Here is a 144,179-nt window from a genome sequence, read left to right as displayed (position 1 = left end):
ACTATTATCAATAGTTTTGCTGGGAGCAGAGCAGAATCAGAGACCTTGCACAAAAAGATAAAAATGTGGCAGTTAATTTGTGTCACTAATTCTCTTTATTAAATGGAGCCTCGCCTCGCCTTTCCCTTTTTAGATTGCCATCCTACCTTTCAGTCCTAAAAAGTGACCGTTTTTTCTTTACAAATCACACAGCAAAGTCAACGCTGTAACTGAACCAAATGGTTCACAGTGAAGCCCACATCCATCAAATTTAGTGGCTTCAATTTGTTTAATTCTGGATAAAGTACTTCAGTGAATTTACAAAGTAGGCAAGTCTTATTCTTGTAGGTGTTTAACGTATGGTATGGCTGACCACACAATGGCTCAGCATCCAAGGAAATGCATGAATGACCACACTAAGAGCAGACTTGAAAGAAGACTTTAGAATGAAATAAACTTTCAGATCGACACGATCACCTTTGCTCGTAACCCAATTCCAGATTTCACACAATCTTCAGATGTCCTTCTTAAACTCCAACAAGAAGAATGAAAAGACAACTGCTGTATGAAACCTCAGTACTGGAGCTTCACACCTTTGTTAAATCATGGGTTTGTATGGCGGTGCATTTGATTTCTTTTCTGTTCACATTTTCTGAACATTCTGGTGAGCAGCTGACTGACAGGTGGCTGATAAAAATGCCTTTTTTTTGAATATCGACTACTTTTTATGGTAGGATATATAAAGGATTTAAACAAGCATGCTTTCTGTTAAGCTGGCTTAATCTCTCTCTTTTGGCTTCAGAATTGCTATGCTAATCTTAAGTGAAAGTTTGCTGGCATAATTCATGTATGGATCACAGTCTTCGTTCTTAAGTATGCTGATAACATAATTGGAAGTGTTATATTCTCCCAGGCATTTATTTCCAGTCAGAAATGTCAGGATTAATTATTAATCAACAGGTGTAGAATATCATTTATGGCACAATCCTACGCTTTCGTTCTAGCAGCACCCTGCAGTACAGCCATCAGACACCAGTGGAGAGCAAAAGTCTATGTTGCTCATTTAACCCATCTCACTTCATTGAATTACACACAGCACAATCCTAAAGAAGGGTTCATAGGAACACAACAAGTTGCCTTATTCTGAGTCAGCCTATTGGTCCATCCAGTTCAATCTTGTCAACACAGATTAGCAGTGGGACTCGCTCCCTAATGTGCGCGGTTAGGACCGCAGTCTCGAGGACGATTGATTTCCCCCAAGATTGAACCCTAGTTAATATTCTCAGAAATATTATTTACTTTGCACACGCTGAATGTGCATAATGTTGAGATTGTGATGGCATGCCACTATTAAACCGATCTGACCATATTTTTAAAATATTGTTAACCCCCCCCCCTTTATGTTTAAAATATTGTGGCCTTTCATAGTAATTTAGCATATTAAATTCATAAGATTGATCTGAGTACTAAAGTTAGAATTCTAGGCCATAATACACTGGAATCAGGACCCTGCAGATTTTTATGGTTATGGCTAGCTCTTCAAATCTACAGATGCAAAATTATCCAGCAGCCCAGGACAAGGTACCGTCTGTTTGTTTTAAAACACTTAAATCCTGCTTTTCAATCCAAACATCCAAGGAGACTAATAAAAGTGTAATTGTCTCTCTGTCTTTCCATCTATCCATTACAGTAATGAAAAAAGACAACAAATCAATGACTTAAAAACAGCAACAGAATAAATAAAACTAGCAACAAGATGAATAACTATATATGATCCTTCCTCTGCCTCTGCTTCTGCATAGGACAGGAATACTGAACTATTGTATGTGTCATCATAAGGATTACTAAGACAATGTATGTGAAGTAATGTGATTACTTTTGTTGATAATGAAGCAGAGGTGGGTAACTTGTGGCTCTTTGAATGATATTAGACTCCAGCTCCCATTAGCCCCAGCCAACATTGTCAATGGTCAGTGATGATGGAAATGTATTCCAGCAACAAGAGGAAGGTTTCAGGTTTCTGTTGTTGTTTAGTTGTTTAGCTGTGTCCGACTCTTCGTGACTCCATGGACCAGAGCACGCCAGGCACTTCTGTCTTCCACTGCCTCCCGCAGTTTGGTCAAACTCATACTGGTAGCTTCGAGAACACTATCCAACCATCTCGTCCTCTGTCGTCCCCTTCTTCTTGTGCCCTCCATCTTTCCCAACATCAGGGTCTTTTCCAGAGAGTCTTCTCTTCTCATGAGGTGGCCAAAGTATTGGAGCCTCAGCTTCATGATCTGTCCTTCCAGTGAGCACTCAGGGCTGATTTCCTTCAGAATGGAGAAGTTTGATCTTCTTGCAGTCCATGGGACTCTCAAGAGGCTCCTCCAGCACCATAATTCAAAAGCATCAATTCTTCAGTGATCAGCCTTCTTTATGGTCCAGCTTTCACTTCCATACATCACTACTGGGAAAACCATAGCTTTTACTATACGGACATTTGTTGGCAAGGTGATGTCTCTACTTTTTAAGATGCTGTCTAGGTTTGTCATTGCTTTTCTCCCAAGAAGCAGGCGTCTTTTAATTTCAGGTTTTTAAATTTATTTTAATTTCTTTAATTAATTTCTTTTAATTTCAAGAAGCAGGCGTCTTTTAATTTCAGGTTTCTGACTCCCGCATTAAAGAGCGACTCATCCATATGATGCATCAGGTGACTCTTTATAGGATTCTGTTATTAATGGCATGATGATCTGGGGTTGCCATATTTCAAAAAGTAAAAACCAGGACATCCTGAAAGTTGTTGAGCGGAATGTGTGGGAAAATCAGAAGTGTGGCAGCCCTAGGATGATCACGACTGATGAATTTAAAGTACTCCCTAGTGTTGTACAAACTGGAGAGTAGGTGACGTAATGTATTTTATTCTTAGCAATACAAAAGGAACAGGGAGAAAATGCTAGTCCTTACTTTATAGGGCTAGTCACCTAGAAAGGAGCATAATTTCAGATACAGCATCTTGACAGCTCATATCCGTTAGCTTTAACTATTGCACTACTATGTGGCATTCCATAAATCATTCCGGCAAGGTCCTATAATTCTAAGACGCAATGGTTATGAAAGGTATTTAGCTTGTTCTTGCTTTAGATCATGTATTATATCTCGTGGAGTATTATCATTGGCAAAGTATTAAAAGGTCACCTTCTAGTGAGAACCATATTCTCCTCTCACTGCAGGTCTAGATAAAATAATTCAGAGCAACTTCACGGTCGTGGGCTATTTTTGAAGAAGGGACCCATTCAATTCAAGCCTGTCCCTTAATTGAATTACATGATCTGAATCAACACTGTGCTGCTTTGTCTATTTTTCAACTGAAATTAGGGTCCCCGGTCTGAGAATCTGTGCTCCTGGAAAGCTTGACTGCCTTATTACTTCTTTATCATCAGTCTAATACAATATAAACCAACACATGCAATTTTGTGTGACCTTTATTGTATAACATTGTTATCGCCGATAATATATGAGGGCCTAATTGGTTCTGGCACTCACCCATGCAAGAAATGAGGATCACACTTTACTGATCTTTGATGGTATGCATGATGGTGTCTCATTCTAACATCTTATCATTAATTTTCTTTACATTAATATGAGTTTTAAGAGCAGTTAAATATTCCCAATACAGAAGCTCATAATTTTTTAAAATGGACTTCCTTAGAGGTTAATAATATTAGATAATACCACAGTATAATACCCAGTGTGCAAATAGCAGGGACATGTATGGGAGAAAATCAAAGGACTGGTTGCCATGAGAGTTTCTGGTGGCAGAGACTGGACCATGAGTGATTTGTGGTTTGTAGTCTTGTATTTAGGGAGAACATATACCTGTCCCATATCATGGACCAGGAGTCAGCTTCACCTGCTGAACAGCAGCCTGAAGGGGGAGAAGGCAGAGTGACTCCACCTGCAACTGATCAGCCTTCAAGGAGACAGAGGAGAAGGCAATGATGAGAACCAGATGGCTTCAGGGTTCTTAAGCAGAGTTTCCAGCAGCAGCTGAAAACACCACTTGTAGTTCCTGGCTCTACTTTGCTGCTTCCTGCTCATCTTGACCCTTTGGCCATCAGATTTCCTGACCCCTGGACCATCTGACCATGTGAATTGCTGTTTGCCCAACCCTAGAATTGGACTTGACTTTGGATACTGACTTGCCTACAGGCAAGCACACCTCAGAGGTTGGGTGGCATCCTGCTCCACTGAGCTCTGTTCATTGTTGCTCAGCACAAGACTACGACAACCCATGGGCAACCTGTGCTCCTTCAGGCATAATAATAATAAAAAATAATAATAATTTATTATTTATTATTTAATAATAAATAAATAATTTATTATTTATACCCCGCCCATCTGGCTGGGTTTCCCCAGCCACTCTGGGCGGCTTCCAACAAAACACTAAAATACAATAACCTATTAAACATTAAAAGCTTCCCTAAAGAGGGCTGCCTTCAGATGTCTTCTAAAAGTCTGGTAGTTGTTTTTCTCTTTGACATCTGGTGTGAGGGCATTCCAGAGGGCAGGTGCCCCTACCGAGAAAGCCCTTTGCCTGGTTCCCTGTAACTTGGCTTCTCACAGTGAGGGAACCGCCAGAAGGCCCTCGGCACTGGAGCTCAGAGTCCAGGCAGACGATGGAGGTGGGGCAGAACGATGGACTACACCTACCATCTTTCTTGATTATTGGCTATGCTGGCTGGGACTGAGGGTGCTTTGAGTCCAAAAACTGGGATGCCCCAGGTCCCAGTACATAATCCTTTTGGGGAAGATGACTAGCCCCTTCCAACATTGACTTTAGCTCTATATTCCTGGCCCTAGTGTTGCAACTGGCAAAACCTCCAAGGAGGTGGTAGCTATCTTAGCCAGATTCCTTTGAATAGATCCAAGGTGAGGCCTGATCCACATGCAGCAGGATGAAGTAGAGTGCTGAAGGGGAAAAACAGGCTAGTGCTTTAGGTGCACACTTTCTAATGTTCCTTTACATAAGCATTTGTCTAGCTCTACAAAACAATTAGCCGTGAGAAGAGCGGTTTGGGGCTTTTCTGCTCGATTTGCTGAGTTTTGTTAAAAACTTGAGATAGAATTCGGAACAAATACTCTCCACCTGCCCTATAATAACACCGGCATCTCAAGAGTCTATGTTATTCTTCTGCTCAACGTGTGTAGACCAAAGTTCATGCTGTTCTCTGATGAACACATCCCATTAACGATGGTGACAAAAGCACATTGTTACTCTTGGTTGTATGGGGATGCTCGCATGAGGTTTCTGACCTTGAACTTAGGCCACCTCACTATATCTGTAGTGTACTGGGGAAAGTATGTGATGCCAAACATCCGTTGAATTGTCCTCCAAGATGTCTCTAGTGAGAATTCAAGATAGCTTGTTAGGAAGTGACTTTTCTAGTCTCCCCATATGCTGCTTAATATGGTGGCTGCGTCCAGGAAGTGCCATGGAGAGGTGTGTTGAAAGTGTCTTCTTTTGCAAAAGATAGTTCTGTTTTCTGCCTCATTCACAGGTTGATGGATACAGGGTTTTGAACTTGCCTTATCGTGAGGTGGCTAAGGAGGCTGTATGTGTGTGGCTGCCTGTGTTTCCTTATGTGAAAAAGACCCTGGACTTTATTTGAAGCGTGGCCATCTTGGATGCTGAAGAGATGATTTGTAGAATGGAAGAATAGACACTTGCAAACAGCCCTAGGCAATTTATTTTCTTATTAATTGATGGAGAATGGCAAAGGGAGAAATAAAGGATAAATATTCAACACAGCACTACTGTCATCCCTTTTCTTACTGATTAAACTTCAAATATGCAGTAGTTGTTTTTTAAGTGAGGCAGCAATTTCCTTTAACATGTCTGTCTCCAACGCTCAAGTGGTTGACAAGTTTAATTTTAGGTTGCTATTCAATGAGATGAGATTAGTGCTTCTTTCTTTTTTTTCTTTTATTTTTAAAGAACGGTTTTACTTACCATTAAAGTGCACTACATTGGCACCTACGGAGAATATTACACTTTCATTGTGTGAGAGGACATGAAAAATTACCTATGGCAGAAAATTCACACACTCCCAAAATGTGTTATTTAATTTTGTCAGAAATATGTGAACTACTGCGTGGGTCTAATGAAGTTCAACGGATTTATAAGCACACCTTCCGCTTGCAATCTACTGGCAATCCACTGTGCCATTTTGCACAAATACTATTTGTCGGAAATGAAAGGATAAGACTTGAATTACAAGAGAAAAGAATCTCAAACTTACTTACCAAAGCATTAGCAAAGGTTGGGAAGTACATCCGTTGGGAATAAGGAAGACCATGCATGTTCAAAATCCATCCATTGAATTTGATGTTTGTAATTTTTTTTGGTTTTGAAATATATATATATTTTTAAAAAGGAGCACCATGCATGAACCTTGATTAACTGTGTACTATTAGATAGACATTTCCATCCAAGAGACTTTGTAGATAACATGAAGCTGTGCACATCCTTCTAGGAATTATAGGATTAGAACTAGAGCGTGGAAGAGGAACTTCTGGCCTTCCAGATGTTGTTGGACTATAACTTGCATCAGGGCTTTTTTTTTTTCTAGAAAAAGAGGTGCCAGAACTTGTTGAGCTCTTTTTAGGGGAGTTTCAGCTGGAAAAAAGCCCTGACTCCCATAATCCCTGCTAATCAGTCATGCTGTCTTGAGTTGCTGGGTGCTGAAGTTCAACAACATCTGCAGGGCCACAGCTCCCTTACCCTCGTGCTAGAGCGTAAGAATATCATTTTTAAATTTCACACCTGATATTACATGTTCTATTCCAAAGCTGTGGGGCTATATTTACTTTATGATGAATCTCACAGAGTTATGTGCTCCATCTGTGTAATTATGAGCATCATATATCACATCTTCTGTTCTAGTTTTAGTCCGTCTTTGGCTATTACTTTTCTACAGCAAACAGCAATGCTTTAGCATATTGTTAACACAGGCAACTATAGTTTTCATCCTCAAACACAGGAGCCAACTCCTAGGGGTCAAGGTCCCTTCAGACCCCCCCCCCCAATAAAATATTTGAGTGGACTGCCCTCCCAATGTTGATGGGCATTGCCATTTAAATGGTGTGCATGCACCACATCATGTGATTGATTCTGTGGGGTGGGGCTTACCTGGGCCTCCTAATATTTTATTCGTTGGCATCCCTGTCCTCAAAACAATCTCAGGAAGAGTCCTTTTTTGAGAGACGGTAAAGTGAAGGTGGGACTTGAAGGTGGGACGCATGGCTAAGTCCAAGATATTCTCCATTGGATCACATTTCTCATGAACAGAAAGCAAAACGCTGAAAAAGAATACTGGAGAACACAGGGTGGAATTAGTATGTATCTTGGTATTTACTTATACAGTGGTACCTTGGGTTACATATGCTTCAGGTTACAGACTCTGCTAACCCAGAAATAGTGCTTCAGGTTAAGAACTTTGCTTCAGGATGAGAACAGAAATTGTGCTCCGGCGGCGTGGCAGCAGCAGGAGGCCCCATTAGCTAAAGTGGTGCTTCAGGTTAAGAACAGTTTCAGGTTAAGTACGGACCTCCGGAACGAATTAAGTACTTAACCCGAGGTACCACTGTATTGGTGAATGAAAGGCAAACTGTACATATCTTCTTTCTTCTTCTCTGGCGATCACTTGTAGCTGAGTAAGATTGTCTTTCATAAACTTTGCTCATGTGCTCAAGACATCGATTCTATAAAACATATTTTGCTGCACTGTGCGAAATATGAGCAAGCCGGGGCTGAACTGATATTACCCTTGTTGGTACCTTTCCCAGGAAAATCAGAGGCTCACTATGTCTGGTTCCTATTGGAAGACCGGACAAATGCTAGAACATTAGCAGTGGCGAAGTTTTTATCGGTGGTTTCAAGAACCAATGATCCCTATCTTTAAGTCTGAACAAAATGCTTGTTTAACCTGGATATAGGGTGTCTCAATTGTGCATTGCTTTGTAACGATTTGTTGGGTCACTGGACCGTTAAGACTAAAGGTTGATTGATTGATCTATCTTTCATAAACACAGTTTTAACAGTGAGTCTGTGACTGTGAAGGCCAATTCTGGATCCACACGTCCTTCCACAGTGGAGATGGTTTCCAGGTGGGCGTTGATCACGGTGAGGGTTTGCCAAGTGTGCCTTCCTCTTAGTATGTTTCTCCCTTTCGTCCTGAGTTCGAGTGTCTTCAAAGCCCATGACACCTTTGTTGGTAAAGGCTGTTCTACAATTGGAGCGCTCACAGGCCACAAATCAGCTCATCAGTGGCCAAAGGAAAGAGATTTGTGGAGTGGGGCGGTTTCAGCCTCTCTTTCATGCAATCTTCTCATCCCTGCTGTTTAGCTAACTGAGAGAAACATGGACAGCCTTGAGCACATTCCACGCCTCACTTGCCGTCACCTTATCAGCTACGCAGACTAGCTGGCTGTCGTCCACTCCAAGGATGATCGTAGCCAAAGCTTTCTCATCCTTTTCTAGCTGGACCTCTGCTAGTGCCAGCTTTTCATCGTTGTCCTCATCCTCCTCAGGGGGCTGCGGTGGAGTTTCCACCACTTTCCACAGGCCCTCACGCTTGAGGAAGTGTTGCATGCGGACCGACCAGATGCTGTAGTTCGTGGCCATCAGCTTCTCCAGCAACACACCAGTTGTGGACTGCTCCATCCCTGCAGCTCACCTCCAGCACCCACGGCTAGATAACTGCCACCTGTACTCTTGCGCAGCGGGAGCGTGCTGGGCCCATAATCCTGTCGTGAATTCCTCACGGCGCTTTTTAGCGAAACGCTCAGAGTCCCAGGTTTCTTTTCAGTGCAGTCTTTTTAATGTGAGCTATATACAAGTATTTACAAAAAAAGTCCATACAGAGTACCTGCTCCTTAAGGCAAACGAATACTCACCACCACACTACAGCACAACCACCACAGTTACTGTTGAACAGGCTTTCCCTTTTAAAACAGGTGATAGCCAATCACATCCCCGCTGAGTCACTATGACCTAGCACTTCACAGATTATTGCATCAGCCTGTTAAAGCCTGCAGACTTACTCAGTATCCTGCGAATCCCAACATGCAGGGCCCTGGTCTCATGAGGCAGAGCATTCCACCAGGCTGGAACCAGTGTTGAAAAGGCCCTGGCTCTGGTTGAAGTTAATCTAACTTCCTTAGGGCCCAGGACCACTAGGGTGTTACTATTTATGGACCTTGAGGCTCTCCGTGGGGAATACTGGGAGAGGCGGTCCTGTAGGTACGAGGGGTGTTGTACAGCAAAGACTGGTAGGCACAGTGAAAAATGAAGCAGGATGTTCTTTCTTCTAGATAATTTAAGCCAGAACACTTTTCTGCTCTGGCCTGGGCCATTTTGGGGGGTACTGGCCCTACCTACTATACTTTCTGGCTCTGCCCATTATTGGCATGGGCCCCCCAGAAGTGTATCCACATTGGTATGTGGCCCTGGAGGTGGAAAAGGTTCCCCACCTCATGTTGAGAAATATTATTAGTACTGAAATGCAGAGACTTGATTTCATAAACCCCTGTGCTAGAAGAGGAACACAGGCAGAACTCACTGTACTTTATCGCCATCCATGGGTTTGGAATGTCGAGGTGTTTCCTCAATTGATACGCACGCATAAAGAATCCACTAAAAATTGCCATGGAGAGCAAGTCAAACTCTGAAAGTAGGGGGGGGGGAGAGATAATGAACAAGTGTATTTAGATATATACAAAGAATCCAAATACCTACAGCAAATTACTTTCATTAACTGGGTTTTAAACAGCCTGTACTTTCAGGAACATTAAATACACTTAATCTGTAGCGTCAGAGTTAAGCCTTAATCTGTCCTCAGAGATGACCGTCAAGTACCATCATTTCTTAAATAAACCAGATCACTTTTAATATCATGCTGACTTGGTGCACCGGGGGAGAGGAGGAGAGGCGAGAAATGGCAAAGAAACGAGCCTTTCAAAAGTAAAATTGTAGGCCTGAATAATTGTAGTGAGCAAGGGACTTGGGGTCGTGATAACCCTTCCTTATGTGCAAGACAGATGAAATGTCAGAATAAAATTGCAGACTAGCTTTAGTTTTGGCATCTTAAATTAAGTGAGGTAAAATCCTTTGAAGTGTGCCGTGTAATATGCTTTTAATTTGTGACTCTTTCTACCATGTCAAAGCTTGTGAAAACTTTCCACTCATTGTGAGTATTACCTGCTATGTGATCTGCCTTCATATCAGGATCTTTTCAGGTTCTGAGGAAACTAGCACAATGTTTTGATTAGTTGGCAAACAATTGCTGACTGACACTAAAGCTATTAATTTCTTTAACGTTTAATTGTTTGAAAATACTACTAGGAGGGCTTAATAAGCCACACGCTTATCTTTGAATGCAGTCATCTGAAAGGTAATTTCTCTTCAGAAGTTTACAAAATTGTACTTAATTGCCGAAATTACTCTTCAGCCAGCCACCTCCACGTTGCAATCATATGTGCAGCAATGTTTTGACCATAATTTTCATGAGAAAGAAAATAAACAAATATAGCCCTGCTGTGATATAAAATGTGTTCCACCAAGGCAATTATTTTTATATTAGCAATGTTCTAATGTATTTCTTAATAGATGGGAAGCTGTAATTAGAAAAGTCTGATGGATTAGGGTTTGCTTTACCATATATCACAAAGTATTGAAGTATGGCACATTTGCATATTTATTGTTTTATTCTAGCATATTAGACTGGCATATTTTATGGCATGCACGTTCATTAGGGAAGTAAAATATACCAGGCTACTTGGAGTGCTGTCATCTGTGAAATAAATTTAAAAAAATCTCTGGCTTTTCAGGATGATTGAAATGTAACTTATTAATTTACTATCAGTGTCACAATAATCTTCGTAATGTGTAAAAGCCATATAGAGTAAATTTTTGGCAACTTTTTATGTTTGCTTCCTGATGAGCATCCGGCCTGATTTGTTTTGCATGGAGACATTTGTGGAAACTCACCTGGGCTGCATACACACCATAAATTTAAAAAACCTTTTTAAAAAAGACTCCAGGGAACTGTAGTTTCTTGAAAGTGTTGGGAATTGTAGATCTGATAATTAAACTACAGTATCCAGGAGTCGGAGGGGGCTTACTTTAAGTGTATGGTATGTACGCAGCCCAGATCTGTTCCCATCAATCATTTCCCCACACTTTGAAGTGTGTTTTCCCATCACTTTCCTTATCACAGAAAGTCCACACCTTTAAAGTGGGTTTGTTGCACCCTGTTGCCTGTATGCCATTGTTGTTGTTTAGTCGTTTAGTCGTGTCCGACTCTTCGTGACCCCATGGACCAGAGCACGCCAGGCAGTCCTGTCTTCCACTGCCTCCCGCAGTTTGGTCAGACTCATGTTTGTAGCTTCGAAGACACTATCCAACCATCTCGCCCTCTGTCGTCCCCTTCTCCTTGTGTCCTCCATCTTTCCCAACATCAGGTTCTTTTCCAGGGAGTCTTCTCTTCTCATGAGGTGGCCAAAGTATTGGAGCCTCAGCTTCATGATCTGTCCTTCCAGTGAGCACTTGGGGCTGATTTCCTTCAGAATGGATAGGTTTGATCTTCTTCCAGTCCATGGGACTCTCAAGACTCTCCTCCAGCACCATTATTCAAAAGCATCAATTCTTCGGCGATCAGCCTTCTTTATGGTCCAGCTCTCACTTCCATACATCACTACTGGGAAAACCATAGCTTTAACTATACGGACCTTTGCTGGCAAGGTGATGTCTCTACTTTTTAAGATGCTGTGTAGGTTTGTCATTGCTTTTCTCCTAAGAAGCAGGCGTCTTTTAATTTCATGGTTGCTGTCACTGTTACGGAAGGGGGGGGGCATGTCTTCTTCACCTTCTTCTTCGCTACAATATATCAATTTATTTCCAATTGTCAATGTCAAAAGGGACTAAAATCTATAAAATTCATAGAAAATCAACGTGCCAGTTTGCTCAATTTCTCTAGGACTCCATCACACCCCCCTGTCCAGCATAATCCCTCAAGCAAGGTGTTAAGACCCTAATCCTGTCAAATCGCTCTGATCAGCCTTTCCTCCAGGCAATGTCAGGTGCCAGACTATGCATATTTGGGACCATTGTTTTCTCATCCCCAGGAAGTGTTTATCTGTGCATATCTCCAGCTCTGCATATTCCCCCCTCCCTCCTCCATATGTTAATCTGTGTAACCCAACCTCCCTTTAATATATTCATGATGTAATCTGTGTAACCAAACCTCTCTTTAATGTATTCATGACGTGTTTTGCACTGTATTCTGGGACATGGAGGGAGTTTCAAAAACTCATGTCACCCCTTTCTCACTGTTCAATCTTGTCTTGAACCTGTTGCGCAATAAACTTGGGATCTCCGTTCATTGCTCCTGTCTCCGGCTGAACTCATTTTTCCGCTAGGACCCGCGGACATTGTCCGACGAGCCGGGTGGCAAGGAAAATCAGCACCCGGAATTTTTCCGTAACAGATGGCGCCCAACGTGGGGCATGCGGTTCTCCCGCGTTGCTGACCGGGGGCCCTGAAATCTTCAGCCGGCACCAGGCCATTTTGCCTGGGAAGATCCTTTGGACCCCCGGCCATCTTCCGGGCGGTAATCGAAAGCCCCAGGAGTTCAGCCGGGGAGCAAAGAGGGATCCAGCCGGCTTATTCATCGATCCCGGGATCATCATAGAAGACACGTGAGTATAAGGAAAAGGAAAATCCAGTGCACTGGTGGGAAAGGGGTGGAAATCTCCTGGCAACTGAATTCTCTGCCCTCCTCTCTATCGCTCCTTCTCGCCTGTCTCTTGGTCCAATTGGTGAGAGAGACCGTGGACTGCTGCTCGACCCAAAAGGGGGTTCTGAGCTCTATCTCTTTCTCCTCTCAAACCCTCCAGTCAGCTGCACCAATTGGGGGTCCGAAAATAAGACGGAGAGACCCGGCTTGGAAAGACAGCCGACTCCCCGCAACGGACTCTCTCAGTTGAAGCAAGGGTCTGGAATTCTTCTTCCGAACTTCCCGAGCGCCCTTACGGAGGGGGCAGGAAGGGGTCTGGCTTTCTGTATCAATCCCAGCCTCACTGGTCGGTGCCACGTGTAGCGTTCGTGAGCCTGCTCCCAAAAGCAAGGGGGATTTTCGGTTCAAAACTCTATCCAGGGATCACCCGATCTGGCACCGCACGGCGCGGGCGTTCAGTAGGGCCCCTTTTCCTGAGATTGTGGCGATAGGTAGGAGGTTGCCAGGAGGGATAGCCCATGAGGAATTGGGCAGGATCGGCAGAGTGGAAAAGGACCCCAGGTTATTGACTAAGGAAATAGGAAGGAAATATAAGGAACCGGATAGCTAGAGCTCTTTAAAAACCCACTAAGGAAGTCGCCAAGCGACGAAAGACCCCTCTTTACTATAGCCCCCTGTACAAGTTACCCAAATCCTAATCAACCCCTCTCCTTCTCCCTTCTCTATCCCCCCCAAAAAAGAAAACAACAACAAAAGCAACAACAACAACGCATGCTTATATAAAGGGGTACCCAGTCAACTAAGCATTGTGAGCCCTGCCAGTTTGGTTAACTGGTGGTGTTTGAAGAGGCAAGGAGGCTCTTAAAACCATGTGGGACCTTCCTACTAATTTCACTTAATGAAGCTAAAGGAAGCAGCCCAACTCCTTGCAATAACCAACTAAGGGATAAGAGTATATATGTTTACATGTTGTCTGTTATGTGTGTTGTGTGTTAATACATATATGAGAATATGTATGTTTACATGTTGTCTGTTATGTGTGTTGTCTGTTCCTTCTGTCTCTGACAGACTGCCTTTCTTAAGCGCGCATAGTTTAAACTGCAAGCTTGCTTCAAAATTTAAATCTAAGGAAGCCATGCTGGACCTTATCAGTCCTAAATAAGACAAAATGAGAATGAAGGGTGCAAATGTTTACCCCACCTCTTGCTTTATTTGAGTGGTTATATCAACTGAAATAACCCTATGCTTATAAAATATTCTCTCCCAGATTCTCTTCCTATTTTATCTTAGGAAACTGTTCTTCCTTTAGAGGGTTCTGTATAAAACTGGATACTTTTATTTTCCTCTTCCTTAGTACATGATAGGAGCATTGAGTGTGCTCTCTTCCCCAGTAGTGCCTGTGTACATAAGTATGTGTGTGTCTCTTTGGTAGTACAAATCTTGCTGTGAAATCTTGCTGTGAACCCTATATTTTGGAGGGTTGGACTAGATGACCCTAGGGTCCCTTTCAACTCTCCCAATTTGTGGCTGTGTGGAAGGACATGTGTCCGCAAGCATTGCAGGGTAATTCTTAATTCTGGTGTGGTGATGGAGTTAAAATTCAGCCTAGCTTTGCTCTTTAGTTTTAAAAGGTGAGAGGTGAAGCTGTGATGTTTTGAAGCACAACTGGTAATATCAATTTTGTCTACTATTTAAAAATCAGACTTTAAAGTCAATTCAAAGTTTAAACACATACAAATACATATGGGCCTTGACCAATCCTGTAAATAAAGGGGCAGAAAAATTTTGTCTGCAAATGGGAAGGCCGAAATAACTTAGAATGTTAAAAAAAAAAAAAATCCTATGAATTCTGACTCTCTGGCCATTTTCCCCATATATAAGGGCGTGGCATTGTTCCGCGAATGGCCAGAGGGATATTAGCCCTTTCCTGTACATAAAGGAAGCAGTCGCTTTGCTTGGGCTGAAATTGCTAGCTTTTGTTGGTGAATACTTCAATTGCTGAGTTTCTCTTTTTTGTTTTAAATCTAACCCTCTTTTAAAATCTACTCCTCCTTACCCTTCCCTTATTCAAATTCTAATTTTGCCAAAAGATGCGACATTTCAATAGTATAGAAGATTTGCTGAGACATGAACTCCACACATGCACAGAGACTAGATCAGCTAAAAAAAAAAAAAAAGAGATAGGAAAAAGAGAGAGAGAGAGGAAGGAGGGGGAACTGTAGAGGGGGGGGGAGAGGAGGTTTATGTAAAACTTGGAACCATTGAGAGAAATCACCCTTAATGTGTCCCAAGTTTGAAATCTTAACATGCCAAATTCTTTTCACAGGTAAATATCAAAGCATTCCACCCCTCAATGGGATTTAAGTCACAGACTTTGTTTATGTGCAATTTTAGGAACAGCATTTCCTGACAGGCTTCTCACATGAAATAATTTTCCCTTTTAACAGGATATGTGAACCCCGATAACAAAGTGTTTGTCCCTTTTTCCTCCCACAACAACTTTCTTTCTGTTCTGTGAAATCTCTGCTGTAGTAGTGACTTTCATCTCTTTGTGGCTTTGACACTTTTAAAGTTACAAATAATCTGTTTCCATTTATTTAATCCGTTTTTCCATGAGTTCTATGAAATTAATCGAACATTGTTTGTGGAATGGTATTTGTTTACCTTTTGCCTGAGCATTTCTTATTAATTCTGTCATTTAGCTAGTTCAAGGTACTTGCACAACTTTAAATTGCCATTAAGTCATTTTCCAGTATTTTGCTATTAACATTCTAGCCGATGTCACATCAAGAAACACTCTTTTATTTTCATTGTTACTTCAGATTTCTTAAAATTCTGTGTCTTAGCATTTATTTATTTTGGTTCCTCATAAGTCATTGTGTGTGTGTTTGTGTGTGTGTTTTATTATTTTAACTGTGTCTTTTAAGTCCACCCTGCCCTTACAGGATATCACTTCTACAAGGGTGTTACTACAGATCCAATGAAAAGCTTCGCCACCACAACAACAGACACCAAAGTTTTCAAAGTGGCCACAGCTATCTCTTTCAAAGGATATAGACTGCCGGGGGGTGGAGTTGAATTACAAGGACATTTTCTGACTTTTGAACCTCAAGATACATATATAAAATATCCCAATTGTCTCAAGATATGCAACTGATATTTAATTAGTTTGTTTTGTATTATGTGTTATTACGTAGGAATGTTGCAATGTGTCTGACAGTGTGTCATTTCCACAAATGGGGGGGCTATTTTTGTGGCTATTTTTGTGTGTAAGTGTTTTATGTCTAATGTCTTATTCCTTACACCCCAGTGGAGGATCCTCATACATTTTATGCCTTTTAACAGATCAGGCTATTATGTAGTCCAATGTTTAGACTTAGATAAATTTATAACCATATTTCGTTGTTTCACCTGGCACTCTGCCAACTTCCCTACCCATTTTAAAAATGTGCTAAAACTCACTTTACCAAGGAGAAGCTTCAGGAAGGTATATATGCTTTGGTTTAGCAGGAATAATCCCTTATAGAGTTAAATTGACTTATTTGGACGAGTGCCCTTTAAGAGTGGTTTTATTTTAACTGATTGGTTTGGGAAGTCGAGAACCATGGGGCAAGATAAATTCAAATTGGACTCAGTTTGAATTGGGCAAGTGTATCCAGGCTGCAATTAGCTTTTGGTCCTTAATGTGCAAGTGAGCAACTTCCCATGACTGCAAGACCAGAGCCTATAATAATAAAATCCCATGGAATGGCCAAGGCTAGGATATTTACCTCAGGACGTGTCCAAACCTGTGCCAGCTGTGATGGGTGCCAGGCAACATGGTTAATATGAAAGCCCTAAGTGGATTCACCAGGGATTGCCACTACTTTGAGACCACAGAAGAGCTACCTTGACACCTGAGAACACAAAATGGCGGGGAACAAAGCAAACTGCATTTTTTTTTTCAGTCAGTAGTGGACCTTCCTGCTAAATGTAAAGCATAGACCACTATTAAACAAAATACGACAGGTGTCCTTTTACGCGATATCCTATATCCAGCTATCTGCACTACTATACTTGCAAATGGCCTTAAGAGGCATGATTTGCAAGTCCCTTTCAGGTTTGCATAAACCCACACCTCTGGTACGGTAGATACTAAGTTATTAGTTAGCGCATATCTATAACACGCATGTACATTGTATTGGTCAGTGTTGCTCCCTCCTTTGCTGCCCTGCTCAACCCACCTCCTTTTCCATTAGGGCCTATTCCCACTCACACGGCACCCCTACCTTCACCGAGATTTAGGGTGCGGAGAAAAGATTTGCAAGTTCTTACAGAACTTTAATGCAAATCTATCTCCGAATGGGGGACTGTTACGGAAGGGGGGGGGCATGTCTTCTTCACCTTCTTCTTCGCTACAATATATCAATTTATTTCCAATTGTCAATGTCAAAAGGGACTAAAATCTATAAAATTCATAGAAAATCAACGTGCCAGTTTGCTCAATTTCTCTAGGACTCCATCACACCCCCCTGTCCAGCATAATCCCTCAAGCAAGGTGTTAAGACCCTAATCCTGTCAAATCGCTCTGATCAGCCTTTCCTCCAGGCAATGTCAGGTGCCAGACTATGCATATTTGGGACCATTGTTTTCTCATCCCCAGGAAGTGTTTATCTGTGCATATCTCCAGCTCTGCATATTCCCCCTCCCTCCTCCATATGTTAATCTGTGTAACCCAACCTCCCTTTAATATATTCATGATGTAATCTGTGTAACCAAACCTCTCTTTAATGTATTCATGACGTGTTTTGCACTGTATTCTGGGACATGGAGGGAGTTTCAAAAACTCATGTCACCCCTTTCTCACTGTTCAATCTTGCCTTGAACCTGTTGCGCAATAAACTTGGGATCTCCGTTCATTGCTCCTGTCTCCGGCTGAACTCATTTTTCCGCTAGGACCCGCGGACATTGTCCGACGAGCCGGGTGGCAAGGAAAATCAGCACCCGGAATTTTTCCGTAACATATACGGACCTTTGCTGGCAAGGTGATGTCTCTACTTTTTAAGATGCTGTGTAGGTTTGTCATTGCTTTTCTCCTAAGAAGCAGGCGTCTTTTAATTTCATGGTTGCTGTCACCATCTGCAGTGATCATGGAGCCCAAGAAAGTAAAATCTCTCACTGCCTCCATTTCTTCCCCTTCTATTTGCCAGGAGGTGATGGGACCAGTGGCCATGATCTTCATTTTTTTGATGTTGAGCTTCAGACCATATTTTGCACTCTCCTTTTTCACCCTCAATAAAAGGTTCTTTAATTCCTCCTCACTTTCTGCCATCAAGGTTGTGTCATCTGCATATCTGAGGTTGTTGATATTTCTTCCAGCAATCTTAATTCCGGCTAGGGATTCATCCAGCCCAACCTTTCACATGATGAATTCTGCATATAAATTAAATAAGCAGGGAGACAATATACAGCCTTGTCGTACTCCTTTCCCAATTTGTATTTGTATGCCATACCCTTCTGCAAAACAGTGATGTGTGGAAGTGAACTTAAACTTTTTCAGTGGTTTTGCACTATCTTTAACCATTTTGCATCCTCTTTCATTATTATTAAGGGTTGTTATGAAGAGCTCAAACTGTTTCTATGTCTGTAGGGACCCAGCTATATTAGTCAAAATAACAGTGTTTTGAATGCATTATAAACATGCAACACCAGATGGCGCTGTAGAGCACAAAATTTTCTATGAGGTTTTACATAGGGTTTTTTATTTTGTTCTAGCAATTTAATTTATGACTTATTTGCAGTGGTTTTTTCCCCTGTGTGTAGATCCATCCTAGGTCTGATCTGCATGAAAGTGTGGGGGGAGGGCAAGATGAAAGACCCTAAGACCCAAGTATTTTAGTAGCTATGGAAAGTTAAGTCGCAGCCATCCATAGGAGCCAACAAAGAGGGGTCTTCAGTCTCCCCAAGAAAATATTTGAGGAGGCCCCTGTTGTGTGCTATGTCTAGATTGAAAGTGAAAAGTATAATGAAGAGAAGGCCACAAAGACGCAGAAACAACTTTAATGTAAAATAGGGTTTTGGATGGAACAAGCAATGAAACAAGTTGCTGCTTGCACTGCAGAATTCTACTGAAACAGCACACCTCCTAAGAGCTGACTCAGCAATTCCTGGTATGGCAAGCCAAGAAGGTCAATACACTATAGAAAGAGCATGAAGAGAGGCACATTCTTGGGTTCTCTCACAACTGTGAAATTATCCTTATAGAAGGTTGAGTTCAGCATCTTTCATGAGTGCTGTATGATTCACTTCTGCCTTTGGACTCATAAGGCTTTGGAATGGAAATTTCAGCACTCGACTTGGTTTTTTTAATTTTAAAAACAGATACTTTTGGATTACTGCTCTCTGCACTGATTCTCTGCAAGGGATGGATGAATCACTCTACCTTCAGTGAATGTCATTTTGTCACGCATTCGTTCATAAATCTGTTCCATCGCATCGCCACCTTAATTTGCAATAAAATAATAAGCCATATGAAGATTCATCTTGAAATACATAATTCTGAATGCCTTTTCTTAGAAAATACACATCTGATGAACATATTTTATCTCAAAGTATCGTGGAAGACAACAAAGTGTGAAATCCATTCTGCATTTTAATTCCGGAAGTTTAGCTCAGGTCTGTTTGCATCAGAGAATGCAAAGATCCCATTTCTCAAGCATCCCTGTCTCTGACATGGGGCAGGTGAAATACTTACTTAGGTGGAAATATTTAGAGGCAGACAACTTATTCTGCCCATCACAATTCCCCTCCCACAAAAATATTTCTCCCCACCATCTTCTGTGTGCTATGGATTATCCCTTCCTTTGGCTAGCTACCCTGGCCAGTGTCCAATGAATGCAGGGGATGGAAACAGAGTTCATATTAAAAGTGGATTAAACCAATTCATGGAGGATAAATCTTATCAATGGCCTTTAGTCATGATGGCCATATGGAATCCCTGTGTTTAGAGGCAAGATGCCACTGAACGCCGTTTGCAGGGCAGCAGAAGTGGGAAAGGGTTGTTGACTTCAAGCCCTGCTTGTGGGCTTCTGGGCAAAAGCTTGTTGGTTAGGAGTAGACTAGACTAGACAGCAGTCACGAAATTAAAAGATGCCTGCTTCTTGGGAGAAAAGCAATGACAAACCTAGACAGCATCTTAAAAAGCAGAGAGAGACATTACCTTGCCGACAAAGGTCTGTATAGTTAAAGCTATGGTTTTCCCAGTAGTGATGTATGGAAGTGAGAGCTGGACCATAAAGAAGGCTGATCGCCGAAGAATTGATGCTTTTGAATTATGGTGCTGGAGGAGACTCTTGAGAGTCCCATGGACTGCAAGAAGATCAAACCTCTCCATTCTGAAGGAAATCAGCCCTGAGTGCTCACTGGAAGGACAGATTGTGAAGCTGAGGCTCCAATACTTTGGCCACCTCATGAGAAGAGAAGGCTCTCTGGAAAAGACCCTGATGTTGGGAAAGATGGAGGGCACAAGGAGAAGGGGACAACAGAGGACGAGATGGTTGGACAGTGTTTTCGAAGCTACCAACGTGAGTTTGACCAAACTGCAGGAGGCAGTGGAAGACAGGAGTGCCTGGTGTGCTCTGGTCCATGAGGTCACAAAGAGTCAGACATGACTAAACGACTAAACAACAACAACAACAACAAAAGACTAGACAAATCTGTCATTCAATCCAGCAGGACTCATCTGATGATGAGGTTTCCCAATCAACGCTTCCATTTGATTGCTAAGAGTCAATAGGATGTGCACTTCGATTCCCTATAGTTTGAAGGCACCATTTGAACAATGTGGTCCACACGCAGACAAAGCCAGAGTTTGACTTGCAATGTCTATCCCAACTGTTTTCCACTGATAAAGAACCTTCAGTTTAAAAAGTCACTTGCCTTTTTGAACTGCTTTGGCAGAAAGAGCAGGTGAAGCTCTGGCTGTGTGTTGTTTTTCTTCTCTCAACCCTTTGCAGCCTTGGAGAAAAGCAAAGATGGCTGTTGCAAAAGCCCTTGATCCGTACAAAGAGTTGGCTCATTAATTTAAAAGTGACAAACATAAAGTTAAGGACCCCCCCCCCAAAGAAAACACACAAATCCATTATTGGTTTTTTTTTTTTTCTACACAGATGCTGCATCTGTTAATTTCTTGTTTGTCGGATTGTTCATACAACCCCTTTCTTTCTTCCGATTCCATGGAGTTCATGTCTCATTTGTAAAAGTGCTGTGTCTCTGATTCCTCTTGGGTGCTCTCTTAACAGCCCAATCCACAAGCCAGTTAAGTCAAAGTACTGAAAGTCAATGGGACTAAATCTACATAAATCTTAATACCGCAGCTTAACTGGATTATATATCAGGCTGATTATGTGCTGGCATTAACAGATGTCCACTGAGGTCAATGTTTCTTAGTTCCTACCCGTCATTTATGCTTACTAAACTAAGGGTGAACAACATTACATAATCTGCATGACTGCAAAACTAGAGTTTTGCAGATGTTGTCATACTAGCCTAGAGGGCAGAAAAATAGAGTGGAGAGATGTGCATTAGAGGGCAAATATTGTTGTGTCAGAAAAGTCATGATTCAAACAATGGGTGGTAGTCATCCAGGTTTTCCCCAGAATATATGTATTGGAATTAATGAAAATTATGTCCATTAATTTCAGTAGGTTTACTCTGAGCAAAAGATACTTGACTAACACCTGTTGCCTGGGGAATATTCTCTGTTGGCTGTTTCATTATAAACTGGGTTGGGTAATGTTCAGCATAGTGGTGTATATTAAGCAAGTCCTTCAATGCCGACATTATATTACATACTTTTACATTTTCACCTGGGAACTTGATTATTTATCTTCACAGATGCTTACCTTTGCTGTGTCCATTCTCCATGTTAGACACATTCCTTGGTGTGTTCCTCTTCCCTTCAAGAGGGATGGGAAGCTGTTAGCCGAGAGAAGGAATTCCTTAAGGGATAAGAGAAGTGTGTCTAGATTGTCCATTTTGCCAGCCTTTTCCAACCAAGTGCAGCCTAGATGTTTCAGAGTCTCCCATCATTCCTGGCCATTGGTCATGCCGACTAGGGGTGATGGGAGTTGTAATCCAAAATGTCAGGAGGGTACCAGGATGGAGAAGGCTGTATGACATTTTCCTCTGCCGCATCTTATTTATAGTGGAATCCTTCTTAGCTCCCTGCCCTTCTGTGTGTCATTCTCTTGAAATTTACAGTGGTACCTCGGGTTAAGAACTTAATTCGTTCTGAAGGTCTGTTCTTAACCTGAAACTGTTCTTAACCTGAAGCACCACTTTGGCTAATGGGGCCTCCTGCTGCTGCCACGGCGCCGCCGCATGATTTTTGTTCTCATCCTGAAGCAAAGTTCTTAACCCGAGGTACTATTTCTGGGTTAGCGGAGTCTGTAACCTGAAGCGTCTGTAACCCGAGGTACCATTATAGTTGAGTACATGTCACAGCACATCAAATCTTATCTAACAAGCCCCACCTGGGCTGTGGGTCCTTGTCAGAACTGACAGCTGTAAATTCTGGAATCCTGAAGTTCCAGAGTTTCTGGTTTAGCAGAATCTGTAACCTGAAGCGTCTGTAACTTGAAGCATCTGTAACCCGAGGTACCACTGAACCTGTATCTAGGTTAGTTACCCTTTTCATCCTCCAGCATTCCTGAAGCTCTATAGAAGGAGAGGAAGAAAGACCCTGGACCATTTTGACAAGTGGTTCATTCCTCTCAGACTCTTGCACTCTGCACGAGATAATGTTCTTCTATTGACCTGGCTTTCCTTGGTTGATTCTCATTCTCTTTTATTCTCCCCCCCCTAAAGTGTCCCTTCTTCGCATTTTAGATTCATTCATTCAATGCTGAAATCCCTCTTCATCACGTGTGAACCCAGAGCATTTTACTAACCAAAGGATGTATATATTAAAACTATAAAACGCAATATAGCTGTTTAAAACCAGTCTGAAACGCACTGTGTCATACAGCAAATGGGCATCCATGAAATTGCTGTTGGCTTTGAGAAAACCAACCCCACCCCCCTTGGTGTTGGGGAAGGGGTACATCTTTAACCAGTCATGGAAGCCGAATAATGATGGGACTTGCTGTACAACTGAGAGAAGGGGATTCTATAGCTGGGGAGCCACCACAGAGAAGTCCCTGACCTGAGTCACCACATCTGGGTTACACTCAGCAGGAGAACCTCCAAAATGGCCACCCCTGGCCACCCCCTGATATATGGGGAAGTGCTGTATTTAAAGCCTGAGGGCAAGGCTGGTGCTCATTGTACAGTATCCAGCAACTTTCCGTGTTTTGTAACTATAAATCAATGTTTTATTCTAAATAGTTCCAGCCAGTGTTTTTTTTTCTAAAAAAATATGTTTAGGGGTACTGTCATTTTGATTCAAGAAAATCACCATTTTATAGTTCAGATCAGGAAAAATAAATACAGTAAATGGACAAAAGTACAATGATTCACGAAAATAGGGGTATGTGTCCCCCCCCACCGGAAAAGAAATTCACTGGTTCTAGCTGATGACTGGTGTACAGCACACATTACACAATCTTCCTTAAGATTCAATGTGTGTGTGTGTGTGTGTGTGTGTGTTTTCACTATATTTCAGAACATAGCTGCTCAATTTATCTATTGCTAATAAGCACCTCGTGTTTGCAGTACGATGTTTTAAATGTAAGCCCCTTGAAATCATGTAGCATGTGTCTCAATATTAATAAAGACCTCGGCAGGTACTTAGAATGCATGCTGTACACAGTGCGCAAATCAAAATGCGTAGCTTAGGTGCCCACGTGGAAATCCTCATGTAAATTTCATTTTAGTGCAATGATTATAATAGAAAAATACAATCTTGCTGCGAGAAGGTGCCAGCATTGTGCAAGGATGCATAGACGGAAAGAACTGTGCTTTCAGAATTCTCACAGCTATGTTGCCTTTCTAAAGGAAAGCAAAGAAAGAAAGTCCAAAGAACATGGATAAATGCCATTGGTTTGTTTCACATCGGCACTGGTTGTCCACTTTATTTGAAATATCAATGCCCCATACCATTTGTTTCACTCAAGCAGAGGCAAGCTGCATCAGCTGGAAGAAATGCTGGGACTCATTTCCTTTCTCTTTTATGTTTCTCCAAATTGATGTTGCTTTTTGTGCAGCAAATATTTTTTAAAAACCATCTTTTAAAAATAATATCAACTAGCAATTGAACACCTTGAAATGTGAAAATGGAAGGAAGTAGATTTCCTTTTGTTGTCAGAGGAGAAAGCTCATATTATCGCTAAATATAGCCATAAAGAAAACCTGAATCTACAGCACACACATACACAGCTGCAGTGTCCTTTCCCATCTCTGTGATACAAAAAATAAATTTATCCTCATATATACACAGTGAGACACATAATGGTGCATTTTACCTCTCAAGTCTCTGGGGGAGCAGCCTTAGTTCACTGGGAAAAGCACATGTGGTCTTTGTGTGAAATCCAGCCCTACTTCCCTGACTGGCAGCTCCAAAGATTTCAAGTCACAGGTTTTGGCAAAGAATTCTACCTTAGCCCATGGATAGCTCGCTGCATGAATCAGCAATTCTGAGCTAATGGTCCAAGCAATTTCCTGTGCTTATAGCCCTGATACCCTTACCTTCTGAAGGTTGGAGGTGCAGAGGGGACATGATGGAGGTGTACAAGATTATCTGTGGTGCTGAGGATGCGGATAGAGAAAAGGTTTCCTCCCTCTCTCAGAACCCTAGAATTTGAGTCAATGGGTCTTAATAGGGAAATGTTCCTGCACCCCTTGGCCCTCCTTTGGGGAGTGTCTCCATTGTCATCCTTCAGCCTGGGCACTGAGATCTAGTTCTGAGGACCTTCTGGCGGTTTCATCACTACAAGAAGGAAGTTACAGGACACCAGGGCCTTCTCAGTAGTGGCACCCACCTTGTGGAACACCCTTTCATCAAATGTCAAGGAGATAAATAACTATACAACTTTTAGAAGACATCTGACGGCAGCCCCTTATAGGGAGGTTTTTAATGTTTGATGTTTTTTTATGCTTTTATATTTGTTGGAAGCTGGCTAAAGTTTTATTATGCTTTTATATTTGTTGGAAATTGCCTAGAGTGGCCAGTCAGATGGGTGGGGTATAAATAATAATAATAATAATAATAATAATAATAATAATAATAATAACTTTTTCTGCCCCTGAAGTTATGATAGAGGTTTTTTTAAAATGCATGCTATGGGGGAAATGGCGAAAGGAATAAAAACAAACAAACCTGTATTTGGACTTCATCACATAATTTAGCACAATTAATCTGTGGAATTTTTCTACTATAAAGTTTGATGTGGAATTCTGGCTTATACAGCTTGGCACAAGGAGAAGGGGATGACAGAGGACAAGATGGTTGGATAGTGTTCTCAAAGCTACCAGCATGAGTTTGACCAAACTGTGGGAGGCAGTGGAAGACAGGAGTGCCTGGCGTGCTCTGGTCCATGGGGTCACGAAGAGTCAGGCACGACTAAACGACTAAACAACAGCAGCAGCTTGGAAATGGTAGTAAATTCTGAAAACAAGGTGCTGGACTTCCTGAATTCCTGGTTTGATGCAGCATGGCACTTCTGATTCTTCTGAGCATTTGGCTGGGGCTTGTTGCAAAATCCTTTAACATGTTTATGGTTTACATGTTGCAGAAGTTTGTGCAGGTGCTATAATTTATAATTTTAATGCTCTCATGGCATTATCCGTCGGCACATCAATTAACATTTGTATGAACACATTAGGACATAATTTTCTCCAGCGCATAGGATGGGTTTTGCTTATATACTCCAATTAATATTTTTTTAAAAAAACAAAACTTCAATATAAGAGAAGAGTGCTGCAGGTATTTGTTGTTTAGTCGTGTCCAACTCTTCGTGACCCCATGGACCAGAGCACGCCAGGCACTTCTGTCTTCCACTGCCTCCCGCAGTTTGGTCAAACTCATGCTGGTAGCTTCGAGAACATTGTCCAACCATCTCATCCTCTGTCGTCCCCTTCTCCTTGTGCCCTCCATCTTTCCCAGCATCAGGGTCTTTTCTAGGGAGTCTTCTCTTCTCATGAGCTGACCAAAGTATTGGAGCCTCAGCTTCAGGATCTGTCCTTCCAGTGAGCACTCAGGGCTGATTTCCTTAAGGATGGAGAGGGTATACAGAGAACATTTGGCCCTCCAGATGTTGCTGAACTACAACTCCCATCAGTCCCAGCAAACAAGCACCTGCTAGATAACATCATTGCATTTCCAAGACCAGCTGACAAAGGTAAATGGACTGCAGCACAACACCATTATTGGGGCAGAAGCTGGACCTGCCAATTAGAACAGTAGTTTTCTCCACACCATGAAGAGCACCAAAAGTCCTTCCAGAGACAGAGCGACATATAGCAATCCTAAGAGTTAGAAACAGAGGTTGGATTTCAATGTCCTTGCACAGGGCTTCCACTGATGAGGCAGGCATTAGGAGAATCTCACCCAGAATTAATTAATACATCCATTCAATTTGACAGGTAGTCTAGAAGTATTAAATAGTTAGATAACAGATCGTCCATTCCTTTGGAGACTTTGGTTGTTGTTGTTTTTTTGCAAGAGAGGCAGTGCAAGATCCCATAATACTCCAAATTGTGTTGTAGTTAAACAGTAGGCCTTCTGACATCAGTTTCCATGGCAACTGCCAGACCGCAGAAACTAGTTTCTCTCAGTGCTGTGTGTGAAATAGCGGGATGATGTACTCTTACCGGCAGGATAGTAAAGCAACAATAACTTTCAGCGGTTTAAAATATTTATTATCTTAATGCTGAAACCAAGAGACTATTTCTAGGAAGAGATGTGTAGCGTAAAATAAAGAAGCGTGGATGAGGAGACTTATATATTGCCTGGTGAGATGTGTTGTAATCTTTCTGGCAATACCTTTTTAAAAGACTGACAGGATACTTTTGCCTGGAGGCTTTGGGCGTTCAGGTTTGTTTAAGGAAAACATAGTACTTAGATTGCTGAACTTTTCACCAAGGGTGTAGACTGGAGGAAGCTAGTCTTCCCTCTGGTCCACAGCTCTGTCCAAGGATGCTTGATTGGTTCCTGGGGCTGTCATCTCAGAGACTTAGCTTGTTCCTTCCTTCTCTGCCATGCTGAGAGCACTATCCGGCTTGCCTTAGAGAAGCAGCGAACCATGATTTTGCTAAATATTTCAAAGAGTTCTGCTAATAATTCAGAAACCAAAGACAATTCAAGCATGAAGCAATGTGGGGAAGAGTTTTAAAGAATTAAAATATCCATTGCTTTTCTCTCCGAAACAATTCTTGTTATCAGCCAGTGCTCACCCAAATATGCCTTTGGCTGAATTATATTGATGATTCATTCTGAAAGATGTGAGGTTGCAAGAGTATGCTAAGATAATAATCACCCCATGCCATTAGATTCATTATAGACAAAGATTCTGCAGGGGGGAAATGTGTAGGTTTTTCGATATTAATAATCCTTTCATCCTCATTTCAAAATGACTGCTTCTTTTTCTATTATTTTTTTTTTAAATAAAAGGGGAAAGCGGTGTTCTGAAAAAGTGAATATTGTGATTTCCGCAAGCACAAAGAAAATTATAGGGGCTTACTACCCTTCTCTAATTTCATCTTATTTATTCTGGAAGAAAAGCTTCGGTGAAATAACATGCATTAAAGCATTCATGCATACGCATGGCAGAGAATGTGGCTAAGATTCACACCTTGAGACTGTAGCATCAACTCTAGCTTTCAGAAGCGTAGCTGTCTGCATTATGATGTCGCTTCATAGAGGAGTGATTTAACGTACTGCAGTCAATTATTATTGGGTTAAGAAAGAAAAGGGTGGGATAGGGATTCACACTTCTCATTTTATAAAAATCAAGGGACTTCAAAACTGCCAAAGTTTGAGAGTGGAAATGAATATTAACTGAAAACTTAAATTGTTCCCCTAGGGAGTTAGAGTTTTGCCAGCTTCAGAGAGATCTGATGCAACACTGTAGAGTTACAGATTTCTGAAATTTAAGGGGGGGGGGGAAATATATAACAACAGTTAAGCTACAGCTGCCATACACTCAGATTTTGCTGGACATCACCAGGATTTCAAAGGTGGAATTGACATTCGGGGGGGGGGATGTCCTGGATCTTAGGCTAGTCAGTTGAAAAATCACCTTTTTTGAAATACGGCAACCCTACTTAAGCCTACAAATGATTGCAGAAATTTATTCATAAAAATATCCCCTGGTCTTCATTTTCATGGCTCAGCTGTAACTTATTGCCACTAGGAATAGAGTTATTTTCCCATTGAGGATCTTGGCCTTTTCTAGCTGTCATGCAGCGCAACAAGTTTTGCTTGAAAAGGAGATAGGAAGGATGTTGGAAGTGTTAGATCTGACGCATCCCCAAGGCCACTTCGCCAAACCAAAATTGTGAAGTGATGTTACCATGCTGGAAAATGATTATGGGAATCGTTAGGCAGGAACGCACCACAAATGTACTCCAAAACTGTTCTACATATTCCAGTAAGATGGTTGAAGAGTCAAAGCAGAATGAGCTGTGAGCTTTTAATACTTGCCTACGGCAGCCTTCTTAAAAAGCAGAGACATCACCTTGCCAACAAAGGTCCGTATAGTTAATGCTATGGTTTTTCCAGTAGTGATGTATGGAAGTGACAGCTGGGCCATAAAGAAGGCTGATCGCCGAAGAACTGATGCTTTTGAATTATGGTGCTGGAGGAGACTCTTGAGAGTCCCATGGACTGCAAGAAGATCAAACCTCTCCATTCTGAAGGAAATCAGCCCTGAGTGCTCACTGGAAGGACAGATTGTGAAGCTGAGGCTCCAATACTTTGGCCACCTCATGAGAAGAGGACCCCCTGGAAAAGACCCTGATGTTGGGAAAGATTGAGGGCACAAGAAGAAGGGGACAACAGAGGACGAGATGGTTGGATAGTGTTCTCGAAGCTACCAGCATGAGTTTGACCAAACTGCGGGAGGCAGTGGAAGACAGGAGTGCCTGGCGTGCTCTGGTCCATGAGGTCACAAAGAGTCGGACACGACTAAATGACTAAACAACAACAACAACAATGGCAGCCTTCAGCAATGCAGTGCCCTCTGGACGTTTTAGACAACAGTTCTAAACTAGGGCTGATGGAAGTTGGAATCCAAGCAGGGGTGGAGAAAGTCAGCCGCCCCGGGTGTCATCACTGAGGGGGGTGACGTTCGGTGCACCACCCGCCTGCGACTCCCAAGCCTACCCCGGCTGTCGGCGGAAGGGGCAGTGCTGCGCCCCTTTGCCGGCGCCCTTCCCCCTTCATTTTGACAGCTCAGGAGAGGCTTGGGAGTCACAGGTGGGTGACGCACCATTGCCCCCCGCTCCCAGACTGCTTCCAGGGGGGGGAGAGCCTCCCCATAGCTGTCAAAAGGAAGAGGGAAGGGAAGAAGGCTGCTGTCAAAGAGGCTCGGCTCCCCACGTCACCCCCAGGAAGCAGCCCGCCATGGGCGGCTCATTCCACCCACCATGGGTGACTTGCTCTGCCCCAATGGGTGGCTCAACCTCTGGGACGCTTGCCTCGGCGCCCTCCTGGGACTCTCGACCCGCCCCCCTGGGTGCCAGAGTGGCTAGCTCCACCCCTGAGCCCAAGACATTTGAGGACACTGTATTGGTGGAGGCCAATATAGTTGAGCTTTTTTCCCAAGAGCTCCAAAAGAAAAAAGAAGTTTCTGAGCTATTTTTAAGGAGATTCGCTGAAAAAAATCAACGCTTCCAACATGGTTTGCCATACACCTGGGTTTTCCTGGAAATTTTCACTGATTTTCAGAAATTCTGCCCGGACGCTATTCCCAACAGATGAATCCTGGATATGTCATGGAAATTCCAGGTCTATGGCAGCCCTAGCATATCAATGCTGTTCAAGGATCTGAATGGCCTCCAACAAAAATTGTGCTGTGGACAAGGATTGGGAAAGATTGTCATAATCTTGTTTATTATGTATTAAGAACATTTATAGCCCAGGGGCAGATGGGGCTCATCAACCTGGGAAGGTAGCCCATCTAGGAGTAGCAGATAGAAAGATCTAGGGCTGGGAAGCGGACATTTCACAATAACACCCCATCTTCCAGTGCCTTCATCAATCACCACTTAAAATAAATAATCTTCCTATATGTATGGTATGTTAATTTTCCCCTTTTTTTGTCAGCTACCTTGACCACCTGTTCTCAAAGGAAAGGAAAGGAAAACTCTTGACATCAGCAACAGAAAAAAATAAACAGGAGGAATGGGAAGGGAAGAATCTGTAGGATAAATAAAAAAATTCTGCCTATGAAATAGTTAGCTTCAAAGAGTGAGCAAAGACTCATGGGGAAACCACAAGAAGACAAGGTGAATGAAGAAAAGGACGTGCTGTAGGTATAAAAGAGTAACTGAACTGTAAGCATATATATGATAATAGCAAATTTCCGAAGAAGAGGAACGAAAGGATGTAGATACTGATAAATAAAAAAGCAGGGAGTCTAAAATAAAATCTTGAGGAAATCTTGATGGATTTCGGAAAAGAGGAGAAATTATGACTGGGTCTCCATTAAGGGATATAAACACAATAAAAGCAAAACGGAGTCAGAGCAGAACCCTGAAAGTCAAGAACATACAAAGAAGAACAGAATGATAAATAGTATTGAAACATGGTGTAGATGAAGGAAAATACTGGTGCTGCTCTCTTGGTAGATTAGAAAAAAAGTTAAGAAAGGTAAATAGCTTCTGTTGAATGGTAAACCCAGAAGCCAGAATGGCAAATATCAAAAAGAAAATTACATTTTTGAAAACCCAAACACTAAGAGAAAATAACATGTGAGAAATACACGAGGTGGGGAGAAGAATGGAAGAAGCAAAGAAGGTTCAGGAAGAAGTCATAAATAAACAAAGATTGGTCAACAAAAGTAGAGGAATGAATAGCAGCTGTGTGTGTGTGTGTGTGTGGAATTGACTCAAAATTTAGTTTTGCATTATCCAAAATATGATGCAATCAATCAAGTTTTTATTCTAATTATATTTATAGTTCCTTCTTTCATTTCTATTCTTAATGCAACATTTTAATACAAATTATTGGTGACGGGGAATGAGCCCCTTGATGAGTTAGAGATGAGGGAAGAGAATCAACTGTGGACAAGAGATGGCAAGGAGAAGAGGAGTGAAAAGAATCCACTTTGAGAAATTAGATCGTTTCACAAACAGAAGCAGAAGAGGAATCAAACATAAATGTTTATTGGAGAAAAGTAACACATGCTTGGGACCTGTGTCATGAACGTCCACTAGCCCAAGTACTTGAATGAAGTTCGTGGCTGCTTACCCAGTCCCGGGGTGGGTGGTGGTTGCAGCCGAGCTCAGTAGGCCAAAATCCCTGGAGAGCAGCACTAGGCATGGTGGCCGGCATTTGGGGTTCTCCACCTGGCCAGTTTTTCAATTTTGGTCAATTTGGCCAGACTGGGTGGGCATTGTTTGTGTGTGGAGCAGGCTTCATTTGGGTCAACCCCCAGCCAATAAGAGCCAGCTGCGCCTGACCTCAGAACCACAGTCGGCCGAAGAACACCGTCTCTGCTCACTTCTTATTTAGTCATATTGTGGTTTTGTATGCTATCCTTCCTTCCTTCCTTCCTTCCTTCCTTCCTTCCTTCCTTCCTTCCTTCCTTCCTTCCTTCCTCACTGTGTTTATCAACTTTGTGTTGGTTCTATAATGGTTGCCGTGTTCAGAGCTGGGAAGGAATTTGCTTGCAAACAGATTGGCCCCATTTGCAGATGTTGTCTTCACCATAGCAATGGTCATGACTTTGGCAGATAAGGCAACTCTTTTAGTCTAACATCAGGTGGGGGTCTGAAGTGGTACATCAACCCAACCTCAAGAGAGGTGGGTTCACAGGGTATCCTGTTTGAAGGGTCTACATGGAAGTCTCTGTCCAAAAGCCAGGGCATTCAGTTGATAGGACATAGAGCTGTCTTCAGCTGCCTGAGATGGTCATCTGTGTAGATCTTTGTCTTGTAGATGGCCCATTAATCCTAGGCTCAACCCTGTCATGCCTCAGCCCTCCACCAAGAGGCTGAGAAGGATATACACCCAATGCCTAAGCCAAATCCTGCCTACATCTGCAATCAATAAAGTTGTGGCCAATTTTGAAATCCCAGAATGTTGTCTTGTCCAGTTTATTCGCCTTTCTTAGGTTAGGCCTTGGTCCCTAAGGAGGGGTCACTGTGAGTGGGTCCACAGTGCAATGAAAAAAATAAGTGAAGGGTGATGGAGAAAAACAATGAGAACGAACCGAAGATTGAGAGAATCAATTGTTGTAGAACGAGCAAACAGTGAAGCAGCCTCCTTAGGAAATAATGCAGAACAAATAGGAGAAAACAGTGAAGTTAACTGAGAAAGAAAGAAAACAGGACCAGTGTCAAGTAGATCAAGAATGCATGAAAGAAGAGGGAAAGAGTCAAGAGAAGCAAGGAAGAGATCTACGTGGAATGGCAACCACTTGCGAGAAGCGGAATCGTCTGCTGTTTAGAAATGGAAGCCAGCAAAGTACAGTGTTGTCTTTGGGATGTTTCTTACATTTCAAAATCCAGGCCATTTGTCTCTCAGGAACAGAGAGGGCCTAGGGCACTCAATGAAGGCCAGGAAGAACACAGCACTCATCCTGTCGATTTAAAGTCTGCAAATGCACTGTAAAGGTGGGCCTTATAGATAGAGCACATAATCACCTTTTTCTGGTTTGAGAAGAACCCCAGTATCTTAGCTCTTCATCACATTCTCTATTGTAGGATTTAGAAGAGATTTAAGAGCATTTCTCGCTTGGCTTCTCCAGCAGCAGGAAAGATGAGGGAAAGAAATTGCGAGGGAAGAGCTTGCTGTGTTTTGATAACTGGTAGCGGTGGGTTTGCCTTTCTGCATTTCTGCAGTACGGGATGGCTGAACCTTCTTTTCATTTCAGAATATTCTGGTGTGCATATGTTCAGGGGCATCTTAAGCATATCTGGCGCCGTGGTGCAAAGCTCCCTCTGGTGCCCCCCCCCCCCGTTTCCCAGAGGTTTTTTTAGGGAGGACGGTGCTGCCAGTAGGGCTGGAGGAGGTGGGCAGAGACTGGAGGGCACCTCCTCCGGTGGAGATGAGGCAGATGCTGGACGCTGTGCCTCCTGGCTCAGCTGGCCACTTCATGCCACAGTGGCCACGGCAGATGGAGGCTCCAGGTGCGGCGCTGCTTCGGCGCAGCATGGCAGAGGCGGGCAAGGGTGACGAGCTCTGCCTCTTCCCTGGCACCCTCCAGAATTTGGTGCCCTGGCGCCCCGTGCCACTAGCCTCTATGGGTAAGAAGGCCCTGCATACATTGGTATGTGAGCAACTGCACTGAAGAAGAAGAAGAAGAAGAAGAAGAAGAAGAAGAAGAGGAGGAGGAGGAGGAGGAGGAGGAGTAATAGTTTGGATTTGATATCCCGCTTTATCACTACCCTAAGGAGTCTCAAAGCGGCTAACAATCTCCTTTCCCTTCCTCTCCCAAAACAAACACTCTGTGAGGTGAGTGAGGCTGAGAGACTTCAGAGAAGTGTGACTGGCCCAAGATCACCCAGCAGCTGCATGTGGAGGAGCAGGGACGTGAACCCGGTTCACCAGATTACAAGTCCACCATTTTTAACCACTACACCACACTGGCTGTCCTAAGGCAATGGCCCATAAAATAGGCCTTTGTCTTTCACAATGTCAGACCCTCTTTGCCAGGGATAGTCCCGGATTTACAGAAGCCGTTCCAGTTTCTGATTTGATCCCGAAATGTCTCGCTTTTCCTTAGGAGGTCCCTATTTCCATTGGAGGAATGTTGGAGGATATGCAACTTTCTGGTCGTGTTGATCAGCACTCTGCCTCATCCCCTGGTTGCAATGAGGTAATAAGTAATTTCTAAGCCACACTCCTAATGCTCCCCCCTCCCTGCTTCCTTCAAACCACCAGTGGAGCAAGTAAGGAATGGCTGTGGTCCATCAAGGAGGCTGCTGATTAACTTCTGGACTAAAGAACACATCAATTAAGAGGCACATTTTTGGAGTAGATATGCTCAGAAATAGGTATCTCAACAGAATGAAGGGAATTGTGGATGAGCTTCCAAGTTCTTGTTGCGTTTTCTTGAACTAAGAAGCAGTTACAGGGGGAAGTGGGGAGCCTGCTGTCTGTATTGGAAGAGCTCGTTTCAGTTTGCCTACAAATAGATGGAGCTATCCCACCACCACCTGGCAGTAGGAACATTTCTTGACTTATTCAGAACCAATTTAAAACATTTCAGACCCGGGGTGCCAACTTGAATAAAATATTGAGGAGTGGGGAACAAGTAAGCCCCTCCCCACATAATCAATTGCAAGTCTCGGCACACACACACCGTTTGAATGGCAATACCCATCAATTTGGGGGTGGTGATCCTTTCAAAAAATTTATTGTGGGTGGGCAAAGAGACCTTGGCCCCTAGGCATTGGCTCCTATGATTCAGACCCTATCATGCCCATCAGTAGAGAAAGTACAGGGTCCAGCCCCTGTGTGATGGCCTGGGATTCGGACTCAGATGCTGAACCTGAGGGATCCCAGCCTGCACAGGATTTCCCACCTCCAGAACCAGCTAAGCTGGGGCTGGGGCATGAGCCTTAAGGGTCCTCACCTGTGCTGGATCCTCAGGTGCAGGCACCAGCTGAGTCTGCTCTGGCTCCTGAGGTGATGGAGGACCCATTGCCTGCAGGTGCTCCACTCGCAGCCCCGTCAGAGGAAGCTGAGGTTGCCTCTGGGTCCGGTAACCCTCCAGCCTCTCCTGAGCTGCAGAGCCTCCGAGCAGAGAGGCTGAGGGAACTAAGTTCCCGCAGGATAAGTGCTTGCCTCCAGGCTAGGAGAAGCGAGTCACCAGAGGATTGGGGCCACCCTATGCCCCAGGGCAGATAAAAGCCGGCCAGCCCAGTCCCAGGTTGCGGGAGCAACATTGTTGGTTGCTAGTTCCTGCCTGAACCCTGCCCTGCTTTCCTGCCTGAGCTTCTGATCTGCCCTGGCTCCCTGCTTGCATGCCTGTTCCTGACTTCACCCTGCTCCCTGCCCTGCACCCAGCTTCGGCTACTACGGACTGCCTCCACGTTGCACCTTTGACCATGGACCAGACTTGGACCTCACCTCTCAGGTAAGCCGTGGGACCAGCACACCCTGTGAGCTTCTGAGCTCCTCACACAACAATCCTATTTCTTTACCCCCTTCCACATGCTTTCAAGTGTCCAAGTCTCCGACCTGAAGAAATCTCTCACGTTGGGAAGTCTCTTACTTCCTACTTTGATGTGTTCCTCAGAAATAGAACTATTGTTGCATTAATTTGCATCGTTCATTGTACTGTCCTATATATTAAAATATTTATGCTCCTCTTCTGTCTTGTTTCTAATATCTCTTGATGTAAACTGCCTATGTGGAAAGATGGGATATAAATAAAATTAGGATGATTCATTTCATTTAATGCGCTTCATTAAAATCCCAAAGCACTTGACTTTTTAAAACCTTTTTTTTTTTTAACATTGCAGGGAGCATGCAGTATAGGTCTCCCTATAGCACAGCCCCTGTTTTACAGTCCAAAGCTCATTAGCAGTAAAAGGTAAAGGTAAAGGTACCCCTGCCCGTACGGGCCAGTCTTGACAGACTCTGGGGTTGTGCGCCCATCTCACTTAAGAGGCCAGGGGCCAGCGCTGTCCGGAGACACTTCCGGGTCACGTGGCCAGCGTGACATCGCTGCTCTGGCGAGCCAGAGCCGCACACGGAAACGCCGTTTACCTTCCCGCTGGCAAGCGGTCCCTATTTATCTACTTGCACCCGGAGGTGCTTTCGAACTGCTAGGTTGGCAGGCGCTGGGACCGAGCAGCGGGAGCGCACCCCGCCGCAGGGATTCGAACTGCCGACCTTTCGATCGGCAAGCCCTAGGCGCTGAGGCTTTAACCCACAGCGCCACCTGCGTCCCGCATTAGCAGTACTTGGAAGTAAATCTCATGTTTAATGGACTTCATTCCCAGATGATTGCAGGCAAAGAAACAAGAACTGAACGAACACACCATGTGTTAATGTTTTCTAATTGGAGCTCTTCGCATTTACCTTATATGCAGCTTTGGCAGGTTCTAGGATACCACTGAGACACAACCAGACCATTTTCATGCAAAGGCATCCCTTGTATGATCAGATACCTCCACACTACTATGATTTGTGCTATTGCAGTGACCTGAAAAATGGAGGTCACGTCTTAGGCCATATTTGCAGCTCCCACCAGGAGGCTCCCATATATAAGATCAAGGTTCTCATGCAAATGCCTCGATTTCAAACAAAAACTAACTGGAATACAAAATGAAAACCCACAGCTGTTTTGAATGTAATTAAACACATACCAGACACATGCTATATTGATACATGAGATTTCAGGACTTTTGTGTGTACAAGTGGCAGCTATAAAATAATTCGATTACTTTTCAAACAAGGGTTTAACTTTCATGTTTGCCTCCTTTAAGATGAGATGTCTTAATCCTGCAGAAGACAACCACAGAAGACGTAAGCAGAGGATATGCTTATCAGGAAGCTTAAGCCTAACAAACGTATTTGAGGATTTGTTCTAGTGATACTTAAATCTTGAAGTGCTCATATAAATTCTAATTTGTCATTATGGGTAATATTTTCTCCAACATTGTGTTAAATATATAGGGGTGGCATTCAACTAAGCTTCATCTAGAGTAGACCCATTGAAATGGATGAACATGACTCTGCTAAATTTAATGTGTCTGCTCTGAGTAAAACTTAGGTGAACACCACCCATAGGTGGGTGTTGCACCTCACATTTCTGAGGTAAACCAGCAAAGGAGAAAAGCAACTGAAACTGAGGTAAATTAATGGTCTGCATTTAGGGTTGTAAACTTCTTGGGAGTACAGAGCATGATTCCTTATGGCAGGGGAGAAAAACCTGTGGTTCTCTCAATGTTTTTGGACTCCAGTTCCCACCAGCCCCGGCCAGCATGGCCAATAATCAGGGTGGATGGGAATTGTAGTCCAACAACATCTGAACACCCATATGATCTCCTCGCTTGCCTTATGGAAACTAAAAAGCGCTCTCTCTCTCTCTCTCTCTCTCTCTCTCTCTGTGTGTGTGTGTGTGTGTGTTTCCTTTTTTATTATTAAATAGCCACCTTCATGGTTATACTTTTTGGCCGTTACTCTTAGACAGAATCAAGTAAAAATGTTTACTTTTAACGACCTCATCTTTAAAAAATAAGGGATGCAGGTAACTAGAACTGCACCTGAATTGGTACAGTTTGAAATTATGGGCAATATTCAGCTAAGTTTTACTCAGAGTTGAAATCAAAGGTCCTTTTATGCTACAACAGCTGTTCGGATGTTGTTAGCCCAGAGGTGGAAGGAAGAAACAACCCCAACCAAAGAAGAATGGCAAATCAAGATGATGGACTATGCTGAAATGGCAAAACTAGCTGGGAAACTCAGGAATCAAGAAGACAATAATTTTTTTAAAAAATGGGAAATATTTATTATGCATATACAAAATCATTGTAAACAGGTCAAAACAGTAGCAGGATTTTAATTACACTTGCATTGTAACAGAAAGCATAGATAATCTAGAAATATGAAAAATTGGAGAAGTGTTGATATGCAGTTGAAAGTAGAATTAATAGGACCCATGGTTGGGATTTTATGATATTATGATGTAACTTTATTTTTTCTTTGTTCTTTTTAGAAATTATTTTCTTTTATTTTTAAAAAATCAATAAAAATCTTATTCTATATATAAAAAGAAATAAATGGCCATTACTTAGTGAGGTTCATTAATTTCAGTGGCGCTACTCTGAATGAAACCTAGTTGAACGCCATCTTATATTTCTAGTATTTGGATCTGTAGGGCACCATGGGGAGAATTCTGGCTGCTTTAAAAATATGGGGGCTGGAACAGAATGTGGGGATGGATCTGTCATTTAGAAAAGAAGAGGCGTATGACAGAATTGCAACTGAGAGTATAGTAAGTTTGAAAACATGGCTGACAATGAGTGTAACCTTGAGAACTGACACTGAGATGTGACAAGGCGCACCAAGAGGTGTCAGAGTAACTGAAAAATACAGTCAAAAGAAGTTAAATGACACACTAGGAGAAGCTATAAACTTCTCCGAAACAGCAGTTATAGAATTTAATGGACAATTAAAGAGACAGAGAGGGAAAGGCAGAGGGAAAAGCAAAGAAAAACCAGGAAGGGACAGAAACAAGGAAGATTTTTTTAAAAGTTTCTATTCCAGCAAGTATAAGAGCTAAAAATGGGTTTCTATAAGCCCATGTGAAACATTCAGTTAGTAGTTTTGCTTCACAAAGGTATCCTGAGATTACCCAGAGTTCATTTGTAATATCACTGAGCAAATCTCATATTCTACCAATTTTACTGTGCAAATGCTTAAAAATAAAAGGAATAAATTAAATCAGGACAATCGTGCAATACTTACTAAAGGATAAATCAAACACAATGAGTCCTGTAGGAACTTCAGATTCAAGTTTTGTGTTTACGTGGAGAGTACATATTATCTTATTAGTTTACTCCAGTAATAGCTCCAAACCAAATTAGTTCTGATATTTTTCATTTACTTCTTGCACTTGTCATAACAGTACGCCGTTAACTTGTCTTGATTCAACCTTTGAATATATCAAATGATAAATTCATTTTCCCATTTCCTCTTAATTATGAAGGTTTCATAAAAAAGGAGTAAGTACCGAAAGATAATCCAGTTGCGTCTGATGCATATTACTTTTATCATTTACTCAGTGCCTATCATCATGCTGCTATGAAATTTGCTGCAATTGAAAAGTAACGGTGTTTCGGTTAAGACACATCTGAGAAAATCTCCCTTTGTTATGCCACTATGGTAACGGTGGCAGCGGTGGCAGCAGACGATGCATAGCTTGGATCTGGAACTGCTGCCCCTGTGGATCTTGCCATCTGAGGCAGTGGCCTCACCTTGCCTCCTGGGTGGTCCAGCCCTGACTCCATGACCTATAAGATTTACCCGCCCCTGGAAGGAAAAAAAAACTTTCACGTTGAAACGAAAAGCAATGAAGCAGGTGCTGAAAGCTCCCCTGAAGATAAGTTGGTCTTTTGTCCCAGTACTTGCAAGTAAAGTGTGCTATCAGTGTTGTGATCTTGGCTTTACCTTTTTCTGGCTGGTATCCTGGGATCTGAACTACCCATGAGCCTCAGAAGATGGTGTTGTTATCATCCTCTGCAGTCAGCGAGAGGCCCAATAGGCCCTTACTATGCTCTCCTTCAGGGATGCGGTTGGCACTGTGGGTTAAACCACAGAGCCTAGGACTTGCCGATCAGAAGGTCGGCGGTTCGAATCCCCGCGATGGGGTGAGCTCCCATTGCTCGGTCCCAGCTCCTGCCCACCTAGCAGTTCGAAAGCACGTCAAAGTGCAAGTAGATAAACAGGTACCGCTCCAGGGGGAAGGTAAATGGTGTTTCCGTGCGCTGCTCTGGTTCACCAGAAGCGGCTTAGTCATGCTGGCCACATGACCTGGAAGCTATACACCGGCTCCCTCGGCCAGTAAAGCAAGATGAGCGCCGCAACCCCAGAGTCGGTCACAACTGGACCTGATGGTCAGGGGTCCCTTTACCTTTACCTACGCTCTCATTCAGGTGTGCCAATTCTTTTTTTTTTTTATCTATGCTTTTAAGGTTTGTACATTTCACTAATTTTACAATCATTTTAACATTTCAAAACTTGACTTCCTTCCTCCTCTTTCTGCAGTTCTTTAATTCATTTTTAATTTCTCCTGCATATCCAAATTAACTAAATTTGCTCATTTATTCATCTATTTATATACTCTTATCAAACTGCAGATTATTACAATAATCCTGCCAATGTTCTCATCTGTTTACAATTTATCTGTAAATATTCAGTATACCATTTCCATTCTTTTATAAAAAGTTTGTTCTCTTGATTTATTATTCTTCCAGTAAGTTTTGCCATTTCTGCATATTCCGTAAGTTTTTGTATCCATTCTTCCTTTGCTGGGACTTCTGCTTCTTTCCTGGGGAGAATGACATTCTTGCTGCTGTAGTAGCGTGTATGAATAAGTTTCTATACAGTTTCGGTAGTTCTGTCCCTATAATTCCCAAAAGAGCGTGTGCCAATTCTAAGGGGCAGGGGTGTCATCAGTCCCCTCAGTATTCCTTAGCAGGGGGCTCAGCCACCCACCAATATTCAGGCCGAATCGCCAAGCTGAGCCCAGCACAGCATTAAAGGCAGGCTTCTCCTTAGTGTGTGAGAGGATGAACCATCTCCAATGAAGTTACACAGGGCTGGGCCAGGCCTTCTCCCAAAGATGTGGCTCCTCTTGATGACATGTGCAATATGCAACACTGGCCCCCCAATCTTCAGCCCAAGGCATGCCTCTGCTTTCCTTTAAGGTCCATGGAAGACCTTAAGGTCCACAAATGACAACATTTTGGAGGTCTCAGGTTGCAAGGTGGTTAGATTTGTCTCAGCTTAGGGCTAGGGCCTTTTCAGTACTGGCCCCGACTTGGTGGAACACTCTGTCACAAGAGACTAGGGCCCTGTGGGACTTGACGTCTTTCCGCAGGGCCTGCAAGACAGAGCTGTTCCACCTGGCCTTTGGTTTGGACTCAATCTGACCCTTACGTTTCCCTCCCCTTATGGTTTTGATCTATGGGCTACTTTAAAAATGAGGCTACATTTTAAATTGCATTTTAACCTGTATTTTAAATGGGTTTATTTTTCCCTAGTATGTTTTTACTGTAATTTTACTGGTGTTATCCGCCCTGAGCCCGGCTCTGGCCGGGGAGGGCAGGGTATAAATAAAATTATTATTATTATTATTGAGAGCACATGAAGAGTCAAAGGGCAGCTCTCCACTGGGGTGGGCAGATGATGGCAACACTGCAGCTGGGCACCAGTGAGCTGTGTATGGCGCAACCATAGTTGAGGCAGATTATTCATTCAAAGAGGGCTGTACTCATCTCAATTCTGTTTTCAGGCAGTCAAGTATGCTTCAAGTGTTTGCCTGGCCTTTGAAGCATCTTACATCTTTGTTCGATTTATATACCGCATAATCGTATAAATATAACTATGTACTGTACCTAAACAGTGTAACTAAGCACTACGTACAATGCGTACTATTTTACGATTTGAAAGGGAGGTGAATTTCCATTCAGAATAAGGTGTCGATAGCTATTTGACCTGGAAAAGACCCTGATGTTGGGAAAGATGGAGGGCACAAAGAGAAGGGGATGACAGAGGACGAGATGGTTGGACAGTTTTCTTGAAGCTACCAGCATGAGTTTGACCAAACTGCGGGAGGCAGTGGAAGACAGAAGTGCCTGGCGTGCTCTGGTCCATGGGGTCATGAAGAGTCGGACACGACTAAACAACTAAACAACAACAACAGCTATTTGACGTTCACAATGGCAATTGATGGTGGTAGGCCCAGTGGCCTGCATCCAATAGGTGGCTTTGCACTAGCAGAACAAGCTGATGCAAAAAGTGGTGTCTGATTTTCACTTATGCCCCCACCCTCTGCAGCTCTCTGCACAATGTCCCAGAATGTGCTAGAAGGTTCCCCAACTCTCAGGAATCATTTGGAAGCTGGAAGGTGCTGCAATTAAGAAGGGGGTTGGCAGAAATTGAGTAGCCTGCCTTGAACAAGCAAAAGTGCTTTTCATTAGAACAAAAAACAAGTAAGGAGAATAAAGATTTATCAAATCCCCTGGAAGTGGTCTGCCACATATTCCTGACTGCTGGTGTTTGACTTGGGTCACAAGCTACATAGGCCTGCCTTAGCAAATGGATAGCCTGACTGCTGGGTTAGCATCAGCTGAACTTAAATCCAAGCAAACATGAGTAAAATTGCAGCATGCATCACTCTGTAGCATTTGGGCCTGAGGAGAACAAAACAAAGTAAGCAAATAATAATCACTTTTATTAGAGTGTAGGCAATCATTTATTAATTAATTACTCCAGCTCCGCTGGAACCCTCCTTTTCCAAAGAAGAGACTGTTTTCTCATTACCGAATCAGTATAATTTCAAAACAAGTTAATGTAAAAATAAAATAAAACAATTAGCTCTCCCAAAGTACCCACTGCAACAAATATTGACTTGAAGGCAAGGATTTCAATTTCTCTGACTCATAGCACATTACAAATTCAGCAGCATGAATTTTGGCTGTTTCTCGTGTCTGTTGCTATGCAGTATTTTCAAAATGCCCCCTCTCAGCAATCTCTGTATGTGTGCAGGAGGGGTGTGCAAAGGATTAAGTCGTGTCTCAAATCAAGAAACAATGTGCGGCTGCTTCAGACAGATTCGGTCCTCATGCAAATCAAGATGCAATCCCTAGGAACTGGAGTTTGGATCTCCAAAGTGCTCTGGAGAGTTGGAGGTTAAAAAAAATAAATGCTGCGGACAGTATGTCTGCAAAAACTGAAGCACCTCTCCCCAAGCTTGCTATATAGGGAAAGAGCCAGGATGGGGAAAGTTGGAAGGGAGAGCTTTTTGTACATGTAACTGATGGATCTAACTTCTACCAGGGCTTTCAATCACTTTGTTTTGGGGAAAGGATATTGACACAGTGCATCAGCTTGTTCCTGTCTGTTCTGTGCTGCTACAGATGCTTGCTTATGAAATACTGAATATTCAAGTTTTTCTGCTTCTGTGTCACATTCCCAAACATCTGTTCATGTACATTGGTGTTGCACTTGGTTTCTGTGAATTTTGGGGCCTGCACTCTTTTCCCCTTCATTCATCATAACTTACTAGCAACCAGCCCTCATTTCATCCAAAATTTTGCAGTCCTCTAGAAGTATTGTCCACAAAACCATGGGGAGGGGGAGCAAATTCAATTTAGTATTACATTTTCCTTAATGAATTCTAAAGTTCCCTTTAATGAACTTTTGGGCCTAGCACAAAAAAACCTGCTGTACCTCTTCATCTGTAATTTGGCAGGGATTCATACCTAAAGGGATCTCTTTTATGTATGCTATTTTCATACAAATTGCCTATAAAATAATGGAGATTAAGTTATTTTTTTTAACCACTCCAAACTGTAGGGATTGCCTTTGCAGGAAAACTATTGCGTCTATCCTGAAATTTCGCAGAGTTCGTTCCTTCAGAAGAGGCTACCATGCCTGAAAGCTTCATCAAATTCTATCAGTTTTCAAAAGAAATTATTGATATTTCTTTTTTAGAAGAAGAAATATCAACTGTCAAAGTTACCCAGTGCAAAAGTTCTGAATGTATTCACCTGTAATTTGGCAAACTTTACATGCTCAAGAGGAACCGATACTCCTACAAATTTCATCCAGTTCTGCCAAATACAGTGGTACATCCGGTTAAGTACTTAATTCGTTCCAGAGGTCCGTTCTTAACCTGAAACTGTTCTTAACCTGAAGCACCACTTTAGCTAATGGGGCCTCCTGCTGCCGCTGCGCCGCTGGAGCACGATTTCTGTTCTCATCCTGAAGCAAAGTTCTTAACCTGAGGTACTATTTCTGGGTTAGCAGAGTCTGTAACCTGAAGAGTATGTAACCTGAAGCGTATGTAACCTGAGGTACCACTGTATAGAAAAGGGTATAGCCAATTTTTTTTTATGGGTTCAGGGAATAAGGGAGACATGAAGCTTCATTTTCTCCCTAAACTGGGGCACAGCTTTAAACTCCAGGTCAAATCAGACAATGAAGTGATTGCTCCTGTCTGAAGTGCCAAAGTCCAGCCCAAACCAAATCTTGTGGTCAGTATGCAGAGCAGACCTATTGAAATCAATGGACTAAATCTGTCATGACTAATTTAACCTTTTTGATTTCATTTGGTCTTCTCTGCGTATGAATCACTTGGATACAACCCACAGTTTTTATGATGCATTGGCAAACAAATTAATGAAAAATAGACAGGATGTTGTTCAATATATACAGATTATTCACGAAATTCTCCTCCTCTGATTTTTGAATTGGATATTTTGTTTGTCACTCAAAACAACTTAACATTTATAAAAATATTTACAATGATACTTACTTCCTCACATTAGTCAGTCCCTTGAAAAACTACTGAGTTGTGGTACTAACCGCAAATCTTTTCATCTGTAATTCTAAAAAAAGTTTTTAAAACTATTTTCTATTTTTTGTGTACTCAAAACTCATACTATATTTTGCTCTTGCCTATTTTGAACTGACTGTGCATTAAGAATTCTGCTGTTCCTAAGAGAACGGCTGTTTCTTTGACAATGGATGTTCCACTCAAGGTGTCCCAAGAGATGGGAAAACTGCTACAGGCTGAGACAAATGGAATAATCAAGTAAAAATGTTCCAGGTATTTCTTTTTTACTTTCTGATATTCATATCATTTGCATGGCTAAGGCTTTAGCAGCATGTGCTGTTAAGAAAAACAGTACTTTATCGCAATACCAGTTCTATCATTACAGGTTAAAACACCCTTAAATTAGCCAGCTCCTATACATCACTGCTATCAAACCTATCCATTCTTAAGGAAATCAGCCCTGAGTGCTCACTGGAAGGACAGATCCTGAAGCTGAGACTCCAATACTTTGGCCACCTCATGAGAAGAGAAGACTCCCTGGAAAAGACCCTGATGTTGGGAAAGATGGAGGGCACAAGGAGAAGGGGACAACAGAGGACAAGATGGTTGGATAGTGTTTTCAAAGCTACCAGCATGGGGTTGACTAAACTGCGGGAGGCAGTGGAAGACAGGAGTGCCTGGCGTGTTCTGGTCCTTGGGGTCACGAAGAGTCAGACATGACTAAACGACTAAACAACAACAACAACATACATCACTGCTAACATACCTGAGCAACTCTAACTCTCAGCTTATATATGCACTCAAATTATATACATCTGCAGAACCGATACGGAAACATCAATGTTTGGTTTTCCATATATATCAGTTGTGCCATTGAACACTGACTTCCTGCAGGAGACAGGAGTCAAGCCCAGAAAGTCAGCTCTAGTAGAGGCCTGCTACTAAAAAAGGTAAAAGCTAAGGACCCCTGGACAGTTAAGTCCAGTCAAAGGCAACTATGGAGTTGCGGCACTCATCTCAATTTCAGGCCAAGGGAGCCAGCGTTTGTCCACAGACAGCTTTCTGGGTCATGTGACCAGCATGACTATACTGCTTCTGGCACAATGGAACTCTGTGATGGAAACCAGAGCGCACGGAAACGCCGTTTACCTTCCTGCCACAGTGGTACCTATTTATCTACTTGCACTGGTGTGCTTTCAAACTGCTAGGTTGGCAGGAGCTGGGACCGAGCAACAGGAGCTCACCCCATCGCAGGGATTCAAACCACTGACCTTCTGATTGTCAAGCCCAAAAGGCTCAGTGGTTTAGACCACAGCGCCACCCGTGTCCCAGGCCTGCCTGCCTTGAGTATTACTGGTACGATAGGCCTGGTACTGTCATAGCAGTAATACTCAAGTCAGGATATCTTTGGCTAGAACAGAAGGGAGCATTCCCCTTTGGGGAGTGAGAAGAGGAAGAGAGGCAGAGAGTTCTGTTTTTCTTCTATTCCATGCTCACTGTGAATTCTTTTGAGTCTCCACTAGTTCACAGCCATCTTTCCAAAGGTCATCTTTGCACACCTTATACCTGTCTATCAATTTGGCACCTTATCCAAGCACATGACTGTGTCTGTTTGCACTGTCAACATACAGCAACTTTTTTTGGGGGGGGGAATTCTAGTAGAGGAAGGACCATGATGAGACATTGACCCTCTACATCTGTTCAGAAATAAAGGAGATTATAGTGAATGGCTCTGCTCGTTGGAAAATGTTGCTCTGAATTGCTACTGATACACAGGCTGATTCTAACAGACCCAATCTAGTCCTAAGCATTATTCATTAATGCACTACTGTTTACCCTCTCTTGCAGATCGCTAATAAGAACGCCAAACAATGCAGCAGCTGACCCAGATGCACAGTAGATTGAGCTCCTGAATATTTGATGTTGATGACCTCCTGTGCTACCGAGGAAAGCACTAACATCAGAGGTCCGAATCCTTTGCCAGGGAAACAAACATTTAGCGCGGCACCCAATAAATGATTCAAACTCAACATATTTGCTTACATGTAAATCTCTGAGATGTACTTAGGATGCAACAAGATTAGGAATGGGGGGATCTATCACTTTTCTGCTTCTCTCTTTTCCCCCATCTTAAGTTCAGTTCTCTACATTTTCACAACCATTTGCACTTGATTTATTTTTTAAAGGTTTGCATGGAAATCCACCAGCATTTTAGTGACATGTTTGTATGCAGTTTTGTTGAATATGCTGATTTTTTGCAAAACAATTTTTGTCTAATATAATGCATTTTGGTATGTTATTTTCACATGTGCATCCCCCCCCATGCTTCTCTAGGTCTGCCTCCAGAATATCCTTTTGATGGGCCTTCTGGGTGGGTTGTAGTCTGAGTACAGTGGTACCTCGCGTTAAGTACTTAATTCATTCCGGACGTCTGTTCTTAACCTGAAACTGTTCTTAACCTGAAGCACCACTTTAGCTAATGGAGCCTCCTGCTGCTGCCGCGCCACTGGAGCATGATTTCGGTTCTTATCCTGAAGCAAAGTTCTTAACCTGAAGCGTTAGTGGAGTCTGTAACCTGAAGCGTATGTAACCTGAAGCGTATGTAAACCGAGGTACCACTGTACTAGAGCAGAGCCCACTAGTGGATCCTGCAGCAGAGGTCAAGTCACCACCACCCAGCACTTGAGTGCATAGGAACCTAAAGATTCACAACTGGCCCTCAGGCCCATGATGAAGTGGGTCTCCAAGAGCCCAGACACCATGTTACACAGGAGTAAAAAACCCAAGCCTGAGGTTTTCCATCCCTGCTATACATACTCTGAGTAACCAGCCCAGGCATAGGAACCCTTCTAACAAGATCTATTTGTCTGTATGCCTGTACAGAATATCTGTAAAGAATTGAAGTATTTATAGAGTTCTAATATGAATAACCTTCATTATGACAGAAAACTTCAATAAGGCGCAAGCTACTCAGAGGTTTTTCCTCATAGAGAATTTCAGTTTCGAAACATAATCAACACTGTAATTACACATTCAAAACATAAATTATATTGTGCTATAGACTTCCAGCAAAAGTGAAAGGCGAGTCTTGTAAACATTATAAATCTTGCTAATAATACTCTAAGGCTGCCTGGTAACGTCTTTCTCTTACATCATAGATGTTGGCAAATTGGATTTTAAAATGGCAAAATAATATGAGAATTGGAACTGTTGGAGATACACAAGGGGAACTTTGTTTTAATGCTCAGGAACTTAGCAAAGTATTTTCTATATTATGGATTTTTATATTATGGATGTATATTCTGTATTGCCTAATGCAAGTTTGCCATGGCCTTTGGCTAGAACAATAAACTTATGAACTTATGAACTGTTAGGCACCTGGAGCGTATCTAAGATGCTTAGATAAGAGGAGGTTGTCTTCTCAATAGCTACTTGTCATGATGCCTATATAGTAGGGGTACAAGATTTGACTTGTATCTGTATCAGTAGCTTTGGGAAGAAGCACTATTTGTTTCAGTGCCACTTTGTTTCTCTCCATTTCAACTCATTATTCAGAACCTAATTAGATCTGTTTGAAATGAAGCTCTGTTTCATCATTCCCATTCACTATAATAAAATTGCCCCAACTTTGTTTCTCCTTTCCCAATAAGTGGCTGAAATTTGCAGGCATAGGAGCGCCCCCCTCTCACCCCAGAGTAGATTAAGCCTGTGGTATCATAGACACACAAATCCAGGGGGTTCCATTCAGGGCATCTTTTTAAAAATGCTTTTAAAAACAAAAACAAAAAAGTCTATACATTTTTCCTTTTCTGCCACAATTTGATGCAATTTGGAAATAGTTGCCCCTTCTAAAAGGATAAAAGGTAAAGGTAAAGGTATCCCTGACCATTAGGTCCAGCCGTGGACGACTCTGGGGTTGCGTGCTCATCTCGCTTTATTGGCCGTGGAAGCCAGCATACAGCTTCCGAGTCATGTGGCCGCATGACTAAGCTGCTTCTGGTGAACCAGAGCACCGCACAGAAACACCGTTTACCTTCCCACCTATTTATCTACTTGCACTTTGACATGGTTTCAAACTGCTAGGTGGGCAGGAGCTGGGACTGAAAAACGGGAGCTCACCCCATTGCGGGGATTCGAACCGCTGATCTTCTGATCAGCAAGCCCTAGGCTCAGTGGTTTAGACTGCAGCACCACCCGTGTCCCATCTAAAAGGATAAAGCCTGTCAATTTTAGAATGATAGCTACAGTGGTTCTCTCACAAGGACACATTTGACTGTTTTGCAGCAGATATATTAGGGGACATGAAATGGCAGGATGACATGCAATAGGAAGAGGATCCTGGTGAGGGGTGTAGTCGGGACTGGGACACACTAGGGTAAGCTCAGAATGAGGGAGGAAGTACTTCCAGGGTGACAGAGGATGGTCAGGGGATGTGGATCAGTGCACAGGAACCAGAGCAGCAGGACCCACCACTAGAGACAGAGGAGGCGTAGGGAGAAGTGGGAGGGGTGGTTCAGGAGGCTGAAACAGGCAAGGGCCCACAACCCGGTTCCATAGTTGGCCAGGTGTGGCTTGCTAGCTCTGGGAGAGCTCTGATTGGTCAGCTGGGGTCAGCTGGACTAGACTTGGAGCAGGTGAGGGTCACTTGCCTCGTCAAGCCCAGATGCTGCAATCAGCATGTGGAGTACAAAATGGAAGCCGAGCTGAGGTGCTGTGTCTGCTCAACTCCCCATGTTGATGGGCCTCAGCTTGGATATTCCAGATAAAAAAAGGTAAAGGGTCAAGGACCCCTGGACAGTTAAGTCCAGTCAAAGGTGACTAAGGGTTGCAGCGCTCATCTCGCTTTTAGGCTGAGGGAGGTGGTGTTTGTCCACAAACAGCTTTTCGGGTCATGTGGCCAGCATGACTAAAGCACTTTTGGCGCAATGGAACACCATGACAGAAACCAGAGCGCACGGAAATGCCGTTTACCTTCCTGCCACAGCGGCACCTATTTATCTACTTGCACTGGCGTGCTTTCAAACTGCTCTGCTAGGTTGGCAGGAGCTGGGACAGAACAATGGGAGTTCAACCTGTCCTGGGGATTCGAACCATCAACCTTCTGATCAGCAAGCACAAGAGGCTCAGTGGTTTAGGCCACAGAGCCAGCAGCGTTCCTATGATGCTCCAGGAACTCTATGGGACTGTGCTCCAGGTTTGACTCTGGACTGTATCCTGACTGTGGGACTTCAGACCTGGTTACTTGGATTGACCCTGGACTGTGTTTCCTGACTTTTGGACTTGGCGTACCAACTTGCTGCCAGGTAGGCCAGGGGTTCAAGGCAATAGGAATCAAAGGGGGCTGAAGATGGTGGTGGGAAACGAACATGGATACCCAGGAAACACTGGGGTGGCAAAAATGTCGCGCACACCCAGCAAGGACCCTGTCACCCCAAGGGCCTGAAAGTTTATAATAATTAATTTTAATAATTTTGTTTTTTATACCCCCATCCATCTGACTGGGTTTCCTCAGCCTCTTTGGGGCAGTTATTGTGATTTATTTTTGAGGTAAAATTTTGTCCCAAAGGAATATACAATCAAATTTATACTGTTGAATGTGAAGTGTTAACTGCATGCAAACTCATGAGTCTTTGCAGAGAGCTGTTGGGCTACAAAGAAATGGCAGAGGGGCTCTGGGTCACTTAGCTGTTCACTTAACTGCCATTTGCATTGTGTCAAATTAAAGATAGTTGTGAGGTAGATTTAGAAACTCATGAGTTCTGATTGGTCATTCTGTGGACATTCTACCTCATCTTATTGGACCATAGTTATGGGCATATAAGGATGGGGGAGGAGGGGAGAGAGAATTCCACCCAAACTTAACATGATTGGCTGGAGAGAAACTGTGTTTGGAAATAAAAGGCTGGTCCCAGGGGTTAACTAGAAAATGTACACTGTATGAGGTGGAATCTAGAGTCAGGTGGAGGATGCTGAGGATTAGATAACTGAGCAGACAAGTTCTGAAATCACTTGGTGGAAATGAGGTCTATGGGGAAGAATATATGTCTCAAGAGGCAGCTTTTGAGGGAGTCATTAGGGGTGCTTAGTGCCTGATGCCACAGAGGCTACTAGACCAGGATGAAGATTGCAGATGGAAGGGCTGAAGATTGTTCTCAGTGCCTAGTTAATGAGTGTTCACTGGGTAGGAATGATATAAGGAAATAGGCTAAAAGTTTGACTATTGGAAGGAACTGAATCTTTCATAATTACCTTCATAAAGAAATAGTAATCTTACAGTGTAACCATTCCCATAATCTCTAGCTAGCAGGACCGTGGTCAGGGATGATGGGAATTGTAGTCTCAAAACATCTGGAGGGCCGAGGTTGAGGAAGCCTGGTTTAGACCACAGCGCCACCCACCTCCCTTTTAGATAGCTAGAATAAACATCTATCTTCTATCTATCTATCTATCATCTATCTATCTATCTATCATCTATCTATCTATCATCTATCTATCTATCTATCTATCTATATCTATCTATCTATCATCTATCTATCATCTATCTATCTATCATCTATATCTATATCATCATCATCATCTATCCTACCCTGGGCTCCTTTGGGAGGAAGAGTGGATATATATGTGATTAAAAAAACTTTTATTTCCATAGCTGAGTCTATGCTGTTTTATCCCATGCCTATGTATTCAGGGTGACACCTCTGGCACCTCTTTTCCTAGTAAATTGGCACTGGAGACAACCCTCCACAATACATAAATACATAAATTATACATAAATAGAACATGCAAATTTTATTGGAGGTGGGGTGGTTCTCCACAAGCACATTTTCAGTTTATCCATGCCTTTTCATAATGGATCTTCAGCTGTCATCAGTTCAGTACTTTGTAAGTAGCAGTTTGTTAGTATCGTTCTGTACAAATTGATGAAAGCTAATTGAGCTGCACTTAAGACAATTGGAGTCTAACAGCCACTCCACAAGATGAATTTCCTATGCTATTGTAGGGGAAAATTATTTATTTATCATATTTATATCCCACTGCTCATCTGAAGAGCTAAGAGCAGCAGACATATGGTGCACAGGCAGCCCATATTTCACAATGCACAGCCGCAGCAGGAAACCTGAACACCAGCCAGTCCCTTCAGGGCAATAAAAAATACCTATCTCTGTAAATTGTCTGCAGTAGAGATGGCCGAGCTCTGATTTTGATATGAATTTAGTATGAGAAACAAAAGCACAGAAACAAAAGACAGAAATGATATTCCAAAATATCAGTTCCACCAAAGTATCCACAAGTACAATAATACATAGCATTCATGCATTTGATTGAAACTGAAATCTTGTGTTTCCCATTCCAAAGGAATTAAGAAAAAGGAGACCCTAAAACATTTTTGCTATCATTTTCCTGTATGACATTCTATTTTCTTAAATCCACATCTTGGATTCCTGAATATCTGAAGTTTGTTGTTCATTAGGGTTGCCATATTTCAAAAATGTGGACAGAAAAGTTGTTGAGCTTTCTTTTTTTTCAGCAAAACCACACCACTTAATAAGCAGAGCAATTAAACTCCTCTCTTACAACCCAGCTAAATTAGACTCCGAAAATAAAAACTATCTGCTTCTTGTTCGGATCATTGGAAGTATATCATCTTGTAACTGCTAAATCAGAAGTCCCTCTTCTACTGTTTTTTTACTATTGGTCAGGGAAGTCTGTAGCCCTGGTCTACATTTATGTAGAAAGGGATTCTAGATGGCTACTAGTTCTTACAAAGCTCTTCATATTCTTCAGGATCTGTGAACCATGCCTGTGTTTGTAGAACCTAGATACTTTCCATTGACTTTATTTGTTGGCTTACACTTCTATCCTACCTTCATTCTGTCATGGAACCCAAGGGGGTGGCCATGCGGTTTCCCAGGTGGTCACCCATCTGGGCACTGAATAGACTCTGAGATGGACTCATGTAGCTTCAGATTTTACCCAGGGGCCATCACAACATGGAGGAATGTGAATCTGTTGGCAACTGTTTGCAGCAGTTGTCAGCAACCAGTGCCAGAAGATGGGCAGCTGGGTGGGTCTGTAGCAGCAAAGGGACAAACTGCTGTGACACGTTAAATTAAATAGGCTCTAGTGATGCTACAATAAGCCAATGTGACTCGTTTTATAGTAAACATTTCCAGAGGGGTATCTGTGCTAGTGTTTTGCAGCAAAAGCATCAAAGGGTCATTAGACTTAAGATTCCACAAGACTCTTAGCTGTTATTGTTGATAGTATTCATATCAGAGTTCAGATAGGGTACCATAAAATTAAATAATATCACAGTGGCTATTGCTGAGGCTTCTTATTAAAACATTCAGTCACTCCTTCTGAACATCTCATAGTTAAGCAACACCATTTTTGCCAAGAGTTACAACATACAAGCATGCAAGGAGTCAATGAAGTGGTTTCATTTTTATTTATATAGCTTCCCATGAAAAATCTCTGAAGCAATTTAATGAAAAAAATCAACAGTGAAACCATATAAAAACAACACCAAATTCAATTCAGGTATAGACTCTGATGATGATGAGAACAATAATAATAATAATAATAATAATAATAATAATAATAATAATAATTTATTATTTATACCCTGCCCATCTGGCTGTGCTTCCGCAGCCACTCTGGGCGGCTTCCAAACAAATATTAAAATACTGTAATACATCAAACATTAAAAGCTTGCCTAAACAGAGCTGCCTTCAGATGTCTTCTAAAAGTCTGGTAGTTGTTGCCCTCTTTGACATCTGGTGGGAGGGAGTTCCACAGGGAGGGCGCCACTACCGAGAAGGCCCTCTGCCTGGTTCCCTGTAACTTGGCTTCTTGCAGTGAGGGAACTGCCAGAAGGCCCTTGGTGCTGGACCTCAGTGTCCGGGTAGAACGATGGGGGTGGAGACACTACTTCAGATATACTGGCCGTTTAGGGCTTTAAAGGTCAGCACCAACACTTTGAATTGTGCTTGGAAACGTACTAGGAGCCCAATGTAGGTCTTTCAAGACCGGTGCTCTGTGTTCTTGGCGGCCGCTCCCAGTCACCAGTCTAGCTGCCGCGTTCTGGATTAGTTGTAGTTTCCGGGTCACTGATAAATTCCACTTAAAAGGGTTTTTGGAATTGACAGTGACGTCAGACAGCATTTGTCTGATATGTAATGGGAGGTAGTTCAGAAGTGCCAGCACGGTAAAGGTCCAATTCCTACATTGTGTGGAATTGAGGTCCTGATACCCTTTCCTGTAGAGCAGAATGATCAGTTGGGTATATGAAGGGTGAAACTATCTTTTAGGTCTCCTGGTCTGTATAGGGCTTTGTACGCCAGTACCAGCATATTGAACTTAGCCTTGTAGTTAATTGGCAGCCACTGCAATTTTTTTCAGCAGTAGCATAATAGGGTGGCAATATTCTGTCCCAGTGAGCAGTTGAGCTGCTGGTGCCTTCTGCTCCACAGTCCTGTCCTGATGGCACCACTGCATGGTTTTTTCTCACTACTGAAGGAAACCAATGGAGCAACTCAAAGCTTGCATGTGTGTTGGAAGCACCATTCCATTTTGAGTTGTGGTCACTGTTTGACAAAGATTCCGCTGTACACAGGGAGTGGTTGTTTCCCCCCCCAAGGATCTTGCCAGTAAAAACCAACTCTACAATTCAATATCTGACCCCACACTAAGTTAATTGTGCACATTATATTCCAGTTAAACTGTGACCCGCTGTACTTTCCCACCATGTCAGAAACAATAAAAAATGTCATTTTATACTTAAAGCCCCCTTGGACTTGCTTTCTTTATGAATTGTGACTTTGATTCATTTCTGCAGAACTACCTCTTTGTTTAATTCTGCTTTTTTGTGGTTTTGCTTCCAAAGTCACAAGACCCTTTGCTCACATGCTCTCGAATTTTGTAGCTCTGTCCCAAAAATTTACCAAAGCATTGATTTCTTTATATTACAGGGAGGAAAATGTTACTTCTTCAAGGCCTATTTAAATTAGGTTTTGCATTTTGTGTACTTTGGATAAGATACTGTATCAAAAACTATATTATCTATGGTATTTTCTACAGCTTTGGGGACAAAAGATGAAGGCACGCTCCATTTAAAGGGCTGTGTTGGTGTGCTGTATAGCACAGCCTTCCACAAAATATGTAGAGCTATCCAAAACTTGATTCTTTGTCCTCCACAGAAATTCTTGAATGTGTCAGAAAAAGAAAGCATTAAAAAGGTATTCAAAACCTAGAAGTAAAGGCTTGCAAGTCCAAATGTTTTATTAAGTTGACAGTCTAAGCTCAATTTTCTTGGAAAAAAGTCCAGTTGAATTCAGTGGGGTTGGGTTTACTTACAAGGACATTGCAGTTAAGTCATCACATTGGTTTATAGCATCACCTTATGATCAGATTTGTACCAATGGCACAAAGCAAATGTAGAACCACTATATATGCTTGCAGCCAATTTACCTGGTTTTCTCAATTTCATCAAAGAATAGGCTGGGTTGTGGAACTTGTAAATATTCAAGAGGGCTTGGTTCTGCAAATATTCACAGTGACAATAGTGTCTTATTAAAGTGATCAGTCTTACTGATGTTTATGGGACTGTTCCAGAAAGGTATTCCAGAGAATGAAATGAATTAAAGGAGAATGCCCTGATAAGTTTGTCAGCTCAGTCCTCAGTAAGTTCACTCAGAATTAAATCCCAATATCCATCTGCCCAATATTCCAAGCAAGGGTGCCAGCTTGAATAAAATGGCAGCTTCTGTCTACTGCAAGTCCTTATTTTCACTGGGAATATGATTCACAAACGACTATACTTACAGAAAATAGTGAATAAAATGGCAATTCAGTTTACAACATTCAAGAGTTTGCTATATGAAAAGCAGTCCTGGATTTAGGGCAGCTCCACCACACAGGGCACTCAACCTAATGAGAATAATAAATGCCTATATTTATGTGCTACCTAAAGAGAAGCTCCATAAAAAAGCAACTGTACCAAAAGGAATTAATGTGAAAATAAGAAATATTTTGGGTGTGCACGCCAAATTTTGTCCTTGTTCAGGGCACCATATTGCCAAAGTCTGCCCTGGTGAAAAGAGGCTATTTTATGGAACTGGGGCAAGAAGATTGAGGCTGCAATCCTATATGCACTTACCTGAGAGTAAACACTGTTGAATTTGACACCAAGTTCATGTTCAGTAATTCTTTCCATGTAATGCACCAACTGGGAGAGAAACACATTTGTTATAGGCAGAGTAAGCTTCTGAATACCAGTTGTTTGGAATCACATATATCACTATTTACTTATTTATTTATTGAATTTATATACCTCCCTAAACCCAGAGGTCTCAGGGTGGTTCACATAAAGACACCACAGTCTCCACGGGCAAGCCCTGTTGTCTGTTGTGCCCAGATTCTGCTTGTGTGCTTCCTACAGGCATCTGGTTGTCCCTGGCTAGATTGCGTCCAGATTTTCACTTTTTGAAATATGGCAACTCTAGGCTACAGCTGCATCTATAGAAGACATGGACAACCTTTCTGGGTGATAGGAGTTTTAGTTCAGCAACATCTCGCAGGGCAGAAGTTCCCATGCCTAATCTGTAGCCTTATTTTGTGAAGACTCCTGCCACTGTGGTGGTACATTTATTTCATTGTTCCTGTCACAGCAATGATCTCTGAGCAGTTGTGTCTATAACTGTGGACAGCCCAGCTCCACAGTTTGAACTGCAACTCCAACCAGCTCTCCAGATGCATTTCATGGAGAAAGTTTGGATCCTGGAACTGGTCTTATTTCTAAGCTTCTTCTGAAACCTTCCTGGAAGTTCAATAATATGCATTTAGTTCAACCTGGTGTGTGTGTGTGTGTGTGTGTGTGTGCGCGCGCGCCAATGCAGAAACAGTCTGAATAACTACAGAAGTGCTGATCTGTAAGAGACAGATTATAATAGAATCACAGAATAGCAAGCTGAAGCCTGCAAAATTGCAGAAGGTAATGGTGGAGGGAAGAGGCACATGGTTCATAAAAAAGGTTGCAATTTTAAGTCCTTACCCAACAAAATTGAATATTCCATCCACTTTCCCTGCTTGTCTAGAGAGTTGTTATTCCAGGACGTAACAGAACAAAAGGAATGCACTAAAGAATGTCTGACTCATTGAGAATATACTATTAGCACACCTGATTAGAATATAAAACTGTTTTCCTTCTGTCCCTCCTCTACTTCAACTTTCAAAATAACGAGTCATTGTAGGCTGCATTTCAATTTTTCACCAATATTCAAGCAAAAGAACTCCAGGTAGCTTAATGCCCTAGTCTGTAGAGCTGTGAAAGTGCAGCACTGAATGTACTGATTTGTGCCACTGGCGCAGTCCCACAGCCTCTTGCTGAGCCCAAATCTTCTGAGAACAGGGATTTTATTTACCCATCTCATGGGATATGGAAAATGAAATTTGTGAGGCCCTGTAAAAGACCCTATGGGCTGGTCTCGGTTGAGCCAGATGGGCAGCTCAACCTGTCCTCTCCACTTAGCTTGCAGGATTACCGCAGGCCACACCCAGTCACTCTTTTGAAGACCAAGATGGATTATTTTATATCTTCTGGAGTGGCTAAACTTGGCACTACTGTAATAATAATAATAATAATAATAATAATAATAATAATAAAAATAATAATTTTTATTTATATCCCGCCCTCCCCAGCCAAAGCCGGGCTCAGGGTGGCTAACAACACTAAAACAGTGCAACATTATAAAAACATTATAAAAATTAATTAAATTCAAAATTGATGGCAACCATAAACTAAAGTTTTGTAAAGATTGCCAAAGGAGGGAGTCAGGCTGCGCCCTGACCAAAGGCCTGGTGGAACAGCTCTGTCTTGCAGGCCCTGCGGAAAGATGTCAAGTCCTGCAGGACTTGAGGCATCTATGGGAGGGGGACCTGCCTTTACTCAATGCAGTTTCCCCCTAGGAAAGGTGGTTGGGTGTGTTCAGACCACCTGAGGGCATTTCTGGTATAACCAGGCCAGTACCCTGGGTGGATAAGAGCAGGCCATCTCTTCCCTCCTCCCATCCCTTCCCAATTAATTCACAGCACTGCTTTGATGTGACATGTTGTGCCTGCAGATTTAAGTGAAGATGTAGTCCAGGCACAGGCAAACTCAGCCCTCCAGATGTTTTGGGACTACAACTCCCAATATCCCTGATCACTGGTCCTGTTAGTTAGGGATGATGGGAGTTGTAGTCCCAAAACATCAAGAGGGCCGAGTTTGCCTATGCCTGATGTAGCCATTCTACACCAATACTGCTTTTCATCTTTTTATTGCTGAGCACAAAAGTTATTTCTCGCAATGATGGAACTGCCAGAAGGCCCTTGGAGTTGGACCTCAGTGTCCAGGCTGAACGGTGGTGGTGGAAGGCCAAAGCCACATAGGGCTTTCAAGTTCAACAACGAAACTTTGAATTGTGCTTGGAAATGTACAGGGAGCCAATGTAGATCTTTTAGGACCAGATTATGTAGTCCCAGCAGCTGCTTCCAGTCACCAATCTAGCAGCTGCATTCTGGATTAATTGTCATTTCCAAGTCACTTTCAAAGGTAGCCCCATGTAGAGCTCATTGCAGCAGTCCACTCACACAACAAAACTTCTCTTTCATCTCCACCTGTGCCCCCTGTAGCCCCTCCATGCCCTCAAAAACCTTTCTGGTGAGGGACCCTGATGCTGATATTGATGGTACAGGAAAGCAGAGGAAAACCAGAAATCCTGTTGTGAAATCACTGGATGCTACCTGGAGACCCCACTTCTTTTCCTTATGAGTTCCCTGTGGTGCTTTGACTGTAATGATACAATGTGATTTTCATCTAACTCTCGCATTGTTATTGATTGAAGTTTTGGAAGGAGTTGCTTGAGAGTTGAGGCGGTGGCAAACTTGGTTATTTGCTGAAGGCTTATAAAACATTAATCTCCACCTCTGGAGCAAATGTTCAATAAAATTAGGCTTGATATTTCATTGAAAAATAAGCATGTAAGTTGTATAAAGGCAAATTTAAAACCCTGATGTCCTAGATTCTGATATAAGTTTTTCTCTTGTATATGGATGGCCAATGACTGCTGTCTTTTTCATTTTATTCCCAAAGGGAGCTTGCCTGCATTATTTATGTAAATTTTATTTAATCTGCTTTTAGCACCACTGTTCCTTCATCCTTGTCCAGTCTACTTACTACTCTGTGAGTGTTTCTTTGACATTTGCATTTAATCACATCCATATTATACTTTTGGTCTCTCGTAGTCTGATTTCTGGCCTATTGTTTTTCCTTTGCCTATATTTCAGAATGCAAGCAGACCCTTGGCAATGATTTTGTCTGCACTCTAAATACATTTACTGGGAAGTAACCATCTAAATCAACTTGCTTCTAAAACCCTATATGGTCAGGGTCTGACGTTTTGTAAAGCCTCGTTAGGCTTTCAGTACAAGGCTATACACACACACACAAACATATATGGAAAGGGAGAGAGGGGCCAGAGAGAGAAGTAAGTAGCGGTGAGAAGAAATGAAGTCTTATGCTTAATGGACAAATTAAAAACCAACCAATCAGCTGCATAGCTCAGTTGGTTAGAGCGTGGTGCTGATAATGCCAAGGTTGCAGGTATGATCCTCATATGGGACAACTGCATATTCCTGCATTGGAGGGGGTTGGACTAGATATCTCCCAAAGTCCCTTCTAATTATATCATTCTATGAAATCTCTCAGCCCAGATGGTTTCTAATTTTATTTATTTATTAAAACAATTTATTTCCTCCTGCTTAATTGCAATTGTCTCTACGTGCTGCACAAGGAATACAACACACACAGAGAGACGCGGTTTAAAGTATAATGTCAGAATTCCATTAAAATGCCTGCTAGAATTAAAAAAAAAAAGTCTTCAGCAGCCTGGGAGTCATTTTGGACTCACAGCTGTCCATGGAGGTGCAGATTAAGTCTGTGTCCAGGGCAGCTGTCTACCAGCTCCATCTGGTACGGAGGCTGAGACCATACCTGCCCGCAGACTGTCTTGCCAGAGTGGTGAATTCTCTGGTTATCTCTCGCTTAGACTACTGCAATGAGCTCTATGTGGGACTACCTTTGACGGTGACCCAGAAACTACAACTAATCCAGAATGTGGCAGCTAGACTGGTGACTGGGAGTGGCTGCTGAGACCACATAACACCAGTCTTGAAAGACCTACATTGCCTCCCAGTACGTTTCCAAGCACAATTCAAAGTGTTGGTGCTGATCTTTAAAGTCCTAAATGGCCTTGGCCCACTATACCTGAAGGAACATCTCCACCCTCATTGTTCAGCATGGGCACTGAGGTCCAGCTCTGAGGGCTGTCTGGTGGTTCCCTCACTGTGAGAAGTGAGGTTACAGGGAACCAGCGGGCCTTCTCGGTAGTGGCACCTGCCCTGTGGAATGCCCTCCATCAGATGTCATGGAAATAAACAACTATCTGACTTTTAGAAGACATCTGAAGGCAGACCTGTATAGGAAAGGTTTTAGTGTTTGATGTTTTAGCGTCTTTTTAGTATTCTGTTGGGAGCAGTCCAGAGTGGCTGGGGAAACCCAGCCAGATGGGCAGGGTATAAATAAATTATTATTATTATTCAGGAGACAGCAAAAGTCCAACAGGGAGGGGGCCTGTCTGGCCTCAGCTGGAAGGGAGCTGCTTAACATTGAGCCCATAATACATGGCTCCTGGTGGATATGACCTGTGCATGTGAGCCATGGAGGGACTGCTAAGAAGTCTCCAAAGATCTCAGTGATCGGGCACAGATATCGAAATTGAAATACTTTATTGTCACTTGTACAACTTGTATACAGTGAGATTACACGAGCACCCCCCACTCAGCTCTTTTAGTCTTAATTCCCCTCGTTTACTGACGCACACCCACCAAACCCGAAAGTCAGTTGCCCTGTTGTTATCTTTTCATTCAGCAGCCTAACAGCCCATGGATAGAAGCTGTTCTTTACCCTGTTGGTGCGACTAATCATGCTTCTATATCTTCTGCCTGAGGGCAGGAGATCAAGAAAGTGCCGGCCAGGGCATCATCCCTGAGAATTTTCCTCACTCTCCTGAGGCAACGATCTTCCGTTATTTCATCCAGTGTATTCACGGGACAGCCCATAATATATTGTGCTGTATTATATTTCTGTATTATATTTCAATATAAGGCGTTAGGCAGTCCTGGACTCTTTCAGAACCTTGAAAATCAATACAAGAAACTTGAACCTGGCTTTTGAACACTGGAGGCATATTTTGGCGATAGTGTGTTTCCATCATCAGTCTAGTCACTAGTGCAACATATTGGACCCTCCAGTAGGGTAGCAGTGGTCACCAAGCCACCTTTTCAACACTGTAGTTTATCTGGACAGGACAGGGCAGGGCAGGGATGGGGTGGGGTGAGGCAGGGCAGAAATGAGAACCACACCAGTGGGAGCACCACATCGGCTCCACTGATGCGCCCATGCAGCCCCAACCTCACCACTGACCTGTCCAGGTAAACTGTAGCATTGCTGGTGTTGGGATTGTGGTTGTGGCTACTACTCTGGATGCAACTCCACACGTGTGAATCCTCCCGCCACCGCCACTAATATTGCAAAGTGAAATGAGGAAGAAAAGATGCATGCATTAAGCCTCCTTTTACCAACTCTGCTAGCAGCAATATGCACAATTCAGCAGGAAGAAATGATGAGGGATTGAGCACTTTGGAGAAGTACTGAACTGGCCAGAAACCAAAGTGCTTGTGGAAATCCCATCTGAAGGTCAATTGGAAGAACCATTTGTGAATATATTGGACTGATAAAGATTGAAAGGACTTTTTTTAAAGCTATCTGTCAAGGAGCACTCATAAAACCATAGCAAAGTATCAAGAAATTAATCCCCTGTTTTATAGTACGGATACACTGTGCAAAAGTGCTGGGTCCAGACAAAATTCAGAAGTGTGTGCATGGGACCCAGAGAATGTCAGTGCTTAATGGATAATACAAAGATTTTAGGATGCCAACAAGAAAAAAGTAAGAACTTTTTGACAGAAGATTCTAAGTTGTATTTCTTGAGAAGCGTTCAAATGCCTTCGCTAGATGACCCCATTTCATTCTCATTTCCATCATTTACCAGTAAATGACAGCATTTAGGACAGCTGAAAAGAGATCTGAAATTATGAAAAGTACAGCTTTTTGAATAATCACTGCATTGCGATTTGCTATGGAATGTCATAAACGTTTGTGTCATAAGGCTGCCTTTCGACATTTTTGCCAAGCCATGAAAATGTGATCCTTTTAGCAGTCAGTGTTGGAAGTGAGCATGAAATGTGCTCACTTCCCACAGCCACAGCAGAAGCTGCCTTGTGCTTAGGGAAAGAGCTGTGTCCATGTCACTTTCACACGTGTTCACAAGTTTATTCTGTCCTGTTTAGCTATTTCCCGTTCCCAGGGAAATGACGTTGTGGGCTGAGAGCAAGCCCTCCCTGCGCCATTGGAGGGTCCCTGGCCACGTCATCCCTAAGCCATCCAATCTGGATGGTCCAGGGGCTTGGTGCGGGCTATTTAAAACTGCCCGCAGCAGGTCAGAGGTATTCCATTAAAGGAATCCGAGAGGCATAGTCTTTGTCTGAAGCCCCAGGCGGGGGCTAGGGCCATGGCATGACCCCTAGCGGTGGCCCTGGGGGAGATCCTTGTTGATGTGCACCAGCAGGGCTCCCTCTACTGGTGGTTAACCCTTCCAAGACTTCCTGCAGATGGGCAGGTGTCAGATACAGTCGTGTGGTTTCCAGTGCCTAAGCCATTACCACTCACATTCTGTCACCAATAAAGTTGTGGCCTTTTTTGCCCATTAACCTAAAATACTGTTTCATGTGTCTTTATTCCACTTCCTGGGAGGGTTTGGGACCTTGCCACGCAGCTGCATTAACCCCACCTAGTTTAAATGCATGTTAAAATATATATATTTTAATGCATTTCCCCTCAAAGTATACATTTCTAAACATACTTGCTTTCAAAATAGGCTTTTTTGCACTGGGAACTATGTTGTATAGTCATACCTCGGGTTGAATGCGCTTAGGGTTGAGCGCGTTCGAGTTGCATTCTGCGGCAACCCGGAAGTAACGGAGCAGATTATTTCTGGGTTTCGCCGCTTGCGCATGTGCAGACACTCAAAATGACGTCACGTTCATGCGCAGAAGCGGGGAAAAGTGAAACGCGTGTGTGCGCAGACGTGCTGTTAGTTACGTTTGCTTCTAGATGTGAACAGGGCTCTGGAACGGATCCCATTTGTATCTAGAGGTACCACTGTAAGTGGAAACATGCCAGAAGTATGAAAATGGTGACTAAGTTCTGTTCCACATGTTAGCCTTTGCCAACCAAGTATCTTCCAGATGTTACCGTCAGCTCCTCAGCCGACAAGATGGCAGCTGCTCTAGGAGTGCTGATCCAACCAATTCTTATAAGAATTTTTGAAGCTCAAATCTCACAAGCATCCCTACTTACACTGGCCCATCTACCTCAGGACTTCCTGCCTCAGTGACTTGCAGCAACTAATGTTTTGCACAGTAGTCTTTCCCAACCCTGTGTGGAGATACCATGGACCTCAGCCCCTAGAGACAGCTCCTTACCAAATGCCAATGGAAGTTAAGAGCTTTGGGTGCAGAAACAGTTCTGAGGGAGAGAGCATGCTTTACCTATATAACCACCCAGCTTTGTTCGAGTGGTGTGTGGTGAAATGTTTCATTAGGACCAGAGGCACCAGCTTGTGAGGGCAATTGAGGGGTGATGTCGTCCATGGGACATCTTGAGGTCCTAACGTTGCATGCTTGAGCATCACAACTCCCTCCCTAAGGTGGACAGGAGCTTCCTGGGCTTTGGGAAGGAGGTGCCAGGGCTCTGACAGGATTCTGCCTCCTTTCCAAAGCCAAGCAGGCTTTGGGAAGGTGGCAGGAGGGCTTTTGAACCCCGCCAGAACATTGTGCCTCCCTCCCTAAGCTGAGCAGAAGCTTCCTGGGCTTTGGGGAGGAGGTGCCAGGGGGTACGTTTAGGGGTCTAGCCTTGTCCCCCTAGTCTACTGATCACACACCACTGCTTCATTCTCTGGTACCTTCCATAGAAGCAAGCAGAGATGGAGAACCTATGACCATTCGTTTGCCATTGGATTTCAACTCCCATCTGCCCCCAACCAGCAGGATCAATAGTCAGGAATGGTGGGAGCTGTCATCCAACATCATCTGGAAGACCACGTGTTAAAATGTTTCTGCTAGTAGAGAGACCTGCAGAGAATCCTCTCCCCATCAGAAAAGACCATGTTCAACTGGATATGCATATATTTGAGCACATCCATATTACAATTTGTCCAACAAATGACAACAAATCTCTGGGGATTTTCTGAGTAATTACGTTGAAAGTCCCCATTGCTCAATGAAATGACTAATGCAATCATTTTGACTTTAAATATGCCCCTAGGGTGAACTGTTGGCCCAGTGGCCTTAGCAATACCAACATGCCATTACTCACACTCATGCAAATTATTTCTAAAATGCTCATTCATACTTGTGCCATGACCCTAAGCAGCATAGCTTGCTTTTCATTCTGAGATGGAGTATATTCACAGATGGTTGGGAGCAATTGGCAATTAATCCATAGCTATTCAAGCACTGATGAGGATGACACAAGAGGGGACTTTTGCTCAGGGACAAGGTCAGGGTGAGCAACCCCACAGAGTTGCACAAAGAAGGCATATTAAAGGCAGAGTATATAGTGGAAGTGAAACTGGGAAAAATACACAAACCTTTGAATGCACCATGAGCAATTTTTGAAGGACAAATGCATGCCAGGAAAGAAACAATGGGTGGCAGTGAGCACAGAATAATGGGAAAAACCCGACTTCTAAGCTGACGACAGGGAAAAGGTGATAATGGCAAACATTAATACCTGCATTATAAATAGACAGACTATTCACCAGGAGCAAAGAAAGATTTCTTTTTATCTTGAGACATCATGACAAGCAAAAAGCACCTCGCACGGTTGGCTGAGGGAGGTGGGGAATATGTATCGCCCTCACTGATGATTGACACAAACACACATGGAAAGTGAATATGATTTAGTACCTTCCAGTGCATGTCACACCACACCATTATGAGATGAGCTACACTGCCTGGAAATCAACAGAGTGACACGAGAGAAGGGGAAATGTATGCATTTGCCCACTGAAAGGTTTCTTAGGCAGAAAGCACAAAGGATCTCTGCACAAGATAGATGCATCCCCCAAACGCTTGCTCCATGGCAGGCAACCTTTTACTTGCAGAAAACAGAAAGGAGACCTCTTTACTCTATAGGAAGCCACAGTGGGTGCTGGGCAACTAATGGAGCACTGCCTCGTCAGCCCTCCAGGGTTGTCTCAGTAATCTCCCCCAGCTGCCTTCAGTGGAGGGGATGGTGCTGGCTCTCATCTTCCTCTTTAGTCTCAGTTTTGACCTTGTAGAACTTAGCAGGGAGGAAGATGGAGACAAAAGTAGTTGCATCTGCCTGTCATTGACTCAGCTTACTGCTAGGCTCCCTGCCTTCCACCCCACCCATCCCAATAGGTACCAACCACCAGTGGCAGAGGAAGCCGCTTGGGTGCCTGATGTGGCGTGCCCGGGGGGGGGGCGAGCAACCCATAGGGGTGGGACGAGGGTGGAGTGAGCGGCCCAAAGGGGTGAGTTGCACCACGGGGCCTCCAGAGTCTGCCTGCCTCTCCCACTCAGCCACCCTACAGCTGGGGGGGGGGAGGCAGCAGGTGGACCGTTTGGACAGCTCAGAGCCTGCTCGCACCCAAGGCACTGCGTCTCTCCAAGGAGAGAGGTGTGGCTCGTGCTGCCCGGCATTTTGTCACCCCTCAGTGGTGACACCCGGGGTGGACCACACCCACCGCACCCCCTTCCTCTGCCCCTGCCAACCACCACTGGAAAGTCCTCTTATACCAAGTCAGTCCATTGGTCTATGCAGCTCAGCATTGCCTACACCGATTGGCAGTACAGTCATACCTCATGTTACGTTTGCTTCATGTTACATTTTTTCAGGTTGCATCATGCGGCGACTCGGAAGTACCGGAAAGGTTTACTTCTGGGTTTCGCCGCTCGCACATGCATAGTAGCGCTAAATCATGCTTCACACATGCGCACATGCGCCAAATCGCGCAGCGCACCTGTGCAGATACGGCACTTCAGGTTGCAGGCTTATCACGTTGTGAACGGGCCTCCGGAACGGAGCCCATTCACAACCAGAGGTACCACTGTATCTCTTTGCAGTTTCAGACAAGGATTCTTTCCCATCCCTACCTGGAGATGCCAGGGATGGGAGCTTGGGCCCTTCTGTATGCGAGGCAGGTTCTCTGCGACTGAGCTGGCAGCAGGTTTTTCAAGAGGGGGCATTGACAACACAGCCAGAAAGTCACAGGAGGAAAGCCTGAGAACTTGTAGGGAGGAAGTCATTTCTACTTTCTCCAGGATTCCCAAAAGGCTATAAGGCAGACTTCCTTAACCTTGGCCTCCAGATGTTTTGGCCTACAACTCCCATGATCCCTAGTTAGCAGGACCAGTGGTCAGGGATGCTGGGAATTGTAGTCTTAAAACATCTGGAAGGCCAAGGTTGAGGAAGCCTGCTATAAGGTATTCAATGTTTCATGGAACTTGAGATTTCATAGGGCTGTATAGAATCTGGGTTGGAGTGGCACTTTTAACTTCGGAAAATCTTGAAACTTCAGTAAGGGAACCACTTGGGCATGCTTGACACGTGCTGAAAAACAGAACATATTGCTTCAAAGAGTATTCTGTGTATGTTCAAAGGGAAAGGAGAGTGACAGTCGGAACAAAATAGGTCCTGGGCCAAACTGAGGGGAGGGAAGGAGGGTGAGAAGCAGGGAGGGAAGATGGAAGAAATCTCTACGTCATAGTAGGGAGTAGGGGAGCCTGCATCAGCCTAGGCAGTAGAGGGGTCCACCACCAAACATGGAAATTGATGTAGCTTCATGACAGGGCATTTAATGATCCTTTGGCTTTCAGAAAAGCCCTGCTGGATCAGACAAAAAGTCTGTCTTAATTCACACTAATTCACAATTCCAGAGAATAAGCTTGTTTACTATTATTATTATTTAGTATTTATATAGGGCATACGAACACTAGGAAACGGCCTCGGTCCAGTATACCTGAAGAAGCGCCTCCACCCCCATCGTTCAGCCAGATGCTGAGGTCCAGTGCCAAGGGCCTTCTGGCAGTTCCCTCACTGCAAGAAGCCAAGTTACAGAGAACCAGGCAGAGGGCCTTCTCGGTAGCGGCACCCACCCTGTGGAACACCCCCCACCAGCTGTCAAAGAGAAAAATAACTACCAAACTTTTAGAAGACATCTGAAGGCAGCCCTGTTTAGTGAAGCTTTTAATGCTAAATAGGTTATTGTATTTTAGTGTTCTGTTGGAAGCCGCCCAGAGTGGCTGGGGAAACTCAGCCAGATGGGTGGGGTATAAATAATAAATTATTATTATTATAACGAGTGCATACAATGAAAAAAGTATAGTGAAATCAACAGTCAAGTGAATAGCCAAATCAAAAGTCTTAAAATACATTATTTTTAAAATTAAAATATCAACATCACCTACGACTGCCACAATAAAAACACAACTTTGGAAAACATTTGTAAAACAACCTATTTGGGAATTAATACTGGATTTATAACTGTTTCAAATGGCACCAAAACACCACTCCTAACCTATTTTCTAATATTTCTCAGGAGAAAATTCTGTGAAGTAGCCTTCTTTTCTCTGGAAGAAATGTCTTCAGAAGTATTGGCTCAGTTCTAATATAAACTATTTTGTTTTCACAATAGCCACAAGCACTTGCAATTAAGAAGAGGGAATAAATGAATGTGATTCATGTGTGCATTGAGTGAATGTGTAGTCATATAAATTTCATTTATTTGCCTAGGTCTGGCGCACTCTTTAAAAGACAGGAAAGTATTGCTGTTGTTTTCAGCAGACACTGAAGATCAGTTAGATGCCTAGGTTTGTTAACCCTGGAGAATATAGCCACTCTCAGCCCATTTGTTCAATGAATTCGTATTCCATTGACTCCGTAATTTCTTCTTCATCTCCCTTTCAGTCTTCTTTATGCCCCTGACACTTCTCTGTCTCTTTATAATTTCTACTTCTCTGTACTAGCTTGTCCAGGTGTCTATCCAATGGAGACACACATCCAGAGAGTCAGTGGCATGACTGAAGTGGTTGTGTCGAAATCCAAAATTGAGGTCAAGCACCAGATTGGAGAAACACATTTGTATTGTAGAATCTTTTTGTTTGTTACAACAATGACTTGATATCTGATCTATTATTAGAAGTCTGGTCTTGCTCTGGCTTTTATTTACTAGGCGATCATGCTGAATTTAAATTTGGGTCCTAATAGGGAGATATCAAAAGAAATGAAAGAACAGAAAATGAGTCTCTGGTCTACTGCCTTCCAGTGTCCCCAGGATGAAAACAATATTTTCTATAGAAAGGAATACTGAGATCCTTTGATGATTCGTTCAATATTATCTCAATATTAAAGTGAAAAGTTCAATGCAGCAAGATTTTTAAATAGTCGGGAACATTCCTTTGTCACAAAATAACAACACACCCTATTATTAGACTGTGCAGCACAGATTCAGTAATATGATATGGTGATATGAAGAAATGAACTGGCATTGTTAACGGATGTGGGTGTTCATCATGGGTGTTAATTCATTTTGATGGATTAAAAAACCCCCAGATAAGCTGAAAAACTTGCAAATAAATCTTCTCAGTGTATGCTAAAAACTGTTAAATGAAAATGGGGGCATATGTATGAAGTGTAATGGTTGTAAGAGGTTACTTGTGCGTAAGTTGCCTTCCGTTTTGGTTAGATTGCCTGGCCAACCATGCTTTGGCTGACAGCTCACACTCCGTGGCCGGTCAGTCACTTGCAGAATCCGTCAGTGGGCGTTTCTTGAATATCTTCCAGCATAAGAGCTGTTTGACGCCAAGTCTCCTCCTACTCTCCCTGCGCGGAACTCGTCTGCGCAAGTAAGGGGAAGGCAGAGGCGTGTCCGCGCTCTCCCCCCTAGTCTCGGGTGAAGGGTCTTGGAGACCTCTCTCCGAATCCTCCATTTCCCTCCCTTCCCTACTGGTGTTACGCTGAATACCTTCCCCCCTGCTGGTCCCCTCTCCTGCATCGCTGTGGAGCCTTGCCTCCACCTCTCCTTCTGATGTCAGTTCCCTGACATGAAGTATTTTGTATTTTGAAGTGTTTACCCTTTATTGTTGTTTTAAGCAATTTGACTTTGGCCTCCATAAATACCTTTAAATCATTAGAAGCAACGGAGGATAAGAAAAAGGGTGTGTGTCTCCCCCACTTTTCATATACTTGTTACATACATAGCTAGCCCTCCTTCCAAAACGATTGCAGTTACGTAAATATGAAACAAGAAAAAACTTGGATCACTGTTCCTGCTCATTCCAATTTATCATGTTTGTGATTACGAGATTAATTTCCTTCTTTCACTCACACCTCCACAATGGCATTGCTTTTCTCAAAGAAAACTCTTCTCCTGCCTTTGGTATTACAGGCTCTGCTTGTTATTCTGCCCTGGTTGGCTTTCTTTCCACAGAATAGTGGTGTCAGTTTTACGGCCTGGTTTTAATAGATACTGTGGATTTATCCAAATAAAAGTAGAGTACACATGTTTTATTACAGACGAAAACTGCAGAATACATCTAGAGAACAGCTCTTCTATTTCGATCAGTGCCCCTTTCCATCTTGACATTCTTTCAGAAAACCCACTTCTCAGACAAAGGCAACTCTGAACTATCATAGGCTTCTTGTTCTGCTCTCAGCCAACCTCTCCCTAACTCTGACTTCTCAAATATGAGAGCGGAACACAATACTTGTGGAATGAGGCGCTCACCCCAACTTTACCACTCATTTTTTCCAATTATATTAAAGTTCAACATTTTTAACATATACAATTTCACCTTTTCCTCTTATTTTTGTCGACTTCCCACCCCGTTTTCCATGGAGTTGTTGTTTCCCCCCTCCTCTGCACCCTATTTATTAAATCATAACCACAATATTATAATCTAATTACTTCTGTTGCTCATATCTCAAATCCTACGTGGAGGTTTATCATATTATAATATTTCTTTAAGTAGTCTGAAAAGGGCATCCATTCTTCCACAAAACACTCGTCATTGGATTCTCTTAATTTTGCCGGTTCTGCATAGTCCATTATCTTGCTCATCGATTCTTCTTTGGTGGGAACTTCTTCCTTCCATTTTTGTGCCTGAAGAATCCCAGCTGCTGCTGTGGGAACCATGGCAGGGCAACGCTGCAGGAGGAAGGAATAATTCAGAACTGGGTGGAGCTCTGTTTGGTTTGACCAATCCCCACTTCTCTAGAAATGCCCCCCATTGTTCAGGAGAGGGCCTTCACACACCTCACCCTGCCGCAGAGCCTTTTGCGGGGAGAGCAGGTGGTTGGAGGGTGGATGGGATGAGAAACATTTAGTTCCATCAGTTCACTTATTTCAGGATGTAGGCTAAAATATTTATCCGGAGACTGAACTATAGCCCAGGCTATATCAGCATGCAAAATTGTTGCTTCTGCTTATAGCAAATAGCCTATTCACCTAAGTAAGAAGGATGAATTTAGGCACAGTGGAGCACAGTGATGTGAGGATTGGAGTTTATCCCTAACACAGCCCTTATTAGAGCCAGTGTTGGAGAGCTGGATTCAAATTCTCTTCCTTCCATAAAACTCCTATGCAGCCCCACTCACCTCACAGAGTTGTTGTGAGGATTTAAAAAAGGGGGGGAGGACCAATAACCGAGCACCTAAGCACATTGGGATGCGGGTGGTGCTGTGGTCTAAACCACAGAGTCTAAGGCTTGCCAATCATAAGGTCGGCAGTTTGAATCCCCGCAACAGGGTGAGCTCCCGTTGCTCAGTCCCAGCTCCTGCCCACCTAGCAGTTCAAAATCACATCAAAGTGCAAGTAGATAAATAGGTACCACTCTGGTGGGAAGGTAAACGGCGTTTCCATGCGCTGCTTTGGTTTGCCAGAAGCGGCTTAGTCATGCTGGCCACATGATCCGGAAGCTGTACGCCGGCTCCCTCGGCCAGTAAAGCGAGATGAATGCCACAACCCCAGAGCTGTCCATGACTGGACTTAAAGGTCAGGGGTCCCTTTACCTTTACCTTTAAGCACCTTGGAGGAAGAGTAGGATTTTAAAAATGTAATAATTAAACACAAGATTTTGCCACCAGATTTCAACTCCAAACTGTATTTGAAGATTTCTGCATGGATGAAGCATCTGTGGAATTTCATGGCAACTGAAATGTGTTCCAATAAGACAATCGCCATTTCTTGAGGGCCAGCACATTCTAAATTGCCACAGGGTTTTGCCTAACATGAAATTTCAAGGTGCATTTCGCAAGTGGGGGGAAACATATGAGGAATTCCAATGGAAGCCTACTGGAACTTTTGATAAGAAAAGGAAAAACTCAATCCAGGGGTTGTGGTGTCCGTACATCACTAGTTCGATGTATATTCCAAATTTCATTGCAGCTTCATGAAACATTTGATTTTAGATGCTTATGAATGTTATCAGCCTTTGACAATATCCAGAGAACACAACGAAGAGTCATTGATTCTGATGGCCTCTTCGTGACAAAAATAGAAATTATTCTTTTTTGTTTCTTGGGCGGGGGCGACTAAATAGCTTCAAACCTTTCCATTTTAAATACTGAACATGTTTAATCCTTCCTCCTCCCCCCAAACAATTGCTCTGATATCTTAATGAATTGTTGACTGTTAGCTTGAACAATGAATGAATGAAAACATCTCTCCATAACTGTGAATCATAATCTGAACACATTCATATTACAGCAGTCCCCCCTCCAAAAAAGCCAAAAAAGCCCTGTTCAGCTGCTGCTTTAGAGAAGCGGTTCCTGTTAGCTACGCTTGATTTCTAGAATGTGCATGCATATAATCACATTAGCTGTCTGTTTTATGTATGGGACCGAAGAAGTCAGACTGGAAAATTAATTAACAAGTGCCTCTAATCCTTCAAAGATGTTTTCTGCTGTGTGAAAGAATGATTTCTCCGACAGAGGAAGCTTTCAATGACCTGTGTGCTGCTGTTCATTTAGAAAAATGCTCTCTTCTCTCTGAGCTTTATTTATTTTGTGCTAAAAACACCATTGAGAAGGATTAAATGATTTGATGCATTCCCGTTTCATTTTGATGCAGTGGAACAGATCTGAGGCAGGAGCGGGGACAGAGGAATAACTAAATATGATGCACTCTGGGAAAAGAAAGTTGGTTTCAGGGACAGAGCACGCTGCAGAAAATGGCGAGGTTCCCCTGCCTTCCTTATTATTAGGCAGATGGATAATTAGTCGCACTGCTAGTCCTACATTTTCCTCTGGAAAGAAGAATCCTCAGGAGCTCTTGTTGAAGATGTTTGAGTATTTATGGGCTGAGAACTGGTCTCTCTTTAGTCGTGTCCTCAGTGATTCACAGAGCAAGTGAGATAAGAACTGGTCTCTAATAGCGTGAAAGAACTTTTTTGATCTGTATGTCCTTCAACAGGCTTGGATTATCCAAGTAGAAGCCAACAAGAGCAACAACATCAATAACAAGGAGCTGTACTGTGTAAAATTTAGATTCTACAGTTTCTTTAGAACAAAGACTCCTCTTGGCAAGGAGTGTTGCAAGCCCTCTGCCCCAAGTGCTAGGGCTATATCAAAGCTCCACTTATGAGTAAATGCACTGGAGCTAACGGACTCAAGTTAGTCATGTCCTTTTATTTTTGTGGGTCCACTATGCCTATGTCGACTGCTAGATATAACCCCTAGGAATGGATGGAGCTGTCCATTTCAGTTTCTCTGTTTGGAAAGAATGAGGATCTTAAATTCAGGTTGCCACATTTCTGCATTGGTTTACAATAATTTTTTTTTAATGTCCTTATGAAAATGTTTGCATTTTAAGCTGGAATCTGAGGGGATAGGAACAGGGAAAGTTCCACTGTGAGGCTAGAAGTCCTTGCACAAATGGAACTATATCATTGGCTACCACCCATAGTGAACATCTCCGCCAATGCACACATTTTTGTACACAGCGTTGCCCAATATACACAATTTTTTCAAGCAATTTCCCCTAATGTAGTGTATAATATATGTGTTCTTAGCCACACTTTCCCCTAATGTATGAATTTTTGAGCACCTTTTTCAGTCAGAAAACTGCATCACAAGATTTCAAAGGATAGCTATCCTGTGGATTGTGGATTGTTTCAGAAAATATGAATTATGTTGGTTCACACTGAAATGCCAAAAGCTCCTGATTTGTTCCGTATCCTTGCCCAGGGCACAGATTGTTACATTGGGATGGGTATAAGCACTTGGAACACTGGAAAAACAATACATGAGTGTGAATAATAATAGTGACAATAGTAGTAGTACTTATAATATATTCTTAAATAATATTTTTTTAAATGAAAAGTAAACCAAGTCTTGGATCTAATGTTTGCTGCCCTCGCTCAAAATATTACTTTTTAAATGATAAGTTGTTTTTTTTTCATTGTAAATATGAAAACAACATTATGGCTTGGCTTGAGAGTACTTCAAAACTCCCTGGAGCAGCTGTGCAAATGTGCTTTTGGCCCTGACATTCTAGGCTTCCACTTCTAAAGAACGGAGCACACTGGTGGTTTCATTATGATGTGCAGAAGTGTACAAGGCTGCTGCATTCATTTTAATTGCCTTTCATGTTGAACTGCTGAATCTATTTTTTTTCCAGGGGTCATGCATTGCCCACAGTACTCTTTGCCACTTGAGGTGCTGTTAAAAGAGAGTTCTGTCAATTTTGCGAGTCCCCAAACTTCCAAGGCCATAACCTTGTAACACTTGAGTCTGGCAAACCCCTCACCGTAAAGCACATTGCAGACGGTAATGTTATAGCCTGTGAGCAAAGCGCTGTCAGGTTATGTATAAAGGTCTAGAGAAATAATGTCAGGTGTGGGTGGGGTGAGACAGCTCACTGAAGGTGAAGTCAAATCTATTGCTTCCGTTGTTTACAATATAAGAAGGGCAGAAAATGACACTTGTGTGCTGTGGTGTTCGCTTATATCTACAAGCTGCTGGTGCCATTTGTCAGGTTGTGATCTCGTTTCCTTCTTTGGCAGATAGATATTACTGCAAATCTAATTCTATTTCCCCCCAAACGTTCAAGTCAGATGATTCCTTTTGAGGATACCAGAAATGGAATGAGAACCACTGCGGTATGGTAACCTCTTAAGTCTGTGGTAGCAGCTCCTTGCCATACTAGGAATGCTCCAGTTTCCAGGAAATGACATGGAGATAGAAGAAACTGCACCCTGAGCTTCACTGATGTGTCCTCCATTGTCTGATGTTATCAGAGTAGGATGAGAGGACACCCACATTGCCCCACTGAGGCTATGTGGGCAAGTTATATGTGGAGCTATTAGGGCAAATTATAGGTTGAAACTGAGACTGGATTCCTATATGCTCACTTACCTGGGAGTAAACCCTGAATGGGACTTACTTCTCGTATAGAGTGGCACTGTGGTCTAAACCACCAAGCCTCTTGGGGTTGCTGACCAGAAGGTTGGCAGTTCGAATCCCCGTGACAAGGTGAGCTCCCAGAGAGCCAGCGTGGTGTAGTGGTTAAGAGCGGTGGACTCGTAATCTGGTGAACCAGGTTTGCATCTCCGTTCCTCCACATGCAGCTGCTGGGTGACCTTGGTCTAGTCACGCTTCTCTGAAGTCTCTCAGCCCCACTCACCTCACAGAGTGTTTGTTGTGGGGGAGGAAGGGAAAGGAGAATGTTAGCCGCTTCGGGACTCCTTCGGGTAGTGATAAAGCGGGATATCAAATCCAAACTACTACTACTACTACTACTACTACTACTCTTCTTCTTCTTCTTCTTCTTCTTCTTCTTCTTCTTCTTCTTCTTCTTCTTCTTCTTCTTCTTCTTCTTCACAACCGGTTCCCCCACACAGGGTGCAGATGCCTAGGTGAGCTCCCAGAGAGCCAGCGTGGTGTAGTGGTTAAGAGCGGTGGACTCGTAATCTGGTGAACCAGGTTTGCATCTCCGTTCCTCCACATGCAGCTGCTGGGTGACCTTGGGCTAGTCATACTTCTCTGAAGTCTCTCAGCGCCACTCACCTCACAGAGTGTTTGTTGTGGGGGAGGAAGGGAAAAGGAGATTGTTAGCCGCTTTGAGACTCCTGAAGGGGACTGAAAGGCGGGATATCAAGTCCAAACTCCTCCTCCTCTTCCTCTTCTTCTTATTCCCATTGTTCTGTCCCAGTTCCTGCCAACCTAGCAGTTCAAAAGCATGCCAGTGCAAGTAGATAAATACCACTGTGGCAGGAAGGTAAACGGCGTTTCCGTGTGCTCTGGTTTCCATCACGGTGTTCCATTGCACCAGAAGCGGTTTAGTCATGCTGGCCACATGACCCGGAAAGCTGTCTGTGGACAAACGCCGGCTCTCTCGGCCTGAAAAGTGAGATGAGTGCCACAACCCCATAGTTGCCTTTAACCATTTAGGGGTCCTTTACCTTTACTTCTCGTATACAGTTGTACCTCAGGTTACAGACGTTTCAGGTTACAGACTCCGCTAACCCAGAGATAGTACCTTGGGTTAAGAACTTTGCTTCAGGATGAGAACAGAAATCGTGCTCCGGCGGCAGCGGGAGGCCCCATTAGCCAAAGTGGTTCTTCAGGGTAAGAACAGTTTCAGGTTAAGAATGGACCTCCGGAACGAATTAAGTTCTTAACCCAAGGTACCACTGTAGAGGATTTTGCTGTACGAGATTTTCTGAGGAAAGAAGTACATGTGATGCTGAACACTCAGCAGCTGAGTGTTACTGGATGCCACAGACAGGGACAGAGAAACGAAATGACACAGGGAAGATATACTGTAGTGCTTCACACAAGCAGTATTTGTGTCAGCAGCAGACCATCGTCTATAAACATGCAGTATACAGCACATACAGGAGAGAGTGACAGGAACTCACTGACTGTCTACCTTTTTTAACCCATGACTCTGGATTCAAGCTTAAATCTCAAGGTTGACACACACTGCAGTCTACTATAAAATGATGTTACATTTCCCCAGGTGCACTTGCCTTTGACAGACAGGCAGGTTGCTACCTGAGATGGGACCTTTTTCAGTGACAGCACCCATGACTGTCTTAATCATGCATGCTGGGCCCCTTCTTCTTAATCCCACCCCCCCAAGTCAGTCCTGTTCTCTTTGGCTTTTAATGACATTTGCTCTGCCTTTCGAGAGAGTCACTCCCCCCTGTGCTCAGGTTGTGTGTTTTGACTGGCTCTCGGGCTGCTTTATTGATTTGATGCTGTCTGCTTGCTTTTTAATGATTCCTTTATTGCTGTTTTTTAAATTGACTTCACCACCTTGGAATGTGTGTAGAAAGGTAGAAGGCAAGGCCACAGACAGGCAGCCCTCCTTTTAGCATATTGAAAGCAGTGTTGCTCCTAAACTAGTATCTAAATCCAATAAAACAAAGATGGGCAGATGTGTTCACTCTTCACCTAAGATGAAGATGTGTGTGCCCTGAAAAGCAAAAACATCAGACAGCACTTTTCCCCACACTAGAGAATAAAAAATATATACACTTGTTGAACATGCTGTTTCTGGTAGTATGTTTGAACAGTTTCTTTTTTTTATATACTATCATCACTTGTTCAATGAACTCTGCTCCTTTTAGTATTGCTTCAGAAGCCTACAAAACCTGTTTAACCAAATATGGAAGTGGGGGAATTTACATTCTAAATAACTTCGGTGCTATTAAGTACCTTGTAGGAGGTTTTTTTAATGACATACATTAAATGTATAATACATTAAATTAATTTAATGGCATACATTAAATTAAACTATTAGTGTGTTTTAGGGCAAGCACCCTAAAAAGCAGGGTTACATATCTAGTACATAAATCATATAAGTGTATTTTGTGAACTGGGTTTTTTTTATGTTTTGGTTCTGCAACTCATGTTCAAAGAGTCATGTAGGATTTCTTAGACTGCCATTCTGAAATACCCATGGAAAGGCCAATCCATTAAAGATAAGACTATATTTAATATTTCTAGCCCCGGTGGATTTGCTTCGCAGTTTATATTTTGTACCTTGAATCTAATCTTTATTTGTTATTGTTGATCGAGGAAAAACAGATCTCTTCATAAGAGTCTTTCTGGGCTGAATTGGAACACTGCTTGGAAGCAATATATTAACTATACTGAATGTGTTATTATCCAGTTTACAAAAGAAAGTGCTTTTCTATTTTCACTGTCTTGAAGTCTCAATACTATCTCCAAAACCCCCCTCTTCCTTCCTTGCACCCACCTTGACTCTTTACTGCCAGGCTGACTCCTTCATAAATTAGTACTTTTGTAGAAGGCAATCACAGGAAAGAGAAACAAATATGCTTGCCATTTCCGCAATACTGAATTTATTATAAATCTTTCCTCTGGACCAACACTCCTCATTTTTTTCCGAGTTCCTGCAGAATGCCAAAAGTTAACAAAATGTAGGTATGACTAACAGTACAGGTAGGATATTAGTAATAGTTGCTTTAGTACGCTGTAGCTACATAAAAGAGCTAAAACAGCAAGGAACAACCTGCAGGCTAAGGTTTCTTTATACATTTTAAAATGGCTCTCCATGCTAACAAGCTTAAGGTCACCTCTACTTGTCGTTGCTTTGAAGTTTATGTGTTCCTACTGCTAGGTATCTTCGGAGAAGAAACAACTGCATTTTACTCAAATACTATGCCACCCAGTTGATAGTCTGTGGAAAGCAGAATCCTATTCTTGTCTCCTGTGAATCTTTTTCTTTCTTTCTTTCTTTCTTTCTTTCTTTCTTTCTTTCTTTCTTTCTTTCTTCCATTTACATATGATGCCCTACTTAATTTTGCCATTGTGTATGCATCACGAAGTCTTAATTTTACAATGAAATTGAAATATATTTTCAGCCCTTATTTCTAACTATTGTGTAATAATAACTAAGCTCATTACAATTACAAAATAGTTCAATCAGTTTCTATTCAAATATCCTCTTTCCTCTGCTGGGACAGAAATGGAATGCTCACCAGTCTTCTGTTATCAAGAAAAGTTTTTTTTTTTTTTTTAAAGGAACACAAATTCAAAGACTTCTTTTGCACCCAGGTGAGTCTGGTCTCAGGATAGCACTGCCAGGCAGGTGCCAATGGTCTGAACGCTCACCGCTGAGCCTGCGGCCAATCTAAAATGCAAGTTATAGGCAACCAAGCTGAGTGGTTTCTTTTCAGTGTTCCTTTATCCAGTGCTGGAGTCTTGACAGCCGTGTTGGGCTCTGCCATTTTGATTTCCCTGTAATGCCTGTGGGAGTCTCAACATAGCTTCACTCTGAGGCGACACTGAGGCATCTAATCATAAGCCTGCATTTTTATCAAGCTTATATTTTTTGATCAAGGTTGTATCTTAAAAATGAGTTCAAATTCACAAATGATTCATGCCAGGCAGGAACTAGGCTGGCTAAGATTTTGGCAGATGTTCATCCTCTTCGCCAGAGAGGCCCTCTGGTTTATTGCGGTCATAAAAGGCTGAGCGAGGTCACTGACCTTGCATGTTGCAGAGTACAATTAAGCTACAATTAAGTTGGTAAATAGTAAGAATTATTGTGCCTCCCGTTAGAGACTTGAGCCACATTTTCCTAAGGGCAAGAGCTAATGGAAATAGGGAAAGAAAGTGTTTTTAAGTTTTTTCTTACTTTGAAAACGTCTTTGCTTATAAAAAATTATATATATTATGTATTAAAAATATATTGGCTTAAATGTAATTATGCAAAGGAATTAGAAGCTAAGAAATGTTAAATCCTTATGCTAGATTCTTATTTCATATAGTTGGAAGAGATCACAGGGGCCATCAGCCACCAGCCTAGCCCCCCCTTGCCAACCAAGAAAGCACCATCAGAGCACTCTAGACAGATGGTTGTCAGGTTTTTGTTTAAAGGAACCTCCAATGAAGGAGATCTTTCATTGATGATGCGTAAAAAAGATCTTTGATACCTGTTTAAAATAGAATTAGCCACCATCTGTTTTAGCCATCTGCTCTATTTTAGAATTAAGGGGGCAAAGGTGATTTGGTAATTAAGGTGCCTTGTAGAGGTTAATGGCTACTTGTTTGCCAATTATAAATATAGCTTTTATTTCCCATAAAAGGGCAAAAGGAAATGGGTGTATCTTTTGTGATTGGTTCTAGCAAACAGCCAATAGGAATTTCAACCAGGCTGATTGGACAGAGGCAGCCACAGGAGGAGCAAGGGGGCTGGATTAAGGAAATATAAGTGCTGGCCAGAATGGCAGGAGGCCAGGCCAGAGCTTGGTAACCATATACCACTGTGCCTCATATTTATTTGTCTGACAAATAAATTATTATTTTAATTTCTCTATTGCTGCGTTGAATATTTCATTCCAGCTAAGCGTTAACCACAAGCAGGGTGCTACAACACTATATCAGGGCTCCAGAGACATGGTGAGAGAGTTAAAATGGTGGATGCCATCAGAGTCTGATGACTAGATTGACTTTTTTTTCTGCTGCTACATCAGCCTGTTGTTGTTATTGTTGTTGTTGAAGCTTATTTACTGAAGCTTATTCATAGCTATACAAAAACACAAACCCATTACTGCTGCATTCTGGGTCCTATTGTTCTAGGACCAATCAGACTGCTGCATTTTGGATCCTATTCAACTCAGTACATAACAGTATCTTTTGAGAAAAGAAAAATTGAGAAAAGAAAAATTGAAAAGAGTAAAAGGACTTCCAGCTCTTTGTTCTGCGGCTACATATAATATTAATTCCTTAAAATCCAACCATTTTATCTTCTATAGACCAGTATTATTTCAGTCTTCAAATGCTGGAATTACTGGTTCATTTTCTCTTTCATGCACAAAGTCCATAAGAAATTTCCTTCCTTAACAAATGTCAGTGGTGATTTTTCTCTAATTAAACATGTTAACTTTGCCATCTCAGCCAGAGCCAATAATTTTATCCACTTTTTTTTTTTTACAGTGTGTAGAGCTGTATCTTTCTGTATTTGTGCATATCACACTGTATCTGACTGCTGTTGACAAGGGAGACAAGTGGACCCATAACTGTGGAGGAGTGCTACTGATGATGCCTCAGTTTATCCTATAAAATAATAATATCCTATATTATGTGATTTAAATCCTAATAACGTGTAGCACATAATTTAGGCATATGCAGAGTCACCAAAGAGTCAAATTCAGAGACAATTTAGTATGACAAAACATAGATTTATTGTTCGTAAATGAGATTCAAAGTGTAAAAGAAAAAAGGATTTGCAGAAAGCTCTCTACGTGTTGCGTGTGCTTGTAGGGTAAATACATAATTCAAGGAAGTATATGCCTTTCCATTCTGTGCTGAAGTCGACAGCATTTTGCAATACCTTATTTGCTTTTAAGTTTTGACTACCAAGTGCATACCCTCCAACATTTCTCTGATGAAAGTAAGGATATCCGGTGCTCCCCCCCCCCCCAGGGATATTCAACGGTACACAGTACCGGCACCACTTTACTGTAACAACTTCATGGTGAGTACCGACACCTATTTTTCTAGAAAACAAAGAACTGTGGACATTCTATTATTATCATAATCATGATCATCATCATCATTACTATATTTATTTATTTACCCCACCTATCGGACTGAGTTGCTCCAGCATATATGAAAACATAATAAAGCATTAAACATTAAAAATGCCCCTCTATAGGGCTGCCTTCAGATGTCTTCTAAAGGTTGTATAGTTACTTATCTCTTTGGCTCAGGGATCACATAACTCCATATCCCCCAACATTTCTCTGATAAAAATAAGGATGTCCTAAGGAAAAGAGGGACATTCTGGGATCAAATCAGAAACCGGGATGGCTTCTATAAATCCAGGACTGCTCCTGGAAAATAGGGACACTTGGAGGGTTAGCAAGTGATCTAAATTCCCTATAACAAAGCAATGTCCTAACTGAGAAATTGCCTCTGGATTTGAAGAGGCGTTTAAACATGCTGTGCCTGTCTACATGCTTAATAATTCTTAATGGCAACTATATATTTTGGTTTTACAGGGGAAGAGGTTTCAGAGAATCAAATAAAAAGGGCTAAGGGATTGATGCCAGTCCCCATTATCTTGGAAGAAGGGAGTAATGACCGCTCCCCACTTAAAACGGGGGGTGCCCTTTGCGGGGACGCGTGCAGCCCTGGATCTGGAGTGGCCCCATCAGCATAGGCTTTGCCTTCCCTCAGGTGGGATACCTGGAGGTCCCCGCCTACCCCAGTGAGTTGTCCAATCCCACCTGGGGGAAGCGTTGCCAGGGAAACCAGGCCAGGTAGGGGGAGGGATTACCTGCCCACACAATAGAGGGTGGATCTTAATTGTTAATCCTCACTTGGCTCCAGAGCTTCTCCCACCCTACCCACCCTCAGTTAATGCCTTCTTTTGCAGGTTATCTTTTCTTCATAGGTTTTGCAGGTTAACCTTTCTCCACAGGTATGCGGGCGCTGCTACGATAAGGTCGCTGTTAAAGGGCCGGAAAGGAATTTCCCTGCATTGGCAGGTTTCGCCTTTCCCGTAGCAAAACGTCACAACTTTGGCGGTATCAGGCCTTGGGCGGAATCCTTTAGTCCATCTTCCTCTTTGCGGCGGCGATACCAGGGTTCCCCGTTAAAGGGGTTTTTGAAGGGAGGCTTTGGCCGTACGCCGAAAGGTCGTCATTGCTCTCCCCTGCGGCGGCGTAACGGGGGCGGCTATCTCTGCTTGAACATATGTTCTCCAGAGCCGGCCCATCCCCCCCCACACACTGGATAACCCTGATGCTCCCTAGGTCCCCGGCTGGGGACTAGGGAGGGAGAACGCCCAATGCCTGAGCCAAGGTCTACCCACATTTGAAATTTAATAAAGTTGTGGCCAATTTAATCCCATAGCGCGTTGTCTAGAGTCGTTATTCCACATGACGGGGGGGACCACTCGGGATCTGGGGACTCCGCCTGTCCACGCAATAAGAATTTGTCCCCATATCCGTAGAACATCCAAAAAGGAAAAGAAATGAATTAAATGTTAGTCTTCAATAGAGGAGAAAGCTTCAGGAAGGGGAGAGTTTGAGCCCTTATCTATTGCGGCAGAAAGGAATCAATATATTCAACTGCCTAAGAGATGCGTCTGATGACCCTGGCACTACCTAGCGAGCAACTGAGTCAGAAGGGCTGAGGGAGCAGACTAGGAAGGCCCTAGGCTTAGGATGCTGACCAGGAACTCCTTGAGCCTGAATTCCCCAGAGATTTCAGCTCTAAGCCAGATTCCACTCAAGGCTGGCCTAGCTATGCAGAAGTATGGAGCAACATTCAGGGTAGATAGGAGAAGGCAGGAACTAGTGTCTGAATGTCGCAGCAAGACTTTTAATACTTAAAGTCTTGGTCCTAACAGGTATGTATGTCATTTTAGCTCCACTTCAGGCAGCGGACTGTCTCGCCAGAGTGGTGCATGCTCTGGTTACCTCCCGCTTGGACTACTGCAATGCACTCTACATGGGGCTACCTTTGAAGGTGACCCGGAAACGGCAATTAATCCAGAATGCGGCAGCTCGACTGGTGATTGGGAGTGGCCGCCAAGACCACATAACACCGGTCCTGAGAGATCTATCTGCATTGGCTCCCAGTACGTTTCTGAGCACAATTCAAAGTGTTGGTGCTGATCTTTAAAGCCCTAAACTACCTCAGTCCAGTATACCTGAAGCAGCATCTCCACCCCCGTCGTTCAGCGCTGAGGGCCTTCTGGTGGTTCCCTCATTGTGAGAAGTGAGGTTACAGGGAACTAAACAGAGGGCCTTCTCAGTAGTGGCGCCTGCCCTGTGGAAATCCCTCCCATCAAATGTCAAGGTAATCAGCAGCTATCTTATTTTTAAAAGACATCTGAAGGAAGCCCTGTTTAGGGAAGTTGTTAATATTTAATGCTGTATTGTTTTTAACACTCGAATGGGAGCCATCCAGAATGGCTGGGGAAACTCAGGCAAATGGGTGGGGTATAAATTATTATTATTATTATTATTATTATTATTATTATTATTATTATTATTATTATTTTAGTGCTGATTCTATTGAGCAGAGGTGGATTTAGGGCACCAGTGTGGTGTGGTGGTTAAGAGCAGTGGACTCATAATCTGGTGAACTGGGTTCACGTCTCCGCTCCTCCACATGCAGCTGCTGGGTGACCTTGGTCTAGTCACGCTTCTCTGAAGTCTCTCAGCCTCACTCACCTCACAGAGTGTTTGTTGTGGGGGAGGAAGGGAAAGGAGAATGTTAGCCGCTTCGGGACTCCTTCGGGTAGTGATAAAGCGGGATATCAAATCCAAACTACTACTACTCTTCTTCTTCTTCTTCTTCTTCTTCTTCTTCTTCTTCTTCTTCTTCTTCTTCTTCACCACAACCGGTTCCCCAACACAGGGTGCAGATGCCTAGGGGACGCTTCCCGCTTCCTTCCCAAAGCCAAATAAGCGCTTTCCCAGCTTTGGGAAGGAGCTAGGAGGGCTCTAGGATGCTACAAGAGTCTCACACCTCTGTCCCAAAGCCTGGCACCCCACTTACTGGGCTTTGGGAAGGCGGTGCAAGGGCTGGCAGAGGGGGCTCAAATTTTGACCTTGCACAGGGCGCCATATTACCAAGGTCTGCACCTATACTGAGACAACCTTGTGTTAGGAGTGTGTGCAGGAGCCAGGCCCTGTGACCAGTAGGGCTTCGTGGAACTGGGGCCTTCCTAAGTTTGTTCTGGAGAGGCAAGACGCGGCTGCACAGGTGAGGCCACTTGGTAACTCACTGCACCTGGTGGCAAGAGCCTGGAAGGGATATAAGGTCAGCATTTCCTTTAGGCTCTTTGCCACAGCAACACGCTTCCTGCCTTGCTGCGTTTGGCTTCTTGCTTCCTGATCCTCGGACCTCAGCTTCTTGACGCCTTGCTTCTCGACCCTTGACTTGGTGACTCCTTGCTTCTCAACCCCTGGACCCTTGATTTTGTGACTCCCTGCTTCCTGACCCTCAAACCACTGGCTTCCCACCCTGCAAACTTGCCCCCGGTCCCGACGTCGTCAGTCAGGACTTCGATCGCCTGTAGACCGGACCGTGACACATTGCCCAAAAAGATGTTGGGCTTCAGAGATCCTGTTTGCCAATACAGAAAATAATTACTGGTGAGGTGAAAGAATGCTGTCTCCATGCCAAACAGTCTCCAAGCAAAGTGACAGTGCCTCAGAAGAAGAGTTAGTTGTCATTGCACACTATCTGCCCCCAAGTGCCTGAACTCCAATAACTCCCCATGGGCTCCTGCTTGCAGCTAGGACAGCACAGACCGCAAGGGTTTGGTGGTTGTTTTTTTAAGCTAGTTAAGGGAAGCCCAGTCTGGGAGAGCTGTCCCATTGTTCATGCTAATTCAAATTAATGGTTGTCAGAGGGGGGAGGGGAGAGATCTAATTTAAGATTTCGACCTCTGTGGACAAGTCTGACCAAGAACTATGAAAAGGGCAATTAATGGTAAATGGCCAGGCATTATCTATGCAGTACAAAAGAGAAGGCCTACGACTTGGTTGCCTTGGTGACAGAAAAAGAAATGCACATCTCAAATAAGACAAGCTAGCTTTGCGGATTTCCAAAATGGATTCCTCCCATTCCCCCCCCCCCCTCAATGGCAGTTGCTCAGTCAAGCAGCAACTAGTGGATGTCAGATATTGGGTTCCTTCTCCAAATAATCACAGATTCATGCCTCCACTAGGAGAGGCAGAGGTGGTGCTATATTCCATTTAATCAAACACTCCCGCAAGTTTGCTGCTGCTGAACATATATGCGGTCTTCTGAGTTGAAACACAGCCCTTCTTGGTCCTACCTGACATTTGCAGAGAGAAGTTTGCCAAACAAATACGAAAACTTTACAGAGGCAATATTTCTATTACTCCATGAATCTGCAGCTTGCCATTTCTGCAGAAATAAATCAAACCCCTTGCAAGAACAAATATTTAATAAATTATAACTTATATGAAAGCCTGAGACACTTTCAAACCCGGCAGAGATATATGGAAAAAGAACCCGCCCAAGGCAGCTCACATCTGTGATGCATTCTGAAACGTAATTCCCAGAAGTACTGTTTTTCCCAACACTCAAAGTACTAAATAGTTTCTAACATTCTAAGAAAGCAATAGTACAAATATAGGAGCTGACAGTGTTTTCCCAAGTCGGGGTCAGAGGAGAATCTTGTTTTTGCATAAAAGGCTGCTTCAAATGAGGAGCAAATCTTTAAAATCACTGTACAGTGGTACCTTAGTTCTCAAACTTAATCCGTTCCAGAAGTCTGTTCCAAAACCAAAGCATGCTTTCCCATAGAAAGTAATGCAAAATGGATTAATCTGTTCCCAATTTCAGAGGAAGAGGGGGGTGGGGGGAGCACACTGCCCCCGGCACCATGATCCCGCTGGGGTGCTATTGTGGATGCCCCCCCCCCCCGCGCTGGACACCACGCCCCCAGAATGTTCACCACACCCCCAGGACATGCGTCACACCCCCGGGACGCACGCCAGCCACACCCCCGCCTGCTGTCCGCCCCCGGTGCTGGAGCATGAAGCTCCGCCACTGTCTGTTCCAGACTTTTAAAAACAACCCCTAAAACAACAATTTAACATGAATTTTACTATCTAACGAGACTATAAAATGAAAAGCAATGAACAATGTACTGCAGTCACCCAATCAATCAATCAATCAATCAATCAATCAATCAGTAGCTGAACTGGGTTCCACACAGTCACAAAAACAAAAAAAAGCCACAAAAACAAAAATGCAAAATAAATAGCAAAAGCAGACAGATCTCGGTGTAACACTCAAAACCGAAGTGTGGCGCTCAAAATGGAAGTGTAACACTCAAAACGAAGCATGTTCAGCTTCCAATTTTTTTTTCTCAAACCGGAACACTTACTTCTGGGCTTGCAGTGTTTGGGTTCCAAGTTGTTCGAGTATCAAGGCGTTTGAGAACCAAGGTACCATTATATTCTTCTCCAACTTAGATCAAAATATGACCCAGATAATTATTCTTCGCTTGCTCTTGCCCTATCCCAGACTGCTGGCCAAGTAAGGGAAATGGAGGGTATTTGGGAGAAGGGGGGACTTGTATGGCAGACTTTTGAAAATGTGGAGGGCTGGTGTGAGGGGAAGTCAAAATGGCTTAGCAAAATTCAGTTGATTTTAGAGGGAATAAATTGAGTAATTTTTCAGTTAATCCAAGGCAAGTATATCACTTTCACACATCTGTAATAAACAGAAACATGTATAGTTCAGGTTAAGCATTCTTTCTGTTTTTTGTTGGTTGCTTGGGTTGGGCAGTAAGATTACTGCTGACTTTCAGTTTTGGGGTTCTCAGTATTCTTGGATAGGACCATTGACTAGATCTATTTCAATCAGATTTCACACCTGATTTTGATATAGAAAGTATGCAAGTAAAAGCTATATCAGACCATTATGGTGACCCCTTCAAGGAAAGGGATAGGAGAAATACAAGCCTGCTGCTTCTCATGGACCTCTCAGTCCCCTTGGATACTATTAACCATGATGTCCTATTGGATAGACACTCTGGGTTTGGAATTGGAGCCATTAAATTTCACTGGTTTCCTTCCTACCTGATGGGCTGCTTCCAGAAGATAGTGCTGGGAGACTTCTGTCTTAGCCCATGACACATGTGAAGATGTTCTAAGATGCTTTCCACCATCTAACTCAGGAATGGGGAGCCTTTGGAAGAAGCTACAGATGAACACACAACAATGGCCTTGGAGCAATTTTCCAGTGCTTAGTTACAATGATACTGGCCGTTGTCAATAAAAGACTTAATAAGTGGACATATTTGTGGGGAAACCAGATCCTTTACATTTCCCAACAAGGGTTATCGGGCGAGATAAGTGAAAATCAGGTTTGAAAAATCTATTTGAAATTCTATTTAGCTTGGCTTAATTGGATTCAATTTCTTCCCTTAGCTGCTTGTTATTCCCTTGATTCTCCCTTTGTTTCCTTTGCCATCATTATGCTGCTCCTTCCTGTTAAGATTTGGGTCTGTCTAGTTGGTCCTGAAGCTGGGACTTGTTATAAGGAGGCATTTAGGTTGTGTACCACCATCCAACTCTGGCTTATGCCATGCCAGAACTACTTAAGCCATTTGTTAAATGGACCACCTTAACTGCACACTGCTTTAATAATAATAATAATAATAATAATAATAATAATAATAATAGTAATAATAATTTATTTGTACCCCGCCCATCTGGCTGGGTTTCCCCAGCCACTCTGGGCGGCTTCCACAGAAACCAAAAATACACTAAAATCACACATTAAAAACTTCCCTGAACAGGGCTGCCTTAAGATGTCTTCTGAATGTCAGGTAATTGTTGATCGCTTTGACATCTGATGGGGGGGCGTTCCACAGGGTGGGCACCACTACCGAGAAGGCCCTCTGCCTGGTTCCCTGTAGCTTTGCTTCTCGCAATGAGGGAACCGCCAGAAGGCCCTCAGTGCTGGACCTCAGTGTGCGGGCAGAACGATGGGGGTGGAGACGCTCCTTCAGGAATACTGGGCCGAGGCTGTTTAGGGCTTTAAAGGTCAGCACCAATACTTTGAATTGTGCTCGGAAACGTACTGGGAGCTTCTCTGCTGTTGCCTTAATCTCTGCTATCCTGGTTGATACTGCCAACCAAGGATCTCTCTCTTTATCTGTCAGCAGTGGATCTGAAAGCATGCCAGGCAAGAGCCATGTCTCTCTATATTCTGGACAGCATCTGGTGGACTGATAAAAATAAAGAATTGCAATGGTATATCAGAGACGTTATCCAGAAAGGCGTATTTATGTGTTACCCACTTTCCCCAGAAATAAGTACTCGGAGAAGCGCTATCAGGTTTAGCTAGCTTTGACTGAGAGGGAGAGAGAGGACTGGAGACTTATGACATCTTAATAATATTTGCTTTATTGCAAATACACATGAAAACAGGCACTCTTGCAACAGGCAGCAGGTTCCATATAGAGCAGCAGGGTCCCAGCACTGTACTTCAGCTTTAGCTAGAAACTAGAATTATTCCCTCCCACTGTCCCTGTTTCTCAACCACAAGACTTCTGGTTTCTTCCACATAAACAGAGAGTAGAGGCCTGAGATTCTACCCATGCAGGTAGATTTCCCACTTTGGAAATAATCCCACAGCCATTAAACTGAGGAACGTTGAGGCTCTCTTTTCAAATTCCTAACCATAAAATGGTGAGAAACATTTATTGATACAGTGGTACCTCTGGTTGTGAACAGGATGCATTCTGGAGGTCCGTTTGCAACATGAAAAGAGCGCAACACGCAGCGGCGCATCTGAGCATGCACGGGTTGTGATTTGTCGCTCTTGCGCATGCACGTGTTATTTGGTGCTTCTGCGCATGTGTGAGCAGTGAAACCTGGAAGTAACCCTTTCCAGGACTTCTGGGTCACCGCAGGAAGAACGTAACCTGGAAGAACGTAGCATGAAGCAAACATAACATGAGGTATGACTGTATCTGCATGGCAAGCCTACTGGCATTGCCACTTGCACCAGTACCCATGGCACAAAACTTGCTTGAAATTTAACATTTGTGTATAATGGCCAGGGACATGGGTGGTGCCGTGGTCTAAACCACAGAAACTAGGGCTTGCTGATCAGTAGGTCGGTGGTTCAAATCCCCACGACAGGGTGAGCTCCCGTCGCTTGGTCCCTGCTCCTGCCAACCTAGCAGTTCGAAAGCACGTCCAAGTGCAAGTAGATAAATAGGTATTGCTCCAGCGGGAAGGTAAACAGCGTTTCCATGCACTGCTCTGGTTCGCCAGAAGCGGCTTAGTCATGCTGGCCACATGACCCGGAAGCTGTACGCCGGCTCCCTCGGCCAATAAAGTGAGATGAACGCCGCAACCCCAGAGTCGGTAACAACTGGAACGCTTTTTGATCAAGGTTTATTAAAAATAATAATTCATGGGGTAGTGCAAATGGGAGGCTTTATTTCTGGAACCTAGGGTCATATAAGGATGCTGACTTACATGAGATTATGGACGGACTTCCATACTTAACCTGTGAATTTTGTTGCCACCAATTGTGCTGAATGCCATTAGCTTAGATGACTCTAAGTGGGAGTTGGAGAAAATTTGAGAAGGAAAAATATGTCACTGGGTGGTATTCATCTATTTTACATCTGTGTGGACCCAATGAAATCAATGAACATGATCATGTTAGGTCCATTAACTCTAATGTGTCTACTCTGAGCACAGCTTGTTGAATGCCATCCAATGGCAGCAAGCAGAGGCTGGTTAGGAGACAGCATTTCAGTTGCCGGGAACAGCAGCAGGACAGAGCTATTGCCCTCATTCCCTGCTTTCGGACTTCCCATCAGCATCTGGCTGGTTGCTGTGAAAAATGTTATTCTCACATTACGTTCCTGTCCCCCCCCCCTTTTCCCTTCTCGACCATCACATTTCCTCGATGTATTTGTAGCACCCACATAAACCAGTCTTCTTAAAAGATGGCTCCCTTAAAATGGTTTAGACAGGAAAGATACTGTGGATTTCATAAAAAAAACAAAAACCTAAACTCGAAGATAATAATAAAATAATCTTGGGATCATAGCTTAAATTGCCTCACCTAAAAATAACTCCTCTATATTGTACATGACAGCTGCTCCAGCGATGCACAGCTTCTTTTTTTCTGGCACTAAGATATCTTCTTAGTAAAGGGATGGGGAGCCTCAGGCCAGGAGCAGAATCTGGCCCTCCAGGTCTCTTTCTGACCTTTGGGACACTGCGTAGGAAGACAGGAACACCCCCTCAAAAGAATATACAGGACAAAGAAACAGAGAGCAAGCTATGGTGCTCAATGAAGCAAGATGATTATAGCTTTACAGGTTTCTGAGTTAAGAACTGACAGTAGGAACTATTCAGCAGGGGGCTGACTCCTCAGAAGGTGGTAGACTCTCCTTTTTTGAAGGTTTTTAAGCAGACGTTGGATGGCCATTTATCATGGATGCTTTGGTTGAGATACTAGTAGTGTGAATCATGCAACACATTGGTGATTAATATACACAGAACAATAATTATACAGACTTTATCAACCTTCTGAGAAAAATACAAAACATTGAACAAAGCCACAAAGACTTGCAAACTACCCAGCCTAAAATGAACTTATAATGTCTGGTTTCAATAGATTTTTCAAATGCCTAACTCAGTCTTTTAGATAAGCTCATGAAGATACCAAAAAAGGGTAAGTTCGGTGATATTCACAATACCGAGTGATGCTAGTAGAGTTGTAGATAGATGTTAATAATGTTGTAGACAATGAAGTTGTAGACGACAGGGTGCTGGCATTTTGCGCCTGTTTCGCCCTGACAATCCAAGTAATCAAAAGGCTGCTGTTCGCCCCCGATGGGGCCCTTTAAATGGGGCTTTCAGGTAACACACTCCCAAGATAGTTTTCCGGGTTTCTTCAGTGATCTAATCTCAAAGTCTTGATATGTATATTGATATTCAATCTTATAGAGAATACTCTTTCTTGGCTTAAGTTTAAGAGACTGATTTGTGGCTTTGTTCAATGTATTGTATTTTTTGCGTGTCGAGGTCCCCAGGTCCACCCCAATAACTCACACATCACTCAGAAATTTTTGTTTAAGATTTTTGGCATAATTTTGGCCACAACTTTATTAAAATACAAATTTGTGAGTGGTTGTGTAGGCATTGGTTGCGACTATCTGCCCCCACCATGGGGGACAGACTGACATTCCGCACGATGCGAAAGTCAGAATGGGGGAATACACTTGGGGGTTACGCGGAGCAGGGAACCTGCCCTCACCCCAAATACAACCAGGAGCTCATTGCTATGGCCCGAGCCCCCTTGTCAGAGTGGACAAGCAATAGTTAGCTCCCAATTCCTTTAACGGAATCCCTTGCAGCAGCAGCATTAGAGGGGCAGGCACAGCCAATCCATGCCCCTCAACCAACCAAACCATAAACCAATGCCTAACCGCGAACCTTACAAGTTGTGACGATTTGCTACGCAGTAGGCAAAAACCAAATGGCCCCAGCCAATCAGCCAGATGGACAAAATTCCTACCAGGCCCCCGCTCCAAAGCAGATGACCCCATGACAGGCATAGCAAGGTCAAAGCAAACAACCCTATTCTAGGGAGGGAGGGACGGGCAATCCAATGCACGGGCGAAAAGAGGAAGCCCTAGCCTCGTGCAAGGAGTTTTACTATTTCTGGCTGTCAATCAATAAATGGCAACATTAACTTCTTCCCAACAACAAGGGAAGCCCCAATTGCATCAGTGGCCAACGATCAATTAGCCCGCCCCCCAACTTGGAGTGTCCTGGCGGCCCCCACCGCAACATGTGCTCTCCATGAAGGAGAACACGCTTTCTCAGAAGGTTGATAAAGTATGTATAATTATTGTTCTGTGTATATTAATCGCCAACATGTTGCATGAGTCATTACTTCCATCATCAGCACAGGTTGCATTTTTCTAGCTTTGTTGAGATACTGGCATTGCAGGGGGTTGGACTGGATGATCTTTGGGTCCCTTCCAACTCTACAATTCTATTATTCTTCAGGAGGTATCGGCAGAAAACAGATAACACTAGTACCACGATTCTTACAAATATGACCTGTTGCATGGTCTATCTCCCTCCCCACAGTTGCACACAGGTTACGTTTTATGACAGAATGCTTCAAGAGCATTGACAAGTGTATATTTTAAATGCAGACTTTTTTGTGCATTCTCCCTTTTAAAAGATCACAGAAAATGGGATGAAAGGAGCCTTCTGCTGTGTGACAGTAAGACCAAAGACTGATCAATCCATCCCTATTGGCAGGATGACTGCTTTGCGGAACTGTATAAGTAACCCCCAATGTGATTATCTGCTTGTAAGGTCAGGAGTCAATGTCATTGCCTGATAAAAACCAAAACTGGGATATTCTAATTAAAGGTCTTCCAAGAAGTGTGCGCAAGTGCCAGTTCATAGACATTTTACAGAGTGCTATCTATGTTGTTTGGGATCACAGCAGTGCTCACAAGTCACACCATGACAAAATATAGTGTTGGGAGATTTGTACCCTCCCCCTACTTTTAGACAGATGCTGTTGCCCAGGTGGAAATTAGCAGAATTCCTGCTGGCTTTAATAACCGGCTAGCAGGGAATCTTGCTGATAGAAGCAGAAGGTTTTTCACTCAGGACTTATGGCAGAGAGTGAGCTGTGTACACTGCAAAGTCTGTGATGTTGGTTTCTATCAGTCATGCGGCCCTGGTGGAGGGAGGAATTTGAGTACTCTTCACATCCAGTCCAGAGAAATAAGAAGTTCTGAAACAGTACACACAGATTTCAAAATCAGAGTCCCTCAATCTGTTTTACTCCCAAAGCTGCAGCTCATTTTGGATCACAGTCTCAGGCATAGAAAGAATGAGCTACATCCCAAGACAAGCTTCATATATTCCCTGAAAAGTGATGGAGCCATTCCATTTATGACACATTCAAAGATGTCTGATTGCTTCTCCTGCAAGAGACACGTTCCCTTCCTTGCCAAGTCTAATTCCAAAAAGTTAAGTGCTCAACTGTACCCTGCTCAACAAATCAGTAAATTGAGAAGCAAATCTGAAATATATGGAATCTATGCTTAGTTTCCCTGGTGCTTCTTTGCTGCAGAGACAGAGAGAGTCATTACATGCAGTAAGGATCTAATTGAACCAGTGCATAATGGCAGAAAATCAGAACTCTGGTAGTGGAATAGAAAAGTGTGATTTTGCAGTTTTAAGGTGTGTTTTTTTTAAAAGGCATCGTGAAACCGCATAATGATTAAAGAAGCAAGGCATTTACCAAGACAGATGGAAAGAGCTGATTTACACTCTCTAGACTATTGTGGTTTTATAGGTACTGTGTACTTTTCAAACGTTACTTCTGTAGTCGAATCCATGAATATTTACTGGGAAGGAAGTCTCACTAAGTTCCATAGGGCTTGTTCCTAGGGGTAATGTGCACACAAACAACTGAAGTCTTAGATCACAATTGTAGACATGTTATTCAGACATTTAATGGAACTTCCTTCAGAGTAAACATGCAAAAAATTGTGATTCACTTCCCCAATACATCTTAAATGTATAGCCAACTTAGAATATATTTGAGTTCTGATCCTAATCCAGAAAACTGGTCCTAATCTCCATCCCCCCTTTTTTTTTAATTTGTGAGGGGGAGCCTTGCATCCATCTCCATCTAAAACTTTTTCAAAGTTTATTATAAGACTCCCAACCAGAAACATAGTTGAAATGATTCTGACGGCTCAGGTGAAGTGCAAATGTAGCGCAAGAAGGTGTCTGCTCCTGTAATGGGGCATCTCCCCGGTCTCTCTGCGTGAACCCCCACAATCTGCTCCAGAGGGTGTGCAGGAATCAGACGAGAGGGAGAAAAACCAGGAATATCATGGCACAAATGTGTTACATGAAGGGAGTCCACACGATTAAAGGGGAGGAGGGCTCCACTCTAACATTGCTCCTATTTTCATGGCTCCATCTGTGTATTGAGTGAAGGTGTGACAGCTGAGTTGGCTGTTGACATTTCCATTCCACCTTAAGGAACAGGCATGAGATTGTTGCATGTCACATGTCTGTTTACATTCCAGCACAGTATGCTGGGAACTTCCATTTGCGTATAGTTTTTGCTGTTCTCTCCGAGACGACATGAGAGAGAGATGACATGTTTCTTTGTTCTGATTTATGTTTAATAAATCTGTAGCTGTAGCATGACTTCACGTGTCTCACGCCTACTTCTGTGTGCGCAGTAAGGTAAAGGGACCCCTGACCATTAGGTCCAGTCGTGACTGACTCTGGGGTTGCGGCGCTCATCTCGTTTTATTGGCTGAGGGAGCCAGCGTACAGCTTCTGGGTCATGTGGCCAGCATGACTAAGCCACTTCTGGCGAACCAGAGCAGCGCACGGAAACACCGTTTACCTTCCCGCCGGAGCGGTACCTATTTATCTACTTGCACTTTGATGTGCTTTCGAACTGCTAGGTTGGCAGGAGCAGGGACTGAGCAACGGGAGCTCACCCCATTGTAGGGATTCGAACCGCCAACCTTCTGATCGGCAAGTCCTAGGCTCTGTGGTTTAACCCACAGCACCACCCGCGTCCCTTGTGTGTGCAGTACACTCTGCTAATTGCATGCCCTGGCTTTTGAAGTTCGGGTCGCTGATTTACATCGGAGCAAGGGTCGATGAATGGAGACGTCTGAGCTGGGCTTGCCAGCCGGCCCTCTGCATGTCAACACTGGCTGTATTCATAGAAGTGCCTTCATGTGACCAAGAGCCCCAATTTGTCAGAGCTGCCATATTCTAGAGGAGCCTCTACTTGCTGCTTGTGTGCCTGGTGCGGGGGCATGTTCTGCAGCCGAGGGCGGGGCAATCTGTGCCCATGGGGGTGGGGCGAGCCTCTCTGATGCTTGGAGCCTCTCCACTACCTCCCCCTCAGCTGTAGGGCGGCTGAGGGAGAGGCAGTAGGCAGGCCAGTGCAAGTCCCATGCTGCTATTTCAGGCAGCGCAGAACCTAAGCCACCATGTCACTCCTAAAAGGTTTCGGGAGCCCAATTTTTAAAAAAACTCATTTTGTCACACCCACACCCACTCAGTGATTGTTAGAATTCCTGCTCCATGATTGCAGTCATGGGATTGTTGTCTTTCACATGACGGTATATGTTTTGACTCCATAGAGTGGGAAGTGATGGAGATAGGATGTTTGTGTTCCGTGAAGTTGGACTATTGCCCTTTGTTCTTTTTCTCTTTGCTGTCTGATGAGTGAGTGAGTGAGCCATGTTGCAGTGCTCCGTGTGTGTTTATATGTAAATAAAGTAGATTAGCCAAAGTGCTGAGTTGCTGAGGTCGGTCACGGAAGTTGCAAAGACTCTGCGGATCCCTAACTGTGCCAGTGTCTGTTGGCATTGGTTGCTGTGATGTTCTGGCTGAAGAAAGCTTTTGAAGCTCCTGAACGATTGACCAGGATGGAGGGAACATGCCAGTCGGGCATGTGTCTCTGCTAGGGTCCTACTCGAGTGTAGGCTGAGCTCCTGACAGTGATGACACCCGGGGCGGCACGCACCCCCTTCCTCCGCCACTGCAGACAGCTCCCCTGTCAGACTTCAATTTGATCTGAGAAAGTCATCGCAATGGTACCAAGAAGACAGGTGTGAAGTTAGAATCATAACCCTGCTTCTCTTTAAACATGTAATCAGGGGCTTTCTAGACCCAGATATCTTTGCAGACCTCTGTTTTTGGGCACACAGGTGGCCTTCCCCAAATCAGACAAAATTTCTTTTTCGGATACAATTTGTAAGGCATGCCATAGGCAAAGTTGTCTGTCACTCAAGGCCCTACTTTCTCTGCTATTAATATATTTTTAAAGGCTTTCAATGCACTATTCAAGTTACACAAGAGCTCAGGTCACAATGACCAGCTTTAGAAAGAGGATGACTATTTACATTGCTAATGGTAAATTAATCAGTTCATTCTGAACATGATCCAGAAAACCTGAGAACTTCACTGGGAAGCCCTAGAACCATGTCCCCTGTACCCGATATGGGATTACGTGTGATATGTGAGCGTCACTTGTCCTGTAGATAATCTTACTTCTTCCATTTGCCTTCATGTTTAAATGAACAGGACAGATGTTCTGACTGATCAATAGGAATTTGATCATTTTATTTCTGAATTCATTTACTTTAAGTACGACACCTTTCGGAGTCTTCCCAAATCATAAAATACATTTAAAATGTTTCATTTTAATAAAATGCAATAATTTTAAAACAGCCAGTCCAGCCCAACATTCATATAAAACCAATTAAACCATTGGAAAAGTACTTTGAAGCCAGCAGTGTTAGAAATTCAGCCTGCTGAAATAATCTCGTAACAAATGGGGTTTCGAGGAAACTCCAGAACTTAACAGAAGTACCCATGTATCCATGGGGAGGGGATTTCACAAATAAGGGGCCATGATTGACAAGGCCCTGTCCATAAATGTGCTTACAGTTCAAATATGACTGGATATTTTCTGAGAATTTCCAGAGAATTGTATTCTCTTTTTAATGCTTTATTGGTTTAAAAAACCTATGTAACATATGTAATCAATAGGAAAAAAGAAAAAAGATCAAAGAAACAAACATTTGTCCCATAGTTAGTGCTTGTTATATATCACACTTAGTAATAACTTTCTACATGACCTCCGGTCCCCCTCCCCCTTGTGGTTCCCATATCATTCCATAGTTGCACAGTAAACTTTATCTCTTCTAGGTTATTCCAGTTACAATAATTTTGTAAGATTCTCCTATTACACACAGATAAGTCAGTCCAGACCTGCCAACAGATTTATATTTTTGCAATGTTCTTTTAGATAAACTCTACACTTCCCACTCTCTATTAAATTTTTCATTGATAACATTTCGGAACCTTGCTGATAATTTCACTAGCTCTGCATATTCTCGCATCTTATTTTGCTAGTCTGATTTGGCTGGGATAGCGTCTCCTTTCTAGCCTTTTGCAATTAGAATTCTGGCCGCTACTTTAGTATATATGAATATTCACCTAAATTTCTTTGAAATTTCATTGCTCATTATTACTAGTGTTATGTACTGAAGTTCTCACCCTAGGCCAGCAGGGGGATACTGTAGATAGTTATGCAAATGAAGGATCGAAAGTGACGTTCAGTGATTGGATAGTTTGTATGCAAATGAAGGATCGAAAGTGACGTTCAGTGATTGGATAGTTTTAGAAAATGGCAACAGTTACATTGTTCTGGAGCTCTATATAAGCAGGCTGACTGAGCTCCTCTTTTTTTTTTTTAATAATATTTATTAAAGTTTTGAAAGTTACAGAAAGGAAAAAGAAAAAGAGTTAAACATACAATACAATACAAAAACAAAAATATTACATATACATGACAAAAATAAAACAAATACAATAAAAAAGAAAAAAAACACAACCTATACTTTCAATGTTATTATCTTTCTTTTACTTGCTTCAGCGACCTCCTCACACCTCCCTTTTTTTGAATTCCACTTCGATTAATTGTTTCAGCAAATCCTTTCCATCTTCCTCAAACTTCTGTCCTATCATTTAACTTAACAAATTCTAACATTATTTTTTCCTTTAATCCAATTACAATCTATTATACTTAATTCTTTATAACATTTCTGCTAAAGCTATGTAACTTCATTCCAACATCTTTCTAACATTCCTTAATTTTACAATATTTCTGTAGATAATCTTTAAATTTCTTCCAATCTTCTTCCACAGACTCTTCTCCCTGGTCTCGGATTCTGCCAGTCATTTCCTCCAGTTCCATGTAGTCCATCACCTTCATCTGCCATTCTTCCTGGGTGGGTAGATCTTGTGTCTTCGAGCACTTTGCAATCAGTATTCTTGCTGCTGTTGTAGCATACATAAAGACAGTTCTATCTTTCTTTGGCACCAATTGGCTGACCATGCCCACGAGAAAGGCCTCTGGTTTCTTCAAAAAAGTATATTTAAATACCTTTTTCATTTCATTATAAATCATTTCCCAGAAAGTCTTAATCCTTGGGCATGTCCACCAAAGGTGAAAGAATGTACCTTCGGTCTCTTTACATTTCCAACATTTATTATCGGGAAAATGGTAAATTTTTGCAAGCTTGACTGGTGTCATGTACCACCTGTAGATCATTTTCATTAAGTTTTCTCTTAGGGCATTACATGCCGTAAATTTCATACCTGTGGTCCATAACTGTTCCCGGTCAGCCATCATAATGTTATGTCCAACATCTTGTGCCCATTTAATCATAGCAGATTTCACCGTTTCATCCTGAGTGTTCCATTTCAACAGCAAGTTATACATTCTTGACAAGTTCTTAATTTTAGGATCTAACAATTCCATTTCCAATTTTGATTTTTCCACCTGGAAGCCAATTTTCTTGTCCAAATTGTAAGCCTCCATTATTTGATAATAATGAAGCCAGTCTCGCACTTTGTTTTTTAGTTTTTCAAAACTCTGCAGTTTTAATCTATCTCCCTCTTGTTCCAAAATTTCTAAGCTCCTCAGTTAGTTCTGTTCCAGCTTACAAATAAAGAGCTGCTTTGGAAGAATCACTGTGTCGTCTGATATGTTCGCCCACAACTTAACAACTAGCAGGAAGGCTTCGGGCTTTTTTTGGAAGAAACTTTCAAACATTTCCTTAAGTTCATTCAGAGAATTGTATTCATGGATTGGATACTGTGCTAATGATCCTATCCACATTTCACTTCAAATAAACTGCTACTCAGTTTATAACCAGATTTTCCACTGGTACATTAAAAAAATGGGTTGCAACAAATCCTACTGCTACTCTGAGTATACCCATTGAAATTAATAGACATGACTAACTGTTAATATGCCTGCACTCTTCTGACTCAACTCACCCCCTTGCAGTGCTGAAAGTAGTGTGCACCAATCCTGCACAAATGGGGAGTTCTCTTTAAGCAAACCACAAGTATCAACGTTAACACAACAAAATATACAAATACAAAATATTTAAAAAGTCATAACCAAGAATGAACACAATAAGGGTTTGTTTTTTTAAAAAAATAAAAGCAGTTTGTTCCTTTAAAGAAACAACAGCACGAATTTGCCCTTTGAAAAACTCGAAGTGTCTAATAGCAACAGAATCATTAAAAAGAACTAATCACACTACAAGATAATAAACTTAATGTCTGCAGCGGGAGAACAGGAATGATCAAGTACACTGGAAATCCCAGCAATATCTTTTTTCAAAGCATCAGTAACCAGCTATGCTACTCCCATCATTAAGAAAGAATATAATGCATAAGTCAACTGATGCCAAAGGCCTTTTGAAAAAAGCCACCTTTTTTTGCTTCGCTGTCATGGGCTTCTCTGAAGAATCTCGTGGCAGTGAAGCTACAACAGAGAAGACCCTGACATGTGTGAGTATTATTACATAGTGTGGAGAATGTTGGGATGCCCTTTTTGCTTGACCCTGGTAAGAATATAATTCTGGAACATTTCTAAGGATCCCTTTGAGGAAGAGTTCAGTTGGATCTTCTTCACACATCACTTTGAATTAGACCACCTGAAGAGACCTCCTGTTGAGGAACTCTTCCCTAGCGAAACTTCCTGAAAAAATATTTTTATATTTCATTACTGTCAGAGCTGCCTCTAGGTCCCAGCTCACAGAGGACCAACGCTAGGCTGTCGTAATGTACAAAAGTCTTTATTGAAGTTCAATTTCCATTTCAAAGCCGCAGCGCGCAGCCCTACATCTTAAACCCTAGATCGGCGAAGTCCCGTCTGAGTCTCCTCCCCTCTGACACCAGTTTAAGATCCTAGCCCTGCTCCACCTTTTCCGCTGCTCTCTCCTCTTCTGGGTCCTCCTGCCCGCTGGGGCATTGCCCTTTCTGGACTCTTCCGACGCTGAGTCGCTTAGCTCCTCCCCCTGCCTCCTGCGGGCTTTAGGACCCGGTTCCCAATCCTCATTCTCTGCTGTCCCGCGCTCCTGTACATTTGAACTTGCCTCTCGCGCCAACCCAGTGACCTTTCTCCTAACCGTTACACTACTTCGGTCACTGCTTCCCTCTTCCGGGATACTGGCCGGATCTGACCTCCCCTCCGTTGTCCGACTTTCTGATGGAGGCGTGGTCAGCCCTGCCTCATCTTCTCTCCCTGGTGGGGAATGCACTGGCCCCGATCCTTGGGACTCTCCCCCCCCCACTCTGCTCTGGTGGGGAAGCTGGTCCTGATTTCCAACTACTGCTCTGGGAGTCCCTGCTGCCCCCTTGCTCCTGGGGCGTTCCCCTTGGGAACCCCCTACCCCTGGCCACTGGCGCCCCCTTCTGTGAATCTTCCGATTCGCTGGAGAGGCTCATGGAATCCCTCGGTCCACTGTCCTCTTCTCCTACGCTCCCCTCGGATTCTTCCCCTTCGCTCTCCATCTCCTCTCTTCCCTGTGCCTCTGCTCCTGAGCCCCTGACAATTACGCTTCAATATTTAGTTTCAATAAGGTCTTTGAGATGCCTGTCTTCCATTTTCCAGTCTGAATTTAAATTGCATCTTGCAGGCTTACTTCTACAGAAAGGCTCCACATTTCAATTTAAAGCCATGTATTATAATGTACCAGTCTGGCCTACTTTTCCTTATTTTTGCAATACGGAGATAATCACCATTGTCATTCCATGGAATAGATTTTTTATTTTTTATTATTTTTGATGACCATTTTATATTGCCTTAATAACAGTTCAAGGTAAAGTGAAGGGCTCTCAGATGTTCTCTATAACTCCTTGGACATTTCAATACATACTACATTTTGACAGGTTTCTCAAAAACAGCTCACTCGGGACTCAGCAAAATAAATGCAAGTAAATGTCTTCCCTAAAGATAGGATTTAGGGCTGCTAAGGGAATCAGAAATTTACTAAGGTACTTGCACATTGTTTACGCCTCTAGGACATTTTTCTGCTTAACCTGAAGTTGACTGTAGGATCATACCAGTCAAATGCCACATCAACACCATACATTTAAAGCACTCTTATACCTCTTTAACAGTCATGGCTCTCCCCTACCCAAAAAACCTGAGAATTGTGGGAACTGTAGTTTAAGAGTGCCAAGGGTTGTGAAAGACTTCTGTCCTCTTTACAGAGCTATGGTCCACAGAATTATTTAACAATCAGCCCCTCTTCCCAGGGAACACTGGGAAGTGTAGTTCTGTGAGGGGAATAAGGGTCTCCTAGCAATGCTCAGCACCATTACTAAACCACAGTTCCCAAAATTATTTTGGGGAAGCCATGATTGTTAAAATTGGCACCATAGTACTTTAAATGTATTGTGTGGGTGTAGCTTAAGACTGGAGAAATCCAGGGTCGGATCAGATCAGAGAGAGAAGAAGAAGAGGAGTTTGGATTTGATATCCCACTTTTATCACTACCCGAAGGAGTCTCAAAGCGGCTAACATTCTCCTTTCCCTTCCTCCCCCACAACAAACTCTCTGTGAGGTGAGTGGGGCTGAGAGACTTCAGAGAAGCGTGACTAGACCAAGGTCACCCAGCAGCTGCATGTGGAGGAGTGGAGACGCGAACCCGGTTCACCAGATTACGAGTCTACCACTCTTAACCACTCAGTCAGTAGAGCATGGGACTCTTAATCTCAGGGTCACGTGTTTGAACCCCATGTTAGGCAAAATATTCCTACATTGCAAGGAGTTGGGCTAAATGATCTCTACAATGCTATTCTATGCAGGGGTGCCAACTTGAATAAAATATTGGGGGTGCCCAGATAAGCCCCCACCTACATAATTGATCACATGTTGTGGTGCATGCACACCATTTGAATGGCAACTCCCATCAACTTTGGGGGGAAGCTCTCACAAATATTTTACTGGGGGGCCAAAGACCCTAAGAGTTGGCTCCTATGATCCAATGTCACTCATTTATCAGGCTAACCTAGCTCACAGGGTTGCCATGATAATTAAATAACTTCCAGTAGCACCTTAAAGACCAACTAAGTTAGTTCTTGGTATGAGCTTTCGTGTGCATGCACACTTCTTCAGATACACTGAAACAGAGGTCACCAGACCCTTCTATATAGTGAGAAGGTGGGGAGGGGTATTACTCAGAAGGGTGGTGGGATTGGGTGATTGGCAGATAGCTGTGATGAGCCTGTTGACGACTCTTAACGACTGCAATAGGTCTTACAGGAAACAGCAAGGGGTGAGAAGGTGAAAAATGGCTTTGTCATGTATAATGAGACAGAGAAACCAGTAGGAGAACACTTCAGTCTCCCAGGACATTCTATACAAGATCTCAAAGTAGCTGTTCTATTACAAAGGAATTTCAGAAATAGACTGGAAAGAGAAGCTGCTGAATTGCAACTTATTACCAAACTTAAAACCATGGAGAGACCTGGTCTGAACAAAGACATTGGATTCTTATCTCATTATACATGACAAAGCCATTTTTCACCTTCTCACCCCTTGCTTTTTCCTGTAAGACCTATTGCAGTCGTTAAGAGTCGTCAACAGGCTCATCACAGCTATCTGCCAATCACCCAATCCCACCACCCTTCTGAGTAATACCCCTCCCCACCTTCTCACTATATAGAAGGGTCTGGTGACTTCTGTTTCAGTGTATCTGAAGAAGTGTGCATGCACACGAAAGCTCATACCAAGAACTAACTTAGTTGGTCTTTAAGGTGCTCCTGGAAGGAATTTTTTTATTTTGTTTTGACTATGGCAGACCAACACGGCTACCTATCTGTAATTAAATAACTGGGAGAATTATGTAGCCATCCTGGACTCCTTGTAGGAAGGGAATAATATAATTGTAATAAAGTACAGTGGTACCTCAGGTTAAGTACTTAATTTGTTCCAGAGGTCTGTTCTTAACCTGAAACTGTTCTTAACCTGAAGCACCACTTTAGCTAATGGGGCCTCCCGCTGCCACTGCGCCGCTGGAGCATGATTTCTGTTCTCATCCTGAAGCAAAGTTCTTAACCTGAAGCACTATTTCTGGGTTAGCGAAGTCTGTAACCTGAAGCATATGTAACCTGAAGCATATGTATCCTGAGGTACCACTGTATTATCACAGTGCATGTATCTCCATGTACTGGGCACACGATTTACCTTGCACATCATATTTTGCCCATGTGGCACTATGGCCACAATCCTGAGCACGCCTGTGAGTAAGTCCCACTGAATGTAATGGGACTTCCTTGCGATTAAGCACACAGAGGATCGCTCTGCAATCTTTGCAGGATCATTATGTTCAGCTGAAGACTTCAAATAAATTGTGTGAATCGTTTGCTCGTGGTCATGCTGCTTTACGACCTTTTATAGCCATCGAAGTGGCACAGACATATGATAGTTGCTATGCGTATGCATTTCCTCTCACATTACATTCATGCGCTCACACATCATATGCAGTGATAGCTTTTCTCTCTCTGTAGTGAATGCTTGTATTTTACTTCCCTCCAAGTGTAGCTTCATCAAACATGGCGTACCGGGGTTCCCTAAACATCACCTAGAAAATTCTGATTTGATAGTAAAGTCTCCATTTGTATTCTTAACACTCTGGTATTTGATTGTGATCATATAATCATTTGTGCCAGAATAAGCTGTTTAATTTTGGTGGCATTGTTTTGAAGATTCTGTGCCCTATGCAGTATACATTACTTAAAGACAAAGCCAGTTAAAAATAATGACAAATTTACACAGAACATTTTCCAATAAATTCCTCATATTTTCCTTGAACAAGCAGCTTCCCTCCCCCCCCCCCAATGTGGAGAAACGAGAGCTTCTTTTCACCAATTTATAGCTCATGGTGTCCTTTAGCAGGAGAAATAAATTTCATTGCCATCAGGGGAAAATGACTAAAGGCAGAAAGAGTTCTGTTTGGATTCAAGTTCCTCTTTTAATACCATCAAGACAACCTGTTCATTATTTTCCCTCAGGGCTGATAGAAGTTCATTCTGCCAACAAACTGTCAGAGTTGGTTAGTCTTTAGAGCACTATTTGCATTTGATTTCCACGTAATGTTGAGGAAGTGAAACAAAGGGAATAAAACTTTTAGAGAAACTTTTGTGCAACAGATTTCTCAGCCACAGAGGCAAGTGCGCAGCTCGTGATTGGTGCAATGCTACATAGGAAACCACTTGCATAACGTGACTTTCTGTGTGCTCTCATACCCGCCAACATTTCTCTGATGAAAATAGGAACGTCCCACTCCATAATGATAATTTTGCCATTTATACCCACACATCTTAAAAGGTAAAGGGACCCCTGACCATTAGGTCCAGTCATGGCCGACTCTGGGCTTGCGGCGCTCATCTTGCTTTATTGGCTGAGGGAGCCAAGCTTCCGGGTCATGTGGCCAGCATGACTAAGCCGCTTCTGGCAAACCAGAGCAGCGCACAGAAATGCCGTTTACCTTCCCGCCGGACCAGTACCTATTTATCTACTTGCACTTTGATGTATTTCGAACTGCTATGTTGGCAGGAGCAGGGACCGAGCAACGGGAGCTCACTCTGTCCCCGGGATTTGAACCGCCGACCTTCTGATCAGCAAGTCCTAGGCTCTGTGGTTTAACCCACAGTGCCACCCACATCCCCCACACATCTTACTGGGTTGCCATTCTGGGCAGCTTCCAACATATATAAAAAGCATCATAGAACATTAAACATTAAACAAAACAATACAGGATTGCCTTTGGATGGCTTGCGGGTCAGATAACTCCATACCCTCCCACTTTTGTCCAGTGAATATAGGGACATCCTAAGGAAAAGCAGGACATTCTGAGATCAAATCATAAACTGGGATGACTTCTCTAAATCAGGGATGACCCTGGAAAATAGGGACATTTGGAGGGTCTGTGCCCTGTGCATTTGCAACACATTCTGGTCCCATCAACACCATACATTTGAAGCAGTATCATACTGATTTAAACATTCATGGCTTTCCCAAATAATTCTGGGAGTTGTGCTGAGAGTTATGGGGAGACTCCCTTTCCCCCCTCACAGAGCTATAGTTTCCAGAGCAGTTTAACAATCAATCCCTCTTCAGAGGGAACTTTAGTAATTGTAGCTTGGTGAGGGGACTGGAAGTCTCCTAACAAATGTTTAAAAGCTACAACAGAAGACGCCTGCTGAATCCAAATTAAAAGAGCATTCCACAGGCCTAGGTCAATAACAGCGAAGGCTCCATTTTTGTGTTAATGTCAGATGAGTCTCACCAACTCATGGGATAACCAGCAAGTCTCCTACAGATTACCTCAGCGATCAACCTGGGGATATCAGGGTTCGGGGAGTCCCTAAGGTACTATGGAAAATGGTAGGAATGGTATAAATTGTGGTTTGCAGTCTGTACTTCTCCAGTCTTAGTTGTTATATACTGAGTTGAATAGGATCCAAAATGCAGCAGTCCGATTGGTCCTAGAACAATAGGATTCAGAATGCAGCAGTTTGATTGGTCCTAGAACAATAGGACCTAGAATGCAGCGGTCTGATTGGTCCACAGGAGCCACCCAATCCAGCTCCAGGTGGAAGTGAATCCGCAACCTGATTGGCCTACAGGAGAATCCCGGAATTAGCCCATTGTGTAAATAATGCATATAAAGCATTTCCATTTCTCCTCACCACTATGAGCTGAATAAAGAGCATGAAATCCACTCTCGACTCCAAGTATATTTCATTAGTAAGAGTTACGTTCTTTAGCTATGAAGGAAGTGAATTACTCATGCTTCAATGTCTTAGTTTACTGTAGGAAAATAAACTCCACCCCAAATGGATGACATCAAGGCTATGGCCTTAATTCCAAAGGAGTACCTGTGTAGACACACTCCTTGCTCCATTCATGTGGTCTGTTGATTTCCCTGCCTTCTCTTTCATTCGCAGCACAGGATTGTGCATTGGATATTTTCAGTCAGAAGAGAGTCACAGCGATTAACTGTGGCTCAGCTGAGCCAATTCATTCATAGGCAGGACACATTTCAGTTATACCTAGAGGAAAATTGTGATTATGCAGTTGTCCAGCAAGCTGTTAGATAATCCAGAGACAGCTGTCTTCTTCTTCTTGAGGAATGCTGAGTTTGTTTAATATTCACATGTTGGGGTCAAGTTGGTGAATGAAAAGGCAACAAATTGACTCTGCATAAGGTTCTAGGTATAACCAGTGGGTAGCCTTATGAATATGCAACACAGTGTCCAGGACTTTTCTCTCTCCATGTGAAGTCTACCTATGAATCTTCTGTCTTTCTGTAAAAGCTGTATAGAAAACAAAATATAAGGCAGGGCTGGGGATTCTCTGGCCTGCTTAATCAGGCCCAGGATGGATCCCAGTTTGATCTGTCAGATGTTTTGCCAAATCGGGTCCTCCCTTAAAGAGGGCACGTATTGCGGTGAGACCTGGAAAACCGACACCCTGTGTTGTGGGTGGGTACAATTGGACAGCCACAACACCCAATTGGTAGGTCGCTCATAGCTGGGTGCAATCTGGCTAATGGGACGCAGTCCAAACTGTTCAAGGGACCTATTTATGCCCATGCACGTGACCCAGAGCTTCCTCTTTCAGCGTGTGCATTTGGAACACCCGCCCACCTCTCCCTACTTTTAGGGCTTCGCGCTTGACCTTGCTATGCCGTTGTGTGTCGTCTGTCATTGGGACAGGGGCATGGCAGGAATTTCCCCCACTTGGCTGATTGGCTGGTGCCATTTGGGTTTCACCTGCCGCGTAGCAAATTGTCACAACCTGTAAGGTTGCGGATAGGCTCTGGTTCAGGTGATAGGGATGGGAGAACGCTCTCACCATCCCTATGTGAAGGGTATTCTGTTAAAGGAATCCAGGGACTCGATGGTTTGGGAGTTGTGCCTGTGCCTGAGTCCAGGGGGACATTTGGGTGGCGGAGTTAGCCCGTTCCCGGCTTTCCGCTTATCCAGGTGTTCACCCTTGGCTGACCTATGCTGGAACCCTGGGTCAGTGCTACCTGCATGGCAGGGAGCTAGTCGAACCAGAGCCTATGCAACCAGTCACTTTCTGTAATCAATAAAGTTGTGGCCTAAATTCTGCCAAAAACCAAAACCAAAATTTGAGTCAAGTGCGAATTTATTTAGGGAGGAGGTTTCTGGGTCTGAACACTCAAACCACATCCACCTGCCCACACCCAATGTTGTATGTGATGCTGGATGCAGGACAGACAAGGACATGGATGAAGTATTGAGAGTTTAAAGTGATGTCTCATTGTTCCTTTGCAAGGAGACTTGCTGGCATGCCCATGAGTCCATTGACGCTCACAGTGAGCGCCTTTGAAGGCACACTTTTAGCAGCTACCACCTGATTTTGTCTAAAAAGCCAAATTGAAAGCCCCAATTTGTCTATTTACAGGCACAGTTTGTATTCAAGCTGCACCTGTAAATAGACTTTTCCCCATGTGCAGACATGGGGGGGGGGATTCAAACCATGCCTGGGTCAAGTGGGGATTGCAACAAGCTCCTTGGAAACTTCACCTGAAGTGGTAACGATCAAAGGTGATTTATAGGTGTGTAAAAGTGTCCGTCTATCAAAATAGCCTGTGGGAGAGGTTGAAAAAAAGTTCCCACCACTGATGTAAGCAAATAACAACCTGTGAAATGCAAACTTATCTTTCACTGGTGGGGATCTTCAAAATATAGTAACAATATTAGGAACAAATTCAATATTTATGATGACAACTTTCCAAAGACAAACACTTTCCCGCAATGCACACGAACTTTCAAAAAATGATGTGGGTGTGTGTAATTTATATTTGTATACTTAATTTTAAAATCGATACTCAAAAGTACAGACTTCTGTTTACTTTTTTATTCTGCTGGGGAAGCTCTTTAAAGGTATAACTGCTGCACTTGAGATGTTAAAGTAATCTAAAAAAACCCTAGATTCCTTGTGAATTGTTTGTTTGCTTTTAAAAAGGAGTGTGAATTCCAAGGGAAGAGTTTTTCTGTGTTTCTAAAATGTTATTGCTTGCAAAAATCTGGTAAACCAATGGAAAGTTGTATTGATGCAATCCATACTGTATAAAGTTGTGACACTGGAAACATATTCTTTTATAATGCAATCCTATGCATGTTTATTTAAAAATAAGTCCCACTGAGTTTAGTGGGGATTACACCCAGATAAGTATCCATATGACTGAAATCTAAGACTGCAATGCTGTAATACCTACTTGCGTGTGGAGGCCCCCAAGCCACCCCTCAAATAATTCACAAATCACACATAATTTTTGTTTAAGGTTTTGGCACTATTTTGGCCACAACTTTATTAAAATACATAATCTGTGAGTGGTTGCTTAGGCATTGGTTATGACTATCTGTCCTTCCACCTGGGACAGAACTGACTATCTGAACTCCCTCGGAAGCCAGTGAAGGGAAAACAATGTTGGGGATCAGTTGAGCTGAGCGACAGTCCCTCACTGTTTCTCTCTAGTTAAGAAGCTAAACCCCTGCTTAATTTGCAAGAGGCATTTTGCCTTGGATATTAAAAATTACTATGAAACAATAGATTAGGATGTGGCGATATTCTATTGTATATAAATTATCTCCATTTGTTGTTGTTGTTGTTGTTTAAATAAAACATTGTTAATAAATTGCTGCTGTCTTTTTGCCACCACATGTAGGTTGCTAAGATAAATGAGTTTATTTTGGTTTTACAAATTAAAACCTTTTCAACATTTCTGTTGCCCATCCAACCTAAGGATATTAGGACCTGCCTTATCCGGAGGAAGCCCATGCCCCATTAGGCACTGCACTGTCATTTTAAAAAGTTTATTTACATTAATTTTCATCCCATCTTTTTCACCATATGTGCTCTGGCCAGGGAACTTGCAATGATCACTCAGTGAATTTCAGCTTAGTACTTAGTTCCTTGGTATTTGTCCAGACAAAGCTCATCAGTTTTTCAAGAGTTTTCTGCCAGCTTGCAGTGTTCGTTCATGTGCCACACTCATGTACAGTATTGTATTGCTTACTGGTGATGATCCCGCACACACCCCACAGCACCAAACATGGTAGACTGTCACTTGGAACTTCAGCCACCCCACCCTCAAAGAAACAAATCGACAACAAAAGAGGGTTCTAGATTTGGGCAAGGGATGGGGGGACGACAACACAAATCTCGTCAAACAATCCTTTACACAGCTCACAGCAAGTCAATGAGAGCAAGGGGATAATGAGAGGGAAACAAATACATTATTATTATTATTTGCAACTTCACTTCCAATGCTGCTTCAAAGAGCTCCTTAACTCTCTGAAGATTGTTGGAGGCATAAACAGGGTTGCAAAGGACAGGAAGAAACTGTGAGAATCACTCTCTTCTGCGTATGGAACCCCTTTGGGGTTGTAGAGCCTTCCGTGAGCAGAGGAACACAACTGGAGAAGAGAGGAGGAGGATGACGAGAAGGAGGAGAGAGAGAGAGGGAGATACCCTCGCACTGGGCTATGGCCAATATCAGGCATAGGCAAACTCGGCCCTCCAGATGTTTTGAGACTACAGTTCCCATCATTCCTGACCACTGGTCCTGTTAGCTAGGGATGATGGGAGTTGTAGTCCCAAAACAACTGGAGGCCCGAGTTTGCCTATGTCTGGCCCATATACACAAACTCTCTCTCTCTCTCTTTCTCTCTCTCTCTCTCTCTCTCTCTCTCTCTCTCCCTCTCCCTCTCTCTCTCTCTCTCTCTCTCTCTCAGCATGTCATTGGCTTGAATCCAATGAGTTGTGAAAGATCTTCAGCACTCTCAGGAGGTCTCAGGATTGTGCTTCTTAGGTGAAAGGATTATAAGTTTAGGAGGTTTTTTAAATAAGGTCCCAGAACTTTAATTGGAGATTTTCTGCCAATTCCTACTTATCTGTTTAATCCCTGGTCCTTGGGAGCCTTTAGTTCACCTGCTGGACTTAAATATGGTGTATTCAAAACAAATATGTTTATGGTTTTAACACAGATTTATTGGAAATGCACAGAGCTTCAAACAAACACGGGGAAAATAATAATGGTGAATAAAGAAGATAATAAAGGAAGTTTTCTTCCATTCCAGAGTAGCAGAGATTGTGGTGACCAGTCAGCCAGCATCCCATATCCCAGCAAGTTGTCTCAGGATCCTGGTCCAAGAGTGTCACACACTCACAGCTTATCTTTCTATCCCTTCTGATACAGTTGTTTAACTCCATACGAAGGCATTTTGGCACCCAAGGCAAACCACAAAATGCTGCCTGGCCCCATAGCAGGCAGAAGGTGTGAGTGAAAATCTACATTAGGAAAAAGGGGGAATTGAAGATCAGGGGAGGGGGAATCAAATCTAACTTAACCAATGGTTGAAGTGGAAATCAAAGGCTACCATTGGAGGAGTCAAGGGGACTGCTTTGAATCATGATGGGCAGCACACAGCCAAGGAGACCCCAGAGGGCAGCCCCTGCCATTTCCTCTCTAGGGATGAGAGGGGACCAGCAGACCTCCTATTTGCCAAGGGGCCAACTGTGGAGGTGGCATGGGGGTGGGCTGCCAAGGAGGCTGCAGATCTGGCCTCCAAGGAGTGCGCCTTAGCCATCACTGCCACCGCAGCGCCAGCAGGCAATGCATTCCCTGGAGGCCAGATGTGCTGCCCCTGTGGATCCTGCCACCTGAGGAAGTTCCCTTACCTTGCCTTTGGAGGTATTGGCCTTGCTCTCCACACTTCCCCAAATCAACACAGACTGTGGAAACTTCACACTGGACTTCAAGCATCTGGCATTGTGTGGCTCCCCATTCTTCCTCCAGACTCTGGATCCTTGGTTTCCAAATGAGATGCAAAAGCTGCTCTCATCAGAAAAGAGATTTGGGGAGCCATGTCATCAGCTGGTGTTGGTCCACTGTGCTTCATTACGGTAAGTCCAGGGCCAACACAGCTGTCTACCAGGAGATTTTGGAGCACTTCATGCTTCCTTCCTCAGACGAGCTTTATGGGGATGCTGACTTCATTTTCCAGCAGGACTTTGGCATCTGCCTACACTGCCAAAAGTACCAAAACCTGGTTCAGTGCCCAGCAAACTCGCCTGACCTGAACCCCATAGAGAATCTATGGAGCATTGCTAAGAAAAAGATGAGAGACATGAGACCAAGCAATGCAGAAGAGCTGAAGGCTGCTATTGAAGCATCCTGGTCTTCCATAACACCTCAGCAGTGCCACAGGCTGATAGCATCCATGCCACGCTGCATTGAGGCAGTAATTGATGCAAAATGGGCCCAAACCAAGTACTGAGTACATATGCATACTTCTACTTCTCAGAGGTCCAATATTGCTCTATTTGCAGTCCTTGTTTTGCTGATTTCATTTAATATTCTAATTTTATGAGATTGTTAATTTGGGGTTTTCATCAGCTGTACGCCATGATCATCACAATTATAACAAATAAAGGCTTGACATATCTCGCTTTGCATGTTATGAGTCTATATTAGTTTCTCATATATTAGTTTCACCTTTTAAGTTGAATTACTGAAAGAAATAATAATAATAATAATAATAATAATAATAATAATAATAATAATAATAAATTTATTATTTATATCCCGCCCATCTGGCTGGGCCTTCCCAGCCACTCTGGGCGGCTTCCATAAAAACCAAAAATACAGTAAAATCACACGTTAAAAACTTCCCTGAACAGGGCTGCCTTAAGATGTCTTCTGAATCAGGTAGTTGTTTATCGCGTTGACATCTGCTGGAAGGGCGTTCCACAGGGTGGGCGCCACTACCGAGAAGGCCCTCTGCCTGGTTCCCTGTAGCTTTGCTTCTCGCAATGAGGGAACCGCCAGAAGGCCCTCGGCGCTGGACCTCAGCGTCCGGGCAGAATGATGGGGGTGGAGACGCTCCTTCAGGTATACTGGACCGAGGCCGTTTAGGGCTTTAAAGGTCAGCACCAACACTTTGAATTGTGCTCGGAAACATACTGGGAGCCAATGTAGGTCTTTCAAGACCGGTGTTATATGGTCTCGGCGGCCGCTCCCAGTCACCAGTCTAGCTGCCGCATTCTGGATTAGTTGTAGTTTCCGAGTCACCTTCAAAGGTAGCCCCACGTAGAGTGCATTGCAGTAGTCCAAGCGGGAGATAACCAGAGCATGCACCACTCTGGCGAGACAGTCCGCAGGCAGATAGGGTCTCAGCCTACGTACCAGATGGAGCTGGTAAACAGCTGCCCTGGACACAGATTTGACCTGTGCCTCCATGGACAGCTGTGAGTCCAAAATGACTCCCAGGCTGCGCACCTGGTCCTTCAGGGGCACAGTTACCCCATTCAGGACCAGGGAATCCTCCACACCTGCCCGCCTCCTGTCCCCCAAAAACAGTACTTCTGTCTTGTCAGGATTCAGCCTCAATCTGTTAGCCGCCATCCATCCTCCAACCGCCTCCAGACACTCACACAGGACCTTCACTGCCCTCACTGGTTCTGATTTAAAAGAGAGGTAGAGCTGGGTATCATCTGCATACTGATGAACACCCAGCCCAAACCTCCTGATGATCTCTCCCAGCGGCTGCATGTAGATGTTGAAAAGCATGGGGGAGAGGACAGAACCCTGAGGCACCCCACAAATGAGAGCCCAGGGGTCTGAACACTCATCCCCCACCACCACTTTCTGAACACGGCCCAGGAGGAAGGAGCGGAACCACTGTAGGACAGTGCCCCCAGCTCCCAGCCCCTCAAGACGGTCCAGAAGGATGTTATGGTCGATGGTATCAAACGCCGCTGAGAGATCCAGCAGAACTAGGAAACTAGGATATTCTAATTTTCTGAGTTTCACCTGTATACAAGTCACATGTACAACCCAGATGTTTGCCATGTGTGCTGTCTAGGAGTCAAACTCTAGCACTGGTTGATGGCTCATGTACCCTTTATCTCTCTCTGCATGCACACACAGTACATCTCACTGGGCTACAGCCTTTATTATATGTTACACGCAGACACTTCCATTGATGGACTTTTGATGTTTGCTTTGATATCAGAGCATTTACTGATTTATCAACTGTTTAATCACTCTTTGGCTAATTATTAATATGCTCGTGGTACTGGGTTTTGGGGTGCGCATGTTAAATATCTGGTTAAAACACAAAGACAGTGTTCCTTCATAATGTTTATTATAAATTCAGCCATGATACATAATCCATATTAGATTCTGGCACATTAACACTCCATTCAAAGATGTAACTATCGCTTCCTCTGGGCACAGCTACTATACTCAAAAGAAATTAACTGGAAATCAGCTTTTTACAACTGTTTCCCCTAATGAACAAAAGTAAAGCATTGTCAAAAAGTTTTGAGTTCAGATTTCTGTGGGGAGCAAGGAGAGAGTTGTATTACATTGCTCCTGAGAACATCCTACAAGCCAGCAATATGCTTCATTTTGTAGAAAATCAAGGCCTTATTACAGAATTTAGATGAGAGGCTGATATGTTCAGAGAAAGCATTGAAGTTTCTCAGGTTTCAGTGAAATGCTAAATGTTTATTGATACAGAATAAAAGAAAGGGGGAGAGACATTTCTTTCATAGAATGTTGTCAACTTTTCTCCAGTTTAATATTTCAGCAGTGCAACACCAAAATTTGGCACCTCCTACCTCTCACCTTCCATTGTTCAAGGAGAAGTGAAAGCTAACAGACAGATTCCTGCTTGGCTATACCACAACTGTTGGAAATATTTTTTCAGTTTGAGGGCTGCATTCCCTTTTGGGCCATCTTTCTACAGCCCCATATCCCTGGAATCAAATGTGTCAGTGGCAAATGTGGGTGGAACAATTAAGTAGGTATTATTATTATTATTATTATTATTATTATTATTATTATTATTATTATTCCATTTATGTCCCACCCTGCCTCCCAAAAGAGCCCAGGGTGGCAAACACGCCATTAAAACATTAGCATTAAAAACATTCTAAAAGTAGTTTGAAAAATAGTCCATCAGAATTCAAGGACACATTGCAGCCAGGCAAATATCATTGGGTGTGGGGTCAGAGAGGGGTGTGGCCTAAATATATAGTCTTGTGTGTCATACAGAGAGGCCTGGAGACCTATGTTAATGATAATGTAATACAAGGAAACCAGCAATGAAAGCCACCCCTGTAGGCATGGAAACTGAAACTGGGACTGTTGGAAGGCTACTCATCACTAGTGTTCTGTGGTGATCAACAGGAAGCTATAAAGCAAGCACGGCAGAGGGACAGGAAACTTTTAACTAAAGGCACAGCATCCATGCAATTGGCCTGTCCACAGACTGAGTGAGTTTGTGCTGCTGTTGCGTTTTACTGTGCAAAGAGTGCCACAATTAAGGTCTGGGAGGGAAATATAGGAAGACATCGCAGAAAAATACTGGAGTGCAGTGATCCAATGCTAACAATGTCTGGATTCTCCATAAAAAGTGAGTGAATAAAGGATGGAAATTCCAGACAAAAGATGTCTGGTGTGAAAAGACACACTCCATTTCCACTGCATGCTATATTCAATACAGCAGGAGTCTTATAACATTTTCTGCAGAAGTAGATATTTGCTTGGCACAGCTTGTTTGTTTACTAAATGGATTGCAAAAAATATATATTCGCTTATTCAGTGTTAAGATACCCTCCTCGGATCTCATTTTAAGCAATTCTTTAAGATACACTTTCTCATTAGCATAGCACTTGGAGAACAGGAGAGCGCCGAAGGATTGTCAATATTATTTTTCTTCTTTCCATGTTTGGAAAGGAAAGCATGCTCGACTTCCCATTTGCGTACATCTTTGTCATTCCCTTGCATCTGCTTTCATCTGCTGTATAAACCTGTAATCTTTTGAAGGCTTAAGAATAATGAGGATTTAAAGGATTGTTCTTCATTTAATGTCAAGAGATAACTCGGACTTACTTTTTTTCTGCAGCGCAATGGAAGCAAATAGGCTGAAAATGAGGTAAAGATTTCCTGCCACCCCTCTGAACCGCTTCTTGGTCTTATTGCAGTTGTGCTGAATAATATGAAATATTTTAAAACTAAAAGCAGAAGGATATTACCTTGTTGGATGGACATATTTACACAGTGCTATTTTTCTAGGAAAAGAGGTGTCAGAACTCACCAGGAACGCCTCCTATGTTCTCTTATAACGGCAATGGCACCTACTCAAGAAGGGCTGGAACTGATATTACACTTGATTTGGGAATTAAGAACATTGAGGAGCAGAAACAAACACTGATTTTAAGCATTTGCTCCTGCAATGGTGGAGTAATGTGCCAGTACCAACTCTTACATTTTTTCATTGTAAGCCAGAAATATGGATTTGCATTTAGGTAGGTTGTAATATCACTTGATGACTGAACAAGACATCAGTGTTATAGAATCTAAGGCAGAATATCCAGTTTGCCTGCCATCATTTCAGTAAGCAGTAAGTCTTCAGTAATCAATTCTAGATAAATCAAGTGATATACATGAATGTATTGATTCCTTAGGCCCTACACATCAAGTTTTCACTAGATTGATTGATTTTATGGGATTTTCATCCCATTTCAGACCCCATACTTATGCTTAAGACTTTGGTTGGCCAATGTATTTCATATACTGAAGATTTTCTGTGTGCATTAACTCAGAGGAGTTACAAAGAGATCAAATTATGCCTCACACTTCAGTAATAATATTTGTAATTCAAGGGATTCTGGCAGGATTGCAGACACTAAAAGCTAACTGAGTATTATCTAACGCTCTGATTTTTAAGAATTGTGAGGTGTGCACCTTTTGTCAACACAGAATATAAAAGCAAGGGGGAATTTATTGTCACTTCTCTCAAGCAACAATGAAACCTTTTCCCCCAATGGTACATCAGCAAAGTGATTCATGGCAAGATCTTAGCAGAGGAACCAACACTATAGTCTCTATCTGAATTTCCTTAGTAGCAGCAGATTAAATTCTCTATCCACCTGGCATATAGCAGCTCAATCATGGCTGCTGTTCCTAGCAGGAACTGTTATCCTGCAAAGACTCTCCTCCCTGAAAGAGAGGGGAGTGGTTGTGGGCGGGAGCCCGAGCACTGCCCAGCAGGGGGCATTTGCCCCCTGCCTCCAGCTCACCTGGCTGGCGCTCACGCCCCCCCCCCCGTGGCCATCCAGCCAGATGCCACGGAGGGGGCGTGTTCAGCAGCCTTTTGCTGCATCGCCAGCCTTTCCCTGGCCTCATTCCTCGTCGTCCCGTTGCGAGTCACCCACCCTCCACTCCCTTTTAGTTAGGGCCTAGGTCATTGGCCTTGCTATGGACCTTAGGTTGGTCGCCCTGGTTGTCCGGGGGGCCTGGTAGGAGTTTTTCCATTTGGCATTAGGCTTTTTGGTTTTTTCGCCCACCTCGTAGCAATCGTCACAACTTTTGTGGTATTGGTGGGTAGGTTAGGCATTGGAATAATGTGTTGTGGTGTGTCGAAGTGCTAGGTGTGGCCATCGCCTATGCCTTCAATGTTTAGGGGTATTCCGTTAAAGGAATCTGGCGGTCGTGTATTCTGTCCAATGCCTGCTTGGCGGGAGGCCATGGCACGACCCTCGGTGACAGCAGGAGGTGAGCCTATAGTTGGATCAGCATCAACAGGCTCCACCTACTGGTGAATAAACCCACTTGTTTCGATCCAATGCCTAAGCCAATACCTTTTCATTGCTGTAATCAATAAAGTTGTGGCCTTTTCTAGCCCATTAACCTTATATCACGTGTCCTTGTGTCTTCATTTCACTTCGCGGGGTCGGGTCCTCGAACCACAACTGGAGCCTCATAGAAACAGGGATTGAACTCTACTGATATGTACTTGGGTCATCTTTTCGTTCAAAGTTCACATTCAGTTCAATCAGGTTCTGTACCAGTTCAATCTGCCCAAAAGGGAATTGTTAATCATGTCTTCAAATGGAACTCTTTAATATCATACCTCTTAAAAGGCTGAAGCCTTTCTTCAAAGTCCGGTTCTTAGGAGAGAGCCGAAGAGCAAGAACCGTTTGTGGTGAATAATGCTGACTATTTTTTACCGAGCAGTGTCTTAGGTCAGCTTCATATATTTCCACTGGGAAAGGCCCTATATTTCAGTGATGTTCAAAGTCTGAGGTTCATTCCCTGACACCTCCAGTAAAACACTATCTCCGAAAAAGCTTGCTTCAGAGATCACATCGTAGTGTGGGGGGAAGCCTTGCAGCTCAGTGGCAGAGCACACAATTCACATGTGTATGATTTCAGACTTAATCAAAAGCTTTGTCTTAACAAGTTGAAGAGGATGGGCAAGATTCAAACATAACAGAAACACGTGATAATGGGGTAAAGGTAAAGGTAAAGGGACCCCTGACCATTAGGTCCAGTTGTGACCGACTCTGGGGTTGTGGCGCTCATCTCGCTTTATTGGCCGAGGGAGCTGGCGTACAGCTTCCAGGTCTTCTGGTGAACCAGAGCAGCGCACGGAAACACCATTTACCTTCCCACCGGAGTGGTACCTATTTATCTACTTGTACTTTGACTTGCTTTCGAACTGCTAGGTTGGCAGGAGCAGGGACCGAGCAACAGGAGCTCACCCCGTTGCGGGGATTCGAACCGCTGACCTTCCGATCGGCAAGTCCTGGGCTCTGTGGTTTAACCCACACCACCACCCGCGTCCCTCTGATAATGGGGTAGCGATGTGCATATGACAGAACTTTGGTGAGTTAGGGGACATAGACAATTCTTCTCTTTCTGCTTGGCAAGCTAATTGTGCCATCCTGCTTTTTAGGATGCTAGTCACAATGCACAAGTGAGCATTTTCATCCCCCAGCAGGTGATATCTCAGCTGGCTCTCCTGTGGTCTTTGTTTAGCATTTAAAACGCAGCTGGGTGTGGCACATCTGTCACTGCAACAAATGCTACAGTTGTATTGTCTGGAAATGATGTTATAATTCCTGCATCGAAAACAAGACAATTGAAGAAGAAGAAGATGAAGAAGAAGAAGAAGATGATGACGACGACAAGGAACTGAGTCTCATGACCATCACCAGCATGCTAGCTGCTCCTCATGCTGACTTCAAATCACTACTGGCATGTATAAAAACAGCCATACATAGGCTGTTGGAACACAAAGCCTGCGTAGACTTTTAGCATATCACCAGAAATGACCACAGAGTCCAGTTCGCAGTGGGCTGCTAAAATTCAGTGTTTCCTGGAGTTATGCCAGGGCCCATGGCTCTTCACAACACGGCTGGCAAGTAATGTTCGAGGAATTCATTTTTTGTGAATTCTGATGCCAACAGAACATAATCACACCTCCTGGGCTAATATGTGAATTGGAACACACGCTTTACGATGGTTTTTGCACTCCTACATATTTTGCAAAGTTTTCAGCTCAGAAAGTGCATTTAGATGTATGCAAAAATGTAGAGAAAATATGTTTAGAAATGCACAGTTTGTGAGAAAACATACCAGTATATAAAAATATATATTTGAATATGGGTATTCACATACATTTAAAAACATATATGCAAGAATGGTATGGAACTGATAGATGGATGTGATATGGGCCAGAGTTTGACTGATTTGCAGTGGCGTAGCGTGGGTTGTCAGCACCCGGGGCAAGGCAAATAATTTGCGCCCCCTAACCCGCATGCCTGGCACCCCCCCCTCCACAGTGGGCGGTGACCCGGCGGCTCGGATCGGATTCGCACAGCAGTGAGAGAGAGTGAGTGAGCCAGGTAGGGGCAGAGAGCTGTGAGTGCGCCCCCACCCCAGATGTTGCGCCCAGTGCGGCCGGCCCCCCTGCACCCCCCATGCTACGCCACTGCTGATTTGACCTTCCCTGCAACTCAATGCAGATGAAACAAAGTGTGCAGAATGCATTTTTCTTTTTTTTAGTCTTTTTTCTCTTTTTTTTAGAACTCTTGGTAAACTGTCGTCTGTCTTTCCACCCCCAAGACACCTACCCTTCAACATTCAGATTAAACCAATCTTGGAAAAGCCCTTCCACCAACAGACCTCTTCTTAACCAGTTTCCTAAATTCCACTTTCCCATACTCGAGGGGAATGGCTGTCAAGAGGGCTCGCAAAAGCTAAGAGCTCTTCCTAAGTTTCCAGCTTTGCAATGACAGCTTCTAAGCATACATTGTTCTCTATTCGCTGAAGATATCTTGGAACTGTAGGGTTTGCAGAGGCCCTATGGTAAAGGAGGCTTGCACCTGGTCCGGAAACTCCAGCATTGGCTAGATTATTTTTTTTAATGCTTCAAAGATGAGTGAAAAACACATAGCATACACAGCTACCCAAATCTTTTAAGGATATTTTCATTACATCTTTTATATCAAAAGCTTGAATCCTTTTATTGTTATCACATGTGTTTGTCTTGCCAGATCCTGCAGGAATTCTGTCAACTTATAGCTAAACCCAAATTTCCTATAAGGAAAAGTCAACCTCTTTGTAAAACATGGAAAAGATATATCATTCTACCAATATAGCCCTATAATGCTGGAGAAACGTGTAAACACGAGACATGTTGGGGGAAAGGTTCTCCTTTAATCTTTTCCCCTCCTGTTATCAAGTATGAGGGATAAAGACAATAAGATCATATACCTCAGCTATGTGAAAGTTGGACCATCAAGAAGGCTGGTCACCAAAGAATTGATGCTTTTGAATTATGGTGCTGGAGGAGACTCTTGAGAGTCCCATGGACTCCACGAAGATCAAACCTCTCCATTCTGAAGGAAATCAGCCCTGAGTGCTCACTGGAAGGACAGATCCTGAAGCTGAGGCTCCAATACTTTGGCCACCTCATGAGAAGAGAAGACTCCCTGGAAATGATGCTGATGTTGGGAAAGATGGAGGGCACAAGGAGAAGGGGACGACAGAGGACAAGATGGTTGGACAGTGTTCTTGAAGCTACCAGCATGAGTTTGACCAAACTGCGGAAGGCAGTGGAAGACAGGAGTGCCTGGCGTGCTCTGGTCCATGGGGTCACGAAGAGTCGGACACGACTAAACGACTAAACAACAACACTTTGCACTCAGACTTACAATTTTAGACCAAATCACATACTGTTGCTATCAAAAAGCAACTGCTTATATTTTGTTGTCCTGAATGCCTCTTAGTATGCAGATATAGGGGAAAAATAAAGTCCAGTATCCAAGGATTACTGCTGCCCAGAAATTTTGTATTGTTCAATTTCTGTTGTGAGAATTCTTATTTTCTGCCTTCATGTGTCCAAGCTAGCAGAGATTCATGCTATTGAAAAAATTTAAGGAGGGATAAATTTATCCTACAGAGGGCCAAGGTATACAATATGTTAAATACGTGATAGCTTTTTCTTATTTTGAGCTGGTAGGAAACCCTCATCTGGAATGTGAGAAGGTTGGATGTTTCCCAATAGAAATTCCCCTCAAGCTCCTATTTGCTCTGAAAGGGAAATTGGTGTCTCTACCTATGCCACCTATTCTCCCGGGACAAACAGTTAATTTTCTTAGGTGTAGAAGCTGCCAGCCACAGTATTATGATGAGTTTATCCCTGTGAATGGAAACGAGGATAGCTAGAAATGTGTATCGCAAAAGATCTACGTTTTCTTCCAGCATTTCTTCCTCCACTTCCTCCAGCATCGCAATGATTAGCTCTCCATTTAAGGCCTATTAGAATATCCTGACTTTTCATTCACATTATTTCAGTGTGGATCAGTTTTGAATGAAAGAAATGGCACTCTGTACTCATAATAATTCCCCGGAGAATAAAAATGTAGTGCAAACAAGGCTTGAGTTTGATCAGAAATTCCCATCATGTTTCTGGCAAGATAGAGTAAGAAGTGTGAGAGTTCGGGACTAATTCTTAAGTGATACTATACAAGGCCATATTATGTCTAACTGTTTTAAGAACAAGTCTAATTGTACATTTGGAACTTTCAAAGCAAGATTGGATGCTACAGGAGGAGGGGGGGGAATGAAATAAAAGGAATTGTTTAGCTTTGGCGGGAAGGTGGCCTACGTCAGCGAGATTCTCAAACAGTGAGCAGAGGCTAACCAGTGGACCAATCAATGGTGCCAAGTTGAATAAAATATTGTGGGGCACAGGGAAAGCCTGCCCATTTGAATGGCAATGCCCATCAAGTAGGAGTTGGCTCCTATGGGACCAATCCATTGACTGCAAATGTACCCTTTCATTTCAAAGTCATTGGATGCTTTGCTAGCTATTTTTTCTACCAAAGCTAACCGCCATACTTTTTAATAGCATATGACAGGCATGTCTAACCATCCCTGGTCTATCACTGTCCCTAGTCTATCACATGTCCAACCATCCCTGGTCTATCACAAATGGTCAAAGGCCTGGAAACGATGCCTTATGAGGAACGGCTAAGGGAGCTGGGCATGTTTAGCCTGGAGAAGAGGAGGTTAAGGGGTGATATGATAAAAGGTAAAGGTAAAGGTACCCCTGCCCGTACGGGCCAGTCTTGACAGACTCTGGGGTTGTGCGCCCATCTCACTTAAGAGGCCAGGGGCCAGCGCTGTCCGGAGACACTTCCGGGTCACGTGGCCAGCATGACATCGCTGCTCTGGCGAGCCAGAGCCGCACACGGAAACGCCGTTTACCTTCCCGCTGGTAAGCGGTCCCTATTTATCTACTTGCACCCGGAGGTGCTTTCGAACTGCTAGGTTGGCAGGCCATGTTCAAATATATAAAAGGATGTCACATAGAGGAGGGAGAAAGGTTGTTTTCTGCTGCTCCAGAGAAGCCGACACGGAGCAATGGTTCCAAACTACAAGAAAGAAGATTCCACCTAAACATTAGGAAGACCTTCCTGACAGTAAGAGCTGTTTGACAGTGGAATTTGCTGCCAAGGAGTGTGGTGGAGTCTCCTTCTTTGGAGGTCTTTAAGCAGAGGCTTGACAACCATATGTCAGGAGTGCTCTGATGGTGTTTCCTGCTTGGCAGGGGGTTGGACTCGATGGCCCTTGTGGTCTCTTCCAACTCTATGATTCTATGACTGTCAGTTTTTCTATAATGGGAGTAGATTGCAGTCTCTGGGGAGTTGGACATACTTTTTAATACCATATGGCAATTGATGCTCCTTCCAGAAATTTCCAATACCTTGCTACTACTAACCCAACTGCCAACAGTAACTGACTAATAAGATGTTCAAAATGAAGGTTCTGTTATCTCACAAGATAAGGTTGAGTAAAGGCAGCGCCAGGGATTAAGCAATGTTTTCTCCAAATTTCCCTGAATACTGACTGTTGGATTGTGGTCACTTTTTCACAGGTCCACTACACATGCTGGTGTCTTATTTAATACCAATAATAAATATTTTTAAATGAACAGCTGTCTACCCACTGAGATACAAGGGAGGGCTAGACTTGGACTATAGGTTTCTCTACTAGTCTTTGCTATTGCTCATTTACCCGTTCTTCAAGAAAGGATACATTAGTTCTCAGGTGCAAGGACATAAGAAGAGCCCTGCAAATCAGATCAAAGGACCATCTAGTGCAACATCCTGTTCCCACAGTGGCCAACTAGATGCCTATAAGGAACTAAATGGAACAACACTCTCCCCACTTGTCATTCTCAGCCATTGGCATATTGCTTTCAACAGCGGAGGTAGAACATATACATTGTGACAAAAAGCTATTGATAGCATTGTCCTCCATGCATGTGATTAATCCTTTTTTAAAAATACATCCAAGTTGGTAACTATCACTCCATCTTGTGGGATCCAATTCCATAGTTTAACTATGTGTTGTGTAAAAAAGTTACCTTCTTTGTGTGTCCTGAATCTTCCAAAATTCAGTATCATTGGGTGGTCCCAAGTTCTAGTTTGTTTGGAGTGTTTTCTGTGCTTCCCTTGTAAAAAAATAAAATAAAAAATCTACAGAGGCCCATGGTTATCAGGATCCCATCAGCCAATATGCATAAAAAGAAGAATTCTGAACAAAAGTCAAATTAGGACCAATGAGCTTTGGCCATTTCAGATAAACCTGAGGATGTACAGAGTGCATTCCCATACAAATAAAATGATGATGATGATGATTCCCATTGCCACAGTGTAAGAGCTGCCCTTCTGGGATTAAGAGACTGAACATGTCTTCCATGGCTTGACTTCCATGGGTTAACTTAGTCGCACACACACATACACATCTTTCTCTTTAAGCAATTGTAGGTGAAGGAATGCTGTGCCATAAAGGAAACCAATTAAAGGCTTCCATTTAGCAAAGCTCTGGGGGCATCCTTGTAAATTAACTTAAGACATGGTTAAAGTTAAGCACATGATGAATGAACCAATTGGAATGGGTCCAAGCCAACACAGGAGAAAATTAGCTGATTGGAATTCAGTGCCAAGGGATGAAGCGGGAGCCAAGATTCAAGCAGGATCCTAGAAGAGATCAGATATTTAGAAGGATTGCAAAAAGGCATCCAGGTGCAGAACAGCTATGACAGTTACAAGCATCAAACAATGGGAAGCAATGTCAACTTCCTAGAACCCAGTACGAAACAGATTATCCCACACTGCTTGAGAGCTCACCTTTTTCTCATTTGCAGTATATTGCTCTGCGGTAATCCATGCCCTTACTTTATCAACAGGAGTATACACTTTCAGCTCTGGACAACTGCCTGGTAGATGCAGTTTGGCCACAGAGTCCCGATAGGAACTTTATTATTTGAATCCTGGTCAGATTGACAAGTCACCACCTCCTCACAATGGCACTATCCCTATGTGCCAGAGCATAAAAACCCAGAGGCATGCCAAGGACAGATGTAAAACTGGTATAAGAGTGACCTATCTCACAGAGTTCGTGTGAGGATACAGTAAAGACAATATTAGAACTTGGGATGGGACAGATTTTCTAGAGAATCTGGATTTTTCTCCCCACCTAATGTTTGGAAGTTTTAGGGAGGTTTTTAATGACTGATGTTTTAATGTATTTTTAAACTTTTGTTGGGAGCTGCCCAGAGTGGCTAGGGAAACCCAGCCGGATGGGTACTGTAGAAATAAATTATTATTATTATTATTATTAGAGAATTTTAGTGCCCACCCACCCCGGAAATGTTCAGCAAAAACCCCTACATATCTGCAGATCTGTCCATTCCATACAATAATGGGGCCTTTAGTATTATAGCATCTCCCTTTGAGATCCCCCATCCCTTAAATATTAGACAGGCATCACCTCTGTTGACCTGATGAATATCTTTCTTTTACAACAAGTCTTTTAAAATGGGATCGTTTTCAATATGTATCTGCATTGGAATTGTTTTTAGATGTTGTAACTGATTTAAATTTTTGCATTTGCCAGGATATAAAAATAATAAATACATAACCAGGTGAGGAATTTGGGGAGCAGCCGTGAATCCTGTTTTGCACGTTGCTTAAGATCAGGTTGGTCCACTGTCCCTCAGACCTAGTGGGGGGCTGGACTATATTTTGGAGGAGGGGAAATGAACCAATTCCTCTGCCCCACAAATAACCTAGAGATGCATTTTAAATAAAAGCACACATTCGACTCATGTAAAAACACCAGGCAGGCCCCACAAATACCCCAGAGATGCATTTAAAATAAAAGGACGCATTCTACTCATGTAAAAACACGCTGGTTCCTGGACCGTCCGCGGGCCAGATTTAGAAGGCGATTGGGCCGGATCCAGCCCCTGGGCCTTAGTTTGCCTACCCATGCTTAAGATCATTCTTAATATTGTTGAAGGAAGGGCTTAATCCCCTATTCCTTTCTGTCTTCATCATTTAATCCATTCACCAGTGCATAGGAAGCTGCCATTTACCAATTCAGACACTCATTGTTCCATCTAGTTCACTAATGTATACATTGACTAGCAGTACCTCTCCACAATTTCAGGTAGAGAACATTCCTAGCCCTATCTGGAAGTGGCAGAGATTGAATCTGGGACCTTCTGCATGCAAAGCAGATGTTCTACCACTAAGTTACAACCTTTCATCCAAGTAGTGACCAACACAGTTGTACCATTTCACTCAATATTAATGGAATTGAAATTTCCCAGTGTTTTCTGAGGCATTTTCTGATACAGTGGTACCTCGGGTTACATACGCTTCAGGTTACATGTGCTTCAGATTACAGACTCCACTAACCCAGAAATATTACCTCGGGTTAAGAACTTTGCTTCAGGATAAGAACAGAAATCATGCAGCGGCAGCGCAGCGGCAGCAGGAGGCCCCATTAGCTAAAGTGGTCTTCAGGTTAAGAACAGTTTCAGGTTAAGAACAGACCTCCGGAATGAATTAAGTACGTAACCTGAGGTACCACTATATTTTCCAATCCCCAGTCTGTTGGAGAATTTTACCTCCATCCCCTCTGAAAGATATTTGGCGGTGTGCCCCATCCGTTTTCCTACTCATCATTAGCATAGTGAACAATTTCAGGAATGAATTTTTGCTCAGTCCTAATTAGAAATGCGTTAATAACAATTAAAGTCAACAGTGACTCCAACAACATTTCTCTCTCTCCCTGTGATAAGCTGTTCATCTCTTGCTCCTGTCTTTGATATCTCTCTCTCAGCCCGTCTCAGATCCTGCAACACAAAGAATCGTAGCAGGATCTTAATAGCCAAATGTGCCATGACTACAACATGAATGGTTTCTCCTTATGGTGCTTTCATTATTAGAATCCTTGACCCCACTTGGGCAAAAGCAACAGTGAGTAACAGTTTCATTCTACAACACTGAAAGAGCCTCAAGCCTTGCATGTATTAAGGCCCCAGGTTCAGTTACCAGCACCTACAGTTAAAAGGATCTTGGGTAGTTGGGTTAGGCGCGATCGTGCACAGCTGCTGCTATTCAGAGTAGGCCACAAATGGCCTTCTAAAGATTGTTGGACTTCAAGTCCCATCAGCCATAAGCGGTATAGCCGATGGCCAGGGATGTTGGGATCTGTAGTCCAACAAAGTGCTGGAGGGCCACAGTTTCCACATCTCTTGAGAACAGGCAAAACTGCTCACCGCTGCCATTTTGGAGTTGGAGAACCACTGCCAGGTGGATTATGATTTTTTTTACTGGGAGGGAGATGTTAGTATTTCATTCCTCCGATGCTCCAGATGGTAAAAGGTAAAGGGACCCCTGACCATTAGGTCCAGTCGTGACCAACTCTGGGGTTGCGGCGCTCATCTCGCTTTATTGGCCGAGGGAGCCGGCGTACAGCTTCCGGGTCATGTGGCTAGCATGACTAAGCCGCTTCTGGCGAACCAGAGCAGCGTATGGAAACACCGTTTACCTTCACGCCGGAGCGGTACCTATTTATCTACTTGCACTTTGAGGTGCTTTCGAACTGCTAGATTGGCAGGAGCAGGGACCGAGCAATGGGAGCTCACCCCATCACAGGGATTTGAACCGCCGACCTTCTGATCGGCAAGTCCTCAGCTCTGTGGTTTAACCCACAGCGCCACCCATGTCCCATGATGAGATTGGTGTAAATCACATGCCTGTCTGGGAAGAGTGTGGGAACAGAAGACAGTCTTATCTCTTCCGCTGTATGTACTATTTGTACTGTACTTTTGCTTTTACTTCTGCCTGTTTCCCGCTCAGAGCTGGAGAGAGAAAGCGCCATGATTCCTTTGTCTGTACATAGTGTGTAAATAAATATGTAGATTAGCTCTATGATGTCTCACACTTCTTGCTGTGTTATGCTAGAAGATTAGTGTGCATATATCAATTGATATATGTCACTGAAGCACACTGGAGAAGAAGGGAAATGCTTTTCCAAGCTGTGCATACCTGAGGACGCTCGGAGTTTGGGGGCTGCAGGGGCACCCCAGGGCACTATCCAACAGGAGGAAAAGAGGGTCAGTTATGGGAAGGTCACTGCAGTGATCCACTCTGGTACTTCTGCCAGTGTGTTTGCACCACACCAGCTTTTCCACTGCCTTGCCTCTCCGATGAGCAATACCAAACCACCTGTTGGGAACCTATAATAAATAATAATAATAATTTTTTTTTATTTATACTCCGCCCTTCCCGGTTCAGAAAACCGGGCTCAGGGCGGCTAACAACAAATTTAAAATACTTAATTGATGCAACAAAAAACAGCATAAAATGTGAATAACAATAAATTCAGAATTAAAAAATCAATTTAGGGGGGGAATCCATCCAATAAACATTAGATGATCACCAGGGCTAGCTGGCTAAATATTAGTCCTATTTGGGCCAGCAAGGAGACCAGGGGAGAATTAGCTGTGGGATCCTAGAGCAGGTAATCTTCATAAAAATGGGAGGGGGAGGGAAGGAAGGGGAATAAAAGATCAGGCTAAGTTCAAATTGAAAGCCAGGTGGAATAGCTCTCTCTTACAGGCCCTGTGGAAGGAAGTTAAATTCTGCAGGGCCCTGGTATCATGGGACAGAGCATTCCACCAGGTCGGAGCCATAACTGAGAAGGCCCTGGTGGAGGATAATCTGACTTCCTTAGGGCCCGGGACCTCTAAACTATGATTATTCATGGACCTTAAGGTCCTCTGCGGGGCATACCAGGAGAGGTGGTCCCATAAATATGAGGACCCTAAGCCTAGTCCAGTGCTTCCAGTCCACCCCGTGTACCAATTCCAGTAAGTTGTACTGGGTAAGTTGTAGCAGAGCCAATGGTCTGACTTGATAGATGACAACTTCATATATGGAGTTTAACACACTGGTACATTGCCAAGTTCACTGACTGCAAGTCCATTTCTGGGCCCAATTCAAATTGCTGGTTCCTTCAGTGCTTGGGACCACGGTACCTAAAGGACCACCTGTCTCCATGTCCACCTGTCCTGAAGATATTTTACTGAAGCCCTTCTCTGGGTGCTCTTGGTGGTTTAGCAAGGATTTTTCGGTGGTGACATCTTAGCTATGGCATGCTGTCAACACAGAAGCTCACCTGACCTCATCTTCAGCACGAGATGAAGAACTTCTTGTTTTCCCAGCCCTTTTAACAAATTCCCTTTAAAAATTGTCCTTTATATTCTTTATTTATTTATTGTATGCATTTTAAATTTTGCCGTGGCTGTAAGCTGCCCAGTTTAATTTACCTTATTATATTGCAAAACACTTTGGAATGTATCAAGGGAAGAGATTCATAAAGGAAACAGTAATAATAACTTAGCTAAAGGATAGCATATAAATATATTAAACAAACTAACCAATATTGATTTATTTTGCCCATTAGCTTTGGCTGGTTACTTTCTAAACAAAACAAATCATTATATAGAAAAACCTTTTTATAAAGCATTCTTATTAACAGTAGATTTATAACAGGACCATATAGTAAAAAAAAAAAGTAAGATAAACAGGAATGTTGGTGTTGTGTATAAAAAATAGACCATCCTACTAATTAAAGACAATCAGATAACCTCCAACATGTCTCTGATGAAAATAGGGACATCCTATTCAATAATAATAACAACCTTAACATTAAATAATTATATTAGTAGTAGTAGTAGTAGTTATTATTATTAGTTTTATTTAGACCCCATCTATCTCACTGGTTTGCCCCAGCCATGCTGCTTCCAACATACATATAAAAACATAATAAAACATGAAATATTAAAAATCTTCCCTATTCAGGGCTGCCTTCAAATGTCTTCTAAAGTTTGTATAGTTACTTATCTCCTTGGCTTGGGGGGGGGTGTCACATAATTCCATACCATCCAACATTTCTCTGATGAAAATAGGGACCTCCTAAGAGAAAGTGTGACATTCTGGGATCAAATCAGAAACCGGGACTGCTTCTGTTAATCCAGGACTGTCCCTGGAAATTAGGGACACTTGGAGGGTCTGCAATTGCATCTCCCAGAAAAACGGTTTTCCTGGATATATACGACAATTGGATCCTCATTATTTATCCACTGTCGATTATGGATCTTCCTTACAATGAAGGAACTAAATTAAGGCTTTTCAATTGGCAATGCTAGAGAGAGTTCCTCTTGTCTTTCTTGGTCGTGGCCAATTAATGGTGCAATGACCATTACCTTAAGTACGTTAATAGTGGCAAACTTTTTATATCTTGATGCTATTAAGGAAATTGGCCAACTAAATCTCTCTTTAAGAAAGGGAAACGACATGCCAAACATCTCTTCCAAATCAGACTGTCTCTTCTTCACTTGTAGGAACTGTATACTATATTCTGCTTGTTCAGGTTGTTTCAGCAAAATATTGATTTTTTCATTAAGCATTTGAAATTATTATCTCTTCCAGTGATGTAATCTTTTACAGTAAACACTTGAGCTACTATATCAGGCTGGGATCAGTGGCATTCATGCCTCTCTCCCCATGCAATGCATCAATGTAAATTGATGGCTGCTTCTGCCAGCACTGAGAGGAATTAAGACCTCTGGACAAAAACTGCTTAGAATGATGGCATTATCCTCATTGCCACTTGGCCCCCATACATAACGACATGTACATAATGACCATTGTCAGGACAAATAAACGGGATTTATGTTGGAACATTTCAATAAATAAGGAATAACTGCACAACAGGAAGGGTAGAATAACCATCCCAGCTTTATATATTTTCCCTGAATCATTCCTGCCTCCCCACCCACCAGCCATGTACTCTGAACTGACGGATGCTCAGAGTGTCATTGCATGCACACACCACACTTTGAGCAATAGGATAGCCAATAGGGATGGAATTTTCTGAAAATTTCAACGTCAAGCTTATCTGCACTGATTCCCCACCCGCAACACCTCATTCACAACTTGCTCCTTGGTTTCAACGAGAACTGGTTTATTAATTTTCTTACTTGTTCCTGCAACAATGTGGCATCTGATCATCTTCCAAGCTTCTGTGCCAGAGTCTCCTTAGTTATTGAAATCGACCAGACAGATAGCTCCATCAACTAACAATATGAAAAATTCTCACGCCCCCTATGCCTTATTGTACACATTATTTTATGTATACACATGCACACTCCAGGTTTGCTAACTTTATGAAATATACTTGGAGTCGAGAGTGGATTTCATGCTCTTTATTCAGCTCATAGTGGTGAGGAGGAATGGAAGTTCCCCCAGAATGTTTGCTTTATATACATTATTTACACAATGGGCTCCAGGTGATTGGCTAATTCTGGGATTCTCCTGTAGGCCAATCAGGTTGCGGATTCACTTCCACCTGGAGCTGGATTGGGTGGCTCCTGTGGACCAATCAGACTGCTGCATTTTGGATCCTATTCAACTCAGTACATACCAGTAACACTTAATGTGGCAGAAATACAGTACAGTGGTACCTTGGATTACAGACGCTTCAGGTTACAGTCTCTACCAACCCAGAAATAGTTCCTCGGGTTAAGAACTTTGCTTCAGGATGAGAACAAAGCGGTGTAGCGGCAGCGGGAGGCCCCATTAGCTAAAGTGGTGCTTCAGGTTGATAACAGTTTCAGGTTAAGAATGGACCTCCGGAACGAATTAAGTTCTTAACCCGAGGTACCACTCTAACACATGGGCCTAGGCTGTTTTATTTGTATTGTACATGTATTATAATCAGTGGGTTTTCCCCCTAAAAAAATGTTTAGGGGTGCTCTCATTTTCCTACTCATATTGAAATACTGCCCCTCAATGAGGCCAAACTTAGATTCACAAAACGTTTAGGGGTATGCGTACCCCTGCGTAATCCCCAGAAAAAAGGACTGATTATAATACATTTGTATTATATGTTTTGTGATGTTTTTGCAGATAATTTTGTGTATGATGGGTTCGGCTTTATAACAGAAAAACTGACAATGCATGTCTGGCTCTGAAGTTAAATGGGTTCTGAATGCAAGAGGCACTCTGATATACGCACAACTCACTTGGGTTGGAACAGGAAAATTCAGCATATAAATCCGTTTAAAATTGATTCCTCCTCAATCCCTAGTAGCCAGGAGACAAGATTCCTGCACCTTTAATTATTGTGTAGCTGGTATTCAGAGACATGCTGAAATTGTCCAGGGATGTACCCTTTGGATTAGCCTAGAAAAGGTTAATGAATAGGGGTGTCACCATTTTCTTTTCTCCTAACTTTTGCCGGCACATTTAATAGCAGCTTCACTCAGAAAAGTGTGCCAGGTGGAACTTTGGCTTGAATGGAGTGGGAAAGTGCTACTTAATTTCACTGACACTGGCTGCTGAAAGCATTGGCAGAACCAGTCACACCCACACCCATATATACACAGTGTCAATTGTAGTGATTTGTCACATTCTCCAAAGCAGCTATTCACACCAGGAAGGAAGCTTCCATTGACCATGGCAGGGGGAAAGGTCCTTAAATTCTTTTTTTTTTTAAATACATATTTATTAAAGTTTTTTGAATAAAAGGTAAAGGTAAAGGTACCCCTGCCCGTACGGGCCAGTCTTGACAGACTCTGGGGTTGTGCGCCCATCTCACTTAAGAGGCCAGGGGCCAGCGCTGTCCGGAGACACTTCCGGGTCACGTGGCCAGCGTGACAAAGCTGCATCTGGCGAGCCAGAGCCGCACACGGAAACGCCGTTTACCTTCCCGCTGGTAAGCGGTCCCTATTTATCTACTTGCACCCGGAGGTGCTTTCGAACTGCTAGGTTGGCAGGCGCTGGGACCGAGCAGCGGGAGCGCACCCCGCCGCAGGGATTCGAACCGCCGACCTTTCGATCGGCAAGTCCTAGGCGCTGAGGCTTTAACCCACAGCGCCACCTGCGTCCCACAAAGTTTTTTGAATACAAATGCATAAATAAACAACATTACTTATATCATAACATAATTTCATCATTTCTTTGGACTCCCTCACATCTCCCGCTCCCACTTACATTGTTACGAAAAAATTTTCCAAGCAAATTACCCACTTGTTTGCGATCTTATCTCCACTCATTTAAATAAAATCTAACAATTCTCCAAGAGAAAGGTCCTTAAATTCTTGTTCCTTACCCCTGATGCCGCTCAGTCTCTCCGCACTGCTGTTATTTGCATTTTTTAAAAAGTGTATGTTAATTGCATTCACATCTAGAATTCCTCCAGACTGCCCATTTACTGAGCATTAGTTTTGATTTCCATTCTTAAGGAAATCAGCCCTGAGTGCTCTCTTCAAGGACAGATCATGAAGCTGAGGCTCCGATACTTTGGCCACCTCATGAGAAGAGAAGACTCCCTGGAAAAGACCCTGATGTTGGGAAAGGTGGAGGGCACAAGGAGAATGGGACGACAGAGGACGAGATGGTTGGATAGTGTTCGCGAAGCTACCAGCATGAGTTTGACTAAACTGCGGGAGGCAGTGGAAGACAGAAGTGCCTGGCGTGCTCTAGTCCATGAGGTCACAAAGAGTCGGACACGACTAAACAACACAGTTCTGATTTGCTTGCACAAATCTTAAGCAGAAGTTAGATGATGTGCAGTCTTTATTTTATTGTTATTATTGTTATTATTGTTATTATTGTTATTATTGTTATTATTGTTATTATTGTTATTATTGTTATTTGTGGGGAAGTTATACAACAATGAACATCCTGATTTGTATGTGGGTTGTTTGTACGTCTTCCCAATAATAATTGGTTTATCCCACGTTTTTCAGTGCATTTCCTAATCACATAACTCTATTTTTAAGTGAGTTTGCTGTTCTTCAGGCAACAAAGTGCTTTAATCTACTTTAACTGAGCAAACTTATATTTCTAGTATGCACTTGAAATCCACCTACAAAATACAGACAGTTTGGAGGCACCCCTGTTTGGCCCAAAGCTGGGGTCAGTGGAGTAGCGTGGGGGGTGCAGGGGGGGCCGGCCGCACCGGGCACAACATCTGGGGGTTAGGGTTAGGGATAGGGTTAGGGGCGCAAATCCAGGGTTAGGGGGCGCAAATTACTTGCCTTGCCCTGGGTGCTGACAACCCACGCTACGCCACTGGCTGGGGTCCCAAAATTTCCTCTGCCTTCCAGACCTGTACATCTGGCATGAGTTCAGTTACTGCTCTCCCATCCTTACATCTGCATCTCAGAAAAGCAGCCACTTTGCCTTGCTGAATGTTTTTCTTGTCATGCAGCTGATACAGGTGTAGGGATCGTGTTGTGGGGTGGGGGTGGAATCCTGATAATAGATCAGAGTAATATTCTTGCAAATTAAGTAGTGGCTCTGATCCCATTTTGCAGTAATTTGCCTCTAGAGGAATCTATTGGATGAAAGTGGTTTCTGAACACAAGCTACCATTAATTGCCATGAGCTTTTTTAAATGCAAGATGACGCAGTTCTGAATCGGCTCATGAGCAATCAAGCGTGTTTAATCACAGAGAATGGAAATACAAAGAGATGAACCCGGAAAAAACCTGAAGTGCAGTATTAGAAGCTCAGTAATCAAGCTGGTTTTTTTTTTTTTTTTTAAAAAAAGCTGTATTTGTCAGGATTTCCTATACATATGTTTAAAGCATTGCCTCAAAGGCTGCCAGAAATATGGCTAACCAGCCACAGTCATGCAGAATGTACTTTCCTCTGAAAACATCATATTGAAACATGTGAGCAGCTCATTCTAAGCATAGACTTATGCACAGAGCCATGTGCTACTCACAGCCCTTCAACATGAATAGTTGCTGCTCCTCACATCCAATACAGGGAGACAGTGGTGAAGAATAATGATGAAGGCGAGCCTTCAGATCAATAGAGGGGGATGTATAAGCAAGAAATAGTCAATGGGTCCTTGGGTGGCCTCACTCAAAGAAAGAAGAGGGAAGAGTGTGGGGCAGAGCAGGTTTAAATAGCCTGTAATCACCTCTCCTCATTGGGCCTCTCCATTCTTCCAGGGGAGGAAGAGAGTGGCAATTCCCCCCCCCACACACACACACATAAATGGGGTGAACAGCATTCACAGAGAATCTACAATGGATTTTTCTAAGCATCTGCCAGATGGCAGGGGAAGAAGGCACTAAGTCAAAGCTAGTATTTGCCTGTGTGAAATAAAGGAACCATTTTCAGACTGAGGGCCACATTTCCTGCTGAAAAAGCTTCTAGGGGCCACAGGCCCAAAGGGGGTAAAAAAGGTAAAGGGACCCCTGACCGTTAGGTCCAGTCATAGCCGACTCTGGGGTTGCGGTGCTCATCTCGCTTTATTGGTCGAGGGAGGTGGCGTATAGTTTCCAGGTCATGTGGCCAGCATGACTAAGCCGCTTCTGGCAAACCAGAACAGCGCACGGAAACGCTGTTTACCTTCCTGGTGGAGCGGTACCTATTTATCTACTTGCACTTTGATGTGCTTTCGAACTGCTAGGTTGGCAGGAGCAGGGACCAAGCAATGGGAGCTCACCCCGTCGCGGGGATTTGAACCGCCGACCTTCTGATCGGCAAGCCCTAGGCTCTGTGGTTTAACCCACAGCGCCCCCCCCCCCCGCATCCCTTCCAAAGGGGGTAGGAGCAGAGTTAAAAGCAGGCAGAGAAACAGATGTAAAATTTACAGACATTCAAAGCCCACTCTATCTAGGCAAGCAAGAGGCATTCTCAGAGTTCAACAGTATGTTCCAAACAGGCCAAAACATTCAGCAAGCCATTGTGGGTATGGACCAGGGAGATGGTGTGTGGCTAAGGAGGAGATGTATCCTAAGGACAGTGCCAAGGGCTAGATAGAGAGGTCTTCAGGGCTACCTTTAGCCCCTGGATCTGATCATGTTCTCCATCCCTCAAGTAAGGTATGTTGGTGAGAACTCTGAGAGGCAGGGTGAGAACCCATTGAGGCATGAATGGCTTTTCCCTAGCCTTGGCTCAGCAGATGAAGCTTCATTGGGGCCCGTCTTTCACTAAAACTCTCTTATTCTGGGCCTGATGACTCATTGATGTGTAGACTATGCCAAGCGGCAGAACTGGTGGCTATTCTGAGGTGTGGTTACCTTGATAATGGGAATAAAGATGGAGGAGACAGATTTTCCATCCCCTCTTCCTACGATATTCAGATGTTGGCACTCTGTTTTGGAGCTGAATATAAATTTCATATTCTTTTAACACAAATAAAAAGTGGCCCGTTTAAAATCCAAGAATGTGTCTCATCTCTTCATTTCCATGTCCACACACAATTGTTGAATCACACCTTTGGCTTCTTTCTACCCACCAGTTTAACCAGTTAATCAGATATGGCCAGCTACCCTGACCTTTTCCATTTTAATTGGGAGATTTTCCTGTGATAGGGGAAATATAATTGGATGTGGAGCTGAACTTGTGTTTGCAGGTTTTCAAGGGACTAGGAAGCCTTGGAATTTGTTGCTTCTTTGTGCGTGTGAGCAAATGTGAGACTGTAATTGCCACTTATATACTACATATTATTGTGCAGCAAAGTGCCCTAAATTCGAAGGTCAGCATATATTATGGGTAAATGCCCAAATATTTAGCCATGCATCTGCTTTGTATTGCTATGTGTTTGTCCTGCCAAAAGTGTATTCTCAGAATAAAGTATAACTCCCAGGTTTCGGCGCTAAAAGAAAAAAAAAAGTGTAACTTCCCAGAATACTCATAACATATATTTAGCATTCTGTGCAGAGAGGAACTTCGTTTAGTAGCAGACTCATGTAAATAACTAACATGTACAGCATTTTGAAATCTAATTGCACTGAAGATTCAACATTAACATGACATCAAGTGACAGTTTAAAATATTCCGTTTCCATAAATGTACTACTACAGTTTCTGAATTTCTATATATTAATTGATCTTTTTCCCTTTTTTTCTCCTTTTTGCAGTCTTCTTTTTATCATATCACTACAAGTCAACTGAGACTAATGCCAATGTTTACAGCTACATGTAAGATGCCGCTGCAGAATACATAAAAGAAATTGAGTTTGCTTTGTGACAATTCTTGTATCCTCAATAGCAATAGCATTTTCCTCCAATCTTCTTTGAAGCTTGCTATAGTTAAGGAGATGGTTGGAATTCTGCACTAAAATATTATCCCTTCTCATCCAGGAGAAATAAAAAACTGGACACAGAATCCAAGTCTAATGTATCTTGGGGTAATAGAATGTCCCAACACAAAACGTGTGTTGTGTCAGAAGAGCCCTTTGGTCTGTTTCCATGGATCGGTTTCCCTGGAAAATCATGTGTGACTTTTTTTAACCCCAGTACAGAGATTCTGAAACTAAGAAACTGACCCAGACAGTTTCAGGATGGTATTTTTTTTACTCACAAGCAGATCTGGGGGATAAATTTGATTCCAACCAAAACAATAACCTTCCATATTCTATCCCACCATGCCTTCAACGGAACTGAATGTTGAAAGATTCACAACAGGTACTTCTCCATGCATAATATGGGTAAACGATAAAACTTACTCCCACAGGAGGCAGAGATGGTGACCAACTCAAATGGCTTTCAAAGAGGATTTGACAAATTCATGGATAAGTCAGTCAGTGACTACTAGCCACTAGAGGCAGTATGCTTCTGAATATCAGTTGCTGGAAACAACATGAAGGGAGAGTGTGCTCAGGCCCTACTTGCTGTTTTCCCACAGGCATCTGCAACTGGGATACCAGCCAAATGAAGCACTCTTGGCCACCTTCACCATCCGCTGAGTTTCCTCAGCACCAAGTTGCAAGCTTAGTAATTGAGTTCCACCTTTCTTGAAGCAGAATTCAGTTTGCAGAGAACGCACCATCTTGGGCAGTGTTTTTCCACGTGAGCTTTTAAGGCAAGGGTCTGCCATGTCGTCTCTCCTTTTTTATTTATTATGTGCATCAATGTGTATACACAACAGAGTAGAAAAGGCACACGGGTGGCGCTTTGGTCTAAACCACTGAGCCTCTTGGGCTTGCCAATCAGTAGGTCGGCAGTTCAAATCCCCACGATGGGGTGAGCTTCCGTTGCTCTGTCCCAGCTCCTGCCAACCTAGCAGTTCGAAAGCATACCAGTACAAGTAGATAAATAGGTTCCGCTGTGACGGGAAGGTAAACAGCGTTTCTGTGCACTCTGGTTTCCGCCACGGTGTTCCATTGTGCCAGAAGTGGTCTAGTCATGCTGGCCACTAGACCTAGCTCCCTCGGCCTGAAAGTGAGATGAGTGCTGCACCCCATAGTCACCTTTGACTGGACTTAACCATCCAGGAGTACTTTAAACTTTTTGTTTTGTTTTGTTTACACACCAGAGTGACAAATGCTTGCAAAGTCCCCTCACATTTTCACAACACAAGCAATTTTTTTTTTATAAATGCTACATTCTCAACAAAATGCATTCTGTCTGAATACATTGAATGGATCAAGCCTTGAGCTCAGCATTCTGGATCAGCACATCACTTTGCTTCTCTGGAAACAGACAAAGAGGCAGATGAAAAGACAAGGATGCAATCTGTTTTTGATGGTCCCCTCCGCTGCAAAGTGTTTCCTCGAAGCATTGGCAAGCGGTCATGGCACTTGAATATGGCAAGCTAAGCATTAGCCGTGGGCACCAGTCTCACAGAGGGATGAAGTCCTGTGAAGTAGCAACCTACTTCCAAAGAACTAGTCAGCCAGTACTGAATGAATCAGACTTCAAGTTAACCAGTGAGTAAAAGGAAAGGAGTTTAGTCAGAAGAATGGCCAGTTATAGATAGCCTTAATCAAAGGGTTCAATTGGTCTGATACCTCTCATGAATTAAGGGCTAATGAAAAATTTAAAAACCAATCTTTAAAATTCACCTGTCATGTGAAGTCTTTAACTCAGTCCTCCATGCTTTACTACAGTGATACCCAATGTGATGCCCCCCCCCCCAGACACTGTTGGACTCCACCTCCCTGTTGCAGATATTGAATATTGTGCAGTTTGAAGCAACTGGAAGCATAAGAACTGACTCTTTTGGAAATGAAACATTGTCCATGCCCATGGAAATATTATTCAAACTTTACTGGCAGAGCTTTCTTTAAAACAGAATATATATATATATATATATATATATATATATATATATATATATATGTCTATGCAATACCTTGTGCTGTCCAGCAGAGGCTCAGCATCTTACAAAATATGAAATAATCCAACCAGACCTATAAGCAAAGGTCTCTCTCTCTCTCTCTCTCTCTCTCTCTCTCTCTCTCTCTCTCACACACACACACACACACACCAGCCTGCTTTCCAGCCTCCAGGCTGTTTGCTGTTCCTTCAGGAAAGCCATTTTCATGCATTGTTCTCCCTGTGGGGTTCAGAGAGACAACTCCATTTTACATCTTTACTCCATTCAGTTTGGGAGGCAAAGACACAAAGGCAACTCCTTTCAAAATGGAGACTGCAACCCAATACTTCTCACATGATTCCAGGTTTACAACTTTAGTTACCCGAAAACAACAGTTGCGTGTTCAGACCCAGAGACCTCCCCCCTAAAGAAACACACATTTGACTCAAATTTTAGTTTTGGTTTTTGGCAGAATTTAGGCCACAACTTTATTGATTACAGAAAGTGAGTGGTTGCCTAGGCTCTGGTTCGACTAGCTCCCTGCACCCTTGCAGGCAGCACTGACCCAGAGCTCTATCATAGGTCAGCCAAGGGTGAACACCTGAGGTAGGTAGAAAGCCTGAGAACGGACAATGTCCACTCCCCAGATGCTCCCCTGGACTCAGACATGGGCACAACCCCCTCTCAGGGGTTGACCAAACCAAGTTGAGTCCCTGAATTCCTTTAACGGAATACCCTTCACATAGGGATGGCGAGAGCCTTCTCCCATCCTTATCACCTGAACCAGTGCCTATCAGCAACCTTACAAGTTGTGACAATTTGCTACGCAGCAGGCGAAACCCAAATGGCACCAGCCAATCAGCCAAGTGGGGGAAATTCCTGTCGTGCCCCTGTCCCAAGGACAGATGACACACAATGGCATAGCAAGGACAGTCACACAATGCCCTAAATATAGGGAGAGGTGGGTGGGTGTTCCGATGCACGAGCCAAAAGAGGAAGCTCTGGGTCACGTGCATGGGCATAAATAGGTCCCTCAATCCATTTAGACTGCACCCATTGGCCAGATTAAACCCAGCAATGAGGGACCTACCAAGCGGGTGTTGTGGCTGTCCAATATACCCACCCACAACCAAGAGGTCAGTCTGCAGGTCTCACCGCAACATGTGCCCTCTTTTAGACAGGACATGCTTTAGTCAGTTAATCATTAACTCTGCAAGAAGCTCAGAGTCCATTAGAAAACTCTCGTGGGGCGAAAACCCAGTGTTTGCAATACACATTTAGCCATTTTGAATTTTAAACCTTCATTAATACAGATACAGTGGTACCTCGGGTTACATACACTTCAGGTTACATACGCTTCAGGTTGCAGACTTCACTAACCCAGAAATAGTACCTCAGGTTAAGAACTTTGCTTCAGGATGAGAACAGAAATCATGCTCCAGTGGTGCGGCAGCAGCAGGAGGCCCCATTAGCTAAAGTGGTGCTTCAGGTTAAGAACAGTTTCAGGTTAAGAACGGACCTCCGGAATGTATTAAGTACGTAACCAGAGGTACCGCTGTACATTTCCCCCCATTTCTGTGTGAATTAAACCATTATCCTTAACACTCCCATCATCCCTGACCATTGTCCATGATGGGAATTGGAATCCTGTCACATGTAGAGAGCGCTAACTTAGCCTTGCTTGTAGAAAGGCATGGATAGTCAATAATCAAACCTTGGCACATGCACCTGAAACAATCCCATATCCTTACTTGATCTGTCAATTTCCTCATAAGGGTGATGTGCCGTGAGGTTTAGACACCATGTTTGCAAAGAGTGACTGTATGTCAAAGTACCCCATGGTTATACTTTGACATAAATCCATTTCTATAAAAGTGTCTCTGACACAGCACAATGTTATTTACATGTCATTTATTTATAAAGAATTAAGAGAATCTATAAGTAACTCATTTACATTTGTAGTGTTTGTCTTCCAGAAAGGTTTTTAAGTGGGTTGAGAACTTAGGCGCTCTTGTTCTTGTTGTTTTCAAGTGAATCTTAGCATGAGAGGAGGGAACTGTATTGTTACTTTCAATTATAGCTATTCTTTGATGAAGGGCACCACAGCTTTCCTCTATTTAGAATTTCAGAAACTGGATTCCATTTTCTCTGACATTTAACATAAAAAAAATAGTAATCAATATTTTACATTCTGCATTCAATGGCCACCATCTGCTTACCTATCAAACAAGCATTTGTGTACATTTTACACATTAAAAATTCCTTTGCCACGTAAACACTACATCTGAAAATAAAATATCAGGAAGGCTTCAGTGGATTCAGGCTTCACTGCAGAGGGATTACGACGCTTAAATCCAAGCACCATACACACTGATGGCGCTGCGTAAATGAAAAATAAGCTTGCCTGCATTGCTGGATTAACTCCTCCAAAGCTTAGTACTGAAGCTGCAGTGTTTTGTCATTTGCTTGGGTATGGACAGGATTATTCCTTTGCTAGCACCCAACTTTCCTATGCAGCACTTTAAGCATTCATGTTTGAGAAGGAACAGTCTTTGTTTCTTTGGGGTTTCCCCCTTTCCATTCTGTGCCTTCCTACATATATCACTTTTAATTGTATATCTTGACGAAGCTGGAACATGTAGAATATTTCTCAATGCTGAAGGCAATGGGGCATCTCTCAGCAGAGCCAAAATGCATAGACTTTATACACGGAGCCTGAGTCCAAAGATTTGCTTTCTGTATGCCCAAAGGCTTGGACAGGCTCAATGACGAGTGTTTTTTTATTTAAAAAAATGAAAAATTGAATGGCAGAACCTCTTGTCATATTACAGCCTGCTTGTGCACCTCTTCCAATGAGGTATTGGTTTGAAATCCCCCAAATCTCCTTGGAATAAGGAACTAACTGTGTGGTTATCTGGATTCAGGCCAGTGCGAGGTGCCAGTGAGGCAGCTCAACTCAGAAAAACCAGGGATTGCTTGTATGATTGAGTGAGAAGGCAAATTACAACCCATACGTTTGAGCTCTACAAAGTGTTGCAATGTATGCAAGTGACTTCATTGGCAGTCTAGTGGCTTGGCCTAGCAACCTGTGTTTTTAATAACCTTGGTGGTGTACACCCTAACCCATCTGTAGCACAAAAATGTAGTTTCCCCCCTCAGTCCAGAATCATTTGCGCTCATCATCAATATTCTGCTTTCAATCTAGATTGGTTATATATTCTGCCATCCAGAAAGGTGGATGTGAGCAGGTATGGATGCACTCCCAGTCGCGTCGCAACGGGGGAGGGGTGGTGGTTCGCCTCGGGTGCCATGTCTGGGAGTGTGACAAGGAGGCACCCCACGGGGGCTCACCCCACTACGGCGGCGTGAGCAGCCATCACGGCGCCACAGACACATGTGGAGGATCCTCCATTCGCAGCTGTAGCCATGGGCAGAGGATCCCAGTGCTGGTGGCAAACCGCTATGTAAAGTGCATGTGCGGCGTTGCTACACATGCACCCTATGTAGAGACTGTTGGGATGCATCCAAGGGAACGGGGGCATTTGGCAGGCCCCCAGCTGACTCCAGCCCACCGGCTGGTAGCAGAGTGAACTCCAGTCCTCAGAACAGCATCAAACAGCGACCTGCAGCTTCAGAACTCTACAGAAGCTGGAGCACGCTCTAATCAGCAGAGTAATTAACTCTTCACGACGGAAGAGCAGACAGAGGCATAGGTAAAGCATATTTACAAGCAGTTTATTCAGCATAGATCAAGACAAAGGAAACATGTCTTCTCTCCTTCAAGTCTAAGAGCAAGAAGCACTAAGCAAAAGCTATACACAAACGGAAATTCCCAGCAGGCTGTGCTGGAATGTAAACAGACATGTGACATACAACAACCCACATATCTGTTCCTCTTAGGTGAAACATAACATCAATAGCCTAACAGCGATGCCCCGTGCCGGGTGTCACGACGCCTTCATTCGCCCCTGTGCACACCCCCTTGTTGCAACCACCTACATCTGCATTCATCTGTTTCATCTGCCAGTTGACAACTATGAGAGCAGGATATTGGACTACTTGTGCCACGGGCCTGATCTGGCAGACTCTTCTTATGTTACGGAACCTGAAACTTACTTCCAGGTAAAAATATCTAGGACCTCACTGTAAATGGCTTATTGCACTGTAAATGCCCAGGCATGTTTACTTGAAAGTAAGCCCCACTGTTTTCAATGGTGTTCACTGCCATGAATTCTACTTATATTGATCCAGAGCAGATTCCACTACAGCAGTAGTGGTAGTAGTAGTAGTAGTAGTTGTTATTTGAATTTATATACCACCCTATACCCGGAGGCCTCAGGGTGGTTCACAGAAAAGATTGACATAAAAACCACAATTAGCAAAGTAAAAACCTAAACACGTTGCAAATAGACTAGAGGCAATTAATATTTCATCCAGCAGAGTTTGCTACTGCTACTGAAGGCAAATGAGCATAATGGTCACAAGTCCAATACATTCAGGATTGGCACTGTCCATAAGAAATCCAGTTGCAGCAGACTTAACTTAAACTTACAATAACTTATCATAAAACCTTAACATTAAGCATACTATATACAGAACACCGCACCAGAAAGAAAGAAAAGAGTGAAGCCCAAGTTCCTTCTAGCCTTATTATTATAGTCAGCATGACCTTGACAGAAAGAGATAACAGAACCAGTTAAAGCCAGCTGTACTCAGCTTCTCTGAAGGAATAACCCAAACATCATGAACTTTCTGCTTGCACCAGTTTGTATCACACACAAAGAAGCTTCCAGAACCCTCTTGAATCAATTAGAACAGGCAAGATCTCTACACATCAGATCAATACTTTCTGTACCAAGAAATGATTGTAGCCTTGGTGTATGTTTATTCACAATGTCATTGGGCAGGTGCAATTAGATTCCACATCACCAGATGTTCATCTTTTTCAAATGGACATATTGTGGGGTATTGTAAAATCAGTCTGCAATGAGCTTTTGGCTTTTTTTGCAGTGAAACCAGTTTCTCAAAAAGAGCTTTACAGGGACAATAAAAAAATGCAATAGCTCTAGATGGTTTGTGGACTATGCTGAAAAAACAAGCAACCAGTCGCCATTGATTCAATAATAAAATGTTGTATGCATGCAGCCATGGTAATGCAACCAAGGTGGTCATAGACCAGCCATATATGTATATGTATTCCTTTTCTGACAATGTTTAGACCATGGGTAAGCAAACTAAGGCTGGATCCGGCCCAATTGCCTTCTAAATCCAGCCCATGGATGGTCCGGGAATCAGTGTGTTTTTACATGAGTAGAATGTGTCCTTTTATTTAAAATGCATCTCTGGGTTATTTGTTGGGCATAGGAATTTGTTCAAATATATATTTTTCAAAATATAGTCTGAGGGACAGTGAGGTCTGAGGGACAGTGGACCAGCCCCCTGCTGAAAAAAATTGCTGACCCCTAGTTTAGACCTTTGGAGGCACAATTTACAGATCTCTGGCCGTCACAGAGCATCTATCGTTTATTGGGCTTCCAACTCAAATGACAACACCATTGGTCTAATGTGGCGGAGCCATCACTTCTCTACATTACGTGCTTGAGCATCCCTTTCATTCTGCCAGCCTGCTTGGAGGTATATGGGCATAGATAAATGCTTTTCCTTTCTCTCGAGGTGCAAATTATCTCCAGGTTACATGAGTTATGAAGGCCCACCAGGATTGCTTATGATGCACCTACCCAAAGTGTGGATCGGGCACTGTACATTTCTAAGGTGGCTAAGACTGTGTGTGTCAGCATTTTGAATTTTTGTTTCTTCAATACTAACTGATTGTGTACATACCCCTCCTTTCTACAAGGAGCTCAGGGTGGTCCCATGGTTCTCCAGTCCTCATTTTATCCTAACAACAACCTGTGAAGTAGGGGGAAGGAAGAGAGAGGTAAAGGGGGGGAAAGAGAATATGACCCAAGGTCACCCAGTTAACTTCATGGCTGAGTGTGGATTTGAAACCCGATCTCTTCAGTCCTTGTACAACCACTATGTTCTAACCTCTATGTCATTCGAGTTATTTTTTCCCTTTGACGGAAGGCAGCTGCACACCAGCAATTCGCTATGCATTGCCAGATGGCGAATTTGTCTGACCAAAAGCTCTGATACCAAAGCCTTGCCCTTAAACAATTGTGACATTCCTTTTAAAGTGCACCATGGTTGAAATATGCCTTCCAGCTAGTGTACGATAATGGCCCTTAATGGGCTTTTTAAAGCAGGTTGTTCATATTAGCTGGTTACACTCAATAAGCTTAAAAGAAAAATTAAATAGAATTTTATTACACATAAAGTCTGTATTATATACTACATTGACTCAATACCTTTCATTTAGCTCTTTCCTACACTTGTTTACAGTGCTTAACTAGATTAGTTTCAAAAGTAAGGGACTTAAGAATCTGCCTTCTGCTAAGTCAGGTCACTTGGTGCACTCCAGAAGTGTTGGACTACAACTCCCATCAGCCCAGCAATTGTCTGGGAAATGGAAAGTACAAAATATCTGGATGGTACGGGATGTGGAAGCTTAGTCAACACTGTCTAGAAGCAGAGGCCCAAGATTTCAGACAGGGATTGAGTCTAAATTCTTACTTCAACCTTTGTTTAAAGTCGCTGTCTTCTCTGCCTTACAACTGCTGTGTCAAGATGTGTTGTCTAGTGGGAATAATGCTTTCTTTGCTTATGGAAATTGCCCTGCAGTTAATGTCACTGGTTCTCTTGTTACTTTTATCAGATATCATTCTGGCCAGTCAGGTTAATTTGTTTCATCTGAACAATGCTGTGTTTCCAGCTATTGCTTGAAAACTGATAAAAGCTGGTCTAGTCTAGCCCTATAATATGTGTTTGGCATTTAATTTACATTGCCTAATCTGGATGGAAGTAAACAGTTTCAGACATTTTCCTCTAGAATCTAGGAAGAGAGAGAGGGGTGGGGAAAAAACCTCCACAAAAGCCAGACCATGGCGCTTTGAAGTATACACAGGGCTCCCTCTGTTCTAAGCATGGAAGAACAGGAGAGTGAATGGACTTGCCAAGTAGATGGAAAAAGAAGCTGGTGTGCTGAGCATAGAATGGCTAAGGACTGCAAAGTTGGACAGGAAAAATAGCGAAGAGTTGATGTGGCCAAGAATGAGAATAGGAAGTAGACTGAGAAGCAGTTTTGAAGATACACATGGCTGGGAAAAGAAAGGACCCCAAAGAAATAAGGTCAACACCTGTCAAGACTCAGGCTCCTGCAGGAAACCTATCACCAAGAAACACCTACTGTCACTTGCTGCCATTAGTTGTCAGTATTGCTGCCTGATAGTTTCCCTGCGCTCATTTTCCTCTGTGTGCTAGTCCTGGGGGCTAACAGAGAGGCGAGGTCCGAGTCTGGTCCGAGGTCGAGGTATGGAGGCTGTCCGTCAAAGCTGTAGCTGGATCCAAGGCAGGGAGTCGGGTGGGGTCAGGAACTCTGACAGAAGAGCAGGACAGGGTGCAGGCAGGAACAGGCTAGCAACAACGTTGCTCCCGCAACCTGGGAACTGGGGCTGGCTGGCTTTTATCTGCCCCGAGGCATAGGGCAGCTCCGGTCCACAGGTGACTCATCTCTCCTGGCCTAGAGGCGAGCACTCCTTCTGCAGCTTCCCTCCGCCTCTCTGCCCTGAGCCTCTGCAGCTCAGGAGAGGCTGGAGGGTTATCGGACCCAACCCAGAGGCAACCTCCTCTTCCCCTGACAGGGCTGAAAGTGCAGGCAATGGG

The sequence above is a fragment of the Podarcis cretensis genome (genome assembly GCF_951804945.1).
Source record: "Podarcis cretensis genome assembly, chromosome: 10".
Taxonomy (NCBI): Eukaryota; Metazoa; Chordata; class Lepidosauria; order Squamata; family Lacertidae; genus Podarcis; species Podarcis cretensis.
Note: the sequence above shows the minus strand (reverse complement) of the source record.